The sequence below is a fragment of the Malaclemys terrapin genome, chromosome 1 (assembly GCF_027887155.1).
Source record: "Malaclemys terrapin pileata isolate rMalTer1 chromosome 1, rMalTer1.hap1, whole genome shotgun sequence".
NCBI lineage: Eukaryota > Metazoa > Chordata > Testudines > Emydidae > Malaclemys > Malaclemys terrapin.
Genome location: NC_071505.1, coordinates 93,842,255 through 93,958,849, shown reverse-complemented (window position 1 = coordinate 93,958,849; position 116,595 = coordinate 93,842,255). Strand labels below are relative to the sequence as shown.

General features: G+C 49.7%; 7 protein-coding genes and 1 long non-coding RNA gene across 13 annotated transcripts; 5 read left to right on the top strand and 3 right to left on the bottom strand.

Moving 5' to 3' along the window:
- Positions 1 to 2,600: 2,600 nt before the first annotated feature.
- On the bottom strand, positions 2,601 to 3,941 carry LOC128830555 (noggin-like). The gene has a single exon (XM_054016414.1). It carries the CDS (start codon positions 3,939 to 3,941, stop codon positions 3,132 to 3,134), a length of 810 nt encoding a protein of 269 aa, XP_053872389.1. The 3' UTR covers positions 2,601 to 3,131.
- Positions 3,942 to 6,013: 2,072 nt separating this feature from the next.
- On the top strand, positions 6,014 to 14,266 carry GALR3 (galanin receptor 3). 2 transcript variants are annotated; one of them, XM_054016247.1, is made up of 3 exons: positions 6,014 to 6,090; positions 9,730 to 10,099; positions 11,046 to 14,266. In XM_054016247.1, exons 2-3 carry the CDS (start codon positions 9,750 to 9,752, stop codon positions 11,926 to 11,928), a joined length of 1,233 nt encoding a protein of 410 aa, XP_053872222.1. In that variant the 5' UTR covers positions 6,014 to 6,090; positions 9,730 to 9,749; the 3' UTR covers positions 11,929 to 14,266. The 2 variants fall into 2 exon arrangements, with proteins under 2 accessions (XP_053872222.1, XP_053872221.1); XM_054016246.1 differs by lacking the exon at positions 6,014 to 6,090 and adding an exon at positions 7,531 to 7,618.
- A 5,515-nt stretch (positions 14,267 to 19,781) lies between these two features.
- Positions 19,782 to 22,778, top strand: LOC128830582 (uncharacterized). The gene is made up of 3 exons (XR_008443612.1): positions 19,782 to 19,884; positions 20,673 to 21,257; positions 22,231 to 22,778. It is a non-coding gene; the product is annotated as an uncharacterized LOC128830582 (long non-coding RNA).
- Positions 22,779 to 36,183: 13,405 nt separating this feature from the next.
- Positions 36,184 to 45,107, bottom strand: ANKRD54 (ankyrin repeat domain 54). Its single transcript, XM_054031792.1, has 8 exons — positions 44,813 to 45,107; positions 43,072 to 43,119; positions 40,500 to 40,598; positions 40,186 to 40,257; positions 39,690 to 39,737; positions 39,449 to 39,573; positions 38,438 to 38,545; positions 36,184 to 37,959 (listed from the first exon to the last, which is right to left on the bottom strand). Exons 1-8 carry the CDS (start codon positions 45,063 to 45,065, stop codon positions 37,885 to 37,887), a joined length of 828 nt encoding a protein of 275 aa, XP_053887767.1. The 5' UTR covers positions 45,066 to 45,107; the 3' UTR covers positions 36,184 to 37,884.
- Positions 45,108 to 45,672: 565 nt separating this feature from the next.
- Positions 45,673 to 65,996, top strand: EIF3L (eukaryotic translation initiation factor 3 subunit L). 2 transcript variants are annotated; one of them, XM_054031770.1, is made up of 13 exons: positions 45,673 to 45,749; positions 46,045 to 46,084; positions 48,485 to 48,695; positions 49,368 to 49,447; positions 50,578 to 50,639; positions 52,526 to 52,595; positions 53,504 to 53,577; positions 54,650 to 54,821; positions 55,698 to 55,852; positions 57,029 to 57,199; positions 63,040 to 63,537; positions 64,773 to 64,853; positions 65,763 to 65,996. In XM_054031770.1, the coding sequence occupies exons 1-13, from the start codon at positions 45,717 to 45,719 to the stop codon at positions 65,799 to 65,801; spliced, it is 1,686 nt and encodes a 561-aa protein (XP_053887745.1). In that variant the 5' UTR covers positions 45,673 to 45,716; the 3' UTR covers positions 65,802 to 65,996. The 2 variants fall into 2 exon arrangements, with proteins under 2 accessions (XP_053887745.1, XP_053887753.1); XM_054031778.1 differs by lacking the exons at positions 45,673 to 45,749; positions 46,045 to 46,084; positions 49,368 to 49,447 and having other exon boundaries at positions 48,617 to 48,695.
- A 5,997-nt stretch (positions 65,997 to 71,993) lies between these two features.
- MICALL1 (MICAL like 1) lies at positions 71,994 to 101,141 on the top strand. The gene is made up of 16 exons (XM_054031713.1): positions 71,994 to 72,942; positions 80,440 to 80,488; positions 84,519 to 84,660; positions 85,864 to 85,967; positions 86,910 to 87,046; positions 90,053 to 90,654; positions 91,183 to 91,246; positions 93,247 to 93,617; positions 93,931 to 94,409; positions 96,121 to 96,255; positions 97,073 to 97,199; positions 97,652 to 97,742; positions 98,252 to 98,325; positions 98,728 to 98,842; positions 99,251 to 99,297; positions 100,007 to 101,141. Exons 1-16 carry the CDS (start codon positions 72,368 to 72,370, stop codon positions 100,120 to 100,122), a joined length of 3,228 nt encoding a protein of 1,075 aa, XP_053887688.1. The 5' UTR covers positions 71,994 to 72,367; the 3' UTR covers positions 100,123 to 101,141.
- A 1,297-nt stretch (positions 101,142 to 102,438) lies between these two features.
- Positions 102,439 to 109,150, bottom strand: C1H22orf23 (chromosome 1 C22orf23 homolog). 3 transcript variants are annotated; one of them, XM_054031742.1, is made up of 7 exons: positions 109,089 to 109,150; positions 107,051 to 107,171; positions 105,735 to 105,797; positions 105,061 to 105,249; positions 104,403 to 104,537; positions 103,536 to 103,636; positions 102,439 to 103,220 (listed from the first exon to the last, which is right to left on the bottom strand). In XM_054031742.1, the coding sequence occupies exons 2-7, from the start codon at positions 107,160 to 107,162 to the stop codon at positions 103,116 to 103,118; spliced, it is 705 nt and encodes a 234-aa protein (XP_053887717.1). In that variant the 5' UTR covers positions 107,163 to 107,171; positions 109,089 to 109,150; the 3' UTR covers positions 102,439 to 103,115. The 3 variants fall into 3 exon arrangements, with proteins under 3 accessions (XP_053887717.1, XP_053887709.1, XP_053887701.1); XM_054031734.1 differs by lacking the exon at positions 109,089 to 109,150 and adding an exon at positions 108,934 to 109,075; XM_054031726.1 differs by lacking the exon at positions 109,089 to 109,150 and adding an exon at positions 108,711 to 108,908.
- POLR2F (RNA polymerase II, I and III subunit F) lies at positions 109,112 to 115,706 on the top strand. 2 transcript variants are annotated; one of them, XM_054031753.1, is made up of 5 exons: positions 109,112 to 109,335; positions 110,378 to 110,447; positions 111,276 to 111,406; positions 113,493 to 113,564; positions 115,526 to 115,706. In XM_054031753.1, exons 1-5 carry the CDS (start codon positions 109,112 to 109,114, stop codon positions 115,614 to 115,616), a joined length of 588 nt encoding a protein of 195 aa, XP_053887728.1. In that variant the 3' UTR covers positions 115,617 to 115,706. The 2 variants fall into 2 exon arrangements, with proteins under 2 accessions (XP_053887728.1, XP_053887735.1); XM_054031760.1 differs by having other exon boundaries at positions 109,196 to 109,301.
- The last annotated feature ends 889 nt before the right edge of the window (positions 115,707 to 116,595 follow it).

Sequence of the window (116,595 nt, the reverse complement as noted above, 5' to 3'; positions counted from 1 at the left end):
GGGAAGGGAGCTATCCAGGAGACAATTTCTGTTTAGATTTGGTCTCCATCATGAAAACAAATGGGACTTGCCCTGTTCTAAAATGAGAGGGGGCTAAAGGATCAGGAGAACATTTGCTCTGGTTCCCAGAGGGCTCCTGTATGAGTGCTTCCGATCTGGTAAGCTCCAGCCTTGGGAAGATCTCCAGTCGTCAGAGCCTGCTAGCACTGGCGTTAGCTGACTCCGAGCAAAACCCCTGCCATGGGGCACCCCTAGCTGAGAGGAAGATAGCCGTGTCAGTGCCAGCGTACGCAGAACAAGCCAGCGCTGTCTCATGGGCCACAGAAAATGATGGGAAGCTGCCTGCCACTCAGGGGCCCCATTGTACCATGACACCAGCAGGGAGGGGCTAAGCCTTGGGTGTGCGGGGGTGCTTTGAGCCCCCAAGCAAAGCTTCCACCATTTTTTGTCATCGAATCCAGTTTTATCCTCTCATATCCTGTATCTACGGATGCCCTTTTCTCCCCAGTATGGGTAGTACACCCAGCCCTAGGCTTGCCCCTGCATCTGGTGCACTTGAGTGAACCTGCAGCAACTCTTCTGTTCCAGTCCTGGGTTCCTACACAGCTCTGCCAAATACTAATATGTCCCATTCTTGATCTGCAGGTCCCTGCTACTCCAGACCTGCTCTCCCAGTGCCCCTCCATCCTGGTCTGCAGCTCTCCCTGCTATTCTAATCCAGCACCCAGACCTGCTCTCCCAGTGCCCCTCCGTCCTGGTCTGCAGCTCTCCCTGCTATTCTAATCCAGCACCCACATCAACCAGGAGTGTTGCTGAGCCGGTGCACACAGGTTGATGGTGGAAAGAGGAAGCAGACCAGTGAGGGGAGAGGAGAGAGGCAGTGCCCCTTTTGCTGCTGCCAAACTCTCCCCTCGTAACAAGATTCTTGTGCCTCCTTCCCCAAGTGGCCCAGTTTCCCTCTTTCCCCCTCAACTGCCAACCCCTCCCCAAGGGGTGAGCTCCCCCAGCCCCACACCACCCAGCTGTCAGACCTGCCCCAGTGAGAAAAGCTTGACTTTACTGCTAGCTGCCCAAACCTCCCCACTCCCTCTGCCACAGCTGCCTCCTCTGTGCCCTCCATCCTCCCGCTCCCCTTTAGCTGCCAAACCCTTTGTCTCCATCCAGGTCTTCCCCAACAGCTGCTCTGGTTCAAGACCCAACTGTGCAGTTTCTGCAGCAGCTCTTGAGCAAGCAAGGGGTTGGAGAAATGAAATCTTGCAAACGAATAACGCCCCGTCGAGTGTGGGATTAGTGTTAGTACTGAATTCACTGCAAAGCTCTGCTTCTCACGGTTTCCTGGTGTATGTCACACTGCTGCAGACGCCGCAGCTTCTCCCAGCGTTCCTTCCGCCCTGTGCCCCACAGAAATCAGAGGGTGCCAGCTGCTCAGCAGACTACACAAAGCCAAGGCCATGCATCCCCTGCTATTCTAGTCTAGGGCTCTCCACAGCTCTGCTGATGCACCTTAGTGCTGGTCTGCCGCTCCCCCCACCCCCACCCCACACACACAGTCCAACCCCTCGCAACCCACACCAGTACCCCTTGCCCTGCAGCAACTGTATGCCTGACCTGCCGCTGTTTGCAATGCGCACACGTGCAGCCAGCGTATCTCGATCTGAATCTGCAGCTCCCCCCTGCTCTTCCAATCCTGCGCCGAGGAAGAGACAGTCAGATGTCTGTTAGCAGTGCGTTGGTGCTCTGCACTGGGCTAATGACCACCGAGCTCATTTCATTACTGATGCCAGTCCTCCCGAGCCCCATTACCTCTGCTCTACACAGAGAAGTACTGAGCTGCAAGCAAGCGTTTCACTGTAATTGGTATAGGGCAGAAGACACAGACCAAGCCCGAGGGGAGAGCAGGGCTTGAATCAAGGTAGCCGCGAAGGCTGCTGCAGGCCCGGCGATGAGAAGCACAGGGCTGCTTTGGGTTCGTTTGTTTGGGCTGTGTCGGGAAACGGAGCCGACCCTGTCCCCAGTCCTTCACAGCCGATAAATCGCTCAAACAACAGGCAGGCACAAGGACTCCCTGTGTAAACAGCTAACCACTGCCCTTCCTCCTGGCACTGGCCCCCTTGCCTCCCTCTGGCTGTCTCTCTTCTCCTCGTGCCCAGGTAAGGGACAGAGGGAGCAGAAGTGACCCCACTTCCGAGAGCCCGTGCCAGTGCCCAGTAAGCTTAATGGGAAGGCTCCCAGGATTGCAGTAGGCTATGGTTCAGGCCCATAGTACAGAACCCACCTCCTCCTGACCCAGCACTACCCTGCTCTGCCACCACAGGGAACCCTCCAATACCAGGGGTCGGGGACCTTGGTTTAACAGAGTAGCACAGCACTTACTTCCCTTTGGGATTAGCCTTGTTGGGGTAGCGCTGGGGACAAGCCAATGTCCCGAAGTGGGGATTCGAACCTATGACCCATAAGCAAAGGCCCAGCAGGCTGTGCCACGTAGCCAAGCAGCTGTGGATAGCAAAGGGATCAGTTTGGCTCCATTTTATATATTAAATTCCACAGACTCCTACAAGTTCTTATTCTGTATCTTTATTTCTGCACACACACAGCTGCGCTTCCTTTTGGTAATAATCGTCACCAGCATTTCTGCACCACATTACCCCCATGGATCCCAAAGCCGTAGAATTATGAATCTAAACCTGAGATGACTATTGGTGCCCCCAGTTCCCATGGCACTCTGTTCCTGGCTTCATTCCCTTGGATATGGGAGGGGAGCCCAAGTTCTGGCTCCTCCTCTTCTGTAATTTTCTAGGGATCCCCAGCTTTCCACAGCCTCAGGACTTCCTCCAGGAGGATGCTGGATCCTGGCTGTAGTGGATGGAGAGATCAGAGGAGTATCTCTCTGTGATATCTTGCTGGTCCAGGTGGAGAGGAGAATATCTGGAGAGGACTCCCAGCTCTATCTGCAGTAGGGAACGTAGGTGGGATCATGCCATCCTCCGCTCAGCTTCTCAAGCCTTGGCTGTGCAGGCAATTTCAAACTGCTGCAACATGATAGCAACCCCCTGAAGGAGCACCGAGGTGACAATGCACCCGTGATCCCACCCCTCCAGTGGGGGAAGAGCCCCCTGCCCCTCATTGTCCTATTACCGACAGGAGCACTTGCAAGCAGACACTACTGGGTAGGGGATCTGCCTCCAGGTGCATTGCTGGAGAATCCTGCCCGTGTCTATGGCTGGGTCCTTGCTCATCCAGCAGTGCCAGACCAGGAGCTTGATGTGGGTGAACTGGGCAGGACGGCAGGTCATGCCAGGAGGCCAGGAGCAGCCAGTGTGGGAGGTGTCGCACTCTGTGTGGCGGACCCAACGTGGCCAGAAGACAGGCCCCAGATCCACCCAGGATGAGGTCAGGTGGCAGGTGGCGCTGTCCACCAGCCACTGACGGAGGCGGTGGGCGACAGCTTGGCTTAGGTTGCTGGCCATCCCCTCCTCAGGGGGCAGCAGGACAGGGAGCTCCACATTTTCAGCCTCCTGCAGCAGCTTCTTCCGGTAACGGCTGGTGCCATCGGCCAGGTCCTGGCTCAGGGTGCCCAGCTGCTCCAGACTGGTGTTGCGGCTTCGTGGATCCTGTGGGGACATCCAGAAGGGGTCGTATGAGGGGCCCAGCAGCTTCAACAACCGAGGGGCCCTGAGATGCTTGGGCTTGGGGGAGTAGTGGTAGTCATTCGGAGAGCGGGACAGGCTATATGGCCTCACGTGGGCAGATGGCTTGCTCCGGATGAGGTGGATGTCAGGATTGGGTGGGGTGGTCTCACCGATCTTCTCAGGCAGCAGAAGGTCCTCACTTAGAGGAAGGTCTCCCTCCTGGGAGAGGAGAGAGGCTCCAGAGGGAAGAGGCCCCTGGGCCCAGCTCCCCAGCAGCAGCAGGTAAATGAAACCTACTCTGGCCATCTCCATGATGGGTGCAGCTCCTTCGGGGCTCCCCTTGCGTGTGTCTTGCTGCAGGCTGGCACTCTGAGTTCCCTCCCTCTACCTCTCTGGTTATCAGTGGATCCCTTTGGCTGAGAGAAATCCTTCCCCTTTCCCCTAGTTACAGAGTCTGATACCAGACACTGCTGCTGTCACAGAGACACAACCAACTATTCACAGGGAGACACACACACACACTATGGATGAGTGGGTGTAGAGGCAGTGGGTGATGCCGAGTGCAGTGGGTGCAGCTGCAGGAATATGAGTAGTGCCGGAGGGTAGGATTAGAGTGAGTTTTGCTGATTGTAGAGCAACAGTACGTGCTGCTGGGGTTGCATGGTGTTGTGGATGCTGCTGGGTCCCACAGGTGCTGCTGGCAGTGTAGAGAAGCTGCTTGGTGGGGGGTGGTAAGTGGGGATGTAAAGATGTTCCTGTGTGTTGGGGTGCAATATGTCGTGCTTGGCAAGGAGGGACAATGGATGTTGCTGGGAAAGTGGGGCTGTGGCAGGGTGTGGCTGAGGTTGTAGATGTGCTGCTGGTTGTAGAGGTGCGATGGGTGCTGCTGAGGGTGAAGGGAGATGCTGCTGGAGGCACCATTGTTGCTGGGTGTTGAGGGAAATCTCATGGCTAAGTCCTGTTGAGCAGAGTTACCGGAGCAGGCAGCATCAAGGGGTGTGTGAGTGTAAGACCACTAGCCATGCAGAGTGAATGTGAATGGCTGCTTGCCTCTGTGCAGGACTGATCCCAGCACTGCTTAATTTGTAATGAAAGAGGTGCCGGGGCTCAAGCAAATAGGTGCTGAAGATCAAGCAATTTTTTAATTTTAATAACTGACGCGGTAAGCCCAGAGGTGCCAGGGCTCAGCCCTGGCACAAATTAAGCACTGCATCTGACCACCTGGGAAAGCTCACTCCTGAATGAAACTGCGCTGCGTCCATTAGCCCAGCACTGAAGTATAGGCCTGGACCCGTGGAGAAGGGAGAGAAGTGGATGGGGGGGGACGGGGAGGGTTAGTTGCTCATCCTCCCCGGCACGTGCCTCTCCCAGCAGCGATTGTTTGTTCCACAGTGGGATGGGAAGAAGCTGCGATTGAGAGACTTTGGATCCATCTCATTTAAAATCCCTTGGGGAGCAGGGGAGCCAGGAACTCCCCACTTGACTGCGCCTTGACAGGGCCACATGCCTCCAAACGGCCTGTTCTCATGGCAGCAAGAGTACTGGGGTCAGCCAGACACACAGGCTTTGGGGCCCTTCATCTCCCTCCCTTGCTGCTGTAGAGTTTAACCCTGTGTGTTTAACTAGCTTACCCAGCCGCAGGCCCCTGGGGGGCTGGAGTCCTTGTACACTCCATTCCCTCTGATGGGATATCACCATGGCTGAGCTGGGCTCATGGTGCCCTTTGCACTCTGGCCTGTGTGTTAGTGTCACCACAGGGACCACAACCGGCTCTGCCTGCAACCCCTCGCTCCAGTCCCACCCCAAACACCTCCCCAGGCGTCCCAGCGACTCCTGCTGGCGAAGGCACAGCCCCTCATCCACCACTAGCCCCTGTGTGTCTGGCTGCCTGCGGGGTGTCTCTCATTGCCCCGTGCCCACAGGGGACTCCCAGCACCCTCTGCTGGGGAAGCTGAGGTGACACGTGCTGCAGCTCTGTCCTCCCCAGGCGCCTGGGGCCGATTGGGGAGCTGGGCTGTGCCTGGGGCTCCTGGGTGCTGGCCAGGCTAACCATGAGCCTGGGGGCGCTCAGTCTCTGTACCCCAGGGTGGGGTGCAGGGCCCGGGGGTAGATCGGAGGGGCGGGGCTGGGCCGGGCCAGGTCAGTGGGTCTCCGCAGAGCTGCGGGCTCTGGGGGAATTTCTGCCCTGGCCCTTGTGAGCCACCAGCCCTCCTGTGCCGAGGCAGCCTCCGGCCTTTGCATGGGGCGCTGGACCCCTGGCGAGGCCGGGCGCGGAGGGGTTAACTCCGGCGCCAGCCTCCCGGCGAGCGGAGCAGCGCGGCGGGCTCCGCGGCGGAGCGCTGGGAAGGAGGGAGCCAGAGGGGGCCCCGCGCCACGTGGGAGAGGCGCAGCTCAGGCAAACTCCGGGTCCCTCTGGCCCGTGGGAGGGATCGGGATCGCAGCGCCCCGGAGCGAGGCGCAGGTGAGTGGCCCGAGCCGGGCAGGGCTGGCGGAGGCAGCGCGGTCGCTCTCCCCTTGCTCCTGCCCCGTCCGCGGGGCCTGGGGCCGGGGCGCCGCCAGCGAGAGAGAGCGCCCCGCTGCCAGAGCCCGGGGACTCGACGGGGAGAGCAACAGAGCCCGCCCGCTGCTGCCGTGCGGCTCCGGGGGAAGCTGGGGGGACAGGTGCGTGTGGGGCAGAGGGGATGCTGGGAGTGGGCAGCTGGGAAACAGGTGTCTGTGTGGGGCAGAGGGGATGCTGGGGGGGCGAGTTGGGGGGGACAGGTGCCCGTGTGGGGCAGAGGGGATGCTGGGGGGGAAGTTGGGGGGAGCAGGTGTCCGTGTGGGGCAGAGGGGATGCTGGGGGGGAAGTTGGGGGGAGCAGGTGCCCGTGTGGGGCAGAGGGGATGCTGGGGGGGAAGTTGGGGGGAGCAGGTGTCCGTTTGGGGCAGAGGGGATGCTGGGGGGGAAGTTGGGGGGAGCAGGTGTCCGTGTGGGGCAGAGGGGATGCTGGGGGGGGAAGTTGGGGGGAGCAGGTGTCCGTGTGGGGCAGAGGGGATGCTGGGGGGGAGTGTTGGGGGGGGGAGGTGTCCGTGTGGGGCAGAGGGGATGCTGGGGGTGGGGAGCTGGGAAACAGGTGTCTGTGTGGGGTAGAAGGGATGCTGGGGGGGGAGTTGGGGCAACAGGTGTCTGTGTGGAGCAGAGGGGATGCTGGGGGGGAGCTGTGGGGACAGGTGTCTCGGTGGACAGGGCCGGCGCTTCCACTAGATGGGTGGCAGGATTTGGGGGGCGGCATTTTGCCATCCTCAGCTGCAATTTGTCGGCGGGGGTCCTTCCGCTCCGCGTCTTCGGGGCACTTCAGTGGTGGGTCCTTCACTCACTCCGGGACCCGCCGCCGAAGCACCCTGAAGATGCGGAGTGGAAGGACCCCCACCTCCGAATGCTCTGAGAAGGAGCGCTGCTGCCTAGGGCGGCAAAAACCCTGGCGCCGCTCCTGTGTGTGGAGCAGAGGGGATGTTGGGGAGGGAGGGGCATTTGGGGGGACAGGTGTCTGTGTAGGGCAGAGGGGATACTGGGGGGAAGATCTATAGGAAAAGGTCTCTCTGTGTGGGCCAGAGGGGAATCTGGGAGGGAAAGCTGTGGGGACAGATTTCTCCATGTGGGGTAGAGGGGATTCTGAAGAGCTACGGGGACAGATCTCTCTGTGTGGGGCAGAGAAGATTCTGGGGAGAGAGATGTATGGGGACAGGTTTCTCCATGTGGTGCAAAGTTTACTCATGTGTCAGAGCTATGGGAACAGGTCTCTCCGCATGGGAAAGAGAGGACATTGGGCGGGAGAGCTGTGGAGACCAGAGGTACAGAGTCAGCCCCTCGAGAGCCAGGAGTGCAGAGACAACCTGCTGGAGTGAAGTTCTGTGAATGAGAGGGAAAGCCCTGGTCCCTGCTGGAGTAAGACAGAAGAGACTCTGGGGGCTCATTGCACCCATAAATAGTTGATCATCAGATGTTGCTCGGTAACAATGGCCTTCCCTTATGATTACTGATCAACCAATGACAATTTATTCTGCTGGTGTAATAAGAAGAAGATAATCTAATATAGGATACGATGCTTGTGCCTCATTGGTGAAGTGCGCTGTCACGCAGTGCTCTGCTTGAGGCCACTGTGTGTGCGAAGTCCTGGAATTAGCCAGAATACTCCAGTTCCCTGCTCATGTAGTTGAACTTAGCTTCTTAATGATTATTACTTTGTCTTACGGTAGTGCCTAGGAGCCAGCCGAGACCAGGACCCCATTCTGCTAGGTGCTAAATTAACACATACAGACAGTGCCTGCCCCGGTAGCTCACAGTCTAAACTGACAGGCCAGACAAAGAGTGGGAGGAAGGGAAATGGGCGCAGAGTGGGACAGTGACTTGCTCAAGGTCACAGAGACAGGAGTAGAACCCAGGTCTCCTAGTGCCCAGGCCTGGGCTGTGTCCACTGAACAAAACTGCCTCTGCTCACACAAAACTGGTCATTTTTCTAATTCATCCCTCAATCTCTTATTACTTCAAACATGGCAAGAGGCAGCCATCCCCTGGTGTGGGACACCGAGTGATCTCTAGACGCTGGCCCCACCACTTTTTAGAACAGTGGGAACGCTGGGTTGAAAGAGAGCGCTAACCCCTTTTTGGTGTGGGACAGAGCAGAGGGAGCCGGGCTGGAGGGCACTGGGGCCATGCATGCTGGTTTGCTCTTGTAAGGTAGGGCTGACTGTGTCCCTTCTAACTTAGATGGCAGAACCCCTCGGCCTAGGAGACCTCCCTGCTATCAGAGCTGGTTAGGTGATGCTGTGGGGATAGAAGGTGCAGGGGTCCCTTTCCCCACCCCCAAGGGCTGCCGCCTACTTCCCTGGGGGCCTCTGCTGAGCCCCTGTCAAAGGAAAGCTGAGATTAAAACTCACTAAAACAAGAAATCCCAAGAGGTTTAACGGCTTTGGGAATGTAATGGAGTAAAGAGGGTCAAGTGGTGCCTGGCAGAGGCTCCCCCACCAGAGGCCGGTGTCACCGTTGGTACTTGCACCCATGCAGCGTTGGCTGGATTTAGCACAGCTAGGGTCCCTGTGGTGACCTAAAGCCAAGCAAATCCTGACTGACTGATCCCAATAGAAGTTCAGTCAATTATGTCACAGTTGATGAAGGGACTCTGCATCTCTTGATGTCATCGTTAAATCAGCTTATTGGATGTTGACGTCTAATGGGAGATTGGACCTCAGGGGCCACAAGGGCATCAGCGAAAGGACTTGTTCTTAGTTTAGCAGGGTGTCAAAGGCTATGACCCACCGCTGTGCTCTGATGCGACAGCAGGCCAGGGTTCGACTCCTAGTGCCCAGCAAACGTACTGCAGTCTCACCCCAAATGCCACTGCACCTCAGTCACCTCACTGGGGTTTCACTGTACATGTGTTTGCTTTTGCTCTGGCCAGAACTGGCCCTTGGTTTTGTGGGGCTCTATGTGAAGTGACAGCTCCCGCCCCACTCAGGTTCAAGCCCCACCGCCCTATATCCACAACACCCTCAGTCTCCTCCTCCCTGCCTGTGACCCTCTCAGGCTGTAGCAAATCCCTCTCGCCTCTGAGAGGCTCTGTGGTGCCTGGGGACCCTCCCTCATACGGGCCAGGAGATGGAGCCAAAGTACAGCTTTCTAAGCAGGGGTAGGAAGAACTGTTATGAAATTCACCCCCTGCCATAGCCCTTGGGCACCACACTCCAACGGGACCACAGACTGGGGACCAGGGATGGGGCCTGGTATGATGGGTTAGTGGGAGTGTGAAGTGAGACCTTGGAAGGACAGGGATCTATGCAGCTGCATAGGCCTAAAGCCACCACTGCTCCTTTATACCAGCATAGCCAAGATGCACACTAGGGCCTCTCACTGGGAGACTCATGGGTTCGCCTTGCTAAGACACCACAAAGGGGCCACAAAGGTGGAGCTCCAGCTAGGCGGAGTCAATAGGAGCAGGGCTGACAGTAGCTGCTATGTTCTCCACTGAGAGGTGTTCTTGTGCTGCTGACACCCAGCGGACACACTGGAGATGCACAGTGAACACAGAGGATCTGCTGTTTTTCCCTCTTCCCTCCCTTGCCAGATCCACTGTCTGATGGGGAGATGCCAGAGAGCTGGAATGCCTCCTCCAACAGCCCGGAGGTGCGTGCTGCGGGCATCATCGTGCCGGTGGTCTTCTCCCTCATCTTCCTTCTGGGTACAGTGGGGAATGGGCTGGTGCTGGCTGTGCTGCTGCACAATGGCCAGGTGAAGTACAATACCACCAACTTGTTCATCCTCAACCTGGCCATGGCAGACCTCTGCTTCATCATCTGCTGCGTCCCCTTCCAAGCCACCATCTACACACTGGACGGGTGGCTCTTTGGCTCCTTTGCCTGCAAGGCTGTGCACTTCTTCATCTACCTCACTATGTACGCCAGCAGCTTCACCCTGGCAGCCGTCTCTGTTGACAGGTGAGCCTCCCCCACCCATCCCCACTCACGCTTTGGGTCTCTCGCTTCAGTTAAAAAAACTGGATTGGCATGGCGAGGTAAGTGTAGGAGAAAGGCAGACCCCACCGGTGTCTGTCAGGAGCAGGCACAACCCACCCAGGACAGGGTCACTCACTGTGTCTGGGGTTTGATCCCCTGTAGCCTCTTGTCACTGCTGTCCATTTCTGATCCAGTGGCAGGCTGTTGCACAGGGCCATGCATGTGCTCTTACCCTCAACCACAATCCTAGCAGATCCACCATGACCTATTCCACAGAGCTCCCTCATCTTCCATCTCCATCCCCTCCCTTGACTCATTCCACAGGTCTCCATTCTCTGTCAACCCACAGATCTCCCCTCCCAACTCCCTCCATTCTCCCTTCCCCCCATAAACCTCTCTCATTATCCCTCTCCCCCATTTCCCTTTCCTCTCTCCCTCCCTTCTCTGTTGCTCCTCACCTCCTCCTCCTCTCTCTCACCACCCAAAACAAGCTCTCCCACAGTCTGCTTACCCAGCCCTTTTTCTTCCTCGTTGGGGAGAGGTTGGTTTGTTCTTCCGTACAGGAGTGAATTGAGGCTGGATTTCTGCTCTCCAAACCCATCAGTCCCCCAGGCCCAGTGCAACAGGGTGTCAGTGAGGAAACTAGAATCTCTCCCGTGGCTGGCTTAGGAGGATCAAAGAGTCCATTGGGTGGAGGAGGGATTGGGGGGAAGAATGCTTGAGTGGTGGAAGAAAGAAAGATCAAATTGCCCAGGGGGTTCTGCTTAATCCTCCCTCCCAAGGGGTGGAGGAGGGAAGATGAGAGGCCTCACTGGAGACAGCACCTGGGAGGGGGCTGCATGGAATAGCAGGACAGTGACAGTGAAGTTCCTTTGCTGACTCATTTGTGTTGCTGTTTAAACCCTGCCTCACCCCATCCCTTCTGCAGGTACCTGGCCATTCGCTACCCACTGAAATCCCGGGATCTCCGGACCTCCTGGAATGCAGCGGTTGCCATCATAGTGATCTGGACCCTGTCACTGCTCTTTGCAGGGCCCTACCTCAGCTACTACCAGATTGTCCACTACCACGGGGTGCCCATCTGTGTTCCCATCTGGGAGGACCAACGCCGGAAGATCCTGGACATCCTCACCTTTGTGTTTGGGTACCTCCTGCCCGTGGTTGTCGTGAGCCTGGCTTATGCCAGGACCATCAAGTTCCTGTGGACCTCCGTAGACCCCATCGAGAGAATCTCAGAGTCCCGTAAGGCCAAGTGCAAGGTCACCAAGATGATTGTGGCTGTGGCCATAATCTTCTGCCTCTGCTGGCTGCCCCACCACCTGGTCATCCTATGCTTTTGGTTTGGCTACTTCCCCTTCAACCGAGCCACCTATGCCTGCCGCCTGGCCTCCCACTGCCTGTCGTATGCCAACTCCTGCCTCAACCCCATCGTCTATGCCCTCATCTCTAAGCATTTCCGCAAGAAGTTCAAGCAAGTCTTCACTTGCCTCCTCTTTCAGAACAAGAGCCGGAAGAAGAAGAGAGCTGGCAATAAAGTCCACGTAACCAATGTGGCCAACAATGCTGCAGGTGTGTATGGAGGTAACACTGAGGTCACCCAGATCCAGGAGGAAAATGCCAGGTGCTGCCAGGGCCCGCTGCGGAAAGGCACTGAAGACACCCATCTCCCTGAGGCATGGACTCATCAGCTACAGGACGCCACTGTCTCTGCTCAGAGAGCACTGCTGGCTGAAGAAAGTTCTGTAACAACTGGCAACCCACTGGCTGTGACCTCACCAGGGAGACCTCAGGGCCTGCTGACGATCCACTGATAATATAAAGCAAGAGGAGAAATGCATAATCCAGTGAGGGAGTCACCCTTCCACCCCTGAGTATGCAAGCAGATGGAACGATGTAGCCACTGGGAAATTGCACTGCAGTGATGGCTAATCTTAACAGTGTCAGCTGTGGCTTCTTTATGATTGTTCCACCCCTACCCACTTGCCTGTACCATTCTTGTGGGAGCAGTGGAATCCATCAATGGAAATTCAGAAAATAGGAGCATGCTAACATAAAAATGAGAGACATGGAGAACTAGACACAGCATGATCACTGGGGAAAGGACTGGACTCCCACTGCCTATATTGAAAGTGTGTGGCGAGGAGAAGGGGATGGAGTTTTACCACCATGTACAATATGACACCACACAATTAACTGTGTGATCCAGTGTAAGGCACTGCCCACATGTTGGGGTTCAAGGATCTGAACTTCCCTCTTGAGATTAACCAGATTAACTAGCCCCTTGATAAGCCCTGTGTGTGTGTCTATTGCTCACAGTCACCCAGGGGGTATTCCCCCTACACATTTAGGCCTACATTTTCAACAGTGCCCACTAATTTTGCATGGCATCTTGGGTACTGGAAAATTGAGATGAGCAAAATTGACGTACCCTGTTTGAAAACATAGGCTATAGTGTGGGTATCAGAATGCTGAGGGGAGTGGTTGGAAGAATGTGTGTAGCTATGTGTGAAGAGAGTTAGTCATTTTGTTTGAACTAGGGATGGGAATAGGATCTCTGTGTGTGTATGTGAGAGTGGGGCAGTTCAAAACCTCCGTCACTGGAAAAACTGGGGCAATGTCTCTAACGTCCCAAGCAGCGGAATTCTGTTCCCCGCCTGTGTGTCTTCTCCTCTCTAGTAATTCCCAGCAGGTTTAGGCCATGCTCCAGTGCTAATCCTCCACCCCCAGCTACTCCTCTCTGTATCAGAGGGGGCCTTGTTTGCAATCCTAGCCCCAAACCCCAATTGCAAGGAAGTCAGCAACTCATATTAATAGCTTATTATACTAATTTTACCACCATCACTATTATTAAAATGAGTATATAGCAAGTAAAAAATGGAAAACCTGGTATTATTACATCTCAGTGTCCCCTCCCATGCATGCTGATAGACTCATAGAAGCTCAAGATGGAAAAGCTCTGTTAGTTTATTAAGTCGGTCTCTTCCCTCCACCCTAGCAAAGCAGGATTATTCCCTACGGGACACTTCCTAGTGCTTTGTCCACTCTAGCTTTGCATGTCCCAAGCAATGGAGCTTCCACCACTTCTCCTGGGACTCTTCCTAAGACTAATACATCTTTCCATCAGTGTATCCTGATATTTGTCTTTGGTTCCTTTCCAAACTCATCCCATTATTCCTAGCTACACCCCTTTGTTCCACCCTAAATAATCCCTCTCCTTCCTTGGTGTTTACACCATTCAAATAGCTAAGAGTCTATTGTGTTCCGCTCCCCTGGATTGCTGTATAGCTAAGCTATATGTAATTTAATTATTTCAATATCCTCATATAAATAATTCCCTCCAGGCCTTCTCTGACCTGCATCCAATCTGTCAATATCTCACAGGTACTGTGAGTCCCAGAATTCAATGCAATGTTCCAGGTTGGATCTTGCCAGTGCCTGACATGTCAGATGTTTCTTTGGTGTAACTATAACTGTGATCAAATTTGTGGATGACACCACAATAGGAGTAGTCAACACCGGAGGACTTAACCAGGTTGCAAAGTCAGCTGGTGAGACGAGGCTACAGGCATCAAAGGGCGACTTGGTCCTGACCAGCCTCTGGGGAGAAGAAAGCAAGCAACTGCACCCATGGCAGCAAAGCAGGTTAAGTTTAATCTTTACTCCTCACTACTGTCCTAATGCTTCTTCGTCTTCATGGAAATCTCGATTGGCTGCAAGGCGGGTATGGGAACAGGATTGGTTAGTGGGGTGGAATCATGGGGAAGATCTGGCTTAAGAAATGGGCCCCTTTGTTTGATAACCACTGGCACTGTATCCAAAGTTAGAGCTGTTCCATTGCATGAGTCCCCTGGCTTCAGGGCAGCCACCCTGGAACCCTCCCTTGTTCCTGCAACTGTTCCCCTGCATTCCCACCTAGTCCTGCAGTCTCAATGGAATGTTTCATTAAGGTAGCTGGACCACTCCCATTTATACAACACTGTCTAGCCCCTGACAAGAGAGTGGCTGACGTCCCCCAGTGCTGACCCCATGGGGGAGAACACACTGCGGGTGGGATGTAACCTGCAGGGTTTGGGGCAAAGGGGATTGTTGCTTTTGAGGAGCTGCTGGGATTTCTCTCCTGTGTGAGATTAATAAATCTTGGTGAGTTTCTTTGCCTGGTCTGTGTTCTTCCTTATTCTCCATGCTCCAGCCACAATCATTTAACACAACGGGGATTATTTCCCTATTTGGGACAGGGGGAAAGGAGCAATCAGGGATTATGTGAGCTCCCTGACCCTCTTTCTGATGAGACTGGATTACTAACTGGGGGTAAAAAACTGACCCAACACATACTGCATAATTATATGTAGGGGGCAGTTCTGAGCATTTCAGGAAGGAGCTGAAAGCATCACTGGAATTCAATAGGGAGTCATGAGAAAGAGAGATTCCAAGGCCAGAAGGGACCATTGTGATCATCTTGCTGATCTCCTGAATAACACAGTCCACAGAAATTCCCCAGAATAATTCCTCTAGAGCAGATCTTTTAGAAAAACAGCCAATCTTGATTTAAAAATTGTCACTGATGGAGAATCCACCATGACCCTTGGTAAATTGTTCCAATGATTAATTACTCTCACCATTAAAAAATTACACCTTATTTCCAGTCTGAATTTGTCTAGCTTCAACTTCCAGCCATTGGATCATGTTACACCTTTCTCTGCTTGACTGAAGAGCCCATTATCAAATATTTATTCGCCATGTAGGTAGTTATAGACTGACATCAAGTCACCCCTTAACCTTCCCTTTGTTAAGCTAAATAGATTGAGCTCCTTGAGTCTATCACTACAAGGCCTGTTTTCTAAATCTTTAATCATTCTCGTGGTTCTTTTCTGAACCCTCTCCAATGATCAACATCCTTCTTCACTTGTGGACCCAGAACTGGATACAGTATTCCAGCAGCAGTCACATATGTGCCAAATATAGAGGTAAAATAACATCTCTAACTCGAGACTCCCCTGTTTATGCATCTCAGGTTCGCATTAGCAATCTTGGCCACAGCATCACACGGGGAGCTCGTGTTCAGCTGTTTATCCACCACAACCCCCAACTCTTTTTCAGTCACTGCTTCCCAGGATAGAGACCCCCCATCCTGTAAGTATGACCTGCATTCTTTGTTGTATACATGTACATTTAGCTGTATTAAAATATGTATTGTTTGCTTGCGCCCAGATGCAAGAAAAGAGAGTGAGAGGCAAGGGCTTGATGGAGAGGTGAGGGAGAGTGAAACAAATCATTTGATGCAGTTCCTAGGCAAAGCAACAAAGAGACTAGAGGATGGAGGAGTTTGCTTTAATTCACACTGACAAGCGATGGGATGCACTGAGAGAGAGGAAGCGGAGCCGGCTAGGGAGTGGAGGAGAAAATCAGAGATAGGAGAAACCCTGCGTACAGAAAGCTGTACATTCTGACAGGAGTCTTAGTCCCACCCACCCCCCTTCACATGGGGTCATGCTCTTGCAAAGGCCTGTCGAATGGCTAAGCCCCGGGAGCACCCAGTCCTAAGCCAGCTTTCTCTGATGTTTCAGGCCCCGGATCAGCACAATTGGCCTTGATCAGCACAGCAGAGAATTCTGAGGCCAGAAAACTTCCCAAAGCAAGAGAGCCTTTGATCAAAGGCTTGTGAGTGAGATCAGTGAACACTCTCAGCTAACAGCAGGGGTCTTTGCCCACAGAGAGCACCAGCCCCTGGGGCTGCAGCAGGAGGGCACAGCGAAGGAATTCTAACAGGTTACACACAATACTCACTCCACAGTAATGACTGATTTCCACATAGGGTGACCAGACAGCAAATGTGAAAAATCGGGACGGGGGTGAGGGGTAATAAGAGCCTATGTAAGAAAAAGACCCAAAAATCGTGACTGTCCCTATAAAATCGGGACATCTGGTTACCCTAGTTCCACAGTACCTGCCCTCCAAAGCACCCTGCTGGCTTTACAGAGTACCGATCCGGAGTGAACATTTTGTAACTCAGAAATACAGCCATTTCTGGGGTGAAGGCTGTTCCAGAGCATACAGGAACATTACACAACAGGGCAGGAAGAGGGGAATCCCATGCTCAATTAAAAATGCAATGTTATGGACAGAATGTAATGAGCAGAATGAAATTAGGCTAGAGAACACTGGGGCCAACTCCCTGGTAGGCCAAAAGGAAATGGGGGCATTTTGGGAAGTGGGCCAGTTGTATAGATGCAGTCTTTCCCCAGTTCAGCGAGGGGAAATGGTTGTGACTCTCTCCTGCTCCTAGCAGGGGCAACTGGTGGGTTTCTTTAGCCAAAAAAGAAGGTCTGGGCAGGGAGGCCCAGGATCTGTTGGCCTAGCAAGGATCCTGGGAGGTAGCGGCTGAAAAAAACAGGGAAAGAGCTGGGTAGCTCAAGAAGAAGAAGGGGGCGAGAGTGGTGTTGTTTGAAACTTGTTTGGGAATGCCAGAGATGGCACAGGCTGCAGGATATAAGTGCTAGGGGAGCAGCCCTGCCCTCACAACGGGATAGGTTGGGGAAGGGACAAGACTTGCTGGGCATCTCTATGACAAAACACAAACACACACCACACACCACACACCACACACACACACACACACACACACACACCCCTGAGTGCAAGACCCTGGGAGAGCCTGAGGGAGCTTTTGAAGAAACAGTGGAACGGGTCCAGGAAGAAACCGTAAGAAAGACACCCAGCCAATGAACCCTAAGGAGGGAATTATGCTTTGCCTGGAGAGGCAAGTCCTGAGGAGGGGAATGAAGGGCCTGTGGGGAAGCAGCGAGGTAACCTTGTGGTAGGAGGAGTCAGGAGAGTCCTTGGCTAGGCTTGACACCTCCCCAGGGCTAGTGCCTTTGAACTTCCCACTGACTCTAAGGGTATGTGTACACTGCAATTAAAAACCTGCCACTGGCCTGTGCCAGCTGGGGGGCGGGGTGCTGTTTAATTGTAGCATAGACGTCTGGGCTTCGCCTGTAGCCTGGGTTCTAGGACCCTGTGAGGGGGGAGGGTCCCAGAGCTCACATTGCAGCCTGAGCTGGAATGGAATGTCTACACTGCAATTAAACAGCATTGCAACCTGAGCCCATCTGAGTCAGCTGGCACGGGCCAGGCGCAGGTGTCTAATTGCAATGTAGACATACCCTAGGGCTCAGTACTATAGCCGGGCACAGTTTGTCAGGCTCTCACAGGAGCATTTTGAGCCAGGGAAAAGACTATGTTAACGTTTTGGCTTTAGGGACCTCTTGTTTGGCCTTCCATTTGTCCACAAGGGGCTATGTACATTTTGGCTTAGCTGGAGGGCTAAACTAACCAACAACAGGGAAACGGCGCAACAGTTGCATTCTCACAGCAAAAGGTCTGCTAAGTATCAGGCTGCAGGGACTTAGCAGAGAGCTGGCACTGCACCCCAGCCTCCTCCACACTGCTGTCTTCTCCAACAATGCTTTATAGAGCTCATTTAAAAGCCAGGACCCCATGACTACTTTAGAGGGAAACACAGCCCTAGATTAAAAAATGAAAACTCAGGGCTCTGTGCAGTGTGTGAAATCCCTTTGACGTCAATGGAGCTGCATCAGGGCTGAATTTGACCCAGAGAACACTAAGTAGTCAAGGATATTGTAGAAAGAAGGGGAAAGTGAGTCTGTATAATAGGAAAGGTGTAGAACTCAAAGAAAGCATCACTTTAAAATCTGGATTCGGTTCCAGCTCTCCCACACATTTCCTGTGTGACCTTGACCAAGGCACTTCATTCCCACTATGCCCCCGTTCCCCGTGGGGCGGGGGTGATAATAATTCCTTTCTCCCACTCTCTGTCTTGTCTGTTTAGGCCCCCATCCTGTGACCAGTGAAGCAGGTGCTCAATTTCACAGAGATCAATGTGATAACTCATGCATGTAAAGATTAGCACATGTTTTTCAGGTTTGGGGCCATAAACTGTAAACTCTTTGAGACTCATGGATGTATATAGAGCCTTGTACAATGGGGCCCTGCTCTCAGCTGGGGCCTCTGGGCATTATTATAATACAAATTAAAACAAAATCCCAACAGGCCCAGCTGTCCACTCAGATTCATGTGCACTTGCATCAAGGGGAGCTGTGTGCACAGAGATGTGATTAGGCCCCATCATTGTTTTTCAGACTCTCCCAACTTGTCCCGCAACGACTCCAGAGAGCGTTCTCTGTTCACAGCTCCCCCTCAGGAAATACCCCATTGTCTGATCCAGAACAGACTCGATAGACCCAAAGTCTCTATTCTCCCTGACAAGCTGGTCCTAAATTCTGTAGCCAGACCCCTGGATTCTGTGGCAATCCAGCACAGCAGATTCTGCTGCAGGTTCAGATACATGTTTGCATTAAAGTTAATCTGGAAACAATTATTATACTCAGCATGATATTCTCCCTCTTATTTAATTAGCTATTGAATTTAATTAGTTTTGCACTGCCCTAAAATGTTTAATTTTTTAGCAGGCTGCAGATTTTTGTACTGGCAATGCATAAATGAATCCTAGATGTTCTCAAATTGGAAGGAGAAGGTTTTGGCAGCTTGGCAGGGGGCAGTTAGGACTGTAGGCTCCCTGGAAGGCATGGGGAGCAGTTGGATAAAGATATCAGTTAGATGTTTGTGCTGAAATGATCCACTGATTGTTCCAGGTTGTCTGCAGCACGCACTGCCCTGTGCTTTACACTCAGTGCATATTTGGCCGGTTTTCTTTCCTCCTATAAGGCCTAGAGACTGAATCTATCTGAAACAAAGGCTTAAATCCGGGTACAAGGGGTGGATTCTGCAACGGATGCCACAGCTGCAGAATTGCAGAGTACAGAGTGTCTTGTCTCATTTGATCAACGTGACCCCGGAGCACAGGAGAGCACACAGATAAACAAACAGTCTGGTCCTGGTGTCACACAAAGCAGTGTGGGATAGCAGTTGGCAGACTGCCAATCTAGTGCGACGGGGCAGTGTGTTCACATGAGCATTAGTCCACACTAACTCAATAAGTGATGAGCTTAATATACCATCAAAGTGATTATGGAATAGGTGTTACCTAGCGAGTTAGTACACTCTGAAGCATGGCATGATGCATCGTGCGGATGGAGGTCATTTGACTGCATACTAATTCAAGTTAATGCAGATGAACCCCTCTATGTAGACAACACCTAAATGAAACACTAATGGGTTAGTTAGTTAACTCTGATAAGCACCTTTCAGAGGAGAAAAGCATCAGCATCAGGCACACTGGGGTGGATGCTGCAGAAGCAGACACCTGTGGTCTGGGGAACGGAGCACTGGACTAGCAATCAGGAGACCTCTTCTATTCCAAGCCCTGCACTGACCCGCTTGAGCTTTCTGTGCCTCTAATACCCCACCTATAAAAGTGAAACACTGACACCTCTCCATCTGCATAAAGCCCTTTAAGTCTTTGGAAGAGAAGCAATTTGCAAATGCTGAATATTATTAATAGCGAACGTCACTAGGAGTGAGCAGGAGGCAGAGGGACACAGAGATGAAGAATGTCAGGACAAGAAGAGTGAGAAAAGCAAATGAGAGAAACTGGTTAATGATTCATGGGCACCACCAGTTTGGAGATCATTCCACCTCACCTCATCATCGTGTGTCCACATGAACAAGCAAAGGGGACAATTAGAAAGGGATTCCCTGGAGAAGCTGGAGTGAGGGGCTCCCCAGGCAGAATGCCATCTACAAGGAACTGTAAGAGAGAATCATTAGTGGCTGTCCAAAGAGAAACCAGGGTGAGTCTGGGATAAGCTCTCACAGTCTGGGTGTCACCGAGGGGTGTAACTCTTGTGTTGTCCCAGTGAGTCACTCCCACTGTGCCAGGTGCAGGATCTAAAGGGGGTGGGGGTAAGAGTGGCTCACTGGGAGTAGCTATGCTGAGGTTTGTGCTGCTTTTGAGTTACCAACATCAAGCCACATCCCAGACGGGCTGTGTTTAGATGCTAGCTGTGGTGACGATGGGCTGCAGGCTGAGCCTGTTCACAGTGGGCATGGAAATCCAGGGCTGGCTCTTCCCAGAGATTGCAGCCAGCTTCCCTTATAGGGGCACAGGGATCCAGCTCCATCTCTGCAACGGTAAATGAGAACATCTTCAGAGTGTGCTGCAATATTAACCCCTTGGGTGCCTCTCTGGGATTGGGAAAGGATTGTTATCTCCATTACACAGCTGGATAAGGGCTTTGTGTCCTTGGCCTGGTCTACACTATGAGTTTAGGTCAAATTTAGCAGCGTTAAATCAAATTAACCCTGCACCTGTCCATACAATGAAGCCATTTACTTCGACATAAAGGGCTCTTAAAATCAATTTCTGTACTCCTCCCCGACGAGGGGAGTAGCGCTGAAATCGACATTGCCGGTTCGAATTAGGGTTAGTGTGGATGCAATTCGATGATATTGGCCTCCGCTAGCTATCCCACAGTGCACCATTGTGACTGCTCTGGACAGCAATCTGAACTCGGATGCACTGGCCAGGTAGACAGGAAAAGCCCCGCGAACTTTTGAATTTCATTTCCTGTTTGTCCAGCGTGGAGAGCACAGGTGACCATGCAGAGCTCATCAGCACAGGTAACCATGCAGTCTGAGAATTGAAAAAGAGCACCAGCATGGACCGTACGGGAGGTACTGGATCTGATCGCTGTATGGGGAGACGATTCCATGCTAGCAGAACTACGTTCCAAAAGACGAAATGCCAAAATATTTTAAAAAATCTCCAAGGGCATGATGGAGAGAGGCTACAATAGGGACTCACTACAGTGCCAAGTGAAAGTTAAGGAGCTCAGACAAGCGTACCAGAAAACCAAAGAAGCAAACGGACAGTCCAGGGCAGAGCCGCAGACATGCTGCTTCTACAATGAGCTGCATGCAATTCTAGAGGGGGCTGCCACCACTACCCCACCCCTGACTGTCGATTCTGATGAGGGGGTACTCTTAGCCATGCCTGAGGATTTTGCGGATGGGGAAGATGAGGAGGAGGAGGATGAGCTTGCAGAGAGCACACAGCACACCGTTCTCCCCATCAGCCAGGATCTTTTTTTCAGCCTGACTGAAATAGCGTCCCAAGCCTCCCAAGGCGGTCTCCTGGACCATGAAGCCAGAGAAGGGACCTCTGGTGAGTGTACCTTTGTAAATATAAAACATGGTTTAAAAGCAAGCATTTTTTAATGATTAATTTGTCCTGAGGATTTGGGATGCATTCGTGGCCAGTACAGCTACTGGAAAAGTCTGTTAACGTGTCTGGGATGGAGCGGAAATCCTCCAGGGACATCTCCATGAAGCTCTCCTAGAGGTACTCCAAAAGCCTTTCCAGAAGGTTTCTGGGGAGGGCAGCCTTATTCTGTCCTCCATGGTAGGACACTTTACCACGCCATGCTAGTAGCAAGTAATCTAGTATCATTGCATGACAAAGCCTGGCAGCGTATGGTCCCTGTGTTTGCTGGCATTCAAACAACATCCATTCTTTATCTCGCTGTGTTATCCTCAGGGGAGTGATATCGTTCATGGGAACCTGGTTGAAATACGGGAATTTAATTAAGGGGACAGAGGTGGCCGTTCCTACTGGGCTGTTTGCCTGTGGCTGAAAATAAATCCTTCCCTGCAATTAGCCAAGCAGTCGGGGGGGGGGGAGGGGGCATTGGCGCTGAGCTGTTCACGTTTGGCTAGCAGGGATCTTCCCTGATACCAGCCCCGCGGTAGAGGGAGGGATAAAGCGATCATCCCAGACAATTGGATGCGGGGGTGTGTGTGTTAGTTTGGTTTCTGCTGCTGCACGTTAACACGAAAACCGCAGCACTCAACGGGCTTTGCTTGGTATGGGAAAGGAGGGTGCTGCTTTTATGAAGGTTGCAGAAAGACAATGGCTTACCATGGCCGCATGCAAGCCAAATTCTGTTGCCCGGCCCTGCGTTTGTGATCTCTAACACCAAAGCTGCAGGCACTCAATATTAAGATGCAAAATGCGACGTTGTACCGAAATCACATGTGCTATGTAATGTGAATAGTGTTGTTCACTGTGAAAGAGTATACCCATTGTTCTGTAAAATGTATCTTTTTAAATACTTTTCTCTCTTTTTTCCCTCCTGAAGCTGCAAATTTTTCAAGCCTCCCTCCTCCATCCGGAAGGCTATCTCAGATAAGGCGGTGAAAAAAACGCACGTGCGATGAAATGTTCTCTGAGATCATGCAGTCAACCCGCAATGAAAGAGCTCATCTGAATGAGTGGAAGGACACAGTATCACAGTACAGGAAAGCAGCCAATGAACGTGAGGACAGGAGGGACGAATGTGAGGACAGGAGGGATGCTTGAGATGAGAGGTGGCGTCAGGAAGATCAGAGGACGCAGGATGCAACGCTGGGGCTACTGCGGGATCAAACGGACATGCTCCGGCGTTTGGTGGAGCTTCAGGAACGGCAGCAGGATCACAGAGTGCCACTGCAGCCCCTGTTTAACCACCCTCCCCCCTCCCCAAGTTCCATAGCCTCCTCACCCAGACGCCCAAAAACGCGGAGGGGGGGGAGAAGGCTCCGTGCACCCTGCCACTCCACCCCGGTGGACAGCCCAAGCAACAGAAGGCTGTCATTCAACAAGTTTTGAAGTGGCCTTTTTCTTTCCTCCTCTCCTCCTCCCACACCCCACCCGGGCTACCTTGTCAGCTCTCTCCCTATTTTTATAATCAATTAATAAATAATACATGGTTTTTAAAATATAGTGACTTTATTTCCTTTGACAGCAAGCTGTGATCGAAGGGGGGAGGATGGGTGGCTTACAGGGAATGAGTCAATCAATGGGGCGGGTTTTCATCAAGGAGAAACAAACAGAACTGTCACACCGTAGCCTGGCCAGTCATGAAACTGGTTTTCAAAGCTTCTCTGATGCGCAGCGCTTCCTGGTGTGCTCTTCTAATCGCCCTGGTGTCTGGCTGCACGTAATCAGTGGCCAGGCGATTTGCCTCAACCTCCCACCCCACCATAAATGTCTCCCCCTTACTCTCACAGAGATTGTGGAGCACACAGCAAGCAGCAATAACAATGGGAATATTGGTTTGGCTGAGGTCTGAGTGAGTCAGTAAAGTGCGCCAGCGACCCTTTAAATGTCCAAATGCACATTCTACCACCATTCTGCACTTGCTCAGCCTATAGTTGAACAGCTCCTTACTACTGTCCAGGCTGCCTGTGTATGACTTCATGAGCCATGGCATTAAGGGGTAGGCTGGGTCCTCAAGGATAATTATAGGCATGTCAACATCCCCAACAGTTATTTTCTGGTCTGGGAAGTAAATCCCTTGCTGCAGCCGTTTAAACAGACTAGTGTTCCTGAAGACGCGAGCATCATGAACTCTTTCCGGCCATCCCACGTTGATGTTGGTGAAACATTCCTTGTGATCCACCAGTGCTTGCAGCACCATTGAAAAGTACCCCTTGCGGTTTATGTACTGGCTGCCCTGGTGCTCTGGTGCCGAGATAGGGATATGGGTTCCATCTATCGCCCCACCACAGTTAGGGAATCCCATTGCAGCAAAGCCATCTACTATGACCTGCACATTTCCCAGAGTCACTACCTTTGGTAGCAGCAGCTCAGTGATTGCTTTGGCTACTTGCATCACAGCAGCCCCCACAGTAGATTTGCCCACTCCAAATTGATTCCCGACTGACCGGTAGCTGTCTGGCATTGCAAGCTTCCACAGGGCTATTGCCACTCGCTTCTCAACTGTGAGGGCTGCTCTCATCTTGGTATTCTGGCGCTTCAGGGCAGGGGAAAACAAGTCACAAAGTTCCATGAAAGTGCCCTTACGCATGCGAAAGTTTCGCAGCCACTGGGAATCGTCCCAGACCTGCAACACTATGCGGTCCCACCAGTCTGTGCTTGTTTCCTGGGCCCAGAATCAGCGTTCCACAGCATGAACCTGCCCCATTAACACCATGATCTCCAAAGCGCCGGGGCCCACGGTTTGAGAGAATTCTGTATCCATGTCCTCATCACTCTCGTCGCCGCGCTGCCATCGCCACCTCCTCCTCGCCTGATTTTGTAGGTTCTGGTTCAGCATAAACTGCACGATAATGCGCGAGGTGTTTACAATGTTCATGACTGCTGCATTGAGCTGAGCGGATTCCATGCTTGCCGTGGTATGGCGTCTGCACAGGTAACCCAGGAAAAAAGGTATGAAACGGTTGTCTGCCGTTGCTTTCACGGAGGGAGGGAGAGGGGGGCCTGACTACATGTACTCAGAACCACCCGCAACAATGTTTTTTGCCCCATCAGGCATTGGGATCTCAACCCAGAATTCCAATGGGCGGGGGAGACTGAGGGAACTATGGGACAGCTACCCACAGTGCAACACTCCGGAAGTCAACGCTAGCCTCGGTACTATGGACGCACACCGCTGAATTAATGTGCTTAGTGTGGCTGCATGCACTCGACTTTATACAACCTGTTGCCAAAAATCGAATTCTGTAAAACCGGAGTAATCCCGTAGTGTAGACATACTCTTAGTCCCTGTGCCCACTGAAAGAAGGAATGGGACTAAAACATAGATTCTCCTGGTTACTAACACTGTGGTCAGTTGTTCCACTGAACCACATGACTTACCCTTTGAGGAGGACTGCTCCTGTTGGCTGTGCCAAGAGGGCACAAAAATAGCTTGGGCCTTTCCTGCTGGGCTTCACCCTGAGGAAGTGTCAATTTTTTCTAAGCTATAACAGACACAACTGAGATGCTGGATCATGGCATTGGGGTGGAAAAGACCACATGAGCACTGGTGGCCCTGATCTCCTTTCCTCTGTCCTCTCCTACCAGAGCTGTGACTGAGAGTTCCTTCTGATAAGCTGTCTGGCTTACTCCTCCCAAATCCCACCCCCACTCAGCTGGGTTGTGTTAAAGACACCTAACCACTACCACTCCCACCATCCTCTTCCTGGACAAACAGCTTAACATGCAGGGAAGAGCTCAACAGCTAGCAGAGAGCAGGGAACCCTTTCCTGCTGCTTCTCCAATCCCAGCTCAGCTGAGGGAACAGAGGTGGTCTATGGTTCCCCCTTGTCAAGGTGAAACTGCCCATTAAGTTCAGGAAAGTGGGGGGAGTGGTGGGAAGTTATCTTTGGTGATTGAAATATGTTGTGGTACCTTCCAGGAGAAAGAAAGAGAGTTGATGACCTGCCTGCCTGCCATTCCTGCTATTTACATGTAAGTTAATGAAGGGTAGGGTGACCAGACAGCAAGTGTGAAAAATCAGGACAGGGGGTGGTGGGGTAATAGGATCCTATATAAGAAAAAGACCCAATAATTGGGATTGTCCCTATAAAATCGGGACATTTGGTCACCCTAATGAAGGGGCTCTGAAGAGCATATAGTCAGTCCAATAGTTGCCCAGGTGGAGAAGGAATGGCCTAGTCTCTATTAACAACTAACAGAGCTGGTTGGACAAAGCTAAAAAGGAAACCCTTAGGGCCATCCCTCACCTCTGACTTGTGTGGTGTTGTCCTGACTGCATGTTTGCTCATGCTTTTTCCTGCCTGATCTTAAAACTCCCAAACGATAAGGCGTTCATAACCTCTTGCGGGCTCTTCCACAGCCTAGTAGAACTGTTTTAGAAAGCTCTCCCCCTCATTTCCAGCCAACCAAATGAATGGCTGTGTTTGGGATTATTTTTTCATTTGGATGTTTAATTGTGCACTTTCTCCCTGACCTTATGCCTCTGTTTCTGATCTCTGAAGGTCCCTTGGTATTATTTCTCTGTCCTCACTAATGTCTGCAGCTCGTCTGAATTCAACAGCCTCTGTAAATGCATTAACACACTGCTTATACCCTCCTTCTGCTCACTAACAGAGATGGGATGCAGTTTCAAACCCCATCCAGTTTGCTATTTATTCCCATTATCCTTTGTTCAGGGCTCCTTAGACAGTCATCAGTGCATGTGGTCATGGTGATCTCCAAAGTAACTTGAATGAGTTCTGAGTAAGGAACAAGCTCACTGGCCAGATGACTATGTGGGGGGTGGGGGAATCAAGTTATAACATCCCAACTGTATTATAGCATAATAATACCTAGCTCTTAATGTAGAGCCCTTCAAAACCATTTTTGCAGATCGAATGCAGATCCAAATTTTGTATCCATTAGGGCTCTACTTGTACAGCACTTTTCAACCCTAGATCTCACAGCATTTTACAAAGGAGTTCAAAATCCTCATCCCCATTTTACAGATGGGGAAACCGAGGCACAGAGGCAATGTGACTTGCCCAAGATGACCCAGCAGGTCAGTGGCAGAGCTAGGAATAGAACTGAGTTACAAACCTGCACAGATTACTGTAAAGTGATTAGCAACAGAGGGTCCTGTGGCACCTTTAAGACTAACATTAATATTGGGAGCATAAGCTTTCGTGGGTAAGAACCTCACTTCTTCAGATAGATTTCCATTCCATACGGCTAAATGCAGTGCCTTGCATGGTGTCAAGTATCAGAGGGGTAGGTGAGGTTCTTACCCACGAAAGCTTATGCTCCCAATACTTCTGTTAGTCTTAAAGGTGCCACAGGCCCCTCTGTTGCTTTTTACAGATTCAGACTAACACGGCTACTCCTCTGATACATGTAAAGTGATTGTATTCTTGTTTGGCTGGATCCCTGTTTTCAGCCTGGAGTGCAGGGCTGGGTTTTCTAGCAGTCCTTCGCAGCGCCAGGGAAAGACAAGTGAAATGCATTGGCAGAGCTGTTTGTGTTAGGAGACCTCCAGGTTTGGATTACAAAGCAGTGCTGCAGGTCAACACTGAGGTCAACAGGGAAAGCTGTGGGGAGCAGGGAGAAATCAGGCCTGGAGTGGCAGGGGGTGCTGCAGCTTGGAAGGTTCCACACACCCCTGCACTTGTCCTCTAGCTCTGGCCAGCTGAATTCAGCCCTATCGCCTCCTTGCTTTCATGAACACTTGATTAAGAAAAGCAGGGAGTTTGGATGTTATATCCCTGTTGAAAGCACAGGTGCCCCAAATCTGGGGGATACAAAATGGTTGTGCAGACACAACTAGTGCCTGAGCAGCATGGAAAATTCATACACTCCTAAGAACGGCAATAATAAAAGATCAGCTCCTTGGTGAAACAAGAAAACGTTGGAGCTGGACAGAGGAGACCATGTCACAGGGTTTAATTTAAGTAGAGTAAGACTGATTGCCACAAAACCAACCTTCCAATATATTTGGTGCAGTCCCTCTTCAAAGCCCAGCCTCGTCTACAAACAGGTTTAACATTCTGATGTCTCTGCTCCCAGCGGCTCATTGTAATTAAAATCAGTTTGCTCGTTCACTTTGGTCATTTGTTCTGATTAACCTTTGGAAAACTGGCTTGACCGGGTGAATTTGACATTAGGTACAGAGGGGAGATAGAGCAGGTTTTGCAGGAAAGATCAGAAGCTGGGTGGGGAGGGCGTGTCAGCATTGTGTTGTTATGGAGGGCTGGCTGAGGAATCCAGGCTGGCCTGGCTCTAAGAGGGGGTGGAGGTGGTTACAGGGGGGTTAACATAGGAAGTGAGGATGGGACACTTGGCAGGGGAATTAGGCAGCTGCTGACTTATTTGGGTGGGGAGGAGGGTTAGGCAGCTGTGAGGGGCTGCAGTGCATTTAAGGGGCCGGAGATGTAGTCAGCTGGCATGTTCCAAGAATTAAAGAGGCAGATGCTGGTTTTGCAGAGTTTGAACAAGCCCTGAAAATTCAGCCAATATCATTTGAGGGTCCGGGTGGCCTGGAGCATGTGTGGGCAGGCAAGAAGATGAACTCTCTCCCCCACCTTCCTCTTGGTGAAAGGTGCTGGCTAGAGACTAGGGTGACCAAACAGCAAATGTGAAAAATCGGGACAGGTGGTAATAGGAGCCTATGTAAGAAAAAGATCCCAAAATCAGGACTGTCCCTATAAAAATGGGACATCTGCTCACCCTACGAGAGACTGAAGTCCCCTCTGTGTTCCCATAAGGGATCATGCACAGGCAGCAACTTCACAAGCTCTCTCACACCCTGCAAGAAGGTGCCTCTGCACAGCTTGGGGAATGGGAGGCACTATCTTTAGGGGAGGAGGGGAGTTAAACCTCCATGGCCCACTTCTTCCTTGCCACCTTTGCTGGTACTGCCATCAAGCAGGGAGGAGGGTGTTAGCACCACAGTAACAAAGATTTTATTAGATGAGCACATCATGTAGGAACTGGACTGGGACACCTCTCACCCAGCTGGTGATAGGGTTGCCAACTTTCTAATTACAGAAAACCAAACACCTTTGCTTTGTCCCCTTCCCCGAGGCCCCGCCTCTTCCCCACCCCTGCTCACTCCATCCCCCCTCCCTCCATCACTTGCTCTCCCCCACACTCGGTCATTTTCACTGCGCTGGGATTGGGGTGTTGGAGGGGATGTGGGTTCTGGGGTGGGGCTGGGGGATGAAGAGTTTGGGGTGCGGGAGGGGGCTCTGGGCTGGGGCAGAAGGTTGGGGTGCAGAAATGGGTGAGGGCTCTGGCTGGAGGTACAGGCTCTGGGCCTGGGATGAGGGGTGTGTGAGAGAGGGCTCAGGGCTGATGGCTGGAGTACAGGGGGAAGGGGGGAGTGCTGGGGGAAGGGAGGCTGAGGGCTCTGGCTGGGGTTGCAGGCTCTGGGGTGGGGCCAGGGATGAGAGGTTTGGGGTGTGTGGGGGGCTCTGGGCTGGGGCAGGGGTTTGGGATGCAGGACGGGGTGAAGGCTCTGGCTGGGGGGTACAGGCTCTGGGGTGGGGCTGGGAATGAGGGGTTTGGGGTGCAGGAGGGGGCTCAGGCTGGGGCAGAGGGTTGGGTTCAAGAGGAGTTTGGGGTGTTGGCTCCAGGCAGCGCTTATCTCAGGTGGCTCCCAGAAGCAGCCGTCATGTCCGCCTTATAGGTGGAGGGGCCAGGGAACTCTGCGTGTTGCCCTTGCCGGCAGGCGCCACCTCCGCAGCTCCCATTGGACGCAGTTTCCGACCAATGGGAGCTGTGGAGCTGGTGCTTGGGGCAGGGCCCATGGCCACCCCTGCACCTAGGAGCTGGACATGCTGGCTACTTCCAGGAGCTGTGCGAAGCCAGGGCAGGCAAAGAGCCTGTCTTAGCCCCCCTGCACCACCAACCAGATTTTTAGTGGCCAGATCAGTGGTGCTGTCTGGAGTCGCCAGGGTCCCTTTTCGACCGGGTGTTCCAGTTGAAAACCAGACACCTGGCAACCCTAGCTGGTGGAAGTACAGGCTAGTGGTCACAGCAGGCAACTGGGAAGTGGTTTCTTAGGTTTTATTCCCAGCTCTACCACATTATTATCTGTATTATGGTAACACCTAGAGCAGTGGTTCTCAACTAGGGGCAGGCATATCCCCGGGGGGTACGCAGAGATCTTCCAGGGGGTATATCACCTCATTTAGATATTTGACTACCTTTACAACAGGCTACATAAAAAGCACTAGCAAAGTCAGTACAAACTAAATTTTCATACAGATGATGACTTGTTTATCCTGCTCTATCTACTATACAGTGAAATGTAAGCAGGGCCGTCCCTACGGGGGGGTGCGGAGCCCGGGACATAGGTGCCGAGTTTCTATCTGCTGAGGGGGTGCTCCCCCCTGGCTCTGCCCAGGTCCTGGCCCCACTCCACCCCTTCCCCAAGGCCCTGCCCCACCTCTTCCCCACCCAGTTCTGCCCCCTCCCCTGAGCGCGCTGTGCCCTTGCTCCTCTCCCCCTCCCTCCAGCACCTCCAGACGCTGCAAAACAGCTGATTGGCGGTAGGTGCTGGGAAGGAGGGAGACGCACTGATTGGTGGGGCCTGCCGGCAGGCAGGAGGTGCTGGGAGGAGGTTGTTAGGGAGGCTCGGCTCCTCCTCGCCCCTGCCTCACCTTCCCGCCTGCTTCCTCACAAAGTGTGGGGCCCCCTGAAGTGCGGGGCCCATGGCGGTTGCCCCGATTCGCCCTACCCTAGGGATGGCTCTGAATGTAAGTACGATATTTATATTCCAATTGATTTTATTTTGTCATTATATGGTAAACATGAGGAAGTGAGCCATTTTTAAATAATAGTGGCTGTGACACTTTTGTATTTTTGTACAAGTAGTTTTTAAGTGAGGTGAAACTTGGGGTTCGCAAGACAAATCAGACTCCTGAAAGGGGTCCAGTCGTCTGGAAGGGTTGAGAGCTACTGGCCTAGAGCCCCAGATGAGATCCGTACCCCATTAGTTTGTACTGCAGGGCCTGTGGCAAGAGCCCTGACCCCAAACTGCTTACAATCTAAATAGACAAGATGAAGGAAGATTCCCATTTTACAGCTGGGCCGGGGAGCCAAGACACAGAATGGCAGTGCCTTGCCCCAGGCTATACCAGCAGTCTGCGAGCTGAACTCAGATGTTCTGGGGCCTAGTTCAGCATTATAACCACAAGACCAACCTTTTTAATAGCTCTTTCTCTCCTCTATTGACTTACTGTGACCATGGGCAAGCCACGCTCTCTCTCTGCCTCCGCTTACTGACTATAAATGGGGATAGCATTGCCCTACCATGTGTGTTTGAGAGGCGCCCGCTTCAGTAAGGACTGTAAAGTGCTTTGCTTTGAGATCCCTGGATGGAAAGTACTATAAAAATTCAATATTGCTAGTGTGCGCAGAGACAAAGCTTTGTCTACATGAGAAAGTTATACTGCATAAGTGAAGGGGTGGATATAAACCTAGGTCGTTATACCGGTATCACTCCCGATGGGAACACTCAGTCCAACATAAGTCCCTTTCTTGGCTATCAGCCTAAAACTTAGGGATTCCCCCTTGTCTAGCATTTTGGCAGAGCAAACTTGGGATTTCTTGTTGGGCTGTAATGAAGAGGACCTGCCATGTTGTTAAATAGCCGAGAGCACCACAGCTGCTGCTCACTCACTGGGAGGGAGACAACGATCTAGTCCCAGGTTCCCATTTGTGTACCCGCTCCAGCTGATCACAGGAATCCTGCTGGCTGTTGCCAGGGCCAGTGTGATTGTAGACTGCAGAAATATGCCTTGTCAGCCCCACCTTGCTATTGTACAAGTGCTCAGTCATTTGAATAAATTGCAGGCCTCGGAACATGTCCAAGGGGAGCCAGCAGTGTGTCTGGTGGGGGGATGGCATAAATGTCTGCATCTAATCAAAAAGAACAAGCACACCAAGGAAAAGAGGGACTTGTATTTATTCTGGGAGAATAGGGTGACCAGATATCCCGATTTTATAGGGACAGTCCTGATTTTGGGGTCTTTTTCTTATATAGGCTTGTATTACCCTCCACCCCTGTCCCGATTTTTCACACTTGCTGTCTGGTCACCCTATGGGAGAAGTTCAAGAGTGACCCAGCCTCTGCAGGGGAAAGGATAGCTGCACTGCTCCACCAAGGGCAGGGGAGTACCAAAGGTTTGTGTGGGGTGGATTTTAATGTTCATGAAAGGAAAGTCCAATAGCTATGGACTAGAAGCAGGAACAATGCAAGCTTAACTCTGGTACTCTCTGCTGATGCATCTCAGTTCTGTTCTATACCTCCCTGTGCATGTGCATACACCAGGCTTTTGTATAGCTGTTCGCAACCCTAGTTCTATTCCCTGCTTGGTTCCAGTTAATTTCGATCCCAGAAATGAGTATGAGTAGTCCCAATTGCTCTATGCATTCTGCATGGCTTTGCACTGATCTACATTATTACCTGCTGTCGCCTAGCTCTGTCAGGTCCTTGTGGTGGAGTTCCTCCGTCTTCTCTAGCCTTGCCTAACCTAATTAATTTTGTGTCCTCTGCAAATGTTGCCCCCTCACCTTTTTTGGGATCTCTGATAAATATATTGTTATGCTGAAAGGTGCTAATGGCTGCCAGCAGGTGGGTATTGGGATCCCAGACCCATTCATAGGCCTCCTTAAGCCAATGTCAACAGAAGCAGCAACAAAGCCCTTTTATATAGTAAAAATAGCTGGAGGCTTTGGGGCTACAGCCTGGGGAACTAGGCTGCATGGCAGGTCAGAGCTAAGTGCATGGCCTGAGGGGTGGTCCTGGTTGCAAAAGCAGGGACTAGAATATGGGTTGCAGGCTGCGAGTGTTGGAGGCAAAACGCTGGGTGAAGCTGATATGAGCGTGATCCTGAGAGGAAGCAGGAAGACGAGGCTTCTTGGGTACAGAGCCTGTTGGAGGATTAGATTTGGGGATTTCTGAGCAATGAAATTGTCTGTTGTTGTTTGCTTCCACTATGTTGAGGGAAACAGGACTTTGTGTACATATTTTTGTAACCAAGAATATACAGTAACTCCTCATTTAAAGTCGTCCTGGTTAACGTTGTTTCATTGCTGATCAATTAGAGAACATGCTCGTTTAAAGTTGCGCAATGCTCCCTTCTAACATCGTTTGGCAGCTGCCTGCTTTGTCCACTGCTTGCAGGAAGAACAGCCCGTTGCAGCTAGCTGGTGGGGGCTTGGAACCAGGGTGGTCCGGCAGCCCCCCTATCAGCTCCCCGCTCCCCTAAGTTCCCTGTGCAGCAGCCGCCCAGCAGGCTATCAATCGGCAGTTCAGCTGTCCCTCCCCCCATTGCCATGTGCTGCTCCTGCCCTCTGCCTTGGAGCTGCTCCCAGAGACTCCTGCTTGCTGTGCAGGGGGCTGTCAGGGTGTCCCACTCCCCCCTGCTCCTGCACCCGCTTACCCCTTCTCCATATAGAGCAGGGAGAGGACACCGGCGGAGAGAGACAGAGAGCGCCTGGGGCAGCAGCTGCTGTCTCAACTTCCTGATCCACTTAAAAAGACAATGCACTTAAGAGTGGGTCAGCTTCCTTAAAGGGGCAGTGTGCATCTCTCTCTCTCTCTCTCCCATACACAGGGTGTGTGTCTGTCTCTGTCTGCTATATTGTCTCCCTTCCCTCGTGTTCGTGCTGCCTTGTGTGAGAGGCTACATTAACAACAATGTGTTAACCCTTGAGGGCTCAGCCGAGTGCTAGTTCATCATTTAGCAGCAAGGCATTCCCTGGGAAATATCCCTCCCTCCCTCCTTCCACCCTCTAACTTCACCACCTCAACCAAGCTTCACAATCATCATAGCTGTGAACAGTATTAAATTGTTTGTTTAAAACGTATACTGTGTGTATATCTATAAAATATATAGTTGTCTGGTGAAAAAAATTTCCCTGGAACCTAACCCCCCCATTTACATTAATTCATATGGGGAAATTGGATTCGCTTAACATCATTTCGCTTAAAGTCACATTTTTCAGGAACATAAAGTTAAGTGAGGAATTACTGTACCTGACACATAAGGGATTTCCCATCCTAACAGAAAACATCCTGCAAGACCCTGAATACTGGCTAACCGCTTGGGCCAAAGGGGCAATCCTATTTAAATACTGAAGCTCTGGGACATCCTATTGTTAGCCGTAAACCACAATGAAAATTGTCCGTAAGTTCCTAGCCTTTATTTTCTGTCTCTTAACCAGTTCCTGATCCATGATCATGGTTTGTATCTCAATTGCCTACTTTATTTTCTTAATAACCTCATGTTACGGACTCTCTCAGAAGCTTTCAGACAAATCCAAATAAACTCTTTATCTGCCAGTTCTTCTTTATCCGCTTGCTAATCAAACTCTGGCTCCTCACTGATTCACCAGTGGGCTCAGAGCTGCCAAGGCTGCTTTCCCACGCTGGCCTGGCTCTATGAAGAGAAATGATGCTTGTTCTGCATGGATCTTTCTGTAGCAAGGAGGATAAAAGATCAGACGCAAGTACTGAGGGAGCAGACAGAGGTAGATGAAAGGTTGGGTGGGGGGCAGCTGGAGATGTTTCCTGCATCTTTTTGGCAACAAGGATAATTACTAGGATTTGGAGATCACGAGGAAGCTAGTAAAGGGAGATGGAGGGTGGGAGTAATATAGTTTTCTCTTCTGAAGAGAAAGTTGTCTTGATGCCCTAGAGTTTAATTATTTCAGCAGCTGAAGAGCAAGGTATTTCTGCCTGAATATGTGCCTGCACATGCTGGAGAATATGTTTCCCATTCATTTGTAATCATACATGGGGAGCAGCTGCTTTGGAGTAAGTCCTTTTGTTCTTTGGCATCTATATAATTTCTCCATAGTATTTGTACGTAGGCACGGATGTGCTCCAGCGCCTCAGTGCAATGCAGCCACATATTGGCCCCGTACATTGGATGTGCCTTGACAAACCCATCCCTCAAACTGGCTGGCACTATCCATGAGGTTCTATGGCTTGTGTTCCATGCACGTTGGCATGGCCTTCAGTGCCAAGGCCAGTCCCCAAGGCTGGGGGCTGCGTGTTCAGTCGCTGTGGAATTCAATCCTTGCTGCAGAATCTAAGCTGAAATTGAAAAATGTCTTATGTCTCATGGTTGCGAGGAAAAGCTTGAAAATGGGAATGGTACGTAACATGCTGCCTGCCTGAGTGTGCAGCCGGCCTGGGCCGATAGCTCTGAGTGGTGACAACTGTGCCATTTGTTAATTCTGAAACCTGCTGATGACAATTTGTGTGAGACCAACATGAAGCTGAATTCAAAATCAAAATAAACAGCACAGGGGAGATTGTATTGACTGGATTATTCATGTTCATCTTTAATTCAGTAAAAACCTACATTTGTAAAATGTACCTGAAGCTGCCACAGAAGAGTGCTACATAAGCCTGCAGTACAGCACATGGGGCCTTCCACCAAGGGAAAGCTCTGGGATCCTATTAGGTGATGCATAACAGGCAACGTGGGCAGGACAGCTAAAGGAAATCAGGTACCGCAGACACAGTGAAGCATGATGAAGATACAATTTCTACATTCATAGCCACCCCTTCACTCTTATAGTAAACTAGAGCAATTGGGAGATCGGCTTCAGATGAGGACTGCCGAACTGAGCGGGATGGTAGATTTGACTGTTTCCAGCCCAGGATTGTGCATGGCTGGATGACAGAAATGTGCTGCTCTCTGGCCAGAGGGAAACAGCCCTGTGGAATGTCACTGTGAGCCCTGGTGCCAGCTTGGTCTGTGGGTATGTCTCATCCCATTGGACTGGCAGTAGAAAAGCAGAACTGCGAAGGGCAACTTGTACCATGTGATCAGTCTGCTCACCATTTAAAAAGGATCTAATTCCCCTAAGGTATTTTATCTGCAACCAAGTGCTCTTACTAACCAGCAGCAGTGGCAATTTCCCCCAAAATCCCATCATCCATACAGCTGATGGCCCAGCTAGTGGGTTGATGAGGGAGAAACCTAAAAAGCTGCCCTCTGAGAGAGGTAGACATTAGTGGGTAGTTGCAGGAGCTCAGAGCAGGCAACCACCATCAACAACACCCAGACATCACCCTTTATGACTCCAACCCTGTTTAAAGAGGAGGTGTTGTAAAAGCTCAGCAGCTAATCTCACACTGTGGGGCCATGACACACTGCATGCAGCAACTTCTTGTGCTCCTAGCCAAAAGAGCTCTGATCTAAGATGTGAACCGCAACAAAAGCAAACCGCAGTTCTAGATTCAATACGAGCATCACCGACAGCAACTGTGGCATTAAAGACAACCCTAGCTGCTCTTTCTTTAGCTATTTTAATAGTCCCTTCTGTCTCACTTGTGGGATGATCTTTCTCCTGTAATTTTTAGAATCTAGCCAATACCAGTCTGAGCCCCAGCACGTTGTCACATTCTTCACTTGGCAAACCATGATGATTTTACCATGTTTTCTCCCCTTCTGCTGCACGCCAATGCTTGCTCTCAGACCAGTTGTGGTCAGACAGCATTGCTTTCCTCTCTGCAGCGTGCACGATAGCTCCTGGCCTGGAGCCCTACAACACAGTGTGATGTGTAGGTTCTACAGCAAATTCATGTATTTATGGTTTGGATTCATCAGCAATGGGATTTAAAATCAGATGGTGAATCAGCAGCAGGGTCCAGGGGTCTGCAAAGAGGCCAGCGTTTGTGCTCACGGCAACTCGACATTGTCATCTTTAATTCAAGCACTGCTTTTTCAGAGACGTTGTTACCAGATCCAGTGTCAGGCCCCAGGCACAGGAGATAGACGGAGGGAGAGATGTAAGTCCTGAGACGAAAGAACTGGTGGAGGACTCCAAAAAAGCTGACAGTATTTTTAATGAATGTAAAATGTAGGAGTTCAGATTGTCGTCCACCCCCTTTGTGTGTCTTTTCGCCAGCATGTCAGAACAACATCTTAATATTCACAGTGACAGCTCCAGCAAAATCAAAACACAGAGTCAGTCCCAGACTTCCCTCCCCAGAAGAGCTTATAGACCACTCTAAGCCGCATGCATCAGGATGAAATCGAAGCTTTGGATACATGCGTCTAGTCAGTCTCCTCTCAGACAAGGGATACACCTGTTACGAAACAGCATCCAATCCTATTGTCCTCTGGGTCTAAAAAAACAACTTGGAATGTTCATGATTCAGGGAAAGTACTGGCTGCTCTTGAGAATCAGTACCTTAAACAGAATCCACCCAGCTCTTATGAATGACCACACCCCAACAGATGGCGAAGAACATGCTGTTCTGTGGCAACTCCCTGCATCCTTTCCATGCTCCCCGTTTCAGGCCTCTTGTGGGCATCACAACTCATCCAGTCCATTGAACTTACTTAAGATCCCTTCCCCTCAAATGAATTTAGTGCTGATAAAATGTGTCCGATTGATAGGCCTTCAGACTGGCACTTATTTTAGCCCCAGGATTAGTGATACGTGGGCAGCAACAACATAAGTTTGCCCCCATCCTAGCAACATGGCTCAGGTCTAAGTTACAGGTCAGCCACATTGAGGTGGAAAGATGAGCGGTTCTAATGGCTCAAATCAAGGCCTGATCTCCTGGCTGAGACTGCTAATAAAAGGGAAGATCGAAGTCAGCTATGGTGCTGTCTTGTGAGACAGATATCTGTCCCCTTAGAACTGGACTAGGAGTGGGTGTGTCCCCCCCCCCAACTCTGTAACTGGGCAGCCATAATCTGGTAACAACTTTATCTATATATTTATTTTTAACAAACCCATTGCTGTGGTATCTGAGCACAAAGTTTTAGTGATTCCTTGAGGTGGGATCACATTGGAAGCCGCAACCTTGTGGTGAAAAGCTTTGTATCCCAGTCCCACACTGACAGACTCTTTCCCCTTTGACAGCAGGCCCCCCTGGGAGTTGAGGATGAAGGCCCAGACTCTGATTTATTTTTTTCCCCCTCTTCCTGGTTCCACCTACTCCAACCAATGCTCAGTGAGCTCTGCTGAATTTCCATCTTCATTTCCCGTGAGTGCAGGAAGTCAGTCTCTCCCACCATTTGAACAAGTCTACTCACCCTGTGCAACTAGATACTGTGACCATGTCCAATGGTTCCTAGTACAAGCAGATCTGTACAAAGGCATGTCTGAGAGCTGTCCCTGCCTGAATGCACCTGGTGACCAAGGGCACACTGGTAAGTGCCAACCACTCTGAGCTTGGGATGCTTTGAGGAAGGCTGCGTGTTCAAAAGAGGGACATGCCACACAAGGCCAGCACATTCGTTAAACCAACCAATCTAGAGCAGGATGATAAGAGGGGCCCTTTGCTCCAAAAGTCAGGAGCTCCAGCATTCAATTGTCCTCCTAGGTGCCTCAGAAGAAGGTGATGATGGCAGCACTGGAGGGGATAGTCTGAGAGTTGAGTGCTACACTGGGGAGAGGGTCCAGCAGGAACAGGGTATCTGGCAGTGGCAGCAATGTTTATAATCTAGGCGATGCGCTCCAGCTGCCCCTCCCCTGGGGCCTCTCCTGTTGACCAGGGGAATGATCTGAAATCCCGTTACCTCTTCTCCATCTTCTGCATCTGTAGACTGAGTGAGGTGAAGCTGGCCAGGAGGTCAGTGACCTCATCCACCTGCCGTAGAAACAATGCAGTTTGTTATCATAAGACAAGCAGAGGCTGCAAAGGAAGGAAGACTGAGCTTAATGTGGGATGTACCTCTTCCTTGCCTGGAAGGGCCCATGTGCGTAGATGAGTGTGGAAATTCAATGTTCTTAGTCCATCTGGTCTTTGACCTCTCTGCTGAGTCTACCGTTAAGGGTACCCTGGGAACTGGCAATGCTTTCTGTGTTGGGAATATCTACCCACCAAAATACAGACAGACATTCTTTTCACTACCCACTCCCACCAAATGAGTTAATACAACACCTAGCTACTATGAATCTTTCCCTCATTACACCTGGGCTCTAATGTGAACCAGTGACATGGAGGGGAATGTGTCTGTATCCTGGTCCCAGTCTCGGATGTTACCCTACTGAAGCTGTCTATTCTCTCTTGGATGTATGTGTGAAGCCAGCAACGCAGTATGGGAGTCACTCTGGCTGCCTCTCACCTGCTCCTTAGTACTGGTCATCTGTAACCTGGAGCAGAGATCATCCAACTGCTCCCGCTGCTCATGCTGCCCAAGGCGCTCCAGGTATTCCCGCAACATCTGGATAATCTGAAACAGGTAGTGTGGTGAGATGCAAGAGCAGAACAGCTGTAACCAAGGCAGGGCACTGGTGGTACAAGGACAGAGGGACAACCGCAGTAGGCAAGCTATTAGCAGTACTGCCACAAGCAGTGTCACTTCTGAGGTCTGGGGGTAGGCACCCACACAGGAGATCAGAGCCATGCTCCAAAACAGCTGGACAATGCCATTTGTAGAGGCGCAGTCCAATGTGTCACCAGAAGACAGGCCACATATTAATCAGAGGCTGAGTTTTTTCAGAGGGGCTGGTCATTCAATTGATTCCTATCCATGGCTATTAGAACATAGTGATGAGACCAAAAGACCAAAGTCCTCAAAGGACCACCCTCACATCCAGTAGTTCCCTGGGTAAAAAATTCTTGTTGCTTTCTCCCCCTCAGGTCTGCGTTACCCAAATCGTCTCCCTTTCCTCTCCTCTGTTCCCTGACTTGTGAACCTGGACAGGTTGGGGTTCAGGGCCTGCCAACCAGTACTCCAGGAAAGTGCATGGCTGTTCCTATTAGTAGCTAGCCTCGCCTAATGCTTGTACTGGAAGAACATAAGGGGATTTCTAAGGGGTCCCTCCTATAGCCATTTCTTAGTTCTCACTAGCTGCCATTCAGTGCATTCTAGGACCCACAAGCCCTGGAGAGATCCTGCAACAATTCCAAGTGGTGTTTAGGGAGATGCTCTCCAGAGGCAGAGAGAGGTGGGTTATCAGAGTCTGGGAGGGAGAAGGTCAGGAGTCCTGACCTCATGCTGGAGCAGCTGAGGTACTCAAGCGAGGCACTTAAAGCAGTTACTAAACCCCAAGAGTCCTACAGAGTGCACTGAAGAAAGGCAGTGCTTGGAGACCAGATGCACACAGTATCAGGGAGCATGAACGTTTCTGACCTGCTTCACTTCAAGGCGCACGGCCTCCAGGCTCTGAGAGAGCCCTTCCTGCAGGATGTTCAGCTTGGACTTGGCGAGGTGCAGAGGAGTTCTCCCAGCTCGATCCAAGGCATCGACTCTGGCTCCTGAAAGGTGCACATGCATGGGGAGAGAGAGGTTGGTTTAAAAGCGGCGGCGGCCCTGGGGGAAGGTCAAAGAGGTGGTGGTGGTAGCTTTATAATTTGTAAAGAGGAAATGTTACCTCCGCGCAGCAGCAGGGTGATGACAGGAACATGGTTCGTGCAGGCAGCTGGGAAGGGAAAACACGAGACACACAACTCAGAGTAGAGCTACAGTCCAGGGAAGGGGATCCTGCAAGGACTAAGTCCCCTGGGCACCACAGCGCAGGCAACCAGCTCCCTACAGGGTTCTTTGTCAGAGGGTAGGGCAGCACTCCCCTTTGAAGCCTGCTCAACGATCAGGGTTTACTGCCTCTGCCAGCAAGCTGGATAATGTCTGAAACGGGCCTCTTGTTTCTCAGGGCCAGCAGGAGAAAGGAGATGTACTTCCTTCAGCTCTGACCGTTAAGTCTTCAATTAAAGAACAAAGCTGATGGAACCCAAAGAGTCCAGGACAGGGATTGGTTGCCACAATACAGAGGAGGAAAGAAAGGAAGGAAACTAATGGGGATCTTCACAACTCTGGGCACAAAGATCATCAGGTTACAGAAGCCCTGATTTCAAGCTCCTGGCACTTACCCAAGTGTAATGCAGTGTTCCCCAGTCCATCTCTCTGGTTCGGGTCTGCCCCATGGTCCAAAAGCAACTGCACTAGAAACAATTAAATGGGCCCATTTCAGTCTCTTCCCTTTGCCCAGCAGGTCTAAGAGGGAAGAGCCAGCATTGCCCGCACTGAACAGTTTAGAGGATCTTGAGAGGCAGCACGTGCACATGCCAGGGATTGACGGGGAAATGCTGCTTTTAGCAAGGTGCGCAATTAAAGAAACGCACAGATTCCAACAAAACCCCTCCCACAAGGAAATCGGATCATGGAACAATCCCTTCCCACTCACCGATGCGATCATTGCCATTGCAGGAGGCAAAGTGCAGGGCTGTACGGCCTTTGTCATCTGCAGCACAGGGGTCAACCCCATCTTCTAAGAGTTGCTGCACTGACATCGCCGAGAAAGAGAGAAGGAGAGACCGTGTTAATCGGGAGGGAAAGCTGATCCATAGAGCAGCTATGAGACATGCAACCAGATGGTGCTAGAGCCCAGATATGGGAATGAGAGAGACTGATGATGGAAAGGGATCCCCTTGTCCCACCTTACTTGTTCCTCTCTGCTCCCATCCATCCAACTACCCCTTTAACGCCAATGGAAGGGAGACCCTGGTGCAACTTAGACTGCCTCCGTTCCTCAGCAGAGAAGGAAATGTTTCTTTATATGGAGAATGAGTAATAAGTACAACTCACAGTCATGGGATATTATTGGAGCAAACAGAATTCATGGATTCCAAGGCCCAAAGGGACCACTGTGGTCATCTAGTCTGACCTCCTGTATAACACAGGCTACAGAGCATATTTTTTTTTTTAGAATCCACCCTCGATTTAAAAATGGTCAGTGATGGAGAATCCACCATGACCCTTGGTAAATTGTTCCAGTGGTTAATTACCCTCACTGTTCAATATTGACATCTTATTTCCAGTCTGAATTTGTCTAGCTTCCACTTCCACCCACTGGATTGTGTTATGCCTTTGTGTGCTAGAGTGAAGAGCCCATTATCAAACATTTGTTCCACATGTAGATACTTATGGACTGTAATCAAATCACTGCTTAACCGTCTCTTTGTTAAACTATCTAGATTCAGCTCTTTGAATCTATCACTGTAAAGCATCTTTTCTAATCCTTTAAGCATTCTCATGGCTCTTCTTCAAGGTCAGTGACCTTTGTATGACTAAGAGTAGCAGTGAAATGAGCGAGGTTAAGATTACAAGAGTTATCAATCCTCATTCTTTGGGGTATAAATTAATCCCCAGCTCAGAACGAAGCTCCCCGCCATGGTTATTTAATTAGGGGGCTTTAAGTCTTTCTCTGAAGCATTCATTACTGGCCAGTGTTGGAGGCAGGACACTGGAGTGATCCAGCTATTGGCCTGTTCTAGTGTGGCGGTTCCGACGTTACCTTCCTCCTGGGTTCTAGGGTTGGAACCATTATTACAACTGGGATTCCTTCCCCCGCCCCTCCTGGATTATTTCTAAACCTGGTGGCGGAAAATGGTTTGGGGTTAAAATTGGAAGTAACACCTGAAAAGATGACTGTGCCCTTAGAATAGGTGCAATTCTGCTATCTTAGCCAGGGGACAAGGAGAAAGACTGACAGGCCAACTAGGAGGAAACATTAATGTAAAGTCCCACCTAATCATCTCCCAAGACCAGCAGGAAACAATTTAACCTTTCTCACTCTGACAATGTTTTGAGATGAGTGAAGATTTGGTGCAATGACAGAAAAGATCAAAGATTATTTCCAAGCTGATGAGTAACTGATTCAATAGCAATCACTTCACTGGCACGACAAGATATAAAACATTGCAAGATTTAATACACAAGGGATCTGCATATAGATTTAGAACACGTTTTGCAACTATAATATAGTGGGACACATGGCTTTTAATACAAAAGGGTAATACTGTATAAGTCATTTCTGACTCAGTACCTCAAACCGAGACATGTTCATTAGCGCTCTGCAGCAACAGATTTCAAAGCCCTTCACAAAAATGAGCAAGTGTCATCTCCCTGCCTTACAGATGGGAAAATGGGCACGCAGTGACTTGCCTAAAGTCATAGAAAGAAGAACAGGAGTACTTGTGGCACCTTAGAGACTAACAAATTTATTAGAGCATAAGCTTTCGTGGACTACAGCCCACTTCTTCGGATGCATCCGAAGAAGTGGGCTGTAGTCCACGAAAGCTTATGCTCTAATAAATTTGTTAGTCTCTAAGGTGCCACAAGTACTCCTGTTCTTCTTTTTGCGGATACAGACTAACACGGCTGTTACTCTAAAGTCATAGAGTGAGTCAATACTCAATATTGTTGCTTTGTTCTCCCCCATCTGTCTGTATCCACGGGTTGTCTCTTGTCTTATACTTAGATTGTAATCTCTTTTTGGGCAGGGATCATCTTTTTGTTTTGTGTACAGCACCTGGTCTGTGACTGGGATGCCTAGGTGATATGGTCATACAAATAACAGTAGCAGAGGCAGAATAGAATCTGCGTTGCCCGAGTCTTGTTCTCCTATCTAGTGTGCCATGCTGCCTGACAACAGACTGGGGCCGTTTGTGCAACAGTCACTTGTCTTTCTTTCAAAAAGAGCTTTGCTCTCCTGTCACTCTGCAGCAGGACATGTTATTATTGTTGATACCTTGGCTGAAGCCTCTATCACATATATAAAAAACCATGAACTGGAGAGGGTAGACATGCTAGACTGAACTTTACACCCAGCCCTGTCCTAGCAGAACAAAACTATTTCTGCATGTGCAACGTCTGAACTGCTGGTTCTACAAACCACCTGCATTTCCCTTTCCTCCCCTACAAAGCCAATTGCAAAACTGAAAGGTTCTGAGTTGACCTGGCTGGTGCAGGCTCACCTGTTTCTAAGTCGTTAGCATTGGCGGATTCTCTCAATCGTTTCAGAGCTGTGGAAAAGAGAGAGGGTTACTGCAAAGAGCATAGAGAACAAGAGCAGTTCCATTATTAGAACGCTCTCTTCAGGTCAAGTCCCAAATTCAGGAGCTAAACCACACTGGAAGGATTGGCTTGTCCCTAGAGGAAGGGATATGTGAGATCAAGGCCCCAGGTAGCAGGAGACTTCATGCTTTTCTTCTAAAGGTGGTCATTAGCCTTTCCTGCCAGACAGCACTTCCCAAGGAAGCCTCTTTGTAGTGTAACACCAACAGATCCTGGTCCTCAACCTGGGACCTCTGGAGCTAAGTGCATGAGCCTTAGCATGAGCTAAAAGCCATATGGCTGTTAGCTAAGGCTGTAGAGTAGACTCATTAACCTCTCTAAGTGGTCTTGGTGCCACTAGATGGGGCAGAAAACCACACCCAGGAAGTGAGTGGGTTACAGTAGCTCAAATTTGAAAGTGAATGAGAACCTTTTCCCAACTCCCGCATACAGCTAATCTTAGGCCTGGTCTACACTGAGGGGAGGAATCCATCTAACTTACGCAACTTCAGCTACATGAATAACATAGCTGAAGTCGACGTACTTAGATCTACTTACCGTGGTGTCTTCACTGCGGTAAGTCAATGGCTGACGCTCTCCCGTTGACTCCGCCTGCGCCTCTTGCCATGGTGGAGTCCAAGGGAGAGCGCTCAGTGGTCAATTTATCGCGTCTAGTCTAGACACGATAAATCGACACCCGCTGGATCGCTGGCTGTTTATCCAGTGAGTAATGTAGACAAGCCCTTAGATTCAGCCATCTCCTCTCTATTCCACCAACAAAGGGTGTATGCATTCTAATAAAACATCTTTATTGGAATGGTAGGTTATACAAGGGCTTCCACCTAAACTCAGAGAACTTGGTTAAGTGTCTGTACCTGGTTACCCATCTCATGTCCCATTGCCAGCATTGACTCAGTGTCAGGTTGCTGCAATGTCATGCTATTCCTACCATCCTTTTTCCTTCCCAAAGCATTTCAGAGTGTTTCTTCCTTATATATTAATGGAAAGTATTGTGCTCTTTTGTATTCTTAGCAGCAGAGTGGGAAATGGCTCTTGATGGGGTTTGACTGGCAGCAACTGAGTGACCTGTATTCCTCTTTGGTGGTTGCCATCCTGTGCACCAGAATAAGTCTCCAGCCCTTATGGTTGCAAAGGGCACGCTGTAAACGAAATATATGCCAGGAAATCTGTCAGAGCCTACAACCAACTTGACCCAACAATTTGGCAGAGTTTTAGTTCTAAAGCCTAGTGATATGATTTATGCGAGCCATTTCATTGCTAATCAATTGTTTAGCGCAGCTCGATTTACCTGTGAATGGACTCTCATTATGATGTATTAGAGGACAAAGCTGGGGCTGGTGCCTGACTGGAGGAGAGTACCACCATTTATTGTTTTCCAATCAGACATATGGTCTTCAGGGGGACAGGGCAGGGGCCCAGGCTGGAGCAGAGTCCTAGCTTGCATTGCCTGCTCCCCTGCACCCAGCAAATCGCCTCCAACCGAGGGGAAGAATTCGCAGAGTGGGGCCCCCCGCTTCTCCCCTTGGCCGGGAGGGGGCTCCCTCCTTGCGCTCGAGCCTCATGCCAGTAGGGGGGCTGCGGCCGAGGGCCCCTCCCGTGCGGGGATTGCGCCCATCTCCCCGCCCCGCGCTCGCCCCTCACCGTGGATCTCTTTGCCCGTGGGCCCCAGGGCGCGGTGCAGCCGGGCGGCCCTGCGCTGGCGGCGGGCGGGGATCTTGCCCGCCGGCGGGTCGCGCTGCCACAGGACGTGCAGGTAGCCGAGCGAGGCCGGGCCCAGCGCCTCCGGGGGGCCTTGCAGCGCGGCCCCGAACTCCGCCAGCGCGAACCCGCCCCCCGGGGGCCTCGGCTCCTCGTCCGAGGCCGCCACGGCCCCGCCAGCGCCAGCGCCGTCCATCCCCGCCGCCCCCGCGCGGCCTCCCGGCTTCTGAGGGCCGGGCCCAGACGCGCTGACAGAGGGCGGGCAGAACCTAGTAACTATAGTAACGAGGGCGGGGAGTCAGAGGCGTGACTGCCTTCCCCAATCACAGAATCCGGCCCCACGCAGCCAATCAGAAAGGGGGGAACCGGGGCGGGGGGGGAGCGCCGGGGAAGGAAATGAATGACAGGCAACTGCTTCAGCCAAATGGAGGAGAATCTCCAGGCAGCAGCCAATGAGAGAAAGTCCGAGGATGACAGATCGGTATTTCACCCAATGAAAGATCTAGCCATTCCGACCAGCAGTCAATCAGAGAAGGGGTGAGGCCGGAGAAGTAAATAAGGCTTTATTTGTGTTTGGAAAGAGGAAGGGGGGGGGGGACAACTCCCCAAGCACTCACCCCCCCGCCCGCCCCGTCACCCCAACCTGCCCGTCAAACCCACTCACCCCCACACCTCACCCCCCACCAAGCCCCACCCCCTAGTCCACTTGTACTCTCTCTAGCTGTAGCCAAGCCCTAAGCCCCGCCCCGCCTCTTCCGCTTCTCTGCAGGAAGCGGCCGCGTGCCCGGCCGGAGCCTTTTCACTGCTGTGCTGCCGCCGCCGCGTGCCGACCCCCCCCGCCCGCACCATGGCCTACCCGGCCGAGGACTACGACACTGAGGTACGCGGCCCCTCCCCCCCGGGGACCCGGCCAGCCGCGGCTCCAGGAGCCCGCATGGCGGCCCGGCAGCGCGGAGAGGCGGAGAGGCGGGGCGGGGGGGCCTGACTCACGGCCAGAAGCTGGTTGAGGGGCCCGGGGAAGGCCCCCCCCCCGGACGGGGCGGGAAGGGGCCTGGCTTCCCCTCCTAACCCGGGCCCCTGGGGGAGGCCCAGGCCCGCCCGGGGGAAGGGAGCGTCTGTTGTGTATCTGAGCTCCCCGTGGTGACCCCCCCTTCTGCGTCTCTTTCTCCCCTCAGGAAACCTACACGTACCAGGGTGACTATGACATGCACACAGGTGAGTCCTGCTGCCCGGCCGAGCCAGGGTGCCCACGCATTGTCCTGTCCCCGCCCCAGATCACCCCCAGGAGTCCCTTCCCGCCCCTGTGTCCCTGAGCTAGAACTGGCACATAGGGAGTACTTGTGGCACCTTAGAGACTAACACATTTATTTGGGCATAAGCTTTCATGAGCTAAAACCCACTTCAACGGATACATGTAGTGGAAGATACAGTAGGAAAATATATATACACACAACATGGGAAAAATGGGTGTTGCTATACCAACTGTAGCGAGGGTAATTAATTAAGGTGAGCTATTAGCAGAAAAAAAAAACTTTTGTAGTGATAATCAGGATGGCCCATTTCCAACTGTTGACAAGAAGGTGTGAGTAACAGTAGGGGGGGAAATTAGCATGGGAAAACAGTTTTACTTTGTGTAATGACCCATCAACTCCCAATTTTTATTCCAGCCTAATTTAATGGTGTCTAGTTTGCAAATTAATTCCAATTCTGCAGTTTCTCGTTGGAGTCTGTTTTTGAAGTTTTTTTGTTGGCGTATTGCGACTTTGAGATCTGTAATTGAGTGACCAAGGAGGTTGAAGTGTTCTCCGGCTGGTTTTTGAATGTTATAATTCTTGAGGTCTGATTTGTGTCCATTTATTCTTTTGCGTAGAGACTGTCCGGATTGGCCAATGTACATGACAGAGGGGCATTGCTGGCACATGATGGCTTATATCACATTGGTAGATGTGCAGGTGAACGAGCCTCTGATTGTGTGGCTGATGTGATTAGGTCCTATGATGGTGTCCCCTGAATAGATATGTGGACAGAGTTGGCAACGGGCTTGGTTGCAAGGATAGGTTCCTGGGTTAGTGTTTTTGTTCTGTGGTATGTGGTTGCTGGTGAGTATTTGCTTCAGGTTGGGGGGCTGTCTGTAAGCGAGGACTGGCCTGTCTCCCAAGGTCAGTGAGAGTGAGGGATCATCCTTCAGGGTAGGTTGTAGATCCTTGATGATGCTCTGGAGAGGTTTTAGTTGGGGGCTGAAGGTGATGGCTAGTGGCGTTCTGTTACTTTGTTGGGCCTGTCCTGTAGTAAGTGACTTCTGGATACTCTTCTGGCTCTGTCAATCTATTTCTTCACTTCAGCAGGTGGGTATTGTAGTTGTAAGAATGCTTGATAGAGATCTTGTAAGCGTTTGTCTCTGTCTGAGGGGTTGGAGCAAATGCGGTTGTATCTTAGAGCTTGGCTGTAGACAGTGGATTGTGTGGTGTGGTCTGGATGAAAGCTGGAGGCATGTAGGTAAGTATAGCGGTCAGTAGGTTTCCGGTATAGGGTTGTGGTTATGTGACCATCACTTATTAGCTCTGTAGTGTCCAGGAAGTGGATCTCTTGTGTGGACTGGTCTAGGCTGAGGTTGATGGTGGGATGGAAATTGTTGAAATCATGGGTGGAATTCCTCAAGGGCTTCTTTTCCGTGGGTCCGGATGATGAAGATGTCATCAATGTAGCGTAAGTAGAGTAGGGGCGTTAGGGTTTTAGCCCACAAAAGCTTATGCTCAAATAAATTTGTTAGTCTCTAAGGTGCCACAAGTACTCCTCATTCTTTTTGCTGATACAGACTAACACGGCTACCACTCTGAAACCTGGCACATAGGGGACATTCATGTGATTATCCAACGGAGGTGGGGATCTCATCCCTGCCCACTCCACAGTCCCGTTAGTGATTTCCCTGTTTTTGTGTGTGTTGGTAGTTGGTCAGAGACATGGTATGTCACTAAGTCAGTGGCTCTCAATCTTTCCAGACTACTGTACCCCTTTCAGGAGTCTGATTTGTCTTGCGTACTCCCAAGTTACACCTCATGTAAAAACTACTTGCTTATAAAATCAGACTAAAAAGACAAGTGTCACAGCACATTATTGCTGAAAAATTGCTCACTGTCTCACTTTTACCATACAAATATAAAATAAATCAATTGGAATATAAATATTGTACTTACATTTCAGTGTATAGTATATACAGCAGTATAATCAAGTCATTGTATAAACTTTTAGTTTGTACTGACTTTGGTAGTGCTTTTTATGTAGTCTGTTGTAAAATTAGGCAAATATCTAGATGAGTTGATGTACCCCCTGGAAGACCCCGGTTGAGAACCACTGCTCTAAGGGGTGGGAATTCCCAGGGAAGGACCCTGACCAAGCAAGGCACTTCCTGAAATGTTACTCAACTCTATTCTGCCGTTTTGGTACTGGAGGTGCCTTCATCTCACCCTGGGGCCAGCTGGTTTGGATCCAAGATACAACCTGGTTGTGCTGTCTCCGGGCATCCCTCTGAGGTTCCTGGCATTTTATTAAATTCAGGAAAGACACAGAGCTATGCTCATAAATCATCTGCTGCATTGTTGCCCTTTTCTTCCACAGGAGACCCCAAGCAGGATTTAGCCTATGAACGCCAATATGAGCAACAGACCTACCAGGTGATCCCTGAAGTGATCAAAAACTTCATCCAGTATTTTCATAAAACTGTCTCGGATCTGATTGATCAGAAGGTGTATGAGCTTCAGGCTAGCCGTGTCTCCAGCGATGTCATTGACCAGAAGGTGTATGAGATCCAAGATATCTATGAAAACAGGTACAAAGCTATCACTCCCAGGGTGGGAATTGCTGTTGTAACTGCTCCTGTGGGGGTTTTGTGGTGGTGTTTTTTTTTTTTTATTATTTTTTTTATTAAAGGGAGCACCAGTCAGTTGATTTGATCCAAATTTGGACTCTATTTAAAATGTGGACTGGGAGTAGATTTGGATGTCTGAGAAGGAAGAGGTCCTTTCACTTCTAGATAACTGGTTTGACTCAAACCGAGGTCACTAGTGATTGAAATTCATACCAAATGAATCTCAGTCCAGTTCCTAATGTGCATGTTACAAAAATAGTGCTCCCGTTGGTGTTAATTAGCTCACTTGCTGATAACATCAGAACCATGCCGAGGGTCAAATAGGCCATGGCGTGGCTGATTCTTTTCTAGCGATGGTCCCTCCAGCTCATGACTAAGTCGCACTGGCACAGGTGGTGTGTGAGACAAGCTTGCATTACTTCTCTGTGTTAAGGGTAAAAGAGGACTTCAGTTTCCAGATCTGTTGAACTGGTCCCTTTCATGTATACTAGACTCATTTATAAATCTGTGTGTGGAAATAGTTTTGATCTAACAAAGCATGTCTTCAGGATTGGAAATCTTTAACTCGATCCTTCTTTCACTGATGAATGAAGAGTTTAATTTGTAATCCCCTCTGCATGTGTTTTTTCACAGCTGGACCAAACTGACTGAAAGGTTCTTTAAGAACACCCCATGGCCAGAGGCAGAGGCCATTGCACCACAGGTTGGAAACGGTAGGTATTTTGTTTATTGGAGGAAAGAGAGAAGCAAACTGCTTTACTTTGGAAAGAGACCCAGCTGATGTCTCTATCCTGTGCCTTCCTGTTACACATCCACCCATTAGCCATAACTGACTCCTTTGGCACTCTTGAGAGCAGACAGGCCAAGAATTGAATGAGATCTGGATATCAAACTTTCTCCCCTAGGAGTAGTCCTTCTGGCTATCTGAGCAAGAATTGCATGGGAGGAGTGCAATCTAATCCTTCTGGTCGAGGCAGACACTGGATTTTCTCCAGCACTTTTTCTATTTTTCTTCTTCCCCACTCTGTGTGGCTGAGAATCCACTCAGTTCAGAAGCAGGCTTTCTAAGCATCATAATGAGAAGTGGAAGTGCTATAAATGTGGTAAAATGTCAAGGGAGCGGAGAGTATCTCCTATGCAAAGAAAGCAGTGATTTGCAATCTCGCTCCTTTCTGTTGGAGCCTCCCCTGCTGATTTGGCAGCTGGACCCCCAATACATCTTCATATTGTTCCCTGGCATAGATGCTGTCTTCGCTGCTTCTGTCTGTTTTCTCTCTCCTTCTGTCTCTTCTCTCTCTCCCTCCCCCCCCCTTATTTTGTTCTTTGCTTTCTGTTTATTTAGTTTTGTCTCCTTCCCTCCCAGCACACCAGATTTCATGCTCCTCAAGTTGAGGGTTGGTTATTGCTGGTGTTTGGTAGGGCTGAGACATATGCTTTGGAGCTGAATTCTATGGTGAGAGCTTCCCAAGCCTGTAACCACTGAACGCTGTTCCTGTGGCCTACTGTTTCAGGAACTGCCAAAGAAGAAGGGTGGGAAAGTGGGCTTCAAAGAATTGCTCACTGTTTTATCCACAACAGCATATCTGTCATTGGCAATGGGAGTGAATCCAAAGCCATGCAACTCTCCCTATGCTCTCTGCTCCTTTCCTCTGTCCAATGTCCCCAAGGTTGGGAAACACAAGTTCTTAAATATTTTCCCTACTCAAGCCCCATAGCGGGACCCTCTTGCTCCTCTTTCCCTTATTGTAGCAGGGGGAAGACCACCAATGTACCTGAAAAATCTGGCTATGTTGACCACTTGGCCAAATGTCTTGCTAATGTCCAGTTCTGCCATCTCTTCCAGATGCGGTCTTCCTGATTCTGTACAAGGAGCTCTACTACAGGCACATCTACGCCAAAGTCAGTGTGAGTATTTGCCTATGTGGTCCTGCTAATTATGTGCAGGCTTTCCGTTGGCTGTTCTGTAAAACTTGCCCTTTCCTCCCTCTGGACCACACTGTCTGTGATTTAAATAACTCCTGCAGAATAAATCTGTTCACACTTCTGATATGCTGTCATGAGGTCCTGATTGGATCTTGAGAAACTTGTGCAAGCTTATGGTTGGTAATGCCTCATTTGAGTTGTGACATTTTAAGACTTGATCTTCCATCCCCTGCCGAGGCTTGTAATCTGGTTCTACTTCTTGCTAAGTATCAGAGGGGTAGCCGTGTTAGTCTGGATCTGTAAAAAGCAACAAAGAGTCCTGTGGCACCTTAAAGAGTAACAGATGTATTGGAGCATAAGCTTTCGTGGGTGAATACAACATGCGTCTGACGAAGTGGGTATTCACCCACGAAAGCTTATGCTCCAATACATCTGTTAGTCTTTAAGGTGCCACAGGACTCTTCGTTGCTTTCTACTTCTTGCTAGTGATTACTAGCACAAAGTTCATAATAATTCGTTCATGTAAGAAGACAAGGTCTTTGAGAAGTCTATGATCTAAATTAGGTAACACCTCCTTGGGGCAGTGGCAGTCTTTTTTTGTTCTGTGTTTGTGCGGCACCTAGCACAGTGAGGCCCTGGTCATGACTGGGGCTTCTAGGTGCTATGGACATACAAATAAATAACTACAAATGACACCTGATTATTGTGGTGGGTGAATTAAGGAAAGAAGAGACAACCGAAAACAATTGGATTCTCTCCTTGACAGAGCTGTAATTCCAGGAGAAGTGTAGCTTGTTTTGTGGCTTTTTATTTAACTTTTACAACTGTCAGATGGGTGGGTGTAAGAAGCAGTGGAATGGAGACTGGTGGTGGAGTGCTAGAGTGAAAATGAAACTAATGTGCAAGAAAATGCAGCCTAGCAGTACAGAGTGGAGGAGTTTGAAAGAGGGTTCTGAATCCCTAGTGGAGAAGGAAGATTGGGCAGAGTAAATGGTTCAAGAGGTGGGAACAGGAAGAAGGAGAGAGCTGAGACGCAGGGAGGAATGAAGCTAATTAGAGACTTGAAAGCGAGGATGTGAGACTTGAAATGAATGCCAGAATAGGAAGATGGTCAGGTGATGGTTCAGAGCGGGTGGAAGAGGAAGAAGATCTAGCTGCACTGTTTGAATAGACTTAGAGAGGGGAGAAGCAGGGAGATTAGGAAAGAGATGTTTCATTAGCGTGAGACATGATCCAGGGATTTACTAGTAGGAATAGGTAGGGCAGGGGGCGGGAGAGCAGATTTTACAGGTGTAGCACTGTGATTCTGTGCTGTGGAGTTCTTAAAAATGAAATACGGAGGGATGGGGGTGCTTCCCTGACACGCTTGCTCATTTTACAAAGTGGTCAATAAAATAATGAAACACTTAATTCTTCCTCTTCATGGTAGTTCGACTGGATTTGTCAAGAGCCTGCCTGTGAGGGGAGGAGGACAGAGTTCTTTAAGATAATCTGAAGATTTTGAGTCTGGGTGGTGATAGGAGGAAAGGGGAGAAGTTCCATTCGTGAGATGTTTAGTTTGGGAAAGCAGCAGGACCTCTGAAAGGAGTTCATTGCACATGAACAGTCAAGACTGCTTCTTGATAACAATGGTGTGCACTCATGGTCGTGGTGGTGGGGTGTATGATGATGATTGGCCTGGTTGAGTATAAAGACATTGGCAGCTCTATTGTCAGTGGAAGAATGTCTCAGCTACTCTAGATTGTGGCTGCACAAAAGGCATGATGATAGCCCTGAACCCATTCCTGCCACACTTGGGGGGCCCTAGGCAGTTAGTGAAGCTAAGTAGACGATATTGACTTCCCCACTCTCTCCCCTTTTCATTACAGGGTGGCCCCTCTCTGGAGCAGAGATTTGAGTCTTATTACAACTACTGTAATCTCTTCAACTACATTCTGAGTGAGTTACTATGATCCACTTACTGGTGAATTTTTGTGGGGAGGGAGGAAGAACAGAAGCATGCTGGTTTATGGATTATAGAGGAAAGAATCCCATGGTCTTACCCAAGGAAAGAAATTGTTGAATTGATAGCACGTCACATTCATCCATCTGAAAACACACACATTCCAAATCCCTCCACTAATCTGAACTGCTCTGAGCAAAAGAAGAGAATCAGCCTTCTTTAGGTCTGCAAATGGTAGGTGAGTTATTGGAGGTGTCTTCTCCTTTTGCACGGGGGGGAGAGGGGGAGTGAGTGAAGCTGTGAGCAAATGGAGAGAAAGAGAGCAGTGTTTCTGTACCTTTTCAGGTTGGAGACCCATTATTCAAAGTCACGCATTTTTGTCATCCCCTTGCACTTATTACTCTATAGTAAATGCATCAATAACAATTCTATGCCTATTTATCCATTTGTGGTTAGAGAGTCTGATAGAGAATACTTGATTTTGAAGGGGAATAGTCAGGTGGGAGGAAGTGGGGGTGTGAGATTTTCTTTGCATTTAGATTGTATTAAGCTTTCAGTGCCTCACAACGCTCAGATTGTCTTTTGTTCCCTGTCTCCCTTGGGGGGGGTCAGAACCCACCAGTTGAGAAATACTGCTGTAGAGTATTTAGTAATCAAACTCAAAAAGCTAGGCTTTTAAGTCATGAAGCCCTTGCTTTGTTTTCCTGAAATGAGGAGGCAGTGGGTGCGGCCAGAGCTATTGCATCATCTCTCTGCTGGGGACCTCGCTCAATGGGCGAGTTCTGCTCTGTCTCCACCCTTGAAGGGGAAAGTTACAGTGATGCCCATATTTCCCCCTACAGCTGCATGTCACTGTCATCCTACCCCTTGATTGTGGGTGATTACCTGTGTGTTTCTCCTACAGATGCTGATGGCCCTGCTCCTCTGGAACTGCCCAACCAGTGGCTGTGGGATATCATTGATGAATTCATCTACCAGGTACATGGCCTGTTGCTGGACTTCCTGGTAGCATAGGTGCTTAAGGCTGTTCAGTTCTCCATCATTCCCCCTTCCATCTCATGTGATTCCTGTAGCTGAGATCTCCCCACATGCAGAGTATCCAAGGGGGTACTCAGATTTGAGGTCCATAGGAAGCAAAGACCTTTTTTCAAATTATAACAATTCCTTCACGTTATTGGGAGATATTTGGGAAACTCTGGCATTTTACCCATATTTCCATTTCAAGTTCCTGCATCCTGGCCTATTTCTGTAAAGTGCATCTTCCCTGACCCCAACTCTCCCACATCTAAATGATGGGAAGCTGCCTGGCTAAAATCATCTAGAGTTACAGAACTTTATTTAGACTGTTTGTCCACCCTAACTGACCAGTGCAGGATTTTCCTATATATTGTATTTTTTCCACCTTTAAATTTCTCAGTTGATGGTGCTTGTACGGCTTCTATTTGGAATAATCTCCAAGTCCAAACATGCAGAGCAGTATAACTAGTCCACATTCTGAGATCTTGCTGTCAGGAGACATTTCCTGATACCAGCTGAACTATCCCTTATTTTCCCCTTCCATCAGTCCACCCTCCCAGACCTTAAATTATTTTTGTCTCTCTGAATTCCCTTCTGTTTGATGTCTTGGTGTGAAGATGCCTGGCACTGATCACACTATTCCAGGTGTTACCTTGTCAACTGCATATGGAGATGGACTGTCACCTTCTTGTTGTGTGATACTGATCCCTCTATGTGTGTCTGTGAGCCACATTCTCGCTGCCACTTCAGTCATGTCTAATTGTCTGTCCTTCACCTACCCCTTGGGTCCTTAGTGATGCTGCTTTCTGGGTTCTCCCTCATGCTGAGTATCTGCTTCACATTAGTCTTGCCCTAGGTGCATTGTGTTTGTATAACTTGTCCTCTTGAGCTGCCAAGTTATAACTCAGATTAAGCTTCTGTTGGGACCTGTGGCTTCCTGTACTTCAGTCATATGATAGAACCGTAGGGCTGGTGTTTAGATGAGCGTTTCCGTGCTAGCTCCTTATCTGCTTGTCCTTTCCTCATCCCATAGTTCCAGTCGTTCAGCCAGTACCGCTGCAAAACAGCCAAGAAGTCTGAAGAAGAAATTGATTTCCTTCGGTCAAACCCCAAGATCTGGAATGTCCACAGTGTCCTCAATGTGCTGCACTCCCTGGTGGACAAATCCAACATCAACCGACAGCTAGAGGTCTACACCAGTGGAGGTGAGGGGTCAGGGTTCCCAAGTATGCTGTCCTGGCCAAGAGGAGTGATCAAAGGGAAAGGGAGATTAAGAATGGGATGCAAAGTCTTTCTCCTTGAAGTTACTGGTTCTAGTCTGGGGTGGAAGTGATTGGGGACTGTTCTGTGAAATGAGCTGAGGTGTCTCAATCGTATTTACCAAAAGCCCATCACAAGTGACAGTAATTGTCCCCCTTGTTGGCAGCCTCAGCTTGGAGGCCCAGGATTGAGTGGTCCTGAGATATAACTCCCTTCTCATCCAAATGCACGTGGTAGGTTGGTGTATGCTTACACTGCTACTGTCTGTGCTGAGGAGAGAAGGCTTCAAACTCCAATGCTGTCGGTCTTGCACTTCTCACCTGCACCAAACTCACTCTAAAAATAGGTAAAAGCAGGCAATGAGTAGCTGCTGTCTGGGCTTTTCAAGTTCAGCTGTCTGTGCCCCCCAGAGAATGCAAATGTACCATTAGAGTGTTGCTGTTTGTTGCGTGGATGAGACTGCAACGTTTTAAAGATTGGGACAAATCCTTGTTTAATGCCCTTCGACTTCCTATTGGTTTCATTGGCAGTTGAACTAAACCTTTAATTCTGGCAAGCGTTACCATTGAAAGGGATAATTATTTGAGGTTGATTGGGAAACAGAGTGGGAGGAGTGCTGAAGGTTGCATCTCCTGACTTACCTACCCCACTGATGTCAACATACCTCTCTGCCTCCCTTAGCTCTTCCAGTTCCAACACCCTTGCCTCCAAAGCCTGTACGTGGTCTCTGAGGGCCAGGAGCTCCTTGCACCAAGGTAGTTGAGCTGTGGGGAGAGAACCCATTTCCCCTGTAGAAAGTGTGACACTTCCTCTCTTTCCAGGTGATCCCGAGAGCGTGGCTGGAGAGTATGGTCGTCACTCCCTCTATAAGATGTTGGGCTACTTCAGTCTTGTGGGGCTGCTGCGCCTCCATTCACTGCTGGGGGATTACTACCAAGCCATCAAGGTTCTGGAGAATATTGAGCTCAACAAGAAGGTAATAAGCCACAGCTCTTAAATGCTCCTTTCTGTGTCTAAAGTGCCTTTATTTGAAAGGGCAGCAAATGCTATCTAAAGGTGTGGGGGCCCCGATCATCACAATGAACTGCCCAACTACGGAGCTATTCATTCCTGCTTTGAATGTCAGGTGGGGGTGTCTACTTCCACCCTCACGTGGGGCTGTAATCACAGCGTAATGCAACACTTAATGCAAATCCTACACACACATAGCTGTCCCCTGATGGCCGTTGTGGCTGTTCTAGCATGTATATGTGTTCTTGGGTGTTTGCTTTCTGGGGTCTAGGGTATGATTCCATGCTGAGGGGAATGTTGATTGAAGCATCATACGCTAAAGTGATGTTGCAGTGCTAGTTAGTTGGGCTGGATAGTGTCCCTTAATAGTATGGCACCCTGGTCCCGTCTTGGTTAGCTGCTGTTTCCCTTAGCCCCAGCCCTGCTTGTACCAACCATTCTACCCCACATATCTAATGCTTTTTCTAGGATCATGCATCCCCTGTGACAGTTGTGATTATTGCAGTCCAGCTACACCATCAGGGTGGTCACTGGACTGGTCTGGAGCTCTGCATGTTATCCATCTGTGTGCTTGTACTGTGGGGTGTGGAATGGGCTACTTAAACAGCTTGCTGTGGAGGGACTGCAAACACCCTGCAATGTATGGAATTCTATCTACTGAGCCCGAGGCCTATTACCGGTGGGAAGGCATGGGATGTGTTTAGTGTGACACACAGATAAAACTAGCATGTGTGGGATGAAATGAAGAGAAATTTTTTTGGGGGGAGGGGAGTGAGACTATTGAGGGGGGAAATCCCCAACAGTGGTGTCTGTTAGCCTGTAAATAATCTGTCCAGGGAAGGAGAGAACTTTTAAACACTAGCCTGGACAAGAAGAGATGAACATAGTGCTGGCAACAATCCTCCATTGCCAGGGAGATGGAAATGATCTGTTAGATCATCCAGTCTGTCTTCTATGATAGCTTTCTCACTTCCCTGTACAGGAAACACAGAGGGCAGCAGGTCAACCCTCTCCTTTCTCTATGGTAGGACTGGTTTGGAGACTGATAGAGATGGGCTCCCTGAAGGAAAGAGGTTCTAAAGGTTGTTGGGGGAAGATGTCTTTTCTAACTTTGCATGTTTGTGTCTTTCTTCCTCCCCAGAGCATGTATTCCCGGGTGCCGGAGTGCCAGGTCACCACCTATTACTATGTGGGCTTTGCTTACCTTATGATGCGGCGTTACCAGGATGCCATCCGCGTCTTTGCCAACATCCTTCTTTACATCCAGAGGACAAAGAGCATGTTTCAGAGGACTACCTATAAGTATGAAATGGTAAGGGGAGCGAGGCCAGTGCACTATCCTTCTCATACCATCTTTGACCTCTCTGCTGCTGTTGATACTGTTGATAACTTCCTCCTTAACCTTCTGTCCTCCCTTGCCTTGTGTGGTAATATTCTCTCAGCAGCTCCTTGGGTGAGTCGTTGTCCTTCCCAGTCCCACAGAGTTAGATCCATGGCCCCTCCTTCTCCCTCTACGTCCTATTTCTGGGCAGCCTTATTCACTTACATATTTTCAGTGCCATCTTCTTGCTGACAGTTCACCAGTCTGTCTTTCCATTCCATGACCTGTCTCTTTCCATCCAATCTTGCATTTCAGCCTGTCTCAGTTCTTGGATGTCTCACTGTTAGAACCAAGCACCTCACTTTTGGTGCAAGGAGCTCCTGGCCCTCAAAGACCGTGTACAGGCTTTGGAGGCCAGGGTGGTGGAACTGGAGGAGCTAAGGGAAGCAGAGAGGTATGTCGATGAGGCTTTCCGGGACACTGTAGAATTGTCCCACCTCTGATCAGACAGCCCCTGCGCTGTTGAGGAGGATGAAAGGCCCAGGGAAGCAGAGCAGTCAACGGGAGCAGAGGGAAACCTTCCCATAGTTTGGACCCTCCTTCCAGATGGTGGTAGGGTGTCCTCTCGCACTGAGGTTACCTCTCCGGGGGAGGGAATCCAATCACTCGGAAAAAGCAGGTGTTAGTAATGGGAGATTTGATCATCAGAAACATAGATAGCTTGGGTTTGTGATGACCGGGAGAACTGTATGGTGACTTGCCTGCCTGGTGCGAAGGTTGCGGATCTCTCGAGGCATCTGGATAGACTTATGTGTAGTGCTGGGGAGGAGCCGGTGGTCGTGGTACATGTAGGTACCAATGACATAGGGATGGGTAGGAGAGACGTCCTGGAGGCCAAATTTAGGCTGCTAGGAAAGAGACTGAAATCCAGGACCTCTATGGTGGCATTCTCAGAAATGCTCCCAGTTCCACGCGCAGGGCCAGGTAGGCAGGCAGAGCTTCAGAATCTCAATGCGTGGATGAGACGATGGTGTAGAGAGGAGGGGTTTAGATTCATTAGGAACTGGGAAAACTTTTGGGATGGGGAGAGCCTATACAGGAGAGATGGGCTCCACCTAAATCAAAGTGGAACCAGACTGCTGGCACTTAACATTAAAAAGGTTGCAGAGCAGTTTTTAAACTTGGATATGGGGGAACGCCGACTGCTGCAGAGGAGCATGTGGATCGGACAGAGACTTTTCTTAGAGGAGAGTCTAATGATAGAGAATCTCTAGGTTATAATCAGGAGCAGAGGATGGAAGAGGATAATGTAAGGGCCAAATCAGAAGAAAAATATTCACATAAAGAATCAGACACATCAGAAAAGGGCAGACAAATAAATAGTGACACATATTTAAAGTGCTTGTACACAAATGCTAGAAGTCTAAATAATAAGATGGGTGAACTAGAGTGCCTTGTGATAAAGGAGGATATTGATATAATAGGCATCACAGAAACCTGGTGGACTGAGGACAATCAATGGGACACTATCATTCCGGGGTACAAAATATATCAGAAGGACAGAACAGGTCGTGCGGGGGGCGGGGGGAGTGGCATTATATGTGAAAGAAAATGTAGAATCAAATGAAGTAAAAATCTTAAGTGAATCCACATGTTCCATAGAATCCCTATGGATAGTAATTTCATGCTCTAATAAGAATATAACATTAGGGATCTATTATCGATCACCTGACCAGGACGGTGATAGTGATGATGAAATGCTAAGGGAAATGAGAGAGGCTATCAAAATTAAGAACTCAGTAATAGTGGGGGACTTCAATTATCCTCATATTGACTGGGAATATGTCACCTCAGGACGAAATGCAGAGACAAAATTTCTCGATATTTTAAATGACTGCTTTTTGGAGCAGCTGGTACGGGAACACACAAGGGGAGAGGCAACTCTTGATTTAGTCCTGAGTGGAGCGCAGGAACTGGTCCAAGAGGTAACTATAACAGACCGCTTGGAAATAGTGACCATAATATAACAACATTTAACATCCCTGTGGTGGGAAGAACATCTCAACAGCCCAACACTGTGGCATTTAATTTCAAAAAGGGGAATTATGCAAAAATGAGGGGGTTAGTTAAACCGAAATTAAAAGGTACAGTGACTAGAGTGAAATCCCTGCAAGCTGCATGGACGCTTTTTAAAGACACCATAATAGAGGCCCAATTTAAATGTATACCCCAAATTAAGAAACACAGCAAAAGAACTAAAAAAGAGCCACCATGCCTTAACAACCATGTAAAAGAAGCAGTGAGAGATAAAAAGGCATCTTTTAAAAAGTGGAAGTCAAATCCTAGTGAGGTACATTGAAAGGAGCATAAACACTGCCAAATTAAGTGTAAAAATGTAATAAGAAAAGCCAAAGAGGAGTTTGAAGAATGCCTAGCCAAACCCTCAAAAGGTAATAACAAAATGTTTTTTAAGTACATCAGAAGCAGGAAGCCTGCTAAACAACCAGTGGGGCTCCTAGATGATCGAGATACAAAAGGGGCGCTTAAAGACGATAAAGTCATTGCGGAGAAACTAAATGGATTCTTTGCTTCAGTTTTCATGGCTGAGGATGTTAGGGAGATTCCCAAACCTGAGCCGGCTTTTGTAGATGACAAATCTGAGGAACTGTCACAGATTGAAGTGTCACTAGAGGAGGTTTTGGAATTAATTGATAAACTTAACATTAACAAGTCACCGGGACCATATGGCATTCAACCAAGAGTTCTGAAAGAACTCAAATGTGAAGTTGCGGAACTATTAACTATGGTTTGTAACCTGTCCTTTAAATCAGCTTCTGTACCCAATGACTGGAAGATAGTTAATGTAATGCCAATATTTAAAAAGGGCTCTAGAGGTGATCCCGGCAATTACAGGCCGGTAAGTCTAATGTCAGTACCGGACAAATTAGAGCCTCACCAAAGGCTCTTATGTAAATTAAGTTGTCATGGGATTAAAGGGAAGAACCTTTCATGGATTGAGAACTGGTTAAAAGACAGGGAACAAAGGGTAAATTCTCAGAATGAAGAGGGGTAACTAGTGGTGTTCCCCAAGGGTCAGTCCTAGGACTAATCCTATTCAACTTATTCATAAATGATCTGGAGAAAGAGGTAAAAAGTGAGGTGGCAAAGTTTGCAGATGATACTAAATTGCTCAAGAAAGACCAAAGAGACTGTGAAGAACTTCAAAAAGATCTCACAAAACTAAGTGATTGGGCAACAAAATGACAAATGAAATTTCATGTGGATAAATGTAAAGTAATGCACATTGGAAAAAATAACTCCAACTATACATACACTATGATGGGGGCTAATTTAGCTACAACTAATCAGGAAAAAGATCTTGGAGTCATCATGGATAGTTCTCTGAAGATGTCCACGCAGTGTGCAGAGGCGGTCAAAAAAGCAAACCAGATGTTAGGAATCATTAAAAAGGGGATAGAGAATAAGACGGAGAATATATTATTGCCCTTATATAAATCGATGGTACGCCCACATCTTGAATACTGCGTACAGATGTGGTCTCCTCATCTCAAAAAAGATATACTGGCACTAGAAAAGGTTCAGAGAAGGGCAACTAAAATGATTAAGGGTTTGGAACAGGTCCCATATGAGGAGAGATTAAAGAGGCTAGGACTTTTCAGCTTGGAAAAGAGGAGACTAAGGGGGGGGATATGGTAGAGGTATATAAAATCATGAGTGATGTGGAGAAAGTAGATAAGGAAAAGTTATTTACTTATTCCCATAATACAAGAACTAGGGGCCACCAAATGAAATTAATGGGCAGCAGGTTTAAAACAAATAAAAGGAAGTTCTTCTTCACACAGCGCACAGTCAACCTGTGGAACTCCTTGCCTAAGGAGGTTATGAAGGCTAGGACTATAATAGCGTTTAAAAGAGAACTGGATACATTCATGGAGGTTAAGTCCATTAATGGCTATTAGCCAGGATGGGTAAGGAATGGTGTCCCTAGCCTCTGTTTGTCAGAGGGTGGAAATGGATGGATAGATGGAGAGAGATCACTTGATCATTACCTGTTAGGTTCACTCCCTCTGGGGCACCTGGCATTGGCCACTGTTGGTAGACAGAATACTGGGCTGGATGGACCTTTGGTCTGACCCCGTATGGCTGTTCTTATGTCTTAATTTCTACTCTCCTGTTCTTTTACTGTTGACAACACCAGGTTCTGTATCCTGATGGATCATTTGACTCCTCCCTCTCGCTCCTCACATGTCCAGATCCCACTGTTTCTGACTCCATGACACTTCAAAGATTTGGTTCTTCCTTTCTAGCCAAACAGCTAACAGTGCTGTCCACAGCCTGACTCACCTTTCAGCTGCTGTGATCACCTCCTTGTTGGCCTCCATGACACACACCTCCCCCACCACACTCATTCAAAATGTGACTGCTAAAATTGTCTTCCTTGCATATTGATCTAAACTTGTCCCCCGGCTCTCTGTTCCACCCACCATCAGTTTTGAAATATGTTCTCCCTTTCAAGACCCTATATAACTCTGCCTAGGTTTCCATATCTGACCTTGTCTTTTATCGCATCATTCCTGCACCCTCTGTTTTGCCACTGGTGCCAGGCTTGCTGTCTCAGTTGTCTGCTTCTTCCATAACCCCTTTCTCCTGGTACACCTCAATTCTGGTGTGCCAAGCCAATACCAACTCCTTCTTCAAGCCCCCTCCTTTAGACCAGTGGTTTTCAAACTGCGGGTCGTGACCCAGTTCTGGGTTGCGGAATGTAAGACACTAGGTTGCGGCGACTCCGGTCAGCACTGCCGACCAGGCTGTTAAATCTCGTCAGCGGTGCTGCCTGGCTGAGGCAGGCTAGTCCCTACCTGTTCTGACACCGTGCTGCGCTCTGGAAGTGGCCAGCAGCAGGTCCGTCTCCTAGGCAGGGGGGCCATGGGGCTCTGTGTGCTGCCCCCGCCCTGAGCACCCGCTCTGCACTCCCATTGGGAGCTGGGGGGCAGGCGGTGCCTGAGGATGAGAGCCATGCAGAGCTGCTTGTGCTCCTCTGGCTAGGAGCCGGACCTGCTGCTGGACACTTCCGGGGCGCAGTGTGGTCTGCAGTGCCAGGACAGGCAGGAAGCCTGCCTTAGCATCCCGCCCTTCACCGCTGACCGGGAGCCACCCGAGGTAACCCTGTGCCCCAATCCCCTGCCTCAGCCTCGAGCCCCCCAAAACCCAGACCCCCTTCCTGCACCCCAAATCCCTCATCCCTGGCCCCACCCCAGAGCCTGCACCCTGAGCCCTGCACCTCTCCCGCGCCTCAACCCCCTGCCCAGCCCTGAGCCCCCTCCTGCACTCCAAACCCCTCATCCCCAGCCCCACCCCAGAGGCTGCACCCCCTCCTGCACCCCAGCCCAGAACCCACTCCCACATCCTGAACCCCTCATCCGCAGCTCCATTGGATCGCGGGCATCAACAGTTTTCTTCAACTGGGTCACCAGAAAAGTTTGAAAACCACTGCTTTAGACTCTGCTTTTCCACAGTGCATACAACAACTGAGTGAATGGTAGGTATTGAAAGGGAGATCTTTGTACTACCAATAGAGGCGTGTGTCTAAACTGATTAACCAGGCGAGCATTAGCAGCATTTCTGTAACTCATGTCTTACCTCATGCCTTCCCCTCCTATTGTTACTCCACGCTCATCACGTGGTGTCCTAGGTTATAAATGCTTTGGGGAAAGGGCATGTCTCTGTATTGTGTGGCACCAAGCTCTCTCCTGGGCACTGTAAAATAATACTGGAGGGATGGCTTCTAATGACTGTCTTCTCTGTCTCAGATTAACAAGCAGAACGAGCAGATGCATGCCCTTCTGGCCATTGCTCTCACCATGTACCCCATGCGAATAGATGAGAGCATCCACTTGCAGCTGAGGGAGAAGTATGGGGACAAGATGCTGCGCATGCAGAAGGGTGACCCACAGGTGTATGAGGAGCTCTTCAGCTATGCCTGCCCCAAATTCCTCTCTCCCGTGGTCCCCAACTATGACAATGTGCATCCCAACTACCACAAGGAGCCCTTCCTGCAGCAGCTGAAGGTATTCGCCGATGAGGTGCAGCAGCAGGCCCAGCTGTCCACCATCCGCAGCTTCCTGAAGCTTTACACAACCATGCCTGTGGCCAAGCTGGCTGGCTTCTTGGACCTCACGGAGCAGGAGTTTCGCATCCAGCTGCTAGTCTTCAAACATAAGATGAAGAACCTGGTCTGGACCAGCGGCATCTCAGCCCTGGATGGGGAGTTCCAGTCAGCCTCTGAGGTTGACTTCTACATTGACAAGGTCAGTTTCTCTTTCCCTCTGCCCCAGGCATGAAAAACCATGATCAGATATTCAGCCCAATCTCTGGCGTATATGCCTTCTCTCCTCATTTCATACTCTTAATGGGGAGCTCATCCCCGGACGTGGTTCAGAGTGCTGCTATGATGCCAGAATCTTGCTGTTCAACAGCGTCCTTAATGGAGAAGTGGTAGAGCCAGGAGCCATGTGTCTGGGCAGGCTCTTTGCCAACCTTTAGGCCTGTGCCACTAGAAACACATCAGACCTATTGGCCCGAGTAAACAGGCCCCAAATACTCCTGTCCCAGACTGGGGGAGCCCTCTCCATGTCACTGATCCTGGGCAGGATATGTTTAAATAATAGCTCAAGACTTCAATTTAAATGCAGTGTCTAGCTTTGCCAGCTTTCAGCGCTTCCCCTGCCCATCTCGTTTCCCCGCCAGGTGGGAGTCTTGCTTGGCCACGCTGCTGTGTCACTAAGTGCTAAAGCCTTTAGCTCTGCCCACCCTCAGCTCTTAGCTAGCGCTTGCTCTGCTGGAAATCCAGACCCAAAGAATGATCAGACTCCAGCCTGTCCCTGAAGCTCAAGGCCAGCAAGTGCGCACAGGGAGGAGAAGAGTTCTTCCTGCTAAGTGAGGGCCTCCAGGTACATTGCCACTTGGCTCTTCAAAGAAGGTCTCTCTCCCCCCACCCGAATCTTGTCAGGGAGCCTGGTGGATAGAAAGGATTGTCGCTTCTAGCCTCTTGGACCTTGAGGTAACCCTCTTCCTGCAAGGCCTGGCTCTTGCTTTGCCTGCCCCACCGACCCAAACCAAGTGGAACTGCCACTGACTCCCAAGCAGTAGCAGGAGCCCTGCTCTTTTGCTGCTGCTAGAGGGAGGCAGAGAGTGAACCAGACCTTGCAGGGGAAAGCTACCCTGAAAGGCCCGAGAGCTGAGATGGGGAGCCTCCACCATCAAATTGGTTATCAGGGCTGAATAGAGACATGGCCACAGGAAGTTAAAACATTGTGGGCTTGGATTCCACCATTTGAAAGAGTAAACAAGAGCCTACCCCAAAGGGAAAATTTAAATTAGAGTGTTATGGCTTAATTTTGGGCTCTTTCTGTTGACTAGTGCAGCTGAGGGGTGTCTCTGACACTGATCTCAGGCCTCAGTGGGTCCTTTCCCCCAGTAATGCTACTGTATACCCCAGAATTAACTCTGCTCCTTTCCTGATTGCTCCATGTTCTCTTGGCAGGACATGATCCATATTGCAGACACAAAGGTCGCTCGGCGCTATGGGGACTTCTTCATCCGCCAGATCCACAAATTTGAAGAGGTGAGCTCTGGGTGTAACTAGGGCAGGGGACTCTGAATAATCCCTGATGGGGAGTCAGGGGAAGGTCTAGGACTAGTGGGAGAGATGCCTGTGTGGGTAGGGGTGCTTCTGTGAGACCAGACCAAACAGCTGGAATGTTTCCATTCAGTGACTCACCAAAGCCATCAGGAAGGATTGCAGGAACCCCCCTTTGGTGGAAGGATGTGCTTCTCTGTTGCGGCCCAGCATGACCACTGTCCCGGTTGCAAAATGGGAGGGGGGGAGGGATTAGGTTAACTCATTTAGTGGTGCCAGCAGGGAAGACACAACTTTAAGCTATTCCCTGGGGTATCCACCTGTGATGTGTTCTCCTCCCACATCATTCTGATATGTTTTGCTGCCACCTTGTGGGGGCTCAGTTTTCCTTAGATGAGTCTAACAGATTTCCATTAGTAACACCAGTGGGAATCCATTATGGCCACCATCCTATGTAGGGCAGGAGGGACCCTTCTGAAGGCCTTGCGACACTGCTCCAGCAGCCCCGCCCTTTCTTGCTGCTGAATGCTCAGCAAGGAGGGAACACACTGTCTCGGCCCCATTCTTCCAGCAGGGGCCACTGCAGGACCAGTTGTATCCAAGTGCTCACTGCAGAGAGAATGTGAACTGTCTGTGATGGAAGGAGGTCAACCCTATTCCTTGCCCTATCATTTAATGAAAACACTTATACCCTCTTGTCCTGGATCTCCCCTGTTGTGGGGTGGGGAGGTTTTTACTATTTTATCTCCTTACTGTGGACTACGCTTACTACTGCCTCAGGGTGTTTGCACCGTTGAGTGTGGGAGTGTTTGGGAAGGTGCACTTGTGAGAGCCCCAGCAGTGAGTGTTTTCTTAAACTCTCCTCTCTGTAACAGGCTGCTTCTTTTCTTCCAGCTGAATCGAACTCTGAAGAAGATGGGCCAGAGACCCTGAAACATCTGCTCAGGCTGACCGGCAATGTGGAGGGGGAGGGGAAATTATTGTATTTGCTGTGGGAGAGGGGAGTTAAGGATTGTGGCATTTCTGGAATCTCCTGTGGTGCTGATGTTTCTTTCTTTGCTAAGCAGGTTGCTCAGATCACACCACCAAACAAAGGACTGAGATCATCTAATAAACAATTGAAATCTCCGCTGTGTTTTCAGTACCAGATACAATAACTTCTTTTTGGGAGAAGGTGGTTGCATTCTAGGGGCAGTTGCTACCAGTGTGTTCTTGTTCTCGGTCTCTCTGGGTAACAAGGATGGGGAACAGACCCCTTCCCTGCTTTCTAAAACTCTATGGACACTGTGGGCTGGTCTGCACTGGGGGGATCGATCTAAGATACGCTACTTCAGCTACGTGATTTACCTCAGGTCCTCACAGCGCGGGATCGACGGCTGCGGCTCCCCCGTCGACTCCGCTACCGCCTCTCAGTCTGGTGGAGTTCTGGAGTCCACGGGGAGTGCGTTCAGGGATCGATTTATCACGTCTAGATGAGACGCGATAAATCGATCCCCGATAGATTGATTTCAAGTAGTGAAGACATACCCTGTGAACCCAGAAGACTGTAGGGTTGATTGACCGGCAGGGAGAATGCTAGCAATCACACAGTGTGGGGCTGGGGGTGGTGGTGGTTATAAACCAAATTGGTAGCAGAGTAATTATGGCAGCAAACAGTGCCCCTTCCATGATCACTAGTACACCGCATCCAACACTAACAGCTTTCTCAAAACGGGCTAAGGTAGAACAGTGGAGTTACTGAGCTACTCTTATTTTTCCAAAAAGTGTAATGGGATCTCAACTTCCATCTGGCCAGTAGCCAGCTGCAGTAGACAGCAGCAAACTTGTTTCAACATCTCTTCTGCAGGGAGACACCTAGCAGGGCAGTACCTCTGCTTAGAGTTGCAAATGAATGCATTAGCTGTTTCCTGTAAGGCAGTGGTTCCCAAACTGGGGTTTGCAAAATGTTACAGGGGGTTCTTGGGGAAAAAATTCCCTAATGGCAGACAGAGCTGTCCCTAGGGACTCCGGATAGCATGGGGCCCGGAGCCCTTGGACTTCCAAGAGCTACGCAGATCAAAGCAAGCATATCTATCACACTGAGATTTAAACTTCAAGACTCCTTATAAGAAATGGAAAGGGAGGTGGATATTTTTTGCTGTTTTTAAAATTAAATAGGCAGCTAGTATTGTTTTTAAAATTATGAAGAACAAGTTTAAGCTTTGTTGTAATGTGTGTTGTTTGCCTGGACTGCTCAAGACCTGAATGCTTGTGTATGAGGAACTCTTAAATACCTTCCTGCTGTTTCACATTTGATACTCCTTGATGAAACATAGGAGCCTTGTCTTATAACAGGCTTATTCATAGTGATACAAGCTATGAAAGTGAGATCTTGGAAGAGTGTTGCTGTTTTCATAGTGCAATAAAAATACCATAATAAATAAGTGTAATAAGCGTGTCATAAAAAAATTATATTTCCAAGATCTCTGCTTTTATAATTTATACTCAGGTAAAGGAGAAAATCCCTGGAAATATTCATTTTTAGGAGGGGGTTCACGAGACTTGATATTTTAGTGAAAGGGGTTGTTGAGTTTGGGAACCACTGCTGTAAGGCAAGAGTGCTGCTAAAGGGACCTAGCCTACTCTTAATCTGTCACTGGTATGTTAGGATTATAGACACTTTAATTGCACATACACCATTTTAAACCTTAAATAATTACAGTCGCATGCATTGTTCTCAGATAGTCAAACATGCCAGTTCCACAGCTTGCATCTGTCAAAAGATTTCCTCATGCTGCACATAATATGTTACACATTTGCAGCCGGTATGACTGGCTCTGTGCCTTGGAGTAGAGGCTGTGAAAGGTTAACTGAAAGGGGCTGGCTTTGTGGAAAGAAGCCAAAGGCGCTGCAGTCCTTGGGGTGGAAAGATGGGCTCAGCTAGATGTGGTGCCTGGCACTGGTTGAAACTGGAGGAATACAGGGCATTCAGCAGCAGTCCTACTAGGAATGTCACTAATGCTGTTCCCAAGGGAGGGGAGATGGTTTTGTTATAATCCCTACCTCCAGCCTCATCTGAGGGGGCAGAGTCTGACTGGGAAAGCCCCCTCGGGCAATCCTGGCCAAAGTGGTTCTGATCAATGGGCCATGAGCACAGGTTGCTACCATTGATGACTTGTGGCAGTAAGGGAGCTGGTCCTACTTCAAGCATAGAGCCTGGCAAAGAAGAAAATCCAGCTGAAGAAACTTTTCCAATTCTGATTGAGTGTCACATCCACATTCACCACTGACTACTGTGGGGCATACACTGCCTAGACAACACCAACCTCATGGCCATGCTACAGTGGTGTTGAATAGTCAGCACGGTCATACAAAAAATATTCTTGATGCAAAAGGTGACTCCTCTTCTTCCCCTATGCCATGTCATTTCAAGATACCTGCTCAGCAATTTTCTCTGTGTTCCTCAAGTTGGGTTCTGGCAGCTATACAAGTATTTAAAAGGTGTAAACCCTGAAGAGGAAAGTGGAATTTTAGCATGGTCAAATGGGATGAAACTGAGCTAGGGTAGATGTAGGGAATGAATATTAGCACAATGTGACCACTCATCTCAGCAACATGGGCTACTGCGAGCACATCACAGCTGTCCTCTGCTTCCTCCACTGGCTACCTATGGAAGACAGTGTCCAGTTCAAGGCCTTAGCCTTTATCTTCAAAGCATTCAATTACAGTTGTGTGAATACATGATTTTTCAGTTTGGTGGCAGTTCTGAAAAAATGCTGGTTTGGGTCTAACTGAATTTGAAAAATGCTGGTGACTTGAAAAAGACCATTTTGGGATGAATGAAATGTTTGATCTGGAACATCTTGGGCAGGGTGCTTTTAAAAGGCTAGATCCAAAACCCAAGAGGAGGTAGTGCAGGCACCACCTCCTTGAGAAGCTTTAGAGCGTTTAGGGGTGAGGGCATTCAGCTGGGTTGTGGGAAACTTGGGTTCAATTTTCCCCTCTGTCTGATATGGAGAATGGATTTGACACTTGGGTCTCCCATGTTGCAGGCGTATACTCTAGCCACTGGGTTTCATTCTCACCTGTTGAAGCTGTTCCACTTCGTATAACTCATTACAGAGTAGGCCAGAGTGATTGCCTCTATGGCTTGGTGGTTTGGGCACTCACCTCTGGGAGATGGGAAGCCCAACTTCAAATCTTGCTCTATTATTTATACCCACTGGAAGAGCTTCAACAGTAGAGATTGAGAAAGGCCCACATCAGAATAGCCCATAGCACACTCCTGCAGAGTGGGAGAGCTAAGTTTAAATCCTGTCTCCACATCAGGCAGAGGGAGGAATTGATGCTGGACCTTCCACAACCCAGATGAGTATCCTACCCACAGCCCTGAGATTTTAAAGGAGGCAGTAGCACCACCTACTCCAGCTGTTGTGTGAAATGACACCTTAGTCCCCAAAAAGAATTTTTGGCTGAAACAATTCTGCAAATTTGTATCAAATCCATGCATTTTTTGGCTAATTTACTATTTGCAAAAAAAAAGTCCAGGCTACTATAGCTCAGAGACAAAGACTGCAGTCAATTGCTCCGCTCCTTAGCAACAACAAAACTGCCTGCAGCAGGAGTGCAGTTTGAGCAGAGCTCTCTCAGCTGCTAATTCAAGATTCGGACCAAACTTCCACAGGAACTAAGAATTATCATAAACGTCACCACCTTCCGCTCCAAGTGCAGAGTCCCCTTCTTTGATCTCGCATTTACCAATCTAAATATATAATACGATGAACGTACACATTTAAAATATCCTCACACCATTTCCTCTCAGGGAGCGGACGAGAGACAGGAAGAACCACAGTGAGAGATGTTAGTCACACTGCTTAATGCACTACTGGAAGATGTTCCGATACCACAGTGATGAGGGGTGTACAAGAGCCAGGACAGAACATCAGGAAGCATTTATCAACAGTGCGGTCTATTAGACTGTGGAATAGTATTGCCAGAAAAGCTGGAAGCTCCACCACTTCAGCAATTTAAAACAAGATGGGACAAAGCTCTGGAGAGTATACTGCAGTTAATCCTGGGCTGGGCGGGGGTGACAGAGATGATGTGATCCAATATGCAACCCCAAGCTCTGAGTGTCTCTAGCCTCTGTTTGCCAGAAGCTGGGAATGGGCCACAAGGGATTTGATGACTGCCTGTTCTGTTCAGTCCCTCTGAAGCATCTGTCATTGGCTCTTGTCAGAAGACAGGATACTGGGCTAGATGGACCATTGGTCTGACCTAGTATGGCCGTTCTTATGGTCATTCCCATCTCAGATTCCTATAGAGTGCTGTGGATTGGATAAAATGGCAAAAAGCTCATGGCTCCTCATTCCTGAGACTGGTGTGTAGCTATACTGAGGGGTCAGACAGTATTGAATGGAGGACAGCCAAGAGACAGAATAAACTCTCCCAACCCCCCCAGGGGAACTAGTGTCTTCTGATGTCTGTCTCTTGACACTGATGTTTTGAAGGTCAGGAGCTGTGTTTACAGTTTCAGCATGGGCTCTGTTTGCATTAATTTGAGCTTGAGGTCTGCATGGCATTCCTTTGGTGGAATCCTCATGCACTATCTGGAGACATGTCTCCTCCAGCCCATGTCCCAGCAAAAAACACCACTGAACAAAATGCTTCTGAGAGCCCTGGTAGCCCCTAAAACTCCATCTACCTCAATTCATGACTCCGTACATTTTGCAAACAGGTTCTGAAATTTCATTGCAGGATCCATAGCTTAAATTCCCCCCAAAGGTAGGGGGTATCCTATACAGCGCGCATAAGTAGGAAGATTCTGTTGTAGGATTTTCCAGTGCCCATCACTGAGTATCCAAGATACCCTGCTGGGACTCAGGAGATCTGGGTTGCATTCCCTGCTCCGCCATTGACCTGCAGTGTGACCTTGGGTAAGTCACATCACCTCCCTGAGCCTCAATTTCCCCATCCGTGAAATGGGATAACAATACTCATCCTCCTTTGTGAAGTGCTTTCAAATCTATGGGTGAGAAGCACTACAGAAAAGCAACCTATGATTAAACTCTGCCCCTGGTTTTTTGTTCACCCCATCTGTGAAGTATGGGCAATGAAATATTTCTAGCACACTGGAAAGCATTGGAGGCAGCACACAGAGCAGGCTCCAACAGATTGTTAAAGGAATTGTGGCTTGCAGTGGTATGTTTTATTAATACTAGGTTGAGACCAAAAACATGCTCAATCAGGACATTCCATTCTTAGGTAGCAAATGCCTAGAGAGTTGGAAGAACAGGCCCAAAGCATGGTGGAGGCAGGGCTGGTAGCTGTCTAGGGCAGCAAAATGTTTAATAACTGGCTGGCTGGATGCAGCCCAGTAAGAATGTGGGAGTTCAGGAGAGTTACTGGTTTGCTTATAGCAGCAGAACCTTTCAGGCCCTGTGAGATGTGCAAGGGGGGTACATAATATAGTGTGGATTGCCAAGCCACCCACTCTCCTCTCCCTCCTTTGGTGCCAAACGCACCATAATATTCCTATTGTTTAGCCAGAGTGCCTGATACACAAAATCCTGCTGTTCTCTCCCGCTGCCCTGGGGAAGGAGCTCAAATTAGGCCATCCCTGCCAAGCTACTGAGTAATGGATGGAGCCCATTTTTCTCCGCTGGGTTAGTAAGGGCGAAGGGAGGGATCTGCATAGAGCAGCACCAACAAAGCACATGCCCTACCGCACCCAGTCTGAGTCACACCCCGCTCCAGTCTCACTCATCTAACCAGTTTCTGATTTGGTTTCCAGGGTCCCTCCATAAGAACACACATCTCACCTGCTATCAGATACCCAAGTACACAGTTTTAACTGACATTGTAAACTCCCTGGATTGGGCCTGTGACTTTATTATCTGGTAAGCACCATGCATACCTATGGGGCTGTATACAGAGGGTAAATAAAATATTAAATATTATTCTCAGTTTTGTCCTCATCCTCAAAGGAAACCTGCAAAACACTTTCAAAAGAGCAGCCTGGGAGCTTAAATTCATTACTCTGCTAGACACTAAAAATGATGGACTGAACAGAGATATTGGATTTCTGGTTTATTACAACAATCTGTAACCCACTAGGCCCCCCTCCCCCTTTCTGTCCTATGACTGCAGAGGTGTTAAAGGGCCACTCTATCTTGAATGGTCCCTTAAAATACAAGTGCTAACTACTATACTCAACATGTTGCACGTAGCTGAGCGGCTGCAGGCTGGGAGACAGGGGAGTACCTTTCCCAGCCCTAAGAGCTCCGTGCAGCTCCAAAGCATGTCTCTCCCACCAACAGAAGTTGTGCCAATAAAAGTGATGATCTCACCCACCTTCTTTTTGGCTCTATTATTGTTCTCAGTGCCAGGAGCGCTGGAAGCCCCCCGTGGTTAATAGCAGGCACTCAGGGAACCCCTTGGCACGGGGCAGGCGAGACCCCTGGCGTGCTCAGCACAGCGGGCATGCCCAGGGCCAGCTGGACACGAGGTACCGGGTGGCAATGCGGGACACTCCCCCTTGCCCCGGGGTATGCCGAGCGCCCAGGCCCTGCCCCATGGCCCCTGGCCCGTGCCAGGCTGGGACCCTCCCCGCCGCGGCTCGGGCCGAGGAAGAGCCGGGGTGCGGTGCTGGGCGGAGGAGCGGCGGGGACAGGTCTGAGCAGAGCCCGGCGCGGGGAGGGAGGCGCAGCCGGCGCCCGCAGGGGGTAGGAGGGAGCCGCGGCGGGGCACGGAGCGCAGCGGAGCCGCGGCCCCGGAGCCCTGCGATCCCCGCCCCGCAGGCGGAGCCCCCTGCCCGCCGGGGCCGAGCGCAGGGACAGGAGCCCGCAGGCCGCTCCCGGGAGCCGTCCAGGCCCGGAGAGCGCGGAGCCCTGTCCGCACCCCATGAGGCTCCCCCCGGCGGCGGCGCCCTGACCTCCGGATCCGCCCCGATGTCGGGTCCCCGGGGCGCCCTGCAGGCCTGGTGCCGCCGCCAGTGCGAGGGCTACCCCGGCGTGGAGATCCGCGACCTCAGCAGCTCCTTCCGCGACGGCCTGGCCTTCTGCGCCATCCTGCACCGGCACCGGCCCGACCTGCTGTGAGTACCGGGCCGGGAGCGGCACCAGGCCCAGCAGCGCCGGGCTCGCCTGAGCACCGGCCGCGGCCGCCCGGGGGCCTCGCTCCGGCCCCTACACGGGGCGGGGAAGACCGCACCCGGGAACCCTGAGGGACGGGGGGGGACCCTGGGACGGGGGGGTAGGGCCACCGGGAAACGCCCTGGGATAGAGGAAAGGGAGCCCAGGGCCCCCCAGCTCCCTGGGGCAGAGGCACCGGGGAACCATCCTCATACCTAGGCTATAGGGGAGGTGACCCTGACACCCAGATGTGTAAGGATTTAGTGCAGGGAGCTCTGGGACCCCTCCTGCCTCTGGGGTTTACAAAGGGCGTTAACGGAGTGTCTGTTAGTGTCTTTTAGTTCTGGGATGTAAGAAGAGTTGGGGGAGCTGGGCCAGCGGGAGGACTGGGCTGGGATGCTTGGAGACTGGCTCCTGGGTGTGCGTATGTGGGAGCACCTTTAAAACATTTCCTGGACTGCAAGTGGAGTTCTTTCACATTTATTGCATCTGAATAGCTGTAGCCCTTGGAATTTAATAATAATAATAGGTTACATGTGTCTAAGGTCTTTAATCCATGGATCTTGAAAACACTTTATCAACCCTATGAATTAAGCTTTGAGTATCTGTTAATTATTACCCACATTCTACAGAGGGAGAAACTGAGGCACAGAGAGGTTATGTGACTTGTCCACATTATCCAGTCAGAGTTGGGAATAGAACGCAGAATTCATGATTCCCCGTCCCCTGTGCTCATCACAGGACAAATCACTCTCTTATTTGAAAAAATAAAAAAAAAATAAAAGTGAGGCTTGGGGAAGGAGCCCTAACCCCTATCTCTGGAACTGTCACTATCAAATCCTACAGGATAGTCTGACGAGGACAGTTGGAAGTAAATGGGAAGTGATGTTTCTAATGCCATCCTATATACCCTGTTCTCCCCAAAATGGGCCTATACAGTATTACTGCAGCTTGTGCCCGATATGCGATATTCTGTTGGCTAAGGCATTTTTGCATTTATTTTGAAAATTCCCAGCACTGTCTCAGTCAATAAGATTCTTCCTTTCCAACAACTGTTTATAAATGCAGCATGGATGGACAAAGCACCGGAGAATATGCTGTAGGAAATGATCCTGCATTGGCCAGGAATGAGGGATGGACAAATGTTATTTAACAGGTGTCCTTCCTAGGCTCCTGTGATTCAGTATGTATGCATATTTTTCAGTGGAGGTTTGTGTGCTGATTCAGTTTCTTCCTGGCCTGATTAAGTGCCAGCGAGGAGGACATGCTGCTTCAGTGGGGGACTTTCTGATCTTGGGTTAGGGGAGTGCCAGGTGCAGGCTTAACTAGTATAATGCTGCACTGAACACCAGAAATGAGTGATGATGACAGTGGAAAATAGCCACTAGGGCTTCCCACCATGCTAATGGCTTGGAATTTAGTTTCTCAGTCTGCACTACTTTTGCAGGAGGCTCTTGGGTAGAAGGGGATGGACTAACAGACAGATTAATGAGAGGGACAGAGACAGGTGAGTTTGGGAATGGTGTTGCTGGGGGTGATGTTCTCCTCCTGGAGAAATCATATAGCCAGATAGGCAGCTGAGATGATTCCCACTCCTCCCCCAAGCTGCATGCTGTGGCCAGCTCAGAAATCCACCATCTGTCTGTTCCAGTCTTTGCTGCGACTAGTGATCTGATGCTCTCCCTTGTCCCTAGTACACACATTTCTTCTCACCCATAGGCTAGTCTCTTAAATCTGACATACAGCAGTGCATGTTCCTTCTACAACCAAGGCATTTTTCTTACCACCCCAGTTGAGGTTGCTTAGCACAATAGACTCCTCTTTTGTTTAGGTGCCCTAAAGATTGCTACCCAATTAACAGAAGACACAGTTTTAATATTAATGTGGCTGAGGAGCGGCAGCACACATCCTATTACAGAACGGGCCCATGTAGTTAGGAGAAGGCGCATGGGCGGCGGGTATAATAGGCCCCTGGCGCTGCTGTGGCCGCCGGACCCCAGTTGCAGGGTTTTGGGGGGAATTTTTTGATTTATTATGCCCCATGCAGGTTCTGGGATGGCTGAGGAGGCAGTACATGCTATCCAGCTCCCCAGGTTCATCAGTACTCCCTGGACTCTGGCCAATGGGGGGGGGGAGGGCGCTTGGGTCTCTGGTCGGCCCGGGGCTCCTCTGGCTGAGGGGGGGGGGCGCTCGGGGCTCCTCCAGGTGTAGGGGGTGTCTCGGGGGTCCGACTGCAGGGCAGGGGCAGGGGCAGGTGGAAGGGGCAGAGCTGGGGCTAGCCTCCAGGTGCTATCTGAACTAGTGGGCTAGAGACCAAGTCTATTGCCTGCCTATTTCAGGAGTCGCCTGCACAATGCTCAGCATGGGTCACTGGTGTGGAAGAGGCAAACTAAAACAGGGACGAGTAGCAATTCATACCGTTTTTATTTTTGCATTTATCTCGGCTATTAAGGGGCTGAAAAGCAAACCAACAGGGCCAGCGTGAAAGTGAGATATCCAAAACCCTACAGTAAGCACCCCTAAGTCATCTGAAGGCTTCCTCATTAAGTGGAATTACCATCCCCTTAAGCTTGCTCTTAGTATCAGTGGGCTCAAATCAGTTCCCTGGCAGATATCTTAACTAAGAGCATCTCAGTTAAGTGGAGTGAACTGTATTGTAAAGACAGACCTAGGACCTTACAAGGACATAGCATGTTAAGGAAGGATTTTTCAAGGGGTGGCCGAAGGGTGTGCCGTCTCATCTGATTTCAGTCGCTTCAGCATGTCCTGATTTGGAAACTCAAGGATATGGAGTAATAAATCTCTCAGACAGTGGAGCAAAAGCATTCCCCCTGTTCTGCTAAATTGTATTTATAAAGCACCTTCAATCCTCTGGGTAATAATATCTGGCCAGTTAATGGGCTTCCAACGTGATGGGCCATTCCAGCCGCTTTCAAACAACTGTGCTGCTGCTGCTCATGCCGATTGCAATGGTGTGAACCCAAGAGACTCTGAAGTTCTGGATACGTATGCATTTATATACTATCATGTTCCAGCTCCATCAGGGTGTGAAACGACATATGCATGCAGCAGCTGTGCTGAGCTGGATGGCGCTCAGTCATGGAACTCACTTCTGTGTAATATAATGCTAACCCAGCGCTCTGCTCCTTAGGGTTTCTTCTGGTTCTAGAGCGTCTCAATTTGTGCCTCTCCTATTTATCTATTAGTTACGTGTAAAGCATCTAGCCTGTCTATTATCTGGATGCTCTTGCTGCATGGGGTGTCTAGCGCAGAACAGCTGCTGTGCCCCCAAGTGAGATGTACTTGTCTTGATAAGTTCTTGGCTGTGAAGGGGAAGCTGTTTGAGAAGAGGGGTGTGATGCCTTTTCATGAAATGATGCAGAGACCATAGCCTGTCTCTTGCCATTGTTGAAAGTAAAGCTAGTTTCCATTCTTGCTCTCCTAAGTCCACTCAAACTAGTCCAATTAATTTGAAATTCCACAGGTGGGATCTTATTGCTGGGTGTAGATACACTCTCCTGGAAAGCTTCAGGCAAATGGGACAAGACTTTTGGAAGCAACGTGAGTCTAAAAAAAGCAATGAGAGCTGCAAGTGCTCAGCACCTTTAGAATCTGGCCCCAGGTAGCTCAAGTTGGGCATCCAAACACAGGGGTGTTAAAAATATGAGCCTAAGCAATTTGCTGCTGGGGTACTGTGGTCTATGGGGTTAGGCACAGGATTGGGAGTCTGGAGATGTGGGTTCTAATTCTGCTTTTGACCCTCACTAGTTTTGTGACCTTGGGCAAGTGACTCAGATTCTCTGTGCCTGTTTTCCCCATCTGTAAAACGGGCAACAAAGGTCAGTCTCCTGGCTGAGACCTGGACTGAGATTCTGGAGATTTGGGTTCAGTTTGTGGCTTTGTCACAGGCTGAGTGTGTGAGCTTGGGTAAGACACTTAACATCTTTTTCCCCCCATCTGTAAGACTGGAATAATATATCCAGGCCTACTTCACAGGGGGCTGAGAGGATTAATTAGCTAATGCTTGGACAGTGCTTTGAAAATCTAAAGCACAATGTAAGTAATTAGTGGGCTTCCCTTGCAGCTTGGTGAAGCAAGAAGCAGCTATGTAGTGGGAGAATGAACATCTCTTCCCGTGTCCTTGCACTGCTGCCTTGCACAGAGCCTGTGGAGGGAGACTTTCGGGGTATAGACACCGAAAGAATAGGACAGTGTCTGGCTTCGGCATTTTCGGTGGAGAGAGAGAAGCAAATGTACACTGAAAACGAGAGGAGAAGGAGGGACACACCATAGCAACATCAGAATTGAAATATTTAGTCTGCGTTGAGTCATCGGTTCAAATCCCGGCAGGGTCAGCTCAACTATTCCTCTGTGAGAGAGGTAGATTTCTATGCAGTATGCTGTGTGGATTTTTTAGACAGGGTCTTAAAAGCTGAAGTCCTCCCTGCTATGTGTGGCCGTTAAAGAGCCGACAACGTATTTTGGAAAAATATAGGAGTTTGCTCTAGTGTTTGCTGTACAAAATGCCCCCTGCCTCCCAGTATTTTGTGGGCTTGTTGGCTGCTGTCCTAAACCACAGAGGCCACTACTGCTGCTGTATCTATGTAATTGGCAAAGCACTTTGGGATGAAAGATGCTATATCCATGGAAATTCTGACTCCAAGTGTGTTCTGCTTTGTTGGGACTTGCTGAATCAGGGCAATCATTCTATGGGATGTCTTCCAGGAAACTGATTTAATAATGAGGAATGGTAATACAGATGCTTCATCAAGACAGTATTCCCATGAATCAGATATTATGGGACTGCCTTAGGCTGATGCCAAAGTAGTGATATATATTTAGCGAGGTGCCATATAGTTGTGAAATTCTAAATTCTGGTATTTCAATCCAGGACTCGCCAAATAAAGCTAAAGGGGTGTATTTTCCTGGAGGTTTACTGACCTGCAGCACCCAAATGCACTGGAAGCTCCACCCCAATGTGTGTTAGTTACTCCCTCCCTGGGTGCTGTTGTGTGCCCCACAGAGCAGAACTTGGGCTCCTCAGGGCCAGATGGAGCTGTAAAAGAAGGAGTGTGATGGACAGGAAAAGAGGGGGATGGGCTGAAACCTACCCACCATTTGTGTGCTACGTTTCTCACCATGTAGATCTGAGGAAGGAGACCAGGTGGAGCGTAGTGTTTGTGGAATTTGTTCTCTACAGTCAAAGTTGAGCCCCTTCCACCCTGCCTTACTAGCAAAGCAACCTGTATCTTCGAACTCCCAATCACTTGGTAACACTCATCATCATCTTCTTTCCACATGCACACCCTACCCACCCAAGCAGAATGGGCCTGTCTGAAATAAAGTGGTTTTGGGTTGGCAGAAGAGATTAGGGATAGGGGTGAAGATTATTTTATATTTGGTCTGGCTTTGGATGCTCCTCATTGGCCAGTGCTATGGTTACTACAAACTCCACCAAAACCAGTGCTCAGTTTCCAAGCCAATCATGTACACAAGGAAAGTTAGGAAATTCAAATGACGCTTATTATTTTTGAAAAGGGAGATACAAGGTTAACATACTCCAGTCAGCCTTCACTCTGATCTCATGTCACTTCTCTCGTGTTGCTGAGCGTCTTGTTTCTAAGAAAAACAGAACAAACAGAATTCTCAGGCCAAAAAAGCCCTTTAGTTTGAGTTATGATCATAAATATTTATGGGGAAAACACCTGTATGGACCTTTGTCTTTAAAAAAAAACAAACCCACACAGACAGCTGTGAGCCAGTAAATCCAAAGTTAAGGTTATGGATGATAGGAAAAAAATGCCAAATATGGAAACGAAGAGTTAAGATACATCAAATAACCTTAACTCAGCCCTTGTATTCCCACATGCTCCCATTACATGGTACAATGCTCAGCATACATGTGTGTGGGAGTGTGTGTGAACACATCTGTATGTGCCACCTACTTAACCAGGATCTAGCCTCCAACTCCACTGGTCTTTGGTGAGAACAGCAACACCAATGTTTTTCCTCTGAACAGAGGAAGTATATTCTTGCTGTGTCAGAGACTGTGACTGGGGTTTATTTCAGTGTTTCACAGATTTCCTGTGCAACCTTGGGAAAGTCACTAAGGGACTTTCTTCCATCCTTCCTCATGCTGGGAGTAGTCGTATTACCCATCTTTACACTAAGGCCTTGGCTACACTCGCGGATTCACAGCGCTGCCTCAGCAGCGCTGTGAAGCGCAAGTGTAGTCGCGCCGCCAGCGCTGCGAGAGCTCTCTCGCAGCGCTGCAAGTACTCCACCTCTCCGAGGGGAATAGCTCGCAGCGCTGCAGGTGCTGATTAAACTGGCGCTTTACAGCGCTGCACTCGCTGCGCTCGGGGGGGGTGTTATTTCACACCCCTGAGCGCAGCAAGTGCAGCGCTGTGAATTGCCAGTGTAGCCAAGGCCTAAGCTTTGCTGCGAAGCTAAACTGGGACAGTAAAGATGAGGACATTTTGTTTTTAGTGTAGCCACAACCAGTCAGACTCCTCCTGGGTTAAAGTACTAAATGTAAGTAAGAGTGGCCCATTCTGATCTTTAATTTCTGGGCTTGTGTCCTCAACCTTAAAATGGAGATGATACTTATCTACCTCACAGGTATGCTGTGATGCTGAGTTCATTGTTTAGTATAGAATGCTGAGATCATCAGCTGGACGGTGTTGTAACAAGCACAAAGTGATGCTGTCATTACACTTCATATGCACACCACAGACATATCCAACTCCTATCCTATATTTTCCTCACACCAGGTACTGGAAATCTTACAACCATTTTAACTCTTTACTCTCCACACTGGTTGGGCCTCCCCTGGCACAGGATATTTTAAACCCTTGTAGATAGGCTACATATACGCTCCACTGGCTATGATTTAAGTTGTCTGCAGCTGCATATGAAATGCCAGAGTATGCTGGGGTTTAAAGTGTTCCCAGATGCCCAGATTCTTGTCTGAATCAGCAAGGCATCCAGTGTTTAACGTTCCATCTAGCTGCAGAACTGTATTTGATTGATCATCTGCCTCAGATGGGAGCATTGGGTGTTGGGGAGATGAGGATAGAGTTGGAGTAGTCTGAGGCACTTTTTCTGTATTTCTCCATGTTTGGGGTGTTTTTGATACCTCATCTTAAATCTTCTACTCTATCACTTCAATACTGGCTGGAGCCTTTAGGTGCTATTGGAATACAGCTGATGATGATAAAGTCTTAATTTCCTGGCTTTCAGCCCTTTGTGTTTTTTCAAATTGCAAAATTCTCTTACCGTCTCTTGCCCTATTTGCAGTCTTAAATCTACTTTAACAAAGGTTTTGTTTGTCTGGGAGTTTGGCTTTTTGTTGTTGAAATGCCCTTGTAATATTGGTTGTCCCGTGAACCTGTTTGTGGTGTCTTGTGGAGCCGTTCCTCCCTTTTCTCATATCACCCCTCTGTGATTTCTTGTTCCAGAGATTTTGATTCACTCTCCAAGGACAATGTCTACGAGAACAACCACCTGGTGAGTCACCGTGACGCCTTGCACTGAGGGAAAGAGGGAGTCATGGACGTGGGAAATAACATGATAGAGTACGCAATGTTGACATAAAGTGCACTCAAGGGCTGGGGGATGTGGTGGCAGTCATCTGTACAAGGCTAGAAAAATCTATTCACTCTGGATAAGGCAGAAGCTTACCTGGGTGAGTGAGGGGATCTGAAGTGTCTTCTTCCACACATTCTAAGCTCCCATTAAAGAAAATATAAGCTCCTAGTTTATGTCGTTGCCAAGATAACTTTCCGAGTGGGAAACCAATGTGGCGGCATCTTGACAGCTCCATTGCTTCTGCGGTTCAGAACTTTGCCAAACAGCTGAAGATTGAAGCTAACAAGAGTCCGGTTAGTTTCCCAACCTCATGGGCAGCAGTGCAGCTGTCTAGATTCATGTCAACTTCATGATGCTCCTTGGAAAAGCAGTGCCTGCCTCTGCTGCAGATGATAGGAGTTAGTGACAGGGGAGGAAGGCCCAAAAAACAGAGGCTGGGAGTAGAGTAGATCAGTGACCTCATCTTCCCTGTCTTCCTTGCAACAGACAGGAGGCATGGGTTGGCTTAAATTAGTGGAGACCCTCCTCCTTCACAGCAGCCAGGAGGCTCTTGAGGAGAACAAAGAAAGAGAAGGGTCCTGTCTCTCAGCAGCTAAAGGTATGGCTGAGTGGGAGCTTCACATTTATCAGACACTAGCAAGAGGCTGACATAAAAATGGAGCCCCGGAGCATGGTCTAGGGACAGCACCCTCACCCTTCCCAGCAGCTGGTGGCAGGAGAGCTGCGTTTCTCACCAGGATGGACTTTCATGTCTTGACAAGTAAACAACTGGTAGATGTTTTCAAGTTTTGTTTGATGGGATGCACAGCAAAGGTGCTAGATACACACAAACCACAACCGGAGCGTCTCCTAGTGAAGTATCACGCTTGAGGAAGGAGTGGTTCCTGGAGATTGGTGGCCCAAAGGGAAGTATGATCCTAGGGAAGGGACATTCCTGAGGCCAGCACAGTTTCCGGTGAAGTGATGGTCCCAGAAGTGGTGTGGTGCCAGGTCGAGCCACTGCTCTGAGAAAAGCCATGATCCCAGGAGTGCCCTCAGTGGAATAGGACTGAATATGGTGTCCTGGGGACGATAGTGCTTCAGTGAAGCAGTGTTCCCTCACCGCCCTTCTGCCCAGCCCCATCACCTCCAGCAAGCCCCGCTGTTTGGTGCTCACTGGGGTGCGAGAAATATGCTTATTTGTTCCCCTTTGGCCTGAGAGGTTAGTGGTGGAATGTGTTTGGATCCCTTTGTGGCTACCAAGTGAGTGTAAACAGGAATCCAGTGAGAATGGAATGGTGAGGTTGTCTGAAAATATCTGATGTGAGAGAGAGCTGGAAAGACAAGGAGCCATGGAACGTAGGCATCACTAGGGCTCGTGGAAGGCTTGGGTTCAAAAGAAAACAAGTCAGTGGCGCAGCTGGGGATCCCAGGGGTTCCCCAAAATAATCACACACTCCCACCCAAAGGGAACTGAGCTACAACATTTGGAGTTCATTCAGTCTCATGGCTTCCCATACACTGTGCTCCCACAATGGGATCCTAGCTCTGCTCTGTCTTCCACATTTAGACCCTTAGCCCTTCGGCTGTCTGGCTCTGCCTGTAGAGTATTTGTGAGCCCCTTTATGTTATCTCGGGGTTTGTTTTGCCAACCCTGGTTGAGACATTTGAGTGGCAAAGTAGCAGGCCTCAGCAATCCTATCTCAGGGCAAAGGTGCAGTTGGTCAGCTACAGATGTCTGGGCTGCCCTGCCAGAGAAGCAACAGCAAGCACAGACATTTAGCTGTAGTGAGAGCAACACCTCCCTCTGCTGGGCAAGCTTTGGTGTCACTGCAGAGCCCAACCATGTCCTGTGCACTGTGCCTCATTATTCCTGGCTGGCAGATGTCCTATTTGACCATGAATTTATCAGTCCACGTAGGTATCCCCATCCTAGTAGTATCTGCGCACCCTACACATTTTAATGGATATATCCCCATAACACTGCTGTGAGTGAGGCAGGGCAGTATTATTGTCCCCGTTTCGCAGAGAGGGAACCCAGGCACACAGAGATTACGGGGCTTGCCACAGGTCATACAGGCAGTCTCAGATGAGGCCGGGAATTGAACCCTCAGCCCCCATCCAGAGCCTTAACCACAAGATCATTCTTCTTCTCTGGAGATGAGACCGGGATCTCGGCATGGTTCCTAGTGGGGCAAGTGCCCATCTGGTTAAAGCCACCATCCCTCGTAGTACTACTGGGCTGTGTTATTGGTGGGATGGTCCCTGGAGACTGAACTCCTTGCTTTCTCCCCCCTCAGGTCATAACTCTAAGGAGACTTCCCGGGAAGAATAGGGAACATGGAAGAACAAATGAACTAGGTGGTATAGCAGAGTGAGAGGAGAGGGGAAGAGTGACGACTGGAGGGTCACTGAGAACAAGGGCACCTCCATCACTAACCATCCCTGCTTTTTGTTTCCTCTAACGTGCAAGTTTGTCCATAAGCCTCTGTTTTCCACAGGGTGGATTTGATTTAAATCACTAGTCAGGAAGACTCGATTTAATCATGGATTTCTACATAAAAGTGCATTCTTGTTGGTTGTTATAACCTTAATACATATTCTTCATAACTCAGAGATGGATGTAGGTTTCATTTTTAGACGGTACACACTATACATTTTGAAACAGTGATTTATTTTGAAAATTTTTCAGATTAGTTTTACAGCAATATTGGAAAATGAATGTTTGTTGGTTATTTCATTTACCAAAGGTAATTGAAGGAGATATTTATGAAGTCATTGGGAGGTGAACTGTCTCCAATTCAACAGGTTAATCATTAATATTTGGAGGATTTTCTTGCATTGCAGTATTAGGAGGAGAACATCATCAGACAGACATTTAAATTGTTTTATTTAACTAAAACAACAACGTTAAGTATTCTGGATTTTTTTCTTCAACAGCAAACATATAATATTTTAACAAAACAAGCGTCCCTCACTTCTCACATTTATCTCCAGACTTCTTCTCCTTGTCCAGATCTATTCCGCCCCCAACATTCTTCTATTCATTGACCTTTTTGAAACTTTGGACCTTTAGAGATCGGTAAGGGATTGACTCTTGTGTACACAAATTTGCAGAGGACAATAGAGTTGAGGTCTGTTATTTCTCACCTCTATATATTATTTATTTATTTAAAACATTTTTGCTGTTAACAAGCATGTTATCTCTGGAGACACAAATCCACAGTTTGAGAACTGCAAAACTACGCATCTCTGATGGTATCTTCTAGACCAGTGGTTCTTAATCTGGGATGCACGCACCCCCTGGGGGTGCGAGATGCCCTTTCTGGGGGTACGAGACATGCCAGATTTTTTTAGAAGGTAAATAATTGAAAACACAAATTAAGCACAGGCACATAAGTACAACTACTTTGTTTCATCAAACCTATGTATTTATTAACATTATACATGTTTTTAACGATTACTGTAATATACAAACAAAAATATATATCTAGGTTTAAGGGGTGTGAGAACATATTTTGAGAACCAAAGGGGTGCAGGCTGCAGTAAAGGTTAAGAACCACTGTTCTAATCTGAGCACTGAGTCCCATTGGGTAGATAGAAAGATTAACCTAAATAATCTATACAGAAGCCTGTGGAACCCCATGAGATTGGGTCCCTAATCCATGAACTACTGGAACTCATTAACAAAACTTTTCTTAAACATTACATGAATATATTGTCTCATACTATAGAATTAGAATTTATAATCCCTATTCCATGATGAGATCTCCTTGAGCTATAATATATCTTAATTAAAACTATCTTTAGATAGGCTTTTTCCTCAAAAAGCTTTATATCAAAAAAATCTGATTTAAATAAAAAAATCCGATTTTTTTGATTTAAAAACAAATAATTGATTTTTATCCACCCTGGTTTTCCAGTGGGCTTCGGTTTTAACTCCTGTCCTCCCTCTCTGGAACTCTCACAGGCCTTTGAGTTGGCAGAGCGGGAGCTGGGGATCCCCGCCCTGCTGGATCCCAACGATATGGTCTCCATGAGGGTCCCCGATTGCCTCAGCATCATGACCTACGTGTCTCAGTATTACAACCATTTCACCAACCCCAACCAAGGTGAGAGCTGTGGCCTGTCCTTCCAGCTTCTGCCCTGACCCCCTCTGTGTTATGTAAGGGAACTCAACCATGCTTTTGCAATCTCTCACTGTGGCAGTGTCATCATCTGTCCCTCTCCACTCGGGTAGTGAGCTCATCACAGCTTCCTGTTTCCAACCCAGTGCTTCTTTTTCTCCCTGTGGAATGGACAGCTTCAGGAAGTGACTGGGCTGTATGTGTGTGTGATTTGGCCTCCTTGAATTAGCAGAAAGTATTCTTGAATTAATCTCTGTTCTCATAGCCCAGCAACAGCTGGGAGGGCGAGTAGGTCTCATGGCCAGGAAGTTAGTGGGGAGAGAGCACCCAGATCTTCCCTTGTTTCCATCTTCCTTTGGGGATAGGCATCGCAGCTGCAGGTGCTGTTGTACTTAAGGGTGCCCTGGATGGTACCTAGCTCTTACTGGTCCCACTTGAACAGTGGACAAAGGGTGTGGGGAACTGAAGTGATGAGAAGCTTAGTGCCAGCTGCCCAACAGAGCATCTTTCCTGTAAGGAGCTGGGCTTCTCACTTATCCTTCCCTGCTCTACTCCCTTGATCTAACCCCCCAGGTGCAGCCCACGACAGCTTATAGTAAACCTCCTCCTGTCTAATACGCACACCAGCCCTTCTCAAGACAGACCCTGTGTCCGATCTGAGGACTCCATCCAGGTGTTAACAGACTACAGGTGCGCCCCTCCCTCCAGGTGTTAGTGAGTGTCAGCCCTGGCCGTGGTAGGGGTTTTGTCATATTCTGCGGTCTGCACTCAGGAGAGTGAGCCCCAAGGGGCTGTAATAATACTTAGCACTTACCCAGTGCTTTGCATGCTTTAAGCATTATCTAGCTGATCATCACAACATCCTGTGAGGTAGTTAAGTGGTGTTATCTCCATTTTACAGATGGGGAAACTGAGGCACAGAGGAGGTGAGTGATTTGCCCAGGGCCACAGAAGGGAGTTGTTGTCAGAGCTGGGATTAGAATGCAGGGTTTCTTGATTGTCAGTCTTGTGGCTAACCCATTACCCCATGCCTCTCCCTCCTTCCTGGAATAGGTACCGAGGTGTAAAAAGTGATCAGATCCCATCCTGGGTCACAAGGCCAGGTGATTTTCCTACACCATGTGCTTTGCATGAATCATCCTCTTCTGTCAGCAGCTGATTCCCCTTTTGCTCTCTCTCTCTCTCCAGCCAGAGTCCCTCCGCCCATGAGGCACCCGGCTGCTGCCTCGTCACCCCCTCTGCCAGCTCCCAAGAAGCCCATCCCTGCAGCGGGGAGCACCACGGCACCACAGGTATCTCATCTATTGTAGCAAAGTTAACCCCATCTTTTAATTTTCTGTGCACTGTGCTCATCACTGGAGCATCTGAGTGAGCATCTGGCACAATGGGAGGAATCCAAACAGATGGTCTGTTGCATTCTCTGAGGTGTGTGTGTGTGTGTGTGTGTGTGTTTTGTAGTGTGCTTTGCTTTCTGGTGGGTTCCACTGGGAGAAGGGTCCAGCCTGAGGAATTATCTCTCTCTAGAGGTCTTAGGTATTAAATGCTGCTCACCACCTGCTTCATTCGGTGAAGAGGGGGAAGAAAGTGCAGTGTGCAATGCAAGAGGGCTCTCTGAGAAGCCAAAGAAAGTTCCTGGGTAACCCCAAGGCCCTCCCCTTTGGGGATGATGGAGTAAGGACACAGTCACTGGGATGGGTGTGGGCAGGGGATTCCCCTTCCCTTCCCAACCCTCTGCCTCAGGATTCAACAGCAGGCAGGGATCTCTCTTCCCTGGGATGGACCAGGGCTGTGACTGCAGCCCCTGGATTCGGTATGGGTTAGAAACCTCCCTTTCACCTCTTCCCCTCCTGAATCGGCCAACGGTTAGAGGGGGATGAGGATGTCTGTTCTGTACTGGGACAGGGCTCAGGGAGCCTTCCTGAGGATTGGGCTGGGGGATTGGGACAGCCCTTTCTCCGGGACTGGCAGCCTGCAACCTGAATGTGGGGGGGTGAAATAATTGCTATTTCTTTATATTGTCCTGTTCTTCTAAGTGAGGTTACACCCGAAGCTCAGCTGCTGAGCAGATCTCTCTTGCCGCCCGTGGCCCCAGTCAGGATCAGGACCCCATTGTGCTGAGTGCGGTACAGACGCTCAGTAAAAGACAGTCCCTGCCCCAAAGAGCTTCCATTTGAAATACGCTCTGTCTCGATTGCTGCCCCTCCAGTCTGTACTCTCCTTGTGTTCTGCCTCAGGATGATGTTGTCGAAGGCCTGGTGGAGCGGTCCCAGCGCAACACACTCAGCAGCACCTGCGCAGCCTGCCACCAGCACGTCCACCTGGTTCAGCGCTACCTGGCTGACGGCAAACTGTACCACCGCCAGTGTTTCAGGTAAACCACCCCCAGGCCCAGAGTAACCCCCCAGGCACACTGTACCACCGCCAGTGCTTCAGGTAAACCACCCCCAGGCCCAGAGTAACCCCCCAGGCACACTGTACCACCGCCAGTGTTTCAGGTAAACCACCCCCAGGCCCAGAGTAACCCCCCAGGCACACTGTACCACCGCCAGTGTTTCAGGTAAACCACCCCCAGGCCCAGAGCAACCCCCCAGGCACACTGTACCACCGCCAGTGTTTCAGGTAAACCACCCCCAGGCCCAGAGTAACCCCCCAGGCACACTGTACCACCGCCAGTGTTTCAGGTAAACCACCCCCAGGCCCAGAGTAACCCCCCAGGCACACTGTACCACCGCCAGTGTTTCAGGTAAACCACCCCCAGGCCCAGAGCAACCCCCCAGGCACACTGTACCACCGCCAGTGTTTCAGGTAAACCACCCCCAGGCCCAGAGCAACCCGCCAGGCACACTGTACCACCGCCAGTGTTTCAGGTAAACCACCCCCAGGCCCAGAGCAACCCCCCAGGCACACTGTACCACCGCCAGTGTTTCAGGTAAACCACCCCCAGGCCCAGAGCAACCCGCCAGGCACACTGTACCACCGCCAGTGTTTCAGGTAAACCACCCCCAGGCCCAGAGTAACCCCCCAGGCACACTGTACCACTGCCAGTGTTTCAGGTAAACCACCCCCAGGCCCAGAGCAACCCCCCAGGCACACTGTACCACCGCCAGTGTTTCAGGTAAACCACCCCCAGGCCCAGAGCAACCCCCCCAGGCACACTGTACCACCGCCAGTGTTTCAGGTAAACCACCCCCAGGCCCAGAGCAACCCCCCCAGGCACACTGTACCACCGCCAGTGTTTCAGGTAAACCACCCCCAGGCCCAGAGCAACCCGCCAGGCACACTGTACCACCGCCAGTGTTTCAGGTAAACCACCCCCAGGCCCAGAGTAACCCCCCAGGCACACTGTACCACCGCCAGTGTTTCAAGTAAACCACCCCCAGGCCCAGAGCAACCCCCCAGGCACACTGTACCACCGCCAGTGTTTCAGGTAAACCACCCCCAGGCCCAGAGCAACCCCCCAGGCACACTGTACCACCGCCAGTGTTTCAGGTAAACCACCCCCAGGCCCAGAGCAACCCGCCAGGCACACTGTACCACCGCCAGTGTTTCAGGTAAACCAGGCCCAGAGCAACCCGCCAGGCACACTGTACCACCGCCAGTTCTTCAGGTAAAACATCCCCAGGCCCAGAGCAACCCCCACCTCACCCCCAACAGTGCAGGCAAACTGTACCACTGGCAGTGCTTCAGGTAAGCCACCCTCAGGCCCAGAGCAACCCGCTACCTTCATCACCCAACACAGGCAAACTCCCACCGCCGGTGCTTCAGGTAAACCGCCCCCTGGCCCAGAGTAACCCCCCAGGCACACTGTACCACCGCCAGTGTTTCAGGTAAACCACCCCCAGGCCCAGAGCAACCCCCCAGGCACACTGTACCACCGCCAGTGTTTCAGGTAAACCACCCCCAGGCCCAGAGCAACCCGCCAGGCACACTGTACCACCGCCAGTGTTTCAGGTAAACCAGGCCCAGAGCAACCCGCCAGGCACACTGTACCACCGCCAGTTCTTCAGGTAAAACATCCCCAGGCCCAGAGCAACCCCCACCTCACCCCCAACAGTGCAGGCAAACTGTACCACTGGCAGTGCTTCAGGTAAGCCACCCTCAGGCCCAGAGCAACCCGCTACCTTCATCACCCAACACAGGCAAACTCCCACCGCCGGTGCTTCAGGTAAACCGCCCCCTGGCCCAGAGCAACCCCCCAGGCACACTGTACCACTGCCAGTGCTTCAGGTAAAACATCCCCAGGTCTGGAGCACCCCCCACCTTCACCCCTCAACACAGGCAAACTGTACCATTGCCAGTGCTTCAGGTAAACCACCACCAGGCCCAGAGCAACCCCTCCCTGCCTGAGTTGACCTGTAGCCACAGCCAAGTGTTACCACCAGATTAATGTTGTCTGTGTGTTTGAGTGTGTCAGAACACTGACACTGAGGTGTTGGAACAGACCAATGGGACAGTCCAGGAGTCTGTCTGCAACCGTGACTAATGACAGGAGCTTTTAGAGGAAGGCAAAACAAACTCTAATACATGTCCCTGTGCAATACTGTATGATGGTAGAAAGAGGATTTCTACCGGTTGCTGTCTTATACCCTGAAGACTGAGGATTGAGACTTTGGTAACTTTACCCTACATGTTGTATCTCCAAATATTATCTTTAGCAACTTCTCATTCTTTATTGACTGTTTTGAGTGATTCACCTCAGTAATATCCTGCAGCAGTGAGTTCCACGGGTCAATTGAGGTAAAAATAGCCTCTTTTCTCCATGTTCAAACTCGCTGCCTTTTAATTTCATTGCATCTCCCCCTCAGCCTTGGGCTTATTTCTCTAGATTTCAACATAAACAGTGGTAAACCAGATGCCATTACAAGAGCCCTGAGTGCCCTGGCACCTAATTAATCTTACAGCCACCAGCTGCATTGAAACAAACAGGAACAAACAGCTCCGCTCTTGTGGGAGTGAGTGCTTGAGTGGGCTTCTGTGTGTGGCTCTCATTGTACATAGTAAGGACAGCCCTGCTCAGGCTGGTATAACTTCCTTATTACTGATTTGTATTACAGTAGTGCCGAGAGGACCCTGTTCAAACACGTAGTGAGACAGGCCCTGCCCTGAAGAGCTTATAGTCTAACTAGATATGGCAAAGGGTGAAAGAAAGGCCAGATTATTCTTCCCATTTTATAGACAAGGGACAGAGGCAAAGAGAGATTGAGTGACTTGCCCAGGGTGTCTGTGGCAGAGTTGGGAACTGAATCCCGGTCTCCCGAGTCCTAGTCTAGTGCACTAACCATACGGCCATCCTTCCTTCCTCAGCCTTGTAAATCTCCCCTCCTGTAGAAGGCCCTTTCCCCACCTTCTCAGGATGGTTTGTGTGTCTCGCTGGCAGGTGTAAGGAATGTTCCAGCACACTACTCCCTGGATCCTACAAACCTGGGCCGGAGTCGGGCACTTTTGTGTGCACCCAGCACCGGGGCAAGCTGGGCCTGAGTGGGAGGACGGAGTGCAGGCCCAGCCCTGATTTGCAGCACCCGGGCAAGAGGACTGAGGCTGGGGCAGCCACTGTGGGTGAGGATGCCCCCCCCTCGGAGGAGGAGGAGGAAGGGAAAGAGGACGGTGTCCAAACATCCATGGCGATTGCATCAGAGAGCCACCCACCAGGAGAGAAGGAGACAGGTGCAGCAGAGAAGGGTCGTGCACCCATTGGAGTGGAGACGGCAGCGTCCCCTGTCCGTGCAGAGAATGAAACACCCAGCTCTGAGCCCTGCTCCCAAACTCCACCCAGGCCTCCTCTCCCCAGCAAACCACCAGTGCCCAGCCAGGACAAAGCCAGCCCACTGGACGGACGGCTCAAGGACACTCGTCCCACCCCTGCCCCGAGGAGGGGCGCAGACGCAGCAGCCCCGTCACCACCAAGCTCTCACCCCGTCCCTCGGCCTAGATCCAACGTGCAGAGTGAGGCCTCTGAGCCAGGGCCTGGCCTGGTGAATGGTAAGAAGGTGCAAGGATGGCGTGTGGGGTGGACCCCATTTCCCCATTGCAGTGCAGCTTACGCTCAGCAAAGCCTCTGTCCCTGATGAGGCTCAAAGACGTCCTTCCCCAGCCCCTCTCAAACTGACACCCCAGATCTCTGATCGAACCTTGGTCTTGATGGCTGAGCCTCAGTCTGCCAGAAGGGACAGAGTAGCGTGGATGGGTCTGGTGTCCTAGTCCTACGCTGTATTTGGGCTGACAGAGGGTCTCGATGGCGCGCAACACTGTCCCCAGCACTACTCCACAGCTTGCAGGAGATGGGAGTGAGGGCAGCTGCAGGGGGTGAGTTTTGGTTAACAAGGTCACCCAGGCTGGAATCTGGCCTGCGTGTTGGGGCTGACACCCCTACGCCAAGGGGGAAAATGCTGTGGGATCTGCAGAGAGCAGGAGCAGCCAGAAGACAATAGGAAATCCATCGAGCTTTTCATCTGCTTCCTAATGGCCTTTTGCTTTTCTTACCATGTATCTTTCCAATTGCCTGTCTAGGTAGGGTACCTGAACCCGGCCCCCCAGTCCCCAAACCGAGAGGGAGACCCACCTCCTCAGATCGGTAGGTCCTTTGGCTTGCCCCGAAACCATACAGACCAGGAGGCATTGTGCGTGTGATTAACTCATGAACTCTCCTTCCAGCCCCACCCCTCCCTGGCTGATCAGCTGGCAGTGGAGAGGGAGGGCCTTGTGGCTAAGGCCTGGGGAGACCCCAGTTCTGTTCCAGGCTGGAACTCAATGTGGGGCTAGAGCAGTGCTTCCCAGACATTTTACTGAGCCCACCCACCAATTCCATTTGGTCTTTTTTGCAACCCACCCATTGGTGGGAGGGCCAAAATCATAGACGAGTGTCCTTTGCCTTCTCCTTGCCCTGCTGAGGGGGCACCACCTACCCTCAGCAGCTCCATCTGCCCTGGCACCATGACCCTAATCCCAGCCTGTGTGGAGGGGAGGCCTTGGCTGGAGAACGTCACATCCCTCACTTACTCTTCAGTGGTGGCTCCTGTCCCGTGAGGCTGGACCCAGCTCCCACCCCAGGCATTGCAATTGGGCTCGGGGTTGCAGTCCACCGTGTCCTGACAGACGGGCAGCTGGGCCAAACCTGAGTGGTGCTGAGACCCCATGCGGGTTGCCACGCCTGGAGCGGGGAGCTGGCCCCAGCCCTGTAGGACAGAAGCTGCTGGTGCGGGATGAATGCAAGGTGGCTTTGCCCTCCAGACTCCCTCTCGGAGCCTCCCCTCTGCACTGGGCCCACAACCCACATTGAACCTTCCTGCAATCCACTGTTTGGAAACCACTGGCTTAGAACAAGTCCCTTCTCTCCTTGTGCCAGCCTTTCCCCATCTGTACCTGAGGGGGGAATAATGCAGTGTCTGCCATTCAGGAAGACTTGTAAAGCGCTTGGAGATCTTCATGTGAAAGGGGCTATGGAAAGGCAAAGAACACATTTAGTACTCATATCTCAATGTCTATACTTTGACCCGTTAACCTTTTATCCCCAATCGGGGATATTGCAGATTATGTATTCCTTACACCATCCGATCTTAAACCGAACTTCGCACCCCTTGATAGTCTATATGTTATTCCCTGATAACCAGAAACTTCTATGCTTAAACTCTACACCATTCACTTTTTTAAACATCGTCTTAATAAAATTTTTAAAATTGGATTGATGTATTCAGGATTCCAAGCCACCCTGAATCGGCAAAACCAAACAGCTGGGGAAGAGGAAATGCTTGGCTGCCTGGGGGAATGTTCCACATTCCTGGGCGGGGTTTCTGTTGTGTGTGTCTGGCTGTAATGGTGATACTTTGCACCTATACAATGCTTTTCATCCAAAGATCTCCAAGCACTTTGCAAAGACTGGTCTGTATCATTGTCCCCATTTCAGAGAGAGAAAAACTGAGGCATGTAACGAGTAAAAGCACCTCACCTGCCTCAGTGAGCAATGGGGCAATTGGGCACCTGAGATATTTTCTTGCATTGATTATTGGGTGAAAACTGATCCAGTGAACTGCCCCCACTGCATCTCCCTCCCCAATTCATTGTGTAAAGAGAAGTGACTTGTGCTGGGGGAGGGGCAATTCTCCAGCTCAGCCAGGGTGCTCGAAGATCCCAATAAATAGCCCAGCTGGCTGGAGCCATTTGCTTAGGATGTCCTCAGCCCCCCCGCCATTAGCAGCATGTCCGCTAAGCGTGGGAGATAGTTTAATCTTTCCTGCTGTTGTGCGACATGGGGGATGGGAGAGAGGCCACGTTTCCTGGGAATGGCCAATTAATATAGTTTGCCAGACAGTGAAATCAGGGCACAGATCTCTGGTTCCCAGCCTCGTTAGTGAGGCTGGAAGGTTTGTGCTCCCCCAGCCTGTGAACCCACATGCCCAGTCATACCCTCAACCTGTCCCTGGGGGTGAATGCTCTGCAGAGAGAAGGCAGCGGCAGCCCTAGCCTGACGTTTTCCCCCTTATGGGCAATGTTCTACCTGGTTTGTCATGAATTCTCTCTTCCATGCGTCCTCCTCATCCCCTCTCCCTCCCTGACCCCGCTCTTCTCTTCAACTAGAGTGGGAGCTGCTGTGAGACCAAAGGACCCTCCATGGATTGCGTTGGTTCAGCCAGAGCCCAAGAGGAAGCCGGCTCCTCCCCCACCAGGCAGTGGCCAGGAGACTCCCACGAGGGCTTCAGAGGAAGAGGAGGAGCAGGGGAAAGGGAGGGAAAGGGAGAGCAGATCCGCCAGCAGGGAGCCGAAAGCCTACAACCCCTTTGAGGAGGAGGAGGAAGAAGAGGAAGGTGCAACACCAAAGAGCACGCCAAAGCAGGACCAGAGTGAGAGCACGACAAAACCCACTCATCCCTGGTACCGCATCACCCCTACTAGCAGTCCCAAGACAAAGAAACGTCCGGCTCCGCGAGCACCCAGTGCCTCCCCCCTAGGTGAGTCCCTCCCACACCCTTCTGTGCCCAGCCATCCTACCCAGAACTCCCGCCTCTGTCACCCTTGGACGCCAGGGATAGGCAGCCCCGACGCTTTCACCTCTCCAGCAGGCAGAGCAAGTCCTAATGTCTACGCCAGCTGGGCTGGGCTCTGTGCTACCAAATCCTGCTTCCCACCCAGTCTCACAGGGTGGGTGTTTGAGAGATCTCGCTCCTGAAGGTGCCTCCGGCAGTCTCCATCTGTGGCTGGTATGTGTGTGTGAGGGTATTTGTTACTTCCCGTTCCCCTCTGACCTCTCTCTTTCCTTTGTAGTTCACCATCCCATCTCCAGGCTCTCGCACTCAGAGCCATCCTCCTCCACCCCATCACCTGCCCTCAGCCTTGAGAGCATCAACTCCGAGTGTTCAGCCAAGGCCGCTGGTGACCCGGATGAGGTGTCAGTGCCCAAGAGCTCCTCTGAACCCACAGTCCATGTGCCGGCTGCTTCCAAGATCTCCTGTGCAGATACTCCGCTCACCAGTGTCTCCTCCAGTGAGAGCCCTGCAGCCCCAGCCAGCCTGTCCGCCAACTCCTCCTTCTCTTCCTCCAGTGAGCTAGCCAGCTCCAGTGGGGAGGCGCAGGGGGGAGCTCAACAGACCAGCAAGAGCTTTTCTGACAGCAATTTAAAGACGAGCCCCAGCCAACTGCCCCCCAAGCCTCCTGCCAGTGCTAGTCCCACACCCATCCTGTTGGCCTCGGACATGGGTGAAGGAGGCCCCAAGAATTCCCCATCGCCCAAGCCGCAGCTGAAGGTAGGCTGGTGCATTTCTCCTAACCCCTCCTTTCTCCCACCCTCCCCGACCCACAACACATGGTTGTCCTCCAAAGAGGCCCGGAGGAGATGCCCTTCAGTGCCCTTTGGGAGGGGAAACCCACCCCTACCAATAGGCCTCTGGCCTTGAGCTGTTTGCTGTTTTTCCACCTCTCCACCTGGAGACATCTCCACACCGGAGCTGAGGGTCAGGCTACCAATCTCCAACACTCTGCTATCCTATGGTGATGTCTTCACCCCAAAGCAGCTCCGGTACCACCAAGTGGTGAGACTCTGTACTGTGGCTTTCAGTAGTGACATGCTGCTCTCGACACATTTGTGCAACGTTGTTGGCAGGGCCGGCTCCAGCTTTTTTATAAAGCCAATCAGCAGCACTTTGGCGGCAGCTCAATCGTGCCGCTTCATTCTTCTGCGGCAATTTGGCAGCGGTTCCTTCGCTCCCTCTCTTCCTCTTCAGTGGCAGTTCAGCGGCAGCTCAAAGAGGAAGAGAGGGACTGAGGGACCCGCCGCCGAAGACCCGGATGTGCCGCCCCTTTCCATTGGCTGCCCCAAGCACCTGCTTCCTTCGCTGGTGCCTGGAGCCAGCCCTGTTTGTTGGCACAAAATGTGACCACAAAGAGCCGGTCAGGCAGAGCCAGAGCTAAGATTCTCTCAGTCTGGTGGGATAAGCGCTAGTTAAATAGTAATCGTGCTCTTATTCACCCTGCCTCAGAGTACAAATCAAAACAAATGAAAATGCTGCTCAAAGCAAAATAGCTTTCCATGCTGTTTATGATTAAGCTGTGGAACTCACTGCCACATGACATTACTGAGGCAAATAACTTAGTGTGATCAAAAAAAGGATTAAATATTGATACAGATAAGAATAGTATCTGCAGTGACACTGGCTAGGATAAACTAACCAGGGCTATAAATCCTTATGCCTCAGGGGACATGCTAATCACTGGCTAAAGTCAGGAAGATGCACTTCCCATAGTGCAGTGAGGTGCATTCTAGGGGTTTATACTTCCCTTGGAAACATTCAAGGCTGTCTGCTGTCATAGACAGGATACCAGAGTATCCAAAGGCTGTCTACACTCATGAATTTTGTAGCTACAGTTCCCCACCAATGCAACTCCAGCAGTGGAAGCAATAGTAGAAACTATGGTGTAGACAGGACTTGGGTTCTTTTAGTACGCTGGTACCAAACCATGCTCTGGAGCTGCACTGGTGGGGAATTACACTTGCAAAGTTTGCTCCTGTAGATAAGGGCTGATGGACCAGCTGTCTACTCCACCATGGCAGAAGCAGGGATAGTGGCTTAGGTGGACCGTTACTCTGCTCCAATATGGCAGTTCCTGTGAGAGGGTGTTTGCTCAATGTTCACACCCTGCTTGGGATCTGCTTTCTTGGGCCTGGTCCCCACTAAGCCCCCACTTCAGACTAAGGTACGCAAATTCAGCTACGTTAATAACGTAGCTGAATTCGAAGTACCTTAGTCCGAACTTACCGCGGGTCCAGACGCGGCAGGAAGGCTCCCCCGTCGATGCCGCGTACTCCTCTCGGCGAGCTGGAGTACCGGCGTCGACGGCGAGCACTTCCGGGATCGATCCCAGAACATCGATTTCCTGCCGCCGGACCCTCCGGTAAGTGAAGACGCACCCTTGCTCTCTCCTGAGCACCGAATCATCTCCTTGTTTTTTTCCCCCCAGTCTTCATGCAAAGAGAATCCCTTCAACCGGAAGTCGTCACCTGTCACCTCCCCCTCGGCCCAGAAACCCCCCAAAGGATCCAAGCCAGCGCGCCCTCCTGCACCAGGACATGGCTTCCCGCTGATCAAACGCAAGGTAAAGGGGACAGAGGAGCACAGGGGCAAATGTCACCTCCGCACTGTCGGCTGGGACTGCAGCTCTGCTTGCTGAACCCCCATTTCCTTTCCTTGCTTCCAGCGGCGGGAGTCATGTGTGGCTGGCTGTTGAGGGATCTGGAGGATGGGTGGAGAGCCTTCTTGTGTGCGCGCACACTCCCTAGAAGGCCCCTCAGAGGGGTGTACATTGACTTGCGTCACTAGTGGCTCCCTTTGGGAGCTGCAGGTTGGCCAGACTGCCTAGTACCAGCCACCTGGGGCTTTACTTTGGCTCCCACTCTCTTCTCCCCACCGCTTGGGGAATAAAATGGTCTCTCCAGTCTCTGCCCTTAGGCGTGTCCTGATTCACCGTATGGCACAGCAGTTGCCAGACCTCAGGAGGGAGTTGTCTGAGTAAGAGGGGTGTGCTGAACGAGGGGGGCAAAAGGTATCCACACCGCTCCCCCAAGATAACAGGGGGCCAGTTTGAGCTGTCAATGGAGGGAGATTTTAATGCATGTGCTGCAAGTGCATCTTCCTCCAGCAGTGCCATTAGTCTGCGTGCGATGGAGCAGGGTGGTTTCCCCCAGGAGATGTTTGATTTCTTCTGATGCTGTGTCAGTCCTGTGGGGGGGAGTTGGTCACTCCCATTGCTCTCCCTCTCCACAGAAGAGTGCTAGTCTCCCCTGCTCTTTCCACTGCCCGCCAGGGAGTGCATTGGGGTCCCCAGGCAGGATGCTGGAGCAGATGGGTCAAGGGCTGCCCAGGGAAAGCGGCTGCCTATAGCAATGGGTGTTCCTGCTTGTGTGGTTTGGTAGGTCCAGGCGGATCAGTACGTCCCAGTGGAGGATATTTACGGAGAGATGGACACCATTGAGCAGCGGCTGGACGAGCTGGAGCACCGAGGGGTGGAACTGGAGGAGAAACTCCGCAGTGTCGAAAATGGTAATGTGGATTGTACCAACCGTGGGGGTTGGGTGGGGACAGGGGGAGGGGAAGAGAAGATGTGTCTTAGAGGATAGGGAATTTTAAGATGTAAGGCTGTATCACCCCTGTAATGGGGGGAAATGAGGAAGGAGAAGTTGTGATAATATGCCCTCTGTTTAAGGCTAGGGTGATGAAGGATCAAGGGAGTTGAGTGGGTGAAGGGTGGGGCCATGCTAACTGGCTTGAGCTATGAGGAAAATGGATCAGAACCATCACTTCTCCATGGGAGGCTGAGAACTGTTTAATTCACTCCACTTTCCATGTGTTCAGGAGCTGGATGAGGTCAGGTTGATTATAAGTGAATCTCTCCCTCCCCAGCGTGGCAGAGCCTGCCTTGGCCTGCTGCGTTCTGTGGGCAGAAAGCCCTGAGGAATGTCTCTGAGTTCTCTCTCTGCCTGTTTGACTGGTAGATAGCCCTGAGGACAGCCTGCTGGTGGACTGGTTCAAGCTCATCCACGAGAAGCACATGCTGGTGCGCCGTGAGTCAGAGCTCATCTACATGTGAGTAGGGGGAACGCACTGATGCTGCCTCCAAAACTGGGGAGGACAGAAGAGCCTCCCTATTCCCACCTGAGACACTTTACCAGAAGGCCCTGGTAGGCTTCCTAGTCAAGGGTTGGGGCTAGAGATCTATGAAGACATTGACTCTGTGTCCAAGTGTATTTGGAACTACTCAGAGACTGGAGCTACAAGAGCTGTGGGCTTCCCCATAGCCAGCGCTCCTGCAGTGATCCCCATGGCACTTCCTTCTGTAAGAGGCTGTGAGCACCCTGTAGCCACCACTCCTACATCAGTCTTTACTGGATGAGGCTGGGGCTAGCATCGCTGGGAGTACAGCCAAGACTCCTGCCCTTTCACTACAAGTCTCCTGGTGGGTAAGGCTAAGGTCACAGTTGTTACTTTCAAATCTGACCCCATGGAGATGGCTTCCCAGAGAGGACATCTGCTTTCCGGAGGGATCTCTCTGAGCCTTGCAATGGGTTTTTGATGGTGTTTCTCTTTCTTTGCAGTTTTAAGCAGCAGAACTTGGAGCAGCGTCAGGCTGATGTAGAGTACGAACTGCGGTGCCTTCTCAATAAGCCGGGTAAATCTCTTAGTACTGGTGAAATACCACCCTGAGCAGGTTCTCTGTCCCCGCAATGCCCATTATACCTTCAGTCATGGCTAGTCCCTGGGTAAAAGGGACCAAATGGGACTTGCCTTTGATGGATATTAATACTCCTCCTTAACTGGCTGCAGGGCGGCTGTTGAGTAACATGAGATAGTCCCTCCCCAGCATCAATTCCTGAGCATGCTCTCTAGACTGTATTCCCAGTCCCCGCATTGAGAGGCCATCATTCTAACCTAGTGTAGAGGTCCAAAGAGTCATCTGCTAGGCTCAAGACAGGAATCAAACCCAGGTCTCTTGTATGGTACTTTGGAGCCCTGAACTCCTTGCCCAAGGGAAACTTAGTCGTTTAACTCCCTGTCTTTTCTGGGTGGATAGCTAAGGACTGGACGGATGACGACCGAGAGAGGGAGACAGTGCTGATGCAGGAGCTGGTCACCATTATTGAACAACGTAATGCCATTGTCAACTGCCTGGATGAGGACCGGCAAAGGTAACACGGCGGAAAGGGGGAGATCTGTCCGAAACCCAGCTGCCTTTACAGCCCTGTCTGAGTGACACAGTGGAAAAGGTGGTGCAGCCCACCTGTATGGGGTGAACTTGTACTGTGAAGTGCAACACCATGATGCCACTGTTAATGACAGACCTTTCCGAGGGTCCCCCAATCCTTGTTCCTGTGAATCAATGCTAATGACTTGTGGGGATGGTGTGTGTCTGTATCTCTGGATGATGTCTGTCCTGGTATGTGTATATGGGGAATATGTCATAACTGTAGCAAGGGATTATGGGATACCAATGACCATACCAGTCATGAGCAGTGGGGAGCTCTTCTCTTCCAACAATGTTGTGGCTGTTATCCTCAGCGTGGAATCTCTCAACAGTTTCCCACTGTTTCTTTCAGAGAGGAAGAGGAGGATAAATTGTTGGAAGCCATGATTAAAAAGAAAGGTAAGAAAGTGAATGGGAGCCACATTCCAATACTGGAGGACTTCAGAGTCCTGGCTGCTCTCTCACACTCCCGAGGAGAGGGCAGAAGAATAAAGGGCATTAGTATAAATGCACATGAACATGTATATGTGTTTAGGGATTTATTCTATTATATGTAGGTTCTTATATCACACCCACCACCTCTGAGCATCTTCCACAAATGCATTATGCAATCTAACGCCCGTCACCTTTTCTCCTCTCCTCCTGTTCCCAGAGGGAGAAGTGTGTTAGCAATGTGTGTGCATATTATCTATACATTCTATGTGTTTATGTTAGAGAAGGCAAAGTCAAAGAAATGTGCTTTTCACTTGGAGCAGAAGGTGGTGAGGTTTGTGTTGGTCCTTAATTCCTGTGGGAGTTCATTCCACAGCCTGGGAACAGCTCCTGAGAAAGCTCTGTCTCCTGTGTCTAATCTCAGTGACCTGCAGTGAAAGTGTAAGTGTGTGTGTGTGTCCCTCTCTAATCTCAGTGACCTGCACTGAATGTGTGTGTGTTTTCATTCAGGCACTGGTGGCTCACACAGATGTATGCATCAAGTAGTTTAGCCCTAGTCTGTATACATCACACAGGTGGAGGCATGTCTCTATTGAGGGTATAGGCACCAGTATGCATGCATCACTCCTGGGCTCTGTCTTTTAGAAAATAACCTCTCCTTGCAACTCTTCTTCAGAATTTCACAAGGAGTCTGAGGGCAAGAAGAAAGGAAAGTTCAAGCCCATGAAGGTGCTGAAGCTGCTTGGCAATAAACATGAATCAAAGAGCAAGTCACCCAAGGAGAAAAGCTAGAGCAGGAGAAAGCCAGAAGCAAGGATGGATGCACTGCTGTCTGACTGCATCAGCCCTCCCTGTGGCTGGCTGGATACCTGCCACTGGGGCTTCTGCCTCCCACTCCCCTCCAGAAGCTGTCTCTCCCCTCTCGTCAACCCCCACATGCCAACACTGATTTCTCCCAGGGAAACTTAGCTTTCAGCCACAGACATGGAGTTGCCCAAAAAAGAGGAGACATGGCGAGTCTGATCAACAATACCCCCCCTTCCTAAGGCTGTGGGGAGCCTGATCAGAGGAGAAAAGATACTATCCACAAGCTTTGGGGAGTGGGGAGGAGGTGAAATAGCTTTAGGAGATATTACCCAGTTGTGTGTTTATTATTATTATTAACTGTCTGAGCGGTAAGTAAAGGATTTTGGTATTTGTGGGAAACTTGCACTAATTGCCCCGTCCCTCACTCTAACTGTGATAGTCACATGTGCCTCATACCCTCTGCCTTGGGGGACTGTACACAGTTGTCCCTCCCCAACCGCCACTTCGTTCCCTAGCAGTCTGAATTCCCACTCTTAACTTTGGTAAAAGACTCTGGGGCTTATAAACAGGATTATTTTATTGGCACTAAATTCACATTAAAAAACTAAACAAAAAGGAAAGAAACCCTAAAAACTTTCCATGCCTCAAGTTCCTAAAAAAAAAAAAGTAACCACTGTCCTGTTTGTGGAGAGATTCCCCTCCCCCTGATGACACACACCCCACGAGCTTCAGGGCTGGGAGGGATCAATGACGGGGCCAGGCAGAACGGCTAAGGAAAAGGGATTACGGGGAGTCCAATTGGACATGTCCAAGATACCCCACCCAGGACATTTAACCCTCGCTGCAAGACTTTATTCAGTGCCAGCAAGGTTGTCCTGTTGCCTTGCTCACTAGTGCTGCCCTCTGCCAGCTTGGGGAGTGGGGAGGGAATCTCAGCTGGCCCTTCTCCAGCTTTGTTTGTATTTATATTTTTAAAAGTGCAAAAGGGGGGATTTGGGGCTTTTTTTTTTTTTTTTTTATAGCTTCGTTACTAGATGGATTCAATCCTACCCAGCTTTTTAAACCCTTGTTTTATTTGTTGTGTGTGTGCGTTGGGGGATGGGGAGAGCAGTCTTCCCTCCTTCCTTCCTTTTTTCTGCCTTCTCCAAGGTGAGGAGCTATTTATTGAGCCGTTTGATTGGTCTGAGTTAGACACTGAGTTTTGTGGGTGTTGGTTGGTCAGCTGTTGTCTTGCCTTGTTAGCAGAGTAACTACCAGCCCAGAGCAAACTGCTGCATTCCCTTATAAAAATACTACAGGTTTGATCCAAACCACTCTTGCTTCCAGCAGTGTCTTGCACACTTGCTGGAGTATATTTTTATACAGGGATCCCTGTTTACAAAACCATTGAGGGAGCTGAGTTTATCATCTTGGTCCCAAGGGCCACCAGTACTGTTTGGGGCAGCATACTCAGCCCTAGGAATGGAGGGCCCCATCATATTCTTGCAACCCCCAACTGGCTGCTCCAGGAGCAGTGGCCACCTTTCTATGATCATCTCTTGGCCAGGGAGATCCCAAAGCACAACTTACCCTCTCCAAAGTAAAGCAGTCAATTTGGCCTTGTAGCGTGCAGCTGAGCCACTGTCAAAGGCCATTAGAATTGCTGCAGTCTGACACCCCCAGTCCTACTCCCGTCAGTATTTTGATTTGTAAACTGTTACACTGTACTAACTCTGGGATTGCCAGTCATTGCAGAAAAATAAAACCAGTGGAGTTAAAAAAACTACTGCCACCCTGTGTTGCTTATCCTTACCTGTGCTTGGCTCACCTTAGGTACCTGGCTAGCTCAGTTGGTAGCACATGCACCTCTTAATCTCAAGGTTATGGGTTTGAGCCCAATGTTGGGTACTTGTCTGGCTTGTGGAGGTTTGGTGGAGTACTGCTGACAAATAGTTCAACCTCTGAACCTAAGAAAAGGATGAGATTGGGGATTCCAGCAGCCTCTTGGTTCAATACAAAGGTAACTGGATGAAATTCTTTAGCTTGTGTTATGGAGGTCAGACTAGTAATGATCCCTTCTGGCTTTAAAATCTATGAATATCTTGGCCCCACTGCCTTTGGCCATGTCAGTCCTTGTCAAGATGCTCCCAGGGAACAGAAGACAAATGATCAGGGAACAGACTCTCCTGCGCTGTGAACCCCAAAGTGAATTCCTCCCCTGGCCCAACCCACTGTAGCCATGTTTCTAAGCCTGCATATTTTAGTGCATGAGCAAGAGACAAGTTCCTAAAGACACCCACACAAATTCTCACCAAGATGCAATCACATTAAAATCAAGGCTAATATTTATGTAAGGCAGTGTGGTTGCTCCTCCCGCACCTGCTCTGCAGCAGCAGCTGACAGTTTCCAGGGCTGTGCTGACACGAGTGATGATATGGATTTAGTGATAAGGAAGTAAACACATTAATTTTCAGCTTCCACCAGAAACAACCAGAATCCCCAGAGTCTGGGCCATATGGAAAAGGGACAGAGATTTTCATTCCGGATGTCTGTTGTGCAGGTCAGCTTTGTTCTGACACCTTAAGGCGTGTGCCATAGGTGGAAAGAGACCTTGCTTCACCATGTTTCAGAGGCGACTGGAGCATGCTGAGGTCTTTTCATCTCCTCCTAGTCCCTCCAGAGGAGGGAACCAGTCTAATTCCCTGATTTGGTTCACCCAACCATCAAGTTCACGTAGCCATGAAACAGCTGCCTGAAGGGAGACTAATCAGTGTTGGTAGGATTTTGCAAAGACTTTCTCCTGTTTTGTACTATGCATAAATAGTTACTGCCCTCTTGGGTTTATGCAACAGGTGCTACTGACATTCCTCCGAGAGGATCTGCCTTAGATGGATAGGCGTAGACCAGTTCTGTGACCATTCTAGAGAGGAGGCCCAGCCCTGTTGGAAGGACAAGGAAAGAAGGGGTGGGAATGGTCTGCTCTGGTGTCTGGTTTTGGTCTAGCTATTGGGATCAGATTTGTTCCCCACAGGGAAGTATTTTGCCATTGCCTCTTTTACATCCTTACTCCTCTTCTTATCGATGATCTCCATCTCCCGCAGTTTCTGCAAAGAGCAGAACAAAAAGGATGACTTGGTGAGAATGCCAGAAACTCCTATTTCCTGCCAAACCTGAGAAGAAAGGATCCTCTTCCCCAGTGAAATTACATACCAAAATGACAGAGGCCTCTCTCCCGCCCCAACCTCCTAAATTCATCCCTCTTTTTCTACCTCATTGCCTGAGAGAAAATGCTGGGCTCTCCTCCTTCCAAATGTAGGCCACATCTAGTTATTGGATAGAAACCCTAGAACTCAGATCCTCCAACACCAAGGTTCCCTCAATCCTACATGCTGCAGAGGCCAGAGGGGTTCCCAAGGTACCTGTGAGATTTCAGTGAGGACAATCCCTCGATACTGCTTGCTCTGGCCCAGAGCCTCCATCTCTGCCAGGAATTCCTTCCGCTCCTGAATTTCATTCATCACTGAGCACAAGAGAAAGAGACATGCACAGAACCAGTCAAAGTGAGGATACACCAGCATTGCCTGAACTCTGACCTCCCCACTTCCCAGCCCTGTTAGAATGGAGGGGGGGCGTAATATCTAGAATGACTCTGACTTTGCCCTCTTCACCACAGTATATTAGCATCCCTTGCATTTAAGGATAGAAATAGCCATCTCTTTATTTCTCTCTCTTCCCAGCCTATAGGAAATACAGCTTGATTTGGGGCTGGGGTGTGTTTTTAAAAGCTTATTCAGTGCAGTGGGATGTTGGGAATCACCCCATAGGATTCTACACACCAAAGCTGAGCAGTGGTCCAGCTAAGGCCCAGTCTACATTAAAAGTTTTGTCAACGTTATTGGTTCAGGTGTGAAAAACATCACACCCCAAACTGACATAGCTATGTCAGCAAAAATCCTACTGTAGGTGCAGTTATACTAGCAACAAAATGTTTTTGCCTGTGTAGCTAATTTTATTTGGAGGACGTGGTATAAACTATACTGCCAAAAGCACTTTTCTGCCGGTATGAGCTGCATCTCCACTAGAAGGGTTTGCCCATATAGCTATGGTACCGTACTACTAGTATAGCTATATCAGCAAACCTTTCTAGTCTAGATAAAGTCTAATCCAGCATCCCACCTGCCACAACAAATCTCATCTTACTAATGCATAAAGCCCACCACCCTGCCTTTTGTAAGGGGCCTGTATCTAAGGCCGTCCTTTGTGCCTTGGCCTATTTCCATACGTACGTTCTTCAAACCGGTCAGGCTCAGCTATTTCCTCTTCCTCTGTCCGCACTGGCTTCTGCTGTGGCTTCTGTTCCACCATGTCCTTTCCAGTTGCTAAGATATTTTGGAGCCTTTGCTTCTCCCTCTCTAAGTCACCTGTGGAAGATAAAGAAAACAAATCTTTGTCAGACTGAGGCAGAAGTACAGTCTCCCCACCAAAGCCCTGCTGGCAGCTGTGCCTGGACACACACAGCTGGAGATTCTATATAAGTAATTGGACAGGAAATATCTATTATGGTACATCCCATTCGCATCCTATATACAGCACAGGCACTACACGTACTGTACTGACAGCAAAAGTCCCAGCTACATTTACATCAGTGGTCTGATACCAGTCTATGAGCCATACAATTATGTGAGAATCGCCTTGTCACAATAAGGTAAAGTGAAATCCTGTTCTGTTAATCAGCCGGCCAGCAGACAGGGTTGGGATGTGATCATCAGTGAAGGGAGGCACTGTCAAGAGTCCCCTCACAGCTCTGGCTTTTGTGCACCTGCCAGTGGATTCGAGAGAAGGAAGAAGGAGGCTGGAAAGCAAATAAGAGAGAGTGTTCTAGAGACTGGAGGAAAGGAAAGAGAGGAGGCAAAACTGATCCCTTAGCAGAATTTGCTCACTTACGAGTGGCCCGGGGTTTGAATTTCTCTCGGGTGTAGGCATCGCCTGCCCGGCAGATCTCAGCAGGTCGGAGATGAGGTCTGGCCAACACAGTGACTGAAAGACAAGGCTTTGGTGGAGAGGATGCAGGCTGCGCAAGCTGTGGTTCTTTGCTGGATGTTGGGTTGCAGTGAGTGGGCAGGGAAACACCTCCTGGGAAAGGAAGGGAAGACAATGGCAGGTTAGGAACAGCCAAGTCTGTGGCTTGGTGATTTCCCTGGACCACATAATGCAGTTCCAGTATTAGTCTCATTCCCTGGACCAGTTACATGGGGAAATCCCATCCAGTCCTTATAAAGAATATTAATAGCTACCAAATGTAGCCTTAAATGGTGGAGATTGGATGCAGGGTTCAAGAGATACTGTTGTATGATGAAAGAGATGAGAACAGCTGCAGTGGACCAAATGCTGAGGAGAAAGAAATACTCCCTCCCCAATTTCTTCCCAATCCTCCAGTCTATAGGCAAATACCCTCTGTAAAAAGAATGATCTATGTATCTGGGCCACATGAATGCTTCACCACAGCAGCTGTAAGGTGTACACAGGGGTTAGGAGCAGAAGATCAATAAGCAGCAACCTGCACAAGGCAGAGTGCATGTGTGGGAGTTGGGGGTGGACAAAGCTGAGGCATCACTCACGTTTCATGCAGTCCATGAGGTGGCGTTGCTGGAAATTGGTTAGTTTGGATTCCTCCATCATCACTGAAAGGCAAAAACCATCAGTAAAGACCCCAGCCTGAGAACTCAGCAGAAACAGCCTGAGGAACTACATGTCCACTTCAGGCAACCAGAACAAAAGGGAAGGGAAGGGCTTTGGAGGAAACTCCATATTTGTAAACGAGATCCTTTGGGAAAAGACCCAAGTGATTCATGATTCCTAAGGGATTTAGGCTGAGAATTTCAAAGGTGGGTGCCTAAAGTTAAGTTACTAACTCCATGCTTACGCACCTAAATAAGTGGCCTAATTTACAAAAGTATTGGCATTCTCCTTCATACAAAAGGAAACACCAGCTTTAAAAATGGTACATAAGGGCTGTGGTGGAGGTAAAACTGTTCTCCCAAATTTGAAAGCAAATGAGAACAGCATTTGCAGTAAGAGCAGCAAGGGAACTAGTTATAAGAGCTATCGAGCCTAATCCTTTAGCTGATCACCAATTGGGGGATCAGGATGGCATTACCCACATGATGTAGTAATGTGGAATTAGTACAACAAAGGGGTTTTATGTCTTCAACTTTGGCAACGGTTGGAGAAGGAAGACAGAACGAGGTTATTATTTAGTATGTTGTAGAACCCAGAAGTGTGCTTGGCAATAGGTGTTGTGTGTAAAAATCTAGAGAGACTGACGGGTAGATTGGATTAGACAGGCACTTTACAGGAAATACATAGAAGACAGGTTCCTGCCCTGAAAAGCTGATACACTAAAAGATGGATTTGAGATGTGAGAATATAACAGAAAGCAGGAAAGGGAGGGGTGAGGAATGGCATGGGTTACGGTGATACAATGATGGCTTTAGTCAGTTTAGGCAGATATACAGTTTAGGGGTTCAAAGTGTGTATGTGGGGGAGAGGGGGCTGCAGAAGGGGTCTTTAGGAGTTATTTGAATAAGGTTAGGAAGGAGGATGAGAGAATGGATTTAGGAAGAGCATTCCAAGCATCAGAAGCAACATGGACTACTAATGTTCTTTCTATTCTATGTAGGTTCTTTTACCATCCTAATCACTGTGGTACCTGGGCACCTTCCAGTAGTGCATTAAGCGAGTGACTAACATCTATTAGATGTGCTTCATTCTCTCTTTCATCTTCTCCACGGGGAGAATTGTGTGAGTGTTTTGGTTTGGTTTTTTAAAATGTCCATACTGCTATTATACAATGATCCAGTGAAGCCAGAAGCATGATATGAGTTTAAGGGGGTCAATGGCCTTTTCACTGTTCTCCATTCAATCTTCCTGCTACCTTTCAGCAGCTCTTTTGTTTCTTTGCCATAATGAGTTGTCCCTGGAGAATGCCAGAAACCGGTTCCTTTTGGGACAGCTAGCGCTGCTCGTCTTCCGTCCTGGGAAGACATTGTGAAACCCTGAAAATGACAGTGAGGCAAGGAGTCAGTAAATCATATTCAACTTCTAATGGTTCAACTCAAAAGAACATTCTCTCTTCACTACCCTCAGTCATTCTAGGATCCCATTACACAGTCTCTACTACCTCAAAATCAACCTTAATACTTATTTAAATATAGCTAATCCATTGAAATCTTGACCCTTGAAGAGTTACTGTAGTGTTTGAGGGACTGGCTGGAATCTCCCATGCCCTTTTTTATTCTCCCCTCTGTTGCAGTCACAAACCTGCTTCCAACTGAGTAAGGTTGTGAACCCCTAAAACCCACCACAGTCCTACTAAGCACTGCTCAGACTGGAATACCTTAACACCGCAAATTAAGGTGCTGTAATTGTAGTACAAGTAGACATACCCACACCAGTTTTAATCTACAGAGCGCAGGTAACAATGGTAGTGAAAATGTGGGAGCATGGACTTCAGCATTGTTAGCAATGGTCCAATAAAATATATTACCTCACCCACCTTGCCTCCCTATATAATCTTCATTAAAGTTGGTTTGATCTACAGCAGGGGTAGTCAATTATTTTTGTCAAGGTCCAAATTTCTGGGTCAAGGTATAACCAAGGTCCAGGTTCCAGGGGAAATAATAAAAAATACTAACAATAATGATAATAAGTAAATTCAGGGCCGCCCGGGGGGGGGGGGGGGGGACAAGTGGGGCAATTTGCCCCAGGCCCCGCAGGGGCCCCCACGAGTTTTTCAGGGCCCTTGGAGTGGGGTCCTTCACTCGCTCCTGGGGTCCCGGAAAACTCTCGCGGGGCCTGGGCCCCCGGAGCTTCTTCCGCTCCGGGTCTTCGGTGGCAATTCAGCGGAGGGGGGTCCTTCTGCTCCAGGACCAACCGCCGAAGTGCCCTGAAGACCAGTGGCGGGGGGTCCTTCTGCCCCAGGACCCGCCGCCGAAGTGCCGGGTCTTCGGCGGCAATTCAGCAGCGGGGGGCCCCCCCGCCGCCGAAGACCCCTGGCCCCCTGAATCCTCTGGGCGGCCCTGAGTAAATAAAAAGATTTTGGGGTCTGTTCAAAAGCATCTGGCAGTCCAGATTTGGCCCACAGTCTGCCTATTGACTACCCCTGGTCTATAGTCTTCAAGGACCTTTAGCACTACCACACACAAACACACGCACCCTCCCACCAGTCAACTCCCACCACTGGCTGAAGGAAAAACAGCCTTTTCCCTCCACATGGTGTGCAGTGATGTAGGTTCAGTTCACATCTGTGATACCACAGCTGACACCACCATCCATTGCAACAGAGAAGACACCTTGCTCCACAGTACAGTGCCACGGGGGGACACTCCTCACACCTTGGCACAATACTCCTCTCACCCCACTCTGCATTGCCACAGGACAGTGCCCCACCACAATGCAATGCCATGAAACAACAGCCCACCCACCCCATTGTGTAATGCAATAGGATGATGCCCATGCCCCACCCCGGAGCAATGCTGTGGGGCAACACAATAATGCAACAAAGCAAGGCCCATGACCACATAGTACAATGGCACCTGGTGTCGCCTCCAAGCCACTACATGCATGATGCCACAGGGACACAGTAGTGGCCCCATTCACGCCCAACCAGAGTGCAATGCTGTGATGTGGCACCGGCCCTCTCCCACACAGGGGGGCACCCCGGGCGGTGCAATGCCCCCTTCAATGGGGCCTCGCCACCCAGCGCCCAATGGGAGGGGAAGCCTATGGGGTGACGTCACATCGGAGGCTCGGATGCACCAGATGGGGCGAATGAAGTGCCAAGGCCATCTTCCAGTCTCCATGGAAACCGGTGCCGGTCCCTGATTGGCGGGTGGCCCGGCCCCGTCCCGGGAAGCGCAGAGATTCGGGCGTCCGCAGCGAATTCTTCTGCTTTGCTCGATCCTCTCACTCACCCGAATTAGCGGCTCCCGTTACCATGGGAACCCGCTCCGCCGTCCACTTCCGCTTACGTCAGCGCCGACCCCGGAAGTGGCTGCTTGGAGGTCAGCCGCCGCGCTCGTGGGTTGCCTGCTCTGTGACGACTCCCCGCTGCTGGGGCTCTGCGGTTGGTATCGCGTCGCGAGATTGTCGCGCCGGGCCGGCAGCATGTCCGACAACGAGGACAAGTGAGAAGGAGGCGGGGGCTCGTGTCTGGCCGGGGTGAGGGGTCAGGCGGGTCTCGGCAGGGGGCGGCCCAGCGAAGGGGTGGAGGTGAAAGGGGGATTCCAAGGGACGCGGGGTAGTGCGGGGGGGCGGGTGGATGGGTGAGAGTGGGGCGGAGGGGAGTGGATGGATGGGGGGCGCCGAGGGAAGCGGGTGGATGGATGGGGGGCGCCGAGGGGCGTGGGGCGGAGGGGAGTGGATGGATGGGGGGCGCTGAGGGATGGTTGGGGGTGGGGCATTGGACCAAGGGGAGCAGGTAGATGGGTGGAGGCGGGGAGGGTATCGAGGGGAGCAGGTGTGGTATTGCAGGGGAGAAGCAGGGAGCAATGTGGGGTGGCCCGAGGGGAGCGGAGTGGGGAGGCAGCAGGGCTGCATTTGGATCTCCAACGTGGGTGGCAGCAGCCTGTAGGCTGGGATCTGGCTGTAGAGCGATAAGTGACCTTGTGTCAACTCCCATTCTTTCCTGTATTTATACCTGCTCCTGTATTTTCCACTCCATGCATCTGATGAAGTGGGTTCTTGCCCATGAAAGCTTATGCCCAAATAAATTTTTTAGTCTCTAAGTGGGTACATCTACACTACAGGGGGGAGTCGATTTAAGATACGCAAATTCAGCTACGTGAATAGCGTAGCTGAATTCGACGTATCGCAGCCGACTTACCCCGTTGTGAGGACGGCGGCAAAATCCACTTCTGCGGCTTTCTGTCGGCGGCACTTACTACCACCTCCGCTGGTGGAGTAAGAGCGCCGATTCGGGGATCGATTGTCGCGTCCCGATGGGACGCAATAAATCGATCCCCGAGAGGTCGATTTCTACCCGCCAATTCAGGCGGGTAGTATAGACCTAGCCTAAGGTGCCACAAGGACTCCACATTGTTTTTGCTGATACTGACTAACACGGCTACCACTCTGAAACTTGCAACAGAGAGTCCTGTGGCCCCTTTAAGACTAACAGATGTATTGGAGCATAAGCTTTCATGGGTGAATGCCCACTTCGTCAGTCGCATGACCTGAAACTTGTGTCTTTTATCACCCACAGCTTTGATGGCGACGACTTCGATGATGTGGAGGAAGATGAAGGGCTAGATGACTTGGAGAATGCAGAGGAGGTTAGTGCTCAAACCCTTCTTCCCCATAGCACTCTGCACAGTGCCCACATGCTTCACCTAGCCTCCTTTTTTATTCAGCATGTACATTTTTCCTAGACCACTCCCAAGTTCCTGTCATCCAGGAGCTAGTGACTGGGAATGGCAATTGAACCAAAGTCCCTATGATGGCACTGCAGGGTGCCGGCTCCTAGAGCACTCAGCTGCCATAAAAAAGATGGAGAAAAGTTGTTCTCTTTTCACAGAAGGCAGGACAAGAGGCAATGGGTCACACTACAGCATAGCAGATATTGATTAAATCTTAGGAAACACTTCCTACCTGTAAGAACAATAGGATAATGGAACGGATGCCTAGGGAGGTTGTGGAACTCCTTCACTGGAGGTTTTCAAAAAGAGGCTGGACAGCCATCTGTCTTGGATGGTTTAGATACAACAAATCCTGCATCTTGGCAGTGGGTTAGACTGGATGACCCTTGCGGTCCCTTCTAACCCTATGATTCTATGATCTTGGTCCTGTCGCGCTCTAGAGAGTGAGACACTAGAAATGGGATTAGACCCCAAGTCTCCAATATGGAAGTTCAAAGAACCAGCTGTTAGGGCACTGGACCCAGAACCTCAGAAAGCCAGTCTTGGTATCTCTGTATATTAATAAGATAAATATACACTTCCCAACTGGGCTTTCTACTCTGCTTTACTCAAAGTCCTTGGCTAGAATTCTGTGTAGACTTTAAATCTTCATTCTTTGATGGTTCCAAAGTCTGACAAAATCTATTAAGGACCTAGAGGTCCCTCAGTGTGTTTACAATAGCTTATATTCCTTTATTTCTTCAGGAGGGTCAAGAGAATGTAGAAATCCTTCCATCTGGAGAGAGACAGCAGGCAAATCAGAAGCGGATCACGACTCCATACATGACCAAATATGAGCGAGCCAGAGTCCTGGGCACTCGTGCACTCCAGATAGCGTAAGTACACTTGTTCCACACCCCCAGCCTTGGCAGTGGCATCTCATGGCATTTCAAAATGTTTTTTCCATGTTTAAGTTACTTTCTTACTGTTTGGGATCTTCCATAGCTCTGATGATTACCCCCCTGCCCTGTGAGGTTCTGTGTCATAGCTACTGCCAGCTGTGAAGTGCAAGGGCCTGGAAATGTCTCTGCAGCCTTCCTAGAGCATTATACCCAGGACAGTGCTACTGATGGCATATCCTTTATGCCATCTGTCTCAGTTGCTTCTGAAGTGTGAGGCATTTCTCATCTGTAATCAGCCCTCTCTGCTGAAGGCAATGGGAGGGTGGGAGTAGTGTTCTAGGTGTATCTCCTTCCTTACCCAAGGGGAAACCAAACTCTGCTGAGAAACTCAGGATGTTTACAAAAGTCAAGACCCCAGGGGAAATTCGAGGTCTTCATCAACAAATATCATAGGACTGTAGAAAGTACAAATAGAAAACATACCTACATTTTTAGATTGCAATTATTTTGAGGGCAGGGATTGTCATTTACTTGCTTGGACAGCTGCTGGGACAATGGTGCCCTAGCATGGCTAGCTTCCCAGCACTACTGCACTACTACTGTTCATGTACCATCCTACCCGCTGTTCGTGGAGGACTGCTCTCTGCTTTCTCTGCTGCTTTGTCCAGTCTAATTTTAAATTATGCAAGTCAACGGGACTCGCACTCCTTGGGAGACTGTACCACAGCCTAATAATCTCAGCCTTAGGAAAGTTTATTTATATCCATCTGAAATAATGACCTCGCTTGTTTTCATCCTGTTACTCATGGTTATACCCTTTCAAATCACCCCAAACAATTCCTCTATCTCTTCTTAGTCATTGCTTTGCAGAGATATTATTTGCCTAGCCATCATTTGGCAAAGCCATTCTTTGCATGTTCTTTTAATTCTCTGGAAGGCAAAAAAAAAAAAAAAGTTCTGTGCAATGAAGTGGGTCCGTCATGGCTCTGAATCCAAAACAGGCTGGTGCCTGTTGCTACATTATCTACTCAAGCTGTCTTTAATTCCAGATCTAGGCCAGCAGCATCCCCCAGTGGCCAAGTTCACACATGCAGTAGAATCTGAGTTACGAACACCTTGGGAATGGAGCTTGTTTGTAACTCCGAATTGTTAGTCGCTCTGAACAAAACGTTATGGTTTACAACTGAACATTGACTTAATACAGCTTTGAAACTTTACTATGCAGAAGAAAAATGCTGCTTTCCCTTTTTTTAGTAGTTTAACACTATACTGTATTTGCTATTTTTTTTTTTGGTCTCTGCTACTGCCTGATTGCGTACTTCTGGTTCTAAATGAGGTGTGTGGTTGACTGGTCAGTTCGTAACTCTGAGGTTCTACTGTAATAGTGCATGCTTCCTTTGCTGCCATCTCTTAAAAGGAAAGTTACAGATAATCCTCATCTTTGACACCCCGCTCTGACATCCCTTCCAAAAAATACATTACATTTTCTATAGTCAGGAGTCCTGGTTAAGAAAATCAGCCCCTCTCTTTCTCCCAAAACAAGATCTGCAAGATATTGAGCATCTCAGCAAAACAATAAATCCAATAGGTGTGGCGGTGGGGGGATGATTTCAGTGTGCCTTTTATTGGCTAATAAATGGTACTTATTACTGGGTTAATTTTAGAGTCCCTGTTTTCCATTCTCACATTAAAATATATAGGGAAGTGACCCCTGAAGGGATGTGGGCTTCATTGTGAATCTCAAATCCCAGCTTGTGAGCAAAACTGAGAGAAGGGCCATGCGGGGCATTCAACTAAAAACTCTGCCTGTGGCCACTTGCACCCTGTCACTAACTGCCAGACATGCTACTGCCACAATAGGAAAGGGTCTTGGGATGAGAGAGATTCCTGAAGAGCTTTGTCCTCCAAGTCAATAGAGACCTTACAAATCAGAATTGCACCTGTCATTCCGTCCTTCTTACTCTGCTGGACTTTATCTGGGTAACAGATATGTCTGTGAAGCAAGTATCCCCACATGCTTTAGCATATTTCTCCCACTTCCTTCTGTCCCCCTTGTGATTGTGAATATTCTTCCTCTTAGGATGTGTGCTCCAGTCATGGTAGAGTTGGAAGGAGAGACAGATCCTCTGCTGATTGCAATGAAAGAACTCAAGTAAGTCCTGGAGATCTTGGCAGTGAGATGTCCTTAGAGTTACGTGCCTCTCGTCAACACTCCAATGATGAGAGTTTATTTCCATTAGTTCCCGAGGCTACAGTTTGCGCACTCTCTTGATAACAGTGGGGGAATACAATCTCCATGTTCATTCAGGCAGTCTGTCCTTGCATCTGTGTCCCTCTAAATCAGGGTTGTGGCTAGAATGGAATTCCTGGCCTGGGAGTATGAATCCCCCTTCCTCTTTTCAGTTCGGAATCTGTTCCCAAAGTCCTACTGGTTAGCAACATTTTCCTGTTTTACTTATTGTAAATTGGAATTCATATTTTTTCTTTAACAGGATCCTTAGGGCCCCATCATGAACTTGTTGGGATCGGAAAAGTCCCTGATTGGAACTGATTCAAATGTAACCATTTGGACAAATTCATATTTTCACATATTTCCACTGAAAAAATAATGTTGCTTAATAGATTAAAATGACTACAAACACATGGTGGTCACATTAAGAATTCCCTGACTCCCTCCACCTGTTCCCTCCTGTATTCTGTTTCTCCCTGCTACCCAATTCCTTGTGCCACAGCTTCTGTGGTATGAGAGAGAGAGAGACACGCATACACACCTACCAGCTGCCTAGCCTGATTCCCGCCACCTCTCAGGCAGTGGAGCTTTGGATTGGTATCTGGATACTGACACACATCATTTGAATTTCAAATGCCCAGAGTTCCTAGCACAGCCTGTGACCTAGCAGACTGGCCCATCAAATAGCTAACGATTTCCCCACTTACTCATCATATACTGGTTTTTGAGTGGAACTGGTGTTTTTGTTTGGTTGGGATTTTTATGCTTCAATTCATTGTAGTTTGTCCTGCAGACCTTACACCCTCATAAGAGAGCCTTATCTTAACTGCATTCCTTCACCTTTATCTGCTGCCAGTACCATCTCAGTTTGTGCTCATGGCTGATCTGAAACAGCCAGAGTTGGTTCTGGTCAGTGCTAGAGTGCAAGACCTGGGAAATAATCAGAGGTGTTGTAGGAGGTAGTGATTGTTTCTTGACAGGGGGCGCTCTGCTCTGTCAATACCAAGGCAATGCCTCAGGATGGTGCTAATCGAGTGCTTTGCTACGGGAGAGGCCATCTTTTGGATAAGACTTAAAACCATTATTCTGAATGCTTGTGACCATTAAAGATCCCATGTTATTTTTCACAAACTGTAGGGTTGTAAGCCTCAGGTCCTGGCCCAATTCCAATCTGGTTAATTACATTCTGCTGACTTAAAAATGCCTCATGTAGATTAAATTTAATTCAGTGTTTTCTAACTTTGTGTCTTGAACTGTGGTGCACTGTTGCTGGGCACTGTTAGCAGCAGCTGCGTTCTGACTTAGAGGTAGCCGTTTTTGGTGGTGGTGGTGGAAATGATCTCTGTTCTGTGCATACTTAAAATATATCAAGTGCTTTGGATGTAAAATATATCATGTACTTTTGCATGTAAATGTTAGTTGTTTATGAAATTCTTCACAACTCTCATTGCGCTATCTGAAGTGGTTTGTGGAGAACTTATCATTGTGGGTTTCCTGTCCGTCAGAACAGTAGCTTCATTTTTCAGTTCCATTGGTTCTCCCACATGCCTCTTGGGATGCGCAGTCTCTTACTGTTGTGATGTTCTGTGGCTTTAGATTGTGTCCAGTGTAGGAATTCAGCACTGCAAAGTGCTGAGCTCCTCCGTTTTTTTACTTCTTTGGGGGTGCACAGCGCCTTATAGGATCTGACCTTCCAAGGGAAAGAACTTTCATTGTAATTCCCAATCATGAGCACCCCACCACTACACCAGAAATCTGCTAATGAAACAAAACCAGTGAGTTACTAGCTCTGACCAACATGGCACATCTGGACTCCTGTAGCTTGCTGAGAGGGTGTAATTAAAGCTCTGGCATTTCCATTTACCTCTCTGTCCTCCCTTCAGAGCTCGGAAGATTCCCATAATCATCCGCAGGTACCTGCCAGATGGAAGCTATGAAGACTGGGGTGTGGATGAGCTAATTATCACAGACTGACCTGCTTCCTGTCACTGTCCTTGGTTCCTCCTTCACCTGCAGATGCTTTTATTTTTGTTTATATTTGTGTAAATAAATAATAAACCCCCATTTTTAAGCAAATTGTGGGTTTTTTTCCCCCCTTACACAGTTCAGTCTGCTGTGGCTGGGGGGAGACGGCCTCTTCCTCCTTTCCATCAATTTAGATCTGTAGTTATTCCTTCCCTCTGCCTCAGCCAGTCCTGGCCTCTCTCTTTAGAAGCACAGTGCCTGTTAACTTGCTGTTAGGCTCGCTGAGCAGGGTGAGCTGTCTTTCCCTCAGTGCTTCCGCCTCAGAAGCCCTGTTCTTGTAAGCTAGAGTAAAGATTGAGGGGAGCAGCTGTTTTCCCCCTACTTAGTGGCCCCTCATCATATTAAACCCTTGCTCTATAAAAATGATCCTGCAGCTGCCTGGCTTCCAGAAACCCTCTGAAGCAATTATGAACCCTCTGCCCACACCCCTTTTTACAACAGCCAGGGGTTGGAGTGGAGGAGACACCTCCATTGCCTTCCAGTAGACAGGAGGGCCTTTGTGCCCTGGAGCAGGTTGCCGTGGAAACCCCCAATTTCCTCTCTGATCAGGGCTGGCTCTGGGGGCTTCTCAGGAGTATCGTAGAGCGGCTCTCATCAAATCCCCCATTGTTTCTCCGCTCCTGCCCCCCATTTCTTATCAATCACCAGGATCCCCTTTCAGTGGCAATGCCCCAGCAGGAAGCGCAGTTGCTGGCCTGAATCCCCACCAACTGGGAACCTGTTCAACAACTCTAGGCGCAGTCTGTGCTTCTACTACATATACAGTCATCCCCTCTCCCCATAAGTCTACCGGTGCCTTAGCCATTGCCCATCTGTATGTACACATGTGTTCCCTCTCCCCCTGCCCCCATCACTACAATAGCTAGAGAACCATTAACAGCTTGAGGTTTTTTTCAACAGTCTGACTAGTTAAGAAGTTGTGACATTG

What these genes read in the sequence shown, in the direction of transcription:
- LOC128830555 (XM_054016414.1), bottom strand. Translation starts at nt 3,941, where the DNA reads ATGGAGATGGCCAGAGTAGGTTTCATTTACCTGCTGCTGCTGGGGAGC.
- GALR3 (XM_054016246.1), top strand. An exon ending in GCAGCCGTCTCTGTTGACAG is followed by an intron (nt 10,100 to 11,045) that starts GTGAGCCTCCCC and finishes TCCCTTCTGCAG; the next exon opens with GTACCTGGCCATTCGCTACC.
- ANKRD54 (XM_054031792.1), bottom strand. Translation starts at nt 45,065, where the DNA reads ATGGACGGCGCTGGCGCTGGCGGGGCCGTGGCGGCCTCGGACGAGGAG. An exon ending in CAATGGCAATGATCGCATCG is followed by an intron (nt 40,258 to 40,499) that starts GTGAGTGGGAAG and finishes AATTGTTTCTAG; the next exon opens with TGCAGTTGCTTTTGGACCAT. An exon ending in GAACACTGCATTACACTTGG is followed by an intron (nt 39,738 to 40,185) that starts GTAAGTGCCAGG and finishes TTCCCTTCCCAG; the next exon opens with CTGCCTGCACGAACCATGTT.
- EIF3L (XM_054031770.1), top strand. Translation starts at nt 45,717, where the DNA reads ATGGCCTACCCGGCCGAGGACTACGACACTGAG. An exon ending in CCGAGGACTACGACACTGAG is followed by an intron (nt 45,750 to 46,044) that starts GTACGCGGCCCC and finishes TTCTCCCCTCAG; the next exon opens with GAAACCTACACGTACCAGGG. An exon ending in CAAGATATCTATGAAAACAG is followed by an intron (nt 48,696 to 49,367) that starts GTACAAAGCTAT and finishes GTTTTTTCACAG; the next exon opens with CTGGACCAAACTGACTGAAA.
- MICALL1 (XM_054031713.1), top strand. Translation starts at nt 72,368, where the DNA reads ATGCGGGACACTCCCCCTTGCCCCGGGGTATGCCGAGCGCCCAGGCCC. An exon ending in TTTCACCAACCCCAACCAAG is followed by an intron (nt 84,661 to 85,863) that starts GTGAGAGCTGTG and finishes CTCTCTCTCCAG; the next exon opens with CCAGAGTCCCTCCGCCCATG. An exon ending in ACTCCGCAGTGTCGAAAATG is followed by an intron (nt 97,200 to 97,651) that starts GTAATGTGGATT and finishes TTTGACTGGTAG; the next exon opens with ATAGCCCTGAGGACAGCCTG.
- C1H22orf23 (XM_054031726.1), bottom strand. Translation starts at nt 108,770, where the DNA reads ATGGGGCCACTACTGTGTCCCTGTGGCATCATGCATGTAGTGGCTTGG. An exon ending in TGGCTTGGAGGCGACACCAG is followed by an intron (nt 107,172 to 108,710) that starts GTGCCATTGTAC and finishes TGTCATTTTCAG; the next exon opens with GGTTTCACAATGTCTTCCCA. An exon ending in TCCTCACTGAAATCTCACAG is followed by an intron (nt 103,221 to 103,535) that starts GTACCTTGGGAA and finishes TGCTCTTTGCAG; the next exon opens with AAACTGCGGGAGATGGAGAT.
- POLR2F (XM_054031753.1), top strand. Translation starts at nt 109,112, where the DNA reads ATGGGAACCCGCTCCGCCGTCCACTTCCGCTTACGTCAGCGCCGACCC. An exon ending in GGGGCTCGTGTCTGGCCGGG is followed by an intron (nt 109,336 to 110,377) that starts GTGAGGGGTCAG and finishes TATCACCCACAG; the next exon opens with CTTTGATGGCGACGACTTCG. An exon ending in ATTGCAATGAAAGAACTCAA is followed by an intron (nt 113,565 to 115,525) that starts GTAAGTCCTGGA and finishes TCCTCCCTTCAG; the next exon opens with AGCTCGGAAGATTCCCATAA.